This window comes from Oryzias latipes, chromosome 23, assembly GCF_002234675.1.
Source record: "Oryzias latipes chromosome 23, ASM223467v1".
In the NCBI taxonomy this organism is placed as follows: Eukaryota; Metazoa; Chordata; class Actinopteri; order Beloniformes; family Adrianichthyidae; genus Oryzias; species Oryzias latipes.
In genome coordinates, this window is record NC_019881.2 from 4,614,428 (window position 1) to 4,755,902 (window position 141,475).

General features: G+C 39.7%; 9 protein-coding genes across 22 annotated transcripts in view; 4 read left to right on the top strand and 5 right to left on the bottom strand.

Annotated features, from left to right (window-relative positions):
• The window catches only part of LOC101166021 (contactin-1), a 15,473-nt gene extending 1,315 nt beyond the window's left edge, over positions 1 to 14,158 (bottom strand). The window contains exons 1-22 of one of the 3 annotated variants that reach the window (XM_011490892.3): positions 13,958 to 14,158; positions 10,894 to 11,010; positions 10,770 to 10,805; positions 8,980 to 9,106; positions 8,724 to 8,905; positions 7,740 to 7,835; positions 7,402 to 7,614; positions 7,220 to 7,319; positions 5,660 to 5,844; positions 5,468 to 5,592; positions 5,250 to 5,367; positions 4,458 to 4,608; positions 4,238 to 4,365; positions 3,611 to 3,783; positions 3,380 to 3,503; positions 2,165 to 2,332; positions 1,883 to 2,032; positions 1,731 to 1,801; positions 1,408 to 1,660; positions 1,215 to 1,336; positions 660 to 849; positions 458 to 579 (exon numbers count right to left, since the gene is read on the bottom strand). In XM_011490892.3, the coding sequence (XP_011489194.2) occupies positions 458 to 579; positions 660 to 849; positions 1,215 to 1,336; positions 1,408 to 1,660; positions 1,731 to 1,801; positions 1,883 to 2,032; positions 2,165 to 2,332; positions 3,380 to 3,503; positions 3,611 to 3,783; positions 4,238 to 4,365; positions 4,458 to 4,608; positions 5,250 to 5,367; positions 5,468 to 5,592; positions 5,660 to 5,844; positions 7,220 to 7,319; positions 7,402 to 7,614; positions 7,740 to 7,835; positions 8,724 to 8,905; positions 8,980 to 9,106; positions 10,770 to 10,805; positions 10,894 to 10,948 (2,889 nt within the window). In that variant the 5' untranslated portion in view covers positions 10,949 to 11,010; positions 13,958 to 14,158. Of the gene's footprint in view, positions 1 to 457; positions 580 to 659; positions 850 to 1,214; positions 1,337 to 1,407; positions 1,661 to 1,730; positions 1,802 to 1,882; positions 2,033 to 2,164; positions 2,333 to 3,379; positions 3,504 to 3,610; positions 3,784 to 4,237; positions 4,366 to 4,457; positions 4,609 to 5,249; positions 5,368 to 5,467; positions 5,593 to 5,659; positions 5,845 to 7,219; positions 7,320 to 7,401; positions 7,615 to 7,739; positions 7,836 to 8,723; positions 8,906 to 8,979; positions 9,107 to 10,769; positions 10,806 to 10,893; positions 11,011 to 11,071; positions 11,246 to 13,618; positions 13,865 to 13,957 lie in introns of those variants that run through there. The other 2 variants (XM_011490893.3, XM_011490894.3) reach the window with 2 other exon arrangements.
• Positions 14,159 to 16,333: 2,175 nt separating this feature from the next.
• LOC101156543 (neuronal cell adhesion molecule) lies at positions 16,334 to 79,398 on the bottom strand. Of its 11 annotated transcripts, XM_023952194.1 has the most exons (33): positions 79,213 to 79,397; positions 57,878 to 57,919; positions 44,194 to 44,309; positions 43,300 to 43,317; positions 42,921 to 43,026; positions 42,479 to 42,672; positions 40,429 to 40,551; positions 40,185 to 40,355; positions 38,655 to 38,766; positions 38,365 to 38,549; positions 37,995 to 38,126; positions 36,122 to 36,265; positions 35,808 to 35,919; positions 35,549 to 35,715; positions 35,319 to 35,466; positions 33,943 to 34,067; positions 33,593 to 33,622; positions 32,938 to 33,039; positions 32,290 to 32,487; positions 32,125 to 32,195; positions 31,411 to 31,636; positions 31,203 to 31,318; positions 29,903 to 30,110; positions 29,150 to 29,272; positions 28,888 to 29,064; positions 28,689 to 28,721; positions 26,565 to 26,645; positions 25,786 to 25,908; positions 25,510 to 25,662; positions 24,210 to 24,341; positions 24,053 to 24,131; positions 22,566 to 22,577; positions 16,334 to 20,724 (listed from the first exon to the last, which is right to left on the bottom strand). In XM_023952194.1, exons 3-33 carry the CDS (start codon positions 44,261 to 44,263, stop codon positions 20,490 to 20,492), a joined length of 3,906 nt encoding a protein of 1,301 aa, XP_023807962.1. In that variant the 5' UTR covers positions 44,264 to 44,309; positions 57,878 to 57,919; positions 79,213 to 79,397; the 3' UTR covers positions 16,334 to 20,489. The 11 variants fall into 11 exon arrangements, with proteins under 11 accessions (XP_023807962.1, XP_023807964.1, XP_023807965.1 ...); XM_023952196.1 differs by lacking the exon at positions 43,300 to 43,317 and having other exon boundaries at positions 79,213 to 79,398; XM_023952197.1 differs by lacking the exon at positions 33,593 to 33,622.
• Positions 79,399 to 84,894: 5,496 nt separating this feature from the next.
• Positions 84,895 to 96,070, bottom strand: LOC101156785 (calcium-independent phospholipase A2-gamma). Its single transcript, XM_011490897.3, has 10 exons — positions 95,587 to 96,070; positions 92,745 to 93,777; positions 92,494 to 92,643; positions 92,270 to 92,421; positions 90,765 to 90,859; positions 90,520 to 90,691; positions 90,341 to 90,398; positions 89,963 to 90,157; positions 87,091 to 87,286; positions 84,895 to 87,021 (listed from the first exon to the last, which is right to left on the bottom strand). The coding sequence occupies exons 2-10, from the start codon at positions 93,630 to 93,632 to the stop codon at positions 86,747 to 86,749; spliced, it is 2,181 nt and encodes a 726-aa protein (XP_011489199.1). The 5' UTR covers positions 93,633 to 93,777; positions 95,587 to 96,070; the 3' UTR covers positions 84,895 to 86,746.
• On the top strand, positions 88,620 to 95,460 carry LOC110017614 (A-kinase anchor protein 14). The gene is made up of 2 exons (XM_020714107.2): positions 88,620 to 89,136; positions 94,633 to 95,460. Exon 2 carries the CDS (start codon positions 94,757 to 94,759, stop codon positions 95,267 to 95,269), a length of 513 nt encoding a protein of 170 aa, XP_020569766.1. The 5' UTR covers positions 88,620 to 89,136; positions 94,633 to 94,756; the 3' UTR covers positions 95,270 to 95,460.
• Positions 96,071 to 97,860: 1,790 nt separating the features above from the next.
• LOC101166268 (THAP domain-containing protein 5) lies at positions 97,861 to 99,446 on the bottom strand. Of its 2 annotated transcripts, none has more exons than XM_004082886.3 (3): positions 99,272 to 99,446; positions 98,733 to 98,919; positions 97,861 to 98,568 (listed from the first exon to the last, which is right to left on the bottom strand). In XM_004082886.3, exons 1-3 carry the CDS (start codon positions 99,355 to 99,357, stop codon positions 97,930 to 97,932), a joined length of 912 nt encoding a protein of 303 aa, XP_004082934.2. In that variant the 5' UTR covers positions 99,358 to 99,446; the 3' UTR covers positions 97,861 to 97,929. The 2 variants fall into 2 exon arrangements, with proteins under 2 accessions (XP_004082934.2, XP_023808212.1); XM_023952444.1 differs by lacking the exon at positions 99,272 to 99,446 and adding an exon at positions 99,006 to 99,054.
• A 1,824-nt stretch (positions 99,447 to 101,270) lies between these two features.
• Positions 101,271 to 104,798, top strand: dnajb9 (DnaJ heat shock protein family (Hsp40) member B9). Its single transcript, XM_004082887.4, has 3 exons — positions 101,271 to 101,397; positions 101,666 to 101,906; positions 103,644 to 104,798. The coding sequence occupies exons 2-3, from the start codon at positions 101,690 to 101,692 to the stop codon at positions 104,108 to 104,110; spliced, it is 684 nt and encodes a 227-aa protein (XP_004082935.1). The 5' UTR covers positions 101,271 to 101,397; positions 101,666 to 101,689; the 3' UTR covers positions 104,111 to 104,798.
• A 4,723-nt stretch (positions 104,799 to 109,521) lies between these two features.
• LOC101166763 (aldose reductase) lies at positions 109,522 to 115,031 on the bottom strand. Its single transcript, XM_004082888.4, has 10 exons — positions 114,826 to 115,031; positions 114,307 to 114,474; positions 111,957 to 112,073; positions 111,808 to 111,885; positions 111,567 to 111,689; positions 111,374 to 111,480; positions 110,510 to 110,591; positions 110,205 to 110,288; positions 109,749 to 109,831; positions 109,522 to 109,644 (listed from the first exon to the last, which is right to left on the bottom strand). Exons 1-10 carry the CDS (start codon positions 114,889 to 114,891, stop codon positions 109,602 to 109,604), a joined length of 951 nt encoding a protein of 316 aa, XP_004082936.2. The 5' UTR covers positions 114,892 to 115,031; the 3' UTR covers positions 109,522 to 109,601.
• A 4,976-nt stretch (positions 115,032 to 120,007) lies between these two features.
• Positions 120,008 to 128,025, top strand: LOC101167007 (aldose reductase). The gene is made up of 10 exons (XM_004082889.4): positions 120,008 to 120,184; positions 120,525 to 120,692; positions 123,166 to 123,282; positions 123,354 to 123,431; positions 123,550 to 123,672; positions 123,759 to 123,865; positions 125,777 to 125,858; positions 126,894 to 126,977; positions 127,658 to 127,740; positions 127,859 to 128,025. The coding sequence occupies exons 1-10, from the start codon at positions 120,119 to 120,121 to the stop codon at positions 127,899 to 127,901; spliced, it is 951 nt and encodes a 316-aa protein (XP_004082937.2). The 5' UTR covers positions 120,008 to 120,118; the 3' UTR covers positions 127,902 to 128,025.
• Positions 128,026 to 130,496: 2,471 nt separating this feature from the next.
• On the top strand, positions 130,497 to 136,190 carry LOC101157022 (aldose reductase). Its single transcript, XM_023952249.1, has 10 exons — positions 130,497 to 130,633; positions 131,516 to 131,683; positions 131,762 to 131,878; positions 132,058 to 132,135; positions 133,503 to 133,625; positions 133,699 to 133,805; positions 133,888 to 133,969; positions 135,241 to 135,324; positions 135,723 to 135,805; positions 135,885 to 136,190. Exons 1-10 carry the CDS (start codon positions 130,562 to 130,564, stop codon positions 135,925 to 135,927), a joined length of 957 nt encoding a protein of 318 aa, XP_023808017.1. The 5' UTR covers positions 130,497 to 130,561; the 3' UTR covers positions 135,928 to 136,190.
• Positions 136,191 to 141,475: the final 5,285 nt, after the last annotated feature.

Sequence of the window (141,475 nt, forward strand, 5' to 3'; positions counted from 1 at the left end):
TTAGCTGCAATTCATTAGTGATTCGCGCGTCAATTACGTAATTTTAACGTGATATGGGCACCGTATACGAGATATAAAAGTTATAGATCGTATTACATGCGTGAAAAGTTTGTTACACATACATAGAACGGTCATGGAAAATCACAAATTGGTGTATGCATCTCGCAAAAATCATGCATAATTGCATAAGATTTACGTAATGATTGCATATGAACTTCGTAAAATACGCATAAACCGCTTAGTGCTCAACTAACCTAAAATTTTGAACAGCTGAAAACCGAATTCACGCAAAGACCAGTCGGGCGTAATGGACGGACATCTGCGCACATCGACGAACGCAAGAGACACCTATGAATTACGTATATCTCGCATGTATCACGAAAGACGTGGAAAATGCACAGATTGTACGTAGTTTCTGTGTGACACAGTCTTTAGTTACAAAGGTTCCTTCACTCACTTTGTAGTACAGCGGGAAGGAAATGTTACCAAACCAGTCGTACTGGATGTGGTCCCACCACACGTACAGCCACTTTCCTGTCCAGCTGACGTAGCGCCACATCCTGGGGGGTTCTGGGGGTGCTGTAGAGGAAGTGTTCATTGAGCCCGATTGGTTTAGATTTCATAAATAACTTGATTTCCCGCTCTGGGATTCTTCTTACGTGGTCGCTTTGTGAACATTTCGCAGTGCTCTCCGGGAGGCCCCAGGCCGGCCCCGTTGAAGGCCCGGACCTCAATGAGGTAGTGGGAGTCTGGCAGCATGTTCTCCAGCCTGGTCTGGTTGACGGTTGCTGGGACGAATATGCGATTGGCTCCTGGTTCTGGGTCGTCATACTTCCTCCAGTATTTCACCTAATAGGACAGAAAGTCTGTCAGCTGACGGACGAAATATTTCATGTATATGTTTTTGTGGCGTTTTTCTGATGATGGAGGACATAAAAAAGTCAAATATAGGCTTCAAAATTGTGTTTGAGTATTTCTTTATTCAAACCGTGAATCAGGAGCAGACAGAAAAATGCAGTTTGAAAAAATGTCCTAGAAAAGTTTTCAGATTTTTAAGATTTTCCCTAAAAACGGCATGATCACAATTAAAATACCACTGGGAATGCTTTTAAGATGATCAGATTGGGTCTTTAAGAACCTCATTTTGCTTCAAAATACACATTTTTTTATCTGATATTTCTTTTCTTTTTATATTTGAACGGTCAGATCTGTACCTGGTATCCTTCGACGTACTGCTGCAGGCCTGTTCCTGTGTCCACCACCGGGAGCCACCAAACCACCGCTTCAGTGGAGGACACCGGCCGCGCATAGATGTCTGTTGGGGACTCTGTTGGCACTGAAAACGAAGGGTACAATATCAAAAAGTACAATTAAGAGCAAACTTCAGAAGAATTGTGTCGACCTCACCATCTCTTGGGTAGTAGATGACTTTGGTGAGGCTGTAGGGTCCGTCTCCTTTCACATTAAAAGACTTTATCTTCACTTGGAACTCTCGCACCTGGAAGTCCTCCTCAGTGGGAAAGAAGTAGGTGTCTTTGTGAACGTATCTCCTCGTCTCCGGATCAGAGATGGTCTCGTACCACCAGTCATAAGCGTCGTGGGGCTTGAAAGCCACGATGTAACCAAATTTTTTGCCATAGAAAAACCATGGCTGCACGGGCTAAAAGAGGAAGGAGACACTTCTAAAAGCGAATCAACATACATTGGAATTAGGATTGGGAAACACCTACAGTCCATGTGATGATGATTTCGCCGTTTCTACCTCCATATCCAGCCACATCAGTGGGAGAAACCACAGGAGCTGTTGGGGAGAATGTTTCCTTTTATTTATAAAATCTGATGAAAAGTTCAAAACTGAAATATTTAAATGGTATTTTCTTACGGGCATCCCAAGTTTTGATCTTTAGTGAGGGGATACTGGCTTCTCCGGATCCATACTCGTTGGTCGCAACTATTCTGAACTGGTATTCCAGCCAGGGGTACAGGTCTGTCACCTCAGCCCTCTCCACAGTTCCATCCAGGAAGGTTGGAGCTGCAGAGAAAACATGGCAACCCTGTTCTCATTTGACTTCAACTTAAAGCCTTTTTGGTAAGAGCATGATTACTTTCTTGGACTCTGTCTGTGGAACGAGATTTCCCCCTGTTGGCTAAAAGCAGTACTCACAGGTGCTAGCATTTTTCCAGTCGTCTTCATTCAAAGCCCAGAAGTGCCTCGTCTGAATGGTGTAGTATAGAATGGGGCTATTATGCTCTGCACCTTTGGTCCACACCAACTTCACCCACGTGTCTCCGATCTCCTCCACCCGGATAACACCAGGAGGCCCGGGGACACCTGGAGATCAGGTAATTATGTGAATCTTTTAACAGTGTGACCCACTTGTTAGCCTGCTTTACTTTTCAGTTTATTTGAAGGAAAAACAAGAATAAAACCTTTACAGTGTTTTCCGAACTGATAAGGTGCACCACACTATAAGCCACATTAAGCAAGATAAAAGAGTCAAAGATAAGTCTGTCAGACTCTATTAACTGCGTTTAAAGTAACTGTAGTCTAGAACTTGTTTGTACACATTAGCCACATTAGAAGAATTTTACCATGTTAGTGTATTACATTTGTCGTGTCAGAAGCATTAGCCACGTTAGAATAATTGCTGCATTAAAAGCGTTAAGCATGTCAGAAGCGTTATTCGTGTTGGAAGAATTAACCCCGTTAGTCCTAACCCTAATCCTTAGGTATCAATAAAGCACATAACAAAGATGAATTACTTAAATTTCTATGTAAAAAATAGACATAACTATTTTGGAAATCAACATGGTAAATGCAGATCAGTTATATAAAATGTATGCAGATTGTGTTAATTATAAAACCCATGTATATGGTTAAAAAATATTACTAGATCAGTCAAATAGACATAACACTGTTTCAAAATCTTCCTAGCATAAATTGATCAAGTATCAAAAGTTAAAAATATGTGCAAATTATGTTTCATTAGGAAAAAACATGAATCAATTTTTGGAGCAGGTGAAGTTATGTAATTAGAAATCTATCTATTTAACATCACAACATTCACAATACCTGTGACTTCTGAACTTATTAGCAACACATAAGAACAGAGTGTTGCCGCCAAATCAAACGTTACTGTTGCTATGCTAACTCCCAACCTTGTTAGTAGCACGCAAAAAAAAAACAGTCTGACATCGCCACACACTAGGCATTTTACCGTATTCACCAAAACCCGCAACCAAACATTTTGACAGAGTGCCATGTGCCTTTCAAAATGGCTTCGACATCAGTTACACAACTAGAATTCATCCATACATAAGTCGCTCCGAATTATGAGGCGCCTCATAGTGTGGAAAATACGGTATTACAAAAACTCACCCACAACTTTGAGGTCAGCATATGCCTTGTCACTGTCAACCACCGTTTGGGCTGTACACGTGTAGCGCCCTTCATGCCAAATCTGGGCATTTTTTATTCGTAGGTCACCAGTCCCGTCTTGGTTCTGACCAGGAGAAGATAAAGCAATAAAATAAAAACATGGAGGAAAAAGAGTCATACGCACTCAAAGTGTTTCCTAAAGCTTAATGTTTCCTCCAAATGTCCTCCTACCATTACTCGTTCATAATGTTGCCACTCAGAATCAAAGTCAATGACGCGGAAGTCCACCGCCCAGACGAATGTGATGTCCAGCATGGGGTCATGGGAAGCACTGCACCTGAGGATGACCTCATCTCCCACCTTCACCTCACTGTCTTCAGGTGCTACTGTGATGCTGGTGGCCTCTAAAGAGAGAATGTAGATTAAAAGAAAGAAACTAATTTCGTCCCCATCATTTAATATTAGGATTGTTCAGTTTAAGTAGTGCTTCTTTTATTCAAAAACTGTCCTGGTAGACATTTAAATGTTTTTTTCTCAAAGCTAAACACATTTTTGATGATAAATGCTTCCTCCACCTCGCTTTGTCATGGACTGGCCCTTAACCACCATCAGCGTCTATGCTCCGGAGTTTGAAGTGTACATTTATGGTATCAGACCAAACTAACCCCCAAAAATCATGGACTTATTTCATGCAAATCTTTTTGTATCGCTGATATATCTTTACTCCCATTCCTAAGATCTCAACTTAATGAAATTTAACCTATTCTAAATTAAACCAAATCCTGGCTTTCCTGATCCCCTTCTGCTTCAAAGCAGCTTAAGCGGAAGCATTTTTGGAGTGTACAGACGTACACAGACCTGTGATGGTGAGATAACCAGAGTTGTTGGCCTTCCCTCTGTCATTCTCAGCGAAGCAGGTGTACAAACCCTCGTCGTTTTTGGTGGCGTTGCGGATCTCCAAAGTGCCGTCGGTCATGACAGAAATTCTTCAGAACAAAACAAAACAAAGAAAAAAAGAACAGTATGTTTTAGACTTATTGGTGTATATCTGAAGTGTGAGAAAACCGTCCGTACTGACCTTGTACTGTTAAAGAGGAGCTCCTCCCCTTTCTTCCAGATGAAGCGGGGTCGCGGGGCCGCCCTGGGTTTGCACTCGATCAGCACTCGCCCGTCTTTAGCTCCAAGCAGCTGCTTCTTCACCGGATTGAACTCAAAAGTTGGCGCACAGGCTGATGGGAAGGGTTTACAAAGAATGGTATTAAAGCTACACTTACACCAAGCATGTGACGCGCGTTCAAGAAAGCACTAATTCGTGAATATGCTTTCAGCATGTGGTGTTTAAACTGGACAAGCTGGAGGGGACTTTTTCCTCTTTTTCTACTGTTTACTAGCGCATGTCCACCACCTACAGTTGAAGGAGGCTTGGTACAAAATGTCGAAGTGGTGCAAATCTCATTAATCTTTCTCGTGGCTTTTTCTCACAAAACTCCATTCTGATATTTGAAAGCCGTGGTGTCATATAATTCTGTCCTGGCACAAACTGCAAAGGATCGCCATGCAAACTAACTAAATCCAAATCCCTGATTGGTCAAAGTTCGACCTGGTTTAACTTTCAATGTGCGTTCAATGCCCGCGCATTTTTCACTTGAACTTGTTGAGTTTTGAACACGGAAGGTGTCTCTGTGTGTTTATATAGACTATTGATTGAAAGTGGTCGGTTGAACGCGACTTGCCGAGGGCAGTGTGACCGGTGGACCAACATCATATTGAACTCTATGGGTTAAGAATGGGATGGTACTTCAGTTCACATGTGAGGCAAGGCAGGTGAGCCAATACTTCAACCCTATGGTGTTTTTTCAGGAGAGCTCACCAATGACACGCAGTTCGGCGTTGGCGTATTTGATGCCCCAGAAGTTCTCAGCGATGCACTGGTACATGCCGGAGTCGTCAAAGGTGAGACTGGAGAACTTGAGCTCACCTTTACCATACTTAAATATACACATGGACATCATTAGAAAAAAAGGAAATTGAAATCTACCACAGCTCAGCTAATGCGTCTGTCCTTTGTTTTTTTTTTTGTTTTTTTACCATGTATCCATCTTTGTACCAGCGGATGAAAGGGAATGGTTTCCCTGATGCCACACATCGCATCGTGTGCTCCGACCCGATGTCCACCTGGGTATTGTTGATAGTCTCAGCCCACTCCGGAGCCGCTGAGAAAAACACACAAAGTGTCACGGTGCGCCTGGCTCCAGAGATTTAAAGCATCCGGACACTTACACTCCACGTAGAGCCAGGCCTTGTGCCAGTCCTTCCCTTTGGTGTTGATTGCCTCACACTCATACCCCCCTACATCTTCATACTGCACGTTGTACAGGTGAAGTACGGCTCCAGATTCACTGATTTCATGGTTTGCCGGGAGATCCGTCGAATCGACTTTCCTCCAAACGATGTGGGGGATTGGACTGAAGGGATAAATGAGAATTTAACAAAACGAACAAACTTTAGAATTTTGAAATTATACAAAAAAATTACTCGATTTCATCCAACAGTGTTTATAGCATGATTAATTGAACTAAGCGAAATAAGAAAGAGGGGACTACAGACACACTATAACTGTTGTACTGCTTCTTGGGAATGAGTCTTGAACCAATGGAAAGCCTGGTTTATGTACCTCTTAAAATGTTTCTTAAGCCCTATTCACAACCGTCCTTACAGGTGGTTACGGACTGTATGCGGGTGAAAAATGGGCAAACTTGTACACAGGCAGATCGCACAAAATATTAGGGGCCTTAGAACACTCAGTAAACCCTTAAGCAACGTTCACACTGCCCTTGTTCAAGCCACCACCTTCAATGAAAAGTCTATGTGCATGCGCTGACATGCATGTTTTGGGTTTTAAAACTCCTGCACTTGGGAACATGCATTAACGCGCCTTTATATTGACTTTTCATTGCATATGGCTGGTGACCTTGCGTTGCCAAGGGCGGTGTGTGACACAACTAACACACGTATTAGGCATGTCAAACCACCAATATGTACATTTTGTAAATATTGCACGCCTAAAAATATTGTCATACACAAATCTACGTGGAAAAAGTGAGAAAAGTTATGGTCTTCATGTGAAATTTTCACAGATGTATCATGAATGAACCACGTGAAAACCATGAACAGTGGCACATCTGTCACACCAAACTGAAACTTTAGAAAGCAAAATCAAAGATGGGAAAAAGCAAGATTTGAGACAAAGCATCTGAAAACATTCGAGTTGCAAACGTAAAAATGTGTTTTGAAGTACATTTGATATGTTTTTATTTGCAACTTTGAAAGTTTTGTTTTTTTCACTGAACATTTTGTATGCAATTAAGGAAATTTTGATCTCAAAACTGTGACTTTTGTTTGCCATGTGGTGGTACAAATATCATTTCATATTTAAAAGGCAGATAAAGGTATTTTCAAGATTTATTGGTTGGCGCCAGTGTTCGGCAGTGGAGCCAGTGGGTGAGTCGGACTGTGACTGTAAAGCACTTTGAGCCTTTAACCCTTGTGCTATCTTAGATGACCCCACCCTTACATTGACGTGTTCTCCCTACCATGACAAAGGTGGATAAAGGTGGAAAGATTTCATGTAATCAATGGACACCAGTGAAGATCACAAATCATTGAAGATAAAAGTTTCAGCGCACTGTCTAGTGGGTCTAGATGACCCAACTCCCAATGTTAAAGTGCCTACGATAGCACAAGGGTTAAGGAAGATAGAAAGCGCTATACAAGTACACACCATTTCTATGGTCAATTGATGTTAGTTTAGACATGGAGAAAAAATCCCAGAGCTCTTACTTTCCAAGAGCAAAGCACTCAAGTGTGATGTTGGAGGCCAGCATGGCGGTAGTGTCGCCAAACTTGACATTGATGTCTGCTGGGTATTTTCTCTCCTCACCTGAGGAGGTCAAAGGGAGAAGAAGCTGCTGATGGAAGACCAGAGGAAATGTGGATGATGTCATAAAAAGGCGAGGACTGACCGTCATCTGGGGGTAAGGGGATGAGAGTGGTGAACTTTGAGTACACACTCTTTCCAATGATGGGACTGGAGACGAAGCAGGAGTAATTTCCGGCATCCTGAGCTTCCACCTTGGAAATGTACAAGTTCCCCGTTTTCTGGGAGACAAAGCGGCGGCGGTCCGTATGCAGGAACACGGGGAACTCGTTGTAAATCCATCGGTAGGTCACCTCCTCTGCAATGGAGATAGACTTTTACATTTAAAAAAAATCTATCTTAAAATGCTTTCATAGCAATCAAATAAAATATCAAAAGTTTAGATATTCTTTTTAAACTGGATCTTTTTTTCTGTAAACATACCAGGCCAGGCTTTTGGGGGGACACACAGGAGGACCACCCCCTGTCCCTCCTTCACACTGACTGGCTCCCTTTCTTCATCAGGAAACTCCTCCACAACTGCACCAATCAAGAAGGAACAGTAAAAGACCAAAAGGCAGGTCTGGATTTCTGTTCACACTACATGCTAAGTTACAGTCTGAGGGTTTTGACTTTTATTAGACAGGAAATGCAAAGAAAAATGTTGCTTTCAGACAGTAGATTATCAATAAAATGTAGAGTATGTATTTCTCAGAAAAATGGTTGTGATTGCACACTGATAACAATAAAAACAATTGGTGATCTGTCACCTGATCCAGATTTTTAGAGTTTGTCTGATGTTTGTCTGTAAAACTGGTCCAGGGGTTAGAAAAGATGACTCAGATCGACTTGGGCTAATCACTGCTTACTGACATGCGTTTTGCAAAAAAAAAAAGAAAAAAAAGAATTAATTTCATTTTACAAGTGGCTGAAATGAGCTTCCTCCGTAGGGTGGCTGGGCGCTCCCTCAGAGATAGGGTGAGAAGCTCGGCCACCCACGGGGAGCTCGGAGTAGAACCGCTTCTCCTCCACATCGAAAGGAGCCAGCTGGGGTGGCTCGGGCATCTAGTCCGGATGCCCCCTGGACGCCTCCCTGGAGAGGTGTTCCGGGCATGTCCCACTGGGCGGAGGCCCCGGGGAAGGCCCAGGACACGCTGGAGAGACTACGTCTCTCGGCTGGCCTGGGAACGCCTCGGGGTCCCCCCAGAGGAGCTGGAGGAAGTGGCTGGGGTGAGGGAAGTCTGGGCATCTCTGCTCAGTCTGCTGCCTCCGCGACCCGGTCCCGGATAAGCGGAGGAAGATGGATGGATGGATGGATGGATGGATAATTTAATTTTGTTGTAATTGGAAGTGAACCATTTTCTACGGGTTATGTCACACCCACTCAGTCCAGTTCTCATATACATTTATTGTCTGTAATGGACTCACATCCAAACTTGACTCTGGCCTCTTTGCTGATGACGGTGCCGTAGATGTTCTTGGCCACGCACACGTACGTCCCGGCGTGTTTCTTCTGGATGGGGTTGGTGATAACCAGGTTCCCCCCAACCAGACTGTAATGCTCGTCTGGCTGCTCCATTAGCTTGATCTCCCAGTTATCGCGACGCCACCTTGTGTTGGAGAAATGCAAACGAGGCAGCCATGATAACAAGTCCTCCGGTGCTCAAGACTTTCTGTCGCTCACCTGTAGGAAGCCGGCGGGTTGGCACGTGCCCGGCAGTTCATGGAAATCCTCTTATCTGGTGAGTCCTCAGTGTAGACCACATCCACCGGCTCCTCTTCAAATATGGGCCCGTAGCCAGTGGCTTCCTCTGGTAAAATGATGAATGATCTAAATTTGTCTCATTTCTCAAAAAGAGGGACCACCAATCTAGTCTGTCGGTCCAGGGACACTGTCCCCAACTGACACTATGTCGGTGTGTCCCCCCCAGACAACACTACTACCTCAAGAGACGTGTAGTACTGAGGGTGGACCTCATTCCCCCCTGGGACCTTGCCACTTCCGAATGGAATTTTTTCGGGAATCCCATGGGTCACGGGATTTTTCGAGGGATAAGGGTCGTATTTTGCATTAATCACGGGATGGGACGGGACCGAGAACCAACCAATAAAATGACAATAAAAAAGTGAAAGCGTAGCTTTTTTGTCATTTTCTGATGATATGAATCAAATATAACTCAATTGGAAAAAATAACTACACTACCCAGAGTTCTTTACTCTTACTGTTATACAGTAGTGCTAACCATTGAGCTATGGTGTTAGAAAATGTAGAAACAGGGATTCCCCAGCTCCTTTGAAACAAGATGGGATCAGATAGAATTACATTTGATGTTTTACGAAATGACTAAATAAAGACAAAATTATAAGGAAGCGGGATCTTTCTGAACGAGAGTGGGACGAAACAGGAGTAAAAAAATCCACTCCGAGGAGTTTTTAGACCACCTCTGTGATTTTAGACCCACAGGAGATGTCTACATGGGATTGAAGACATCCTCAAAGTTGGATGGAATACTTCCACAACATCCTCAGTGGAGGTCAGCAGATCGCCACCTGCACTGTACTGTGTTAAGGCTAAGGCCTTGTCACACAGCCACTACGTACATTTTGCGCATATTGCAAGGATGAAAATTAGTCGTACGTGAATATGCATGGAAAAAGTAAGAAAAGTTGTGGTCTTGAATGAACCATGTTAAAACCCCAGAAGAAGTATGAATAAACTACACAAAGAACATGTAAATTAACGTATAACATGAACCGTTCGTGATTATTGCACTAATGTTATGCAATTCATTAGTGACTTGTGCATCAATTATGAAATTTTAACGTTATATGTGTGCTGCATACTTGACATAAAAGTTATACATCTGTGGTACATGCGTGAAAAGTATGTTAGACATACGTGGAACGGTCATAGGAAGCAACACATCTTTGTGTGCATCTCGCAAAAATACCGGACAATTGCTTACGATTTACATAATAGTTGTGTTTAACCCTTGTGCTATCCTAGGCACTTTAACATTGGGAGTTGGGTCATCTAAACCCACTAGACAGTGCTCTGAACCTTTTTTCTTCAATGATTTGTGATCTTCACTGGTGTCCATGGATTACATGAAATCTTTCCACCTTTATCCACCTTTGTCATGGTAGGGAGAACACGTCAATATGAGGGTGGGGTCATCTAAGATAGCACAAGGGATAAACTATGTAAAATATGCGTAAATTGCATGATTCTCAACCGACCAACAATTTCGAACAGCTGAAAAACCGAATTCACATAAAGACCCGTCCTCTTGACGGACATCTGCACACATCAACGGAAGCAAGAAACACTGAGGAATTATCATCCATGTATCACGAAAGACTAAAATGTGTTCAAAATGTACATAGTGGCTGTATGTTATGGCCTTAAGCAGAAAGCCTACCCAAACTCCTCCCAGTTTGAGTTTTTACCTCTGCATTCTTCAGACCACTCACCTCCAAAAATCCTGGGTTCATTAAACAAGACCCCCACTGAAAAGGGAAAAAAAGAAGCATCCTCATGTCACAACTGGCGGATCACAACAGCCTTTTCTGTTTAGAGACATCGGTTGGAGCTCACCTGCAGCAGGAACAGAGGAGGAGGCGAGCAGCAGCAGAAAAGCAGGGAAAGTCATGACAGCACGTTGAGTTTAGACGCAGGAATGCAGGACCAAGAGGCTGATGGAGACGGCATGAACTGGGCAGAAAAACACACCTGTTCAAATGGAACGGTCATATATGAACACACTAACGTGTACCTGAGTGCAGACGAGGGATTTAGCTGTGCGTATCAATAATTCAGGAAGAGGGTGACTCAGCAGAAAGCTGCAGGCTGAGCAGGTCTTGGCTCTGCAGCGCCGTCTCCTGCTGCGTCCTTGCACATGCTTACCCAGCACCCCTGCAGGATGACATGGCAGTGCAGCCGTGCGGAGCTGCAGCAGCCGAGTCCCAGACACAAAGGATGCGGGAAGAACAGAGCCAGAAAAGGGGGACCGAGTGAGATTTCAAAATAAAACTACAACATGACAGACGCCACAAACACAGGAAGGAATCCCTGCATTCATGGTTGACGTAACACGAGATACTAGACCATAAAATATCTCTCAGATTAGAATTTATTCTGCACAGATTTCTCAAGATTATAGATCTTGTGTCTGCAACGGTGGGTCTACAAAATTTATTTTGGGGGCAAAAGACTTTGGAAGGGGGACAAATTAGAACAGGAGGGTGGGACTCCAAATGACAAGATCAAAAAGAAATATTAATATTAAAACAACAGTTCTTTCAGCTGAGGGACTATTCAAAAATATTATGTTTAACATTAGTTTTATTATTTTTCCAATAATTAAAGAAGCTTGTATTGATCACGACTTAATCTTTATCAATAGTGACTCAAAATGGGGGGGGGGGGGGGGGGGCAAGGCTTTTTGACCTTAACAAATTTGATATTTTTCTAAATACAGCAAATAGTAATTTGCAGAAGTGAGTTATTCTCACGCTTTACTCAATCTACGTGAACAACATAGCTCGCTTTAGAGGAAACCACCTCTATGCTGATGACACAGTCTTCTGTCCCCAGACATGTGGGGGGAAAAAGTTGCAACGTAGTTTCCATGAAATACAACTCGCTCTCTCTTGACTTCATCTCAACCCAGATGTTTCCGAGAACACAATCATGTGGTTTGGCGAGAAGGGACACGTTCCTTCAAATCCTCCCAATATCTCCACTCTTGATGGGACTCCTTCAAATCAAGTCACAGAGTAAACATATCCTGGAATCTGGCTAGGCAATACTTGTTCTTTTTCAGTCTACATTCACCATTTGCAGTCAATGCTTAATTCAAAATGAAGCTTTCTCTATAGAATGTGTTCCTCTCTCACTTTCTCTGTAAAAAAAACATTGGTGCACATGACCATCCTTCCCTCGTTTGATCATTTTCAGATCAGATAATAAGCATTTGCTGAAAAACTTTGCCATTCTGCCATTCAATTTTTTAACAAATGCTCCCTTCTGTAGCCTCTACTCTTTACTAAATTGGACTTCCTTATTCACTCGACGTAATATTTCACTGGTTGCTGTTAATTTACTCTCCTTAGCCTCCTTGGGTTCTTTATCCTTTCACTCTGCAGCACAAAAAACCCTTTAATTTCAAAGAAAGGAATCAAAATGATCATTTTAAGGAAAAATGTTGCATCATTTATGATTCTTATGATTTTTTCATTATTTTAACTAACTGTATCGTTTGTGTTATTGCAGTTTTATTCCATTTTTTTTTCTTATCGCTTCTCTTTCTCAAAAGGTCTTTTGCGGGCCACTGTTGAAAATAAAATTTTTTTTCCTTAATCTGTCTCGCATGGATAAATAAATGCCCATAGATAAATGCAAATAAACAAATGAATGTAAATAAATAAATAAAACAAAGTAAAAGTTTTCAAAACGACCTAAATAAAATTCCTGCCATTTTGAAATGGGCAGGAATAGTCCTTATACTCCCCCTAGTGGAATAAAGATGAACTACAAGGCAGAAAACGTGGACCAAGTTAATTATCATGGGTTTTTAGGGAAGTTTGGATCATGCTAATGATTAAGGGGTCGAAATGTGTTTATTAAATATGATGCTAATGGTTATATGGGGTTAAGACAGAATCAGACCTAAACATGACAAAACTCAAACTCTAAAACCAAGAACTTCAACACAAGACCTTCAGAATAAAAGCCTTTGTCATCAACAGACCTGTCAGAAAAATGACTGTCATGTGACTATAGGAACAAAGAACTGATGCTTTAAAAAGCAGCCCGATTCTCCCAAACAATCAGATAACTCCATCCACCACCCTTCCTGACAAAATAAGAGCAAAATATTTCCAGCTCCATGCACACGCAGAAGCTGCAGCTGCTCCACAGCCATCCTGATGACTCAACAAAAACACCACCGCAGCATTTGCTTAACATCAGCCCGCCACAGTCCTCCATACATACAGCCTTCTTGTGGATTAAATGTGTTTTTCTTGGATTTCCACAGCAATAATCCCCCCACGGCAGATCCTCTTTGGACAGACCAGAGAAATGTAGGTCAGATTAAGCCCAGCTGTGTGTCCAGATGAACAATCCCAAACAATGATGACCCCCCCCCCCCCACACACACACACACACACACACGTTTTAACAAGATATAAAAGAATCTGAAAAGTCTGAATCAGATTTTTGACTTAATTTTCTTAGCTAAAAAAACATGCATACAAAACTAAGTTAAATGCTCTAATCATCGTGATTAGGGTGCAGAGTTGTGTCGTTACAGGCCTACCAAGGGAGGGGCCAGTAAGTGGAGCATCCGTTGCCATGGCGCCTCCAGCAGTGGACACCTTCACCTCTCTTCTCCTCTCCTCCCTGTTTGCCACTTTTTGTTGTTTGACGTCTTTCGGTGCGTCCTTGAGCCAAAGTAACGCAGGCGTTTCCGTTTGCGCACCGCCGTCTGCGCGCTCCGACTTCACTGCGCAGTCCCTGACATCACACTCCGCACCGACCGAGCGGCACCGGGGATCCCCGGTTCTGCATTGCGGTACTCCACTTCACACACACACCCGCCCCCCACCCACCCAAAAAGAAAAAAAAGAAAATCCCAACTCGCCTGAGATGCCCTTACCTTTAGGATGAGAAGTTGGTAGGAACGCCGTCATTTATGGACCGAAGCCGCATCACACCCACCCCAACACTTCCACACGCAAACAGCACAGAAGTGGACCGTCCCAACATGAACTTTATTTATTTACAAATTTTTCTAATTGGATGGAGGGCGGAGATGCGCACGACGGGGCGGCGTGCACGAGCCGGGGACTGGTGCTTGTGTGCGGGAGGGAGGGATGCAGGCATCACGCCGCTGCGCATCTCGGGAGGAGAGAGAGAGAGAGGGGGGGTTGGATTAAAAAATCCCACCATCAGAGCAGAATAATACGGGAAAAAAAAACACACAAAGCCTCATTTTTATACTGAAGAGGAGTTCCTCAGAGGTAAATTACAAATAAAGGCAAATAAAACCCAGGCAGACTGAAGGAAACCTAAAATATCTACAACCGCGTGCTCTGCATCATAAATGACCTTCACTCTCATCTATTATTTATGTTTATTTCAAAGTTAAAGCCTCATACATGTGTGCAGAATACAGCCAAAGTTTCTGTTCGAATTTAAATTCAACTTGATTGATCTGGCACTTTTCCTGCTGCAGAAAACCTCAAAGTGCTTTACAAAAATCAATAAATGAAATCATTGTTAAAATAGAAGAGTTTTTTTCTTATACCTCCACAGTGGATTTTTTTTAGGTCTATTTGTTGAAGAGATTTTTCTTTTATGTTTTGTTCAGATATAGTTGATTAACAAAAGCATTTAGAGAGGAAAAATGTTTGCCTTTGCCAGAGAAAAACCCTTTCTGTGACGTGTCTTCACTGTGAGATGTCTTCACTGTGACACATGGAACCATCCTGACGATCACTTCATCCATCACCCAACTTAAATTCTTTACTTTTATCTTCTTTAAAACTCCTTCCGTATAATGAATAGTCCTTTTTTTTTACTTTCTAGAAGCACTGCTGTGAATTTTTCAAGAGTAGTCAGTCTTTTGCTGAACTAGCGGAGTTTGAAATAATAATAGCTGTCAAATGTTTAGACACTTTACAAAAAAATATGACAGGTGTATTTTACTTACCGTGTTTTTGAGAGTAAAGTAAAGTTTTGTTGTTTTATTTTTTTTATTTATTTATTATTTTTTTTTGCAGTTTGGTCCAGGGTGCTATTTATATTTATTCGACTCATATGTGACTTTAAAAAAAAAATCATTAATTTCCCACTAACAACCACTAAAGGGCACTGTAAATGCAAGTATCAGCATTTGTTACTGATAGCAACAGAAGAAGTAGGCCGTCCAAAACAAAAATGGAGGAGAATCTGATCATTTTCCTCCTGAAATGTATGATATTTTTCCTTGTTGATTTCTTCTTTTTCTAATGAAAAAACAGGTCCGGATGACCTTGATATAAAAAAAACAAAGTTAAATGGAGCTAACCTGGATGAATGAGACATTATTCTTCTTTTGTTCCTTCTTCAGATTAATGCAGGACAGCAAGTCATCAAACAGGCTTACAAAAACGGAAGTACCGCTGAAAGCGCCATCATCAGGCACTGGCTCTTACAATCTAAGGTAAGGTTCGCCATGAAAAAGAAAAGACGGAATGATTTGGTGAACCCGAACATTGTGCTAATGAAGAGTTTTTCCAAGTAAATAAACCTGATCTCTGATCGTCATTTGTGTCTCCTGAGTATTAGAAATCAGATGTACAGTGGATGCTTCCATGTAGTGATGAGGCTAAAAACCTTTGAAAGTAGCTCCTCCTACACTCAGAGGGAACATCTAGTCTACGATCACATTTTAGGACAAGCGTCGAATTTGACGTGCATTAAAAGTAGCAGCGGACGCAAATTTGACCCATGTCAAAAAAGAAGCAACCGACAAAAACCTTTTGCACGAATCGCATTTCACATGAACGCAGGATTACGATGGACTTGGCAGAACTGTTTAGAAGCGTCACACTTTTCTCCCAAAAGTGCGACTCACTCTCCAGCGTGACTTACAAATGCTTTTTTCTACTTAATTATGCTTTTTTTTTGGCTCCTGCGATTTATACCCCAGAAAAAATATGGTATTTGTTTTTGTTTATGACAAAATTTCCTCCTTTTTTAATTTTCAAATAAACAAAATGTTTCCATTTATCTTTGTCATTTTTCTATGAATTTGGATGGAATACCTACTGCACATCACCAGAGCTCCATATAGGAACAGAAACCCATCAGCACAAAACACCAGATGTACATTAATCTCATTCAGATTATTTATTTTTGATGTTATTTTCCTCCATAGGCTTTTATTTTGAAAAAAAGGGGGGGGGGGACTATTTTCTCCAGTAGATGGAGCCAAAACACTTTTTTTGTTAGTGACTTCTCTAATTGAAAAAAAAAATAACTTGAGTGATTCCAGATCCTGAAAGCAACATTTATTGATTTTTTTTTACTTCATTAAAAAAACAAAATATTTTTGCAATAGTATATTGTATAGTAAACCATTTGGACAGTCTTTCATGCTTTTGTCATATTGGGGGGGTCATACATCCCATGGAAAGTTCACCATTTATTACATACCAATGTGTAACTATGTCTCCATGCAGGCTCCAAATTCCTTTTTCTCATTGTGTATTTTTGAGCACACAGTCCCACTAGAACATCTCTCGCCAGGGTTCTTAGTTTAGAACAGCGTGGAAACATCTCCTGCTGTTCTAAAATGAGACCTGTGGGTTTTTCCAAATGTCTCAAACTGTTTTTTCTTTTGTAAAAAATACAGAAAATGTGCATCAACGGTCAAACTCAAACAATACAGGTGTCACACGAGCTCAGTAACAAGTTAAAATAATCTCCTTCAATACCTGACAGGCTAAAACCAAAGCAAATTCAGCATACTAAATACAATCAGAAGAAACCTTCACACCAACTGAAATGTCTAAAACTATAATTAGCTTCAACCGATGCCATTTTGCCCCCCCCCCCCAGACAGCTGGACTCTAATATTTACAATAAATAAAAAAGAAAAAATATATATATATATATTTATCTACACATAGAATGCAGACACGTAGCAACCTAAAAACTTGATGCAAGTTATGATAAGACATTGAAGTATTTCCGAAAATAAAATAAAAAAATGTACATGTATGTTTAATCCCATAGAGTGGGGGAGGGGCGCTGCTTTGCAAACACACACAAACACGCGCACACAAACACATTGGAGTTCCAGGCTGTGTCCGAATTCACGACCTACTCCCAAATTAGTGAGTGTAAAGTAAAGTAGTGAGTATTTGTCCGATTTGCATTAAAATCCAGGGCAATGGACAGTCCTGCACTATATATGCTTTTGAGGGTTAGGGAGTACTGACGGTATTCGGACACAGCCATAGTGTTGGTGGAAACAGGATGCGTATACGTCACCCGCGTGAATAACCGTTAGGCATGCATGTGCTGCACACACGCGCATGCGGCCAACCATTCCAGCTTTAGCAACTCCCATTACAGCAATAGAAAAGTCAAGCGAGTGCTCCGCTCACGACTAGACGTCGCGTACTGTCGAAGGTAAAATGCACAGGCCGCGGTATTTACCGTGGCGAAACAAGCATTTCCGTTCACCTTGACAGATACACTTGTACACCCATCCTTATCTCTCAGTTCCCTTTTCCAAACGCTACGGTTTCGTGTAGCGCAACACCAGGGGCGGAGTCTGGTTCCCGGTGGCAGTTATCTGGTAAGAAGTTTGGCAGTAGTTTTCTTTCCTCCTGAAGATGAAGACGTAAGGACACCATCTATCCTTTTTTATTTAGTGGTATTATGAAAGTGGGGTAGCTGAGCGACAGGATTGTCATTGTCAAAAGCATAGCAACCTGTGGCTAAACTGGTTTCTTACTGCCCAAGAAGAGTTCCAAAGATGCTAGTCGTAATTGGGCTAAAACTAGCCATGCCTCCAATAAATGGGGAAGTTTGGTTTGAAAGAGTAGACTCCGATCCGCCCATGTTTCCTATTTCAGCTTGACTTTAGTTAGTCTCATCACGTGGTACCAGGCCACAAACAAAAAGTACATCAAAGTATTGTATTCATGTTTAACCTCCAAAGAATGTTTTGTTTTGAAAAGATTTTGCTAAACTTTAATCATTTGGATTTGTGTCAATATGCTTATCTTGTTCATGTGATACAGTACCTTCACACATCACTACACCTATAAGCTTCTTTTTTTGCATTGGTTTTCTTAAATCAAACACTCAAAACCATATGACTTTTCTTTGGATTGCTATCATACCTCTGTATGTAATAAAACGCGACTGTGTTCTGCGTTGTCACAGGTTTTTTAATAAAAAAAAAATTTCAGTGGTAGGACCAAAACAAAACTGAAAAGTAGGTTGTTCGTAAAGAACAAACTTCTGAAGTCTATTCCCCAAACTTATCCTACATGGACCGGTACATAAAAATATTGTTTCCCACAAAACTGGCCAGTGGGGGAAAAAAAGGGGTAAGTAGTTAGGTTTAATATTACTGTACCGGCTTGTACTGCAAAAAAATGCCCATAATACATCTGTTTAAAACTCATGTGTTCCACAGGAATACTCCTACCTAGTTTTCAACGTGATGCAACATGCTAAGATCAATTGGACAACTTGTCTGCGTAACCTGACAGAGGATGGTGCAATCTGGTTACTTTGGTAGGATTTGGATTATTTAAAAAGTGAAACACCAAAACTGTAAATGGTTAGTCAAACTGCACCATATAATACAAACATGGTTCCATTGGTTTTGTATGGGCCATTCCAATGGATACCAACAACTTCAGACATTTTGTTATTTTTAAGTTTTGATGTTGGTGCAGAGGAACTCTGAAACTTTCGGTTTTATTGGCTGGAATTTAGAAAATGTAAAGATCATTTAATGATAAAACCTAAGAAAAGGTTTTGTGAATCGGGTCACAATTGATTCATCAAAAGGTAAATGGGATCACTCACTTGTGTCTAAGGGTTTGCTTTAGCTTACCCGGTTTACCCTGTTTGCGACTTTTGATGGTTCTTCACAGTTCACATTCTCACTTTTTCACGTATGACCAATTTTCATCCATTCAATGTGCTCAAAATATACATATTGTGTGTGTGTGTGTGTGACACGGCCTTGAGTCTAGTTCAATGTGAGTTTTCTTCTCCAATTTCATGGTCACTATTAGGAATAACACCAATTGCAATAATCTAAACCGAATTTGATTTTAACTTTTTATGACTTGCTTTAGTGCTCCACAGCTTTTTTTGAAGTAATGAGCGCTTCGTGCCAAGACTATAACAGTATGACAGAAGTACCGATTTGGGTGTTTGGTGGGTTCTGTTGTATGAATGAATTTGCATGTTAAGTCAAGTCCGTGTCAATGGAACGGTGAAAATGTTGCTTCACAAAAGAAATCTTTAGAACAGGGTCAGACATTAGTATGTATGCAATGGAGAAAATAAACAAGCTCTGCTTTGTTTTGGGTATGAAGACAGATGCACCTGTAGATATAGGTCACTGTTCTCTGCAAAGGCACTAGAAATTGGGCTGAGAGCTTCTTTATTCTCAACAAATCCAGAAATGATAGGATTCTGAAAGTACATATGTTTGTGGAAATAGTAAAGGGGTGGGATGGTCTGAACAGGTCTGCCAAGTTGGAGTACTTGACCATTACGTTAGATTGACGATATATCCACTTTATTTTTTAGTTTGTGTGCTGTAACGACAATACGGTGCAACAAAAAAAAAGTGACAAGCAGAAGACACGCATAAGAGGCTACACGCATAAGAGGCTACAAGTTCCACCGACCGGCTGCTAAGATGATGAGCCCTGGTTCCTGTCGGCTTCCTCAACTTTACAAACAGGTCTGGAAATATAAACCTCCTTATTTGAGTATTTTCATATAATATTATATGTACAGTCTGTCTTTAAAAAAACCCCCACTAGTTTCTACTTTGAGTCACACTTGTCACAGCTGCATCCACAAAAGACACTACTGCCATTTTTATCGCTATCACTCAGCGTCTAACACTCCCTGAAGATAGGACAATAAACCGTACCTAGATCTCCTTAGGCGCACATCGGTTTTGAAGCGCAGCACATCTCTGAAACGACCAACACATGGTTGGTAAAACACTCTTTAGACTTACTCCATGCAGATGCTAATGAACGCGACTTGATGCATATTTGCCTGCCTGCGGGTCGTATACCATGCTTTCGCCAAACGTAAACCAAAGAAGATAGCACACAAACTTGAACACATCCTTCTTTTGTGGTACATTCCGTCTGCTTTTCCACTTTGCATAATATCCATCCTTTTCACACCTTCTTTGATTCGTTTGGGGGAATATGTGTTCATGGGAAAGTCACAGTGTGACTGGGGGCTGACGATGTGGAAAATGAAGTGTCAGCAGTCTCGGTGACAGGTAGCCTTGGCTGCTGGAGTGACAACCGCCGCTGGGGCAAGTGCAGAGCAACCCTTACCACAGCAACTACCACCACAAGAAGGGTTCCATTTGCCAGGGTGACCGTGGCAACTACTGCGACCAGGCGGCAGACCTTTCGTTAGACAAATGAGTTCATGGCATTGACGGGCGACGGTGCCTCCGAGCTCTCGTTGCCTTCGTGCGTGTCTTTTTCTTTCTTGCCACTGTACTGGCCTATGAAGGAGCCGTCTTCGTTGAACTGTCCGTCCCCGCCCTCCCCGTAGTCCACCAAACTGTCGTCGCTTTCATCGCGCCGCACCGTCCCATTAGACGGTGTCCGGCTGCCTTTTAAGGGCTTGTGGTCCTCCATGTCACTGTAAGGCATAGAAAATGAATGAATGCAGTACAGGACCCTTTGAGGGTTCTTGAAACTTTATACACATTGCGTACGTTGCGTTTCCACTGCACAAGTGTTGGATGAACAATATTATGTAGTCTCGAAATTTGTTTCACATTGAATTGTTGGATTAGAAGTAGAACAAATGTACAAACAGATAGACTTCAGTAAAACATTACAAACTAGCTTGTTCTGGTTACACTGGGGTTGGCTTTGCTTGTACAGTGGAGCGGCTCAGTCACAAAGGAAATGTGTTGCATTAGTGCTTTAGATGGTTCAAGCCTGGGTGCACGGCTAGAGAGGATCTAGCAAACGCGTGCTGTTCAGTCCTTTGCACCTTTGTTTCAATCAAAGTTTGGAAAAGACTTCAGTCATTTCAGTCCGTTCCATTTTTCATGCATGAATTAATGCAATGAAAAAGTCACGATCCTTCTTTGATGCGAAAACATCTGTCAGCTAAACATTTTAAGCTAATTTCTTTTTATAAAAAGCTAACTCACAAAACGCTAAAATGAAGGCATTAAGAAGCAGTAGAGTATGTGATGTGTAGGCCTTAATGTTTGTTTGCCAAGTTTATAGAGGCATAAAGTCTGTTTATGGCTGGCATTAGTGATGTAATCACAAGTAGACATCTGTCAAGTACTTTGGATGTAGTTTGAGACACATGGTTCCATGGACTGCTAGCATTAGCAAATAAACAAAAACAAAACATTTGCAACAAATATCACAGTAGCTGTGTTTGCTCTTCTAAAGGCCATGTCCCACAGCCACTACGTACATTTTGCTTGTATTGCACAGATGAAAATCGGTCATACGTGAATACATGTAAGAAAAACTGAGAAAATGTGTGGTCTTTATGTTAAATCTTCACAGATGTATCACAAATGAACCACGTTGAAAACCATGGCAGAAATATGAATAAACCACGCAAAGAACACGTAAATCAATGTAAAGCATATGTCGTTTGTGATTATTGCACTGTTTATCTGTAATTCATTAGTAATCTGTGCATTAATTACGTCATTTTAACTTGATATATGCGGAATATAGGCGAAATAAAAGTTTACATCGGTTGTACATGCGTGAAAGGTCTGTTAGACCAGCGTGGAACAGTCGTGGAAAGCCACAAATTTGTGTATGCATCTTGCGAAAATCGTGCACAATCGAGTAAGATTTACGTAAAGATTGCATATAAAATATGTATAATATGTGCAAACTGCATTCTTAATTGCAATTGCAATTCTTAATTAAACATTCTTAATTAACCAAATCGGCTCAAAACCGAATTTACGTAAAGACCTGTCGGCCGAAACATTCGACGGACATCTGCGCACATTGACGAGCGCAAGAACCAATTATGAATGACGTATATCACCCATGAATCACGAAAGACCGAAATTGAAAATGCGCAGAATGGATGTAGTGGCTTTGTGACTTAGTGGCTTAAAATATCTTTCTTTCTTGAAAGAAAGAATGCATCAATCACTCAAAACTACTTTTTATATCTCACCTTCAAATACACTTCCTTCTTAAGCTAACTGCTAAGCTAGGCTAGTGAAGCTAATTATTTGGCATTGATTTATGCATTCTGAACATCAAAAAATCCTTCATAACAGTAGCTGCCATATTATTTGGGTATTATGCACAGTCCACTTGTGATTTACTTTATTAATATAGATGCGCCTTAATGCCAGTAGTAAACAGTTTATAAGTACAAATGATGTATTTTGTTGCTAATTTTAGCTAAAGTTAGAACATTCTCTGGACATTCTACGAGCTGCATGAACTGCATGCCAATTTTAGCACATCTTGTCTTACCTCTCTATTGACCTGAACCCCAAGAACAGAAAGATAAAAATGCAAATACACATGAAAATTGTTCATGTCAATTAAAAACCCTTTTTTAATGTGCAAAAGAATCACCACGGCTTTTCTAAATGAAGAATGGACATGGGATTGTTAAAGCAAGAACAGTGCTATTAAAAGATGAAATACAAAAAAAAAGACTACTGGATTTTCCGTACAATAGGGCACACTGGTTTATAAGGCACATAGTCAATGAATAGTTTCCTTTTGAAATTGTCGAATAAAGTGCATTTTTTGCGAGCCACATGAGTCAGAGATAAGTCCATCATTCAGTCAGAAATAATTAACTGTGTTTACAGGAATTCTAGAACTTGCTTGTAACATGCTACATGCTAGCCACGTTAGAAGCGTAAGCCACATTAGAGAATTTACAATACTTGTAACTCCCAACCTTGTTTGCAATATGTAAAAAACAGACTAACACAGACAAAACTATTATAAGACTAAGCTAACTCCCAACCTTGTTAGTAACACTTAAAAAACAAACGTCTGACACAGCTACATGGTAACCACGTTAACGTATTTACAATACCTGTAACTCCCAACCTTGTTTGCAATACATAAAAAACAGGCTGACATAGCTAAAACAAGTGTTACTGTGACAAAGCTAACTCTCAACTTTATAAGTTACACGTAGACCTTAGTCACGTTAGAAGCGTTAGCCATGTTAACATATTTAAAATACCTGTAACTCTCAACCTTGTTTGGAACACGGAAAAAAACAGACTGACATAGCTAAAACAAGTGTTACTGTGACAACGCTTACTCCCTATCTTGTTAGTAACACGTGAAAAAAATAGACTCTCTGACACAGTTACACGTTAGAAGCGTTAGCGTGTATATACCGAGCAACATAGCTAGAGTTAGTCACGTTAGCATATTCACAATAACAACCAAAAGAAGCATTTTGACAGAACACACCTCTCAAATTGCTTCAACATCAGTAAGCACAACCAGATTATACTGTAATGTTTCAAATCAGCCACACTGTCATTTAAAAAAGAAAATCCAGTTTTTTAAGTGTGCCTTATCGTGCGGAAACCATAGTAACTGATAGAAAAAAAAAACAAAGTTTCCATATAAATTTCAGTTATTTTGTTAATATTTATCAAGGTGGTAAAATTGTGTTTTTTATTAGTTTTGGAACTTGATGCTAAATGCTTTACTAAGAAGGTGATATAAGAGTTATTAGGACTTCTAGTTTTGCATGAAAAAAAAGCTTTACATGATACAGGATGTGGGTTAAACATAAGATAGTTTAGACTGTGCCTTGCCTCCATTGAGTGTTTCGAAATGGAGTCTATAGGGAAGAGTGTCTCAGCAGCCTGGTAGTACGTTCTACATACAAATGACCAAGTGACACAAGTGTAAATCTCTAATTGCGTTCACGTCTGACCTAACTATTGGTACAAAATACATTATTATAAGTTGCTTCACACCTGTACTCTCCAAAAGTCCCATCATCCTCCTTCATAGGCTGGATCTCTGGGTCTTGGTGAGCATCTTCTTTCTCTTTTACTGTGAATTACATTAAAGACACTTTAAATCTTTAACAATCCATGTTGGTAAGTTGGAAACATTAATCTAAAGAGTTACCTGGGTATTTTCCACCTTTGTTCCTCTTGATGAAGCACACTATGAGAAGCACCAGAATGAGGAGAGCGATGGCACACATCAGTCCTATAAACCAGCCCTGGGTGGCGATGTCCACCTGGCGGTTTGGCACAGCTGGATACAGAAACAGGAAACCGGAGGGAAACATATGACAGAGTAAGCCAGCATATTGTCCAAACATAAAAATGAGCAGATAAAATGGGGGGAGGCTGCTCTCTTCAAGCTGAGCTGCAAACAAAAGATGGGATTCTAAAATGAGTTGATATGAAAACAAATCGTGAGACAAAAAATACAAGATGAAAGAAATGAACACAATGGACCTTAAGGATGATGAATTAAAATGGCATGCTTGAAACTACAGAAGCTACTTTCGGTCACAATTTATGTTGATTAACAATCGATGGTTGTGTCTGAATTTCTTCACTACTCACTGCTGAGCACATTTGCCATTTTGTAGAGCTACCCGGATCTACATTTACAAAATTCCCAAGATATTTAGAAGAAATCTATGCGAAAAAACCAGCGTGATTTGATGTTTACTAGATCGGCGAATGTAGACCACAATGCAATGTTTTAACTATTTTTTATGTGAAAAACATGTCTTCACTTATTTTTTATTAGCCTTCCAAGTTTTCATAATAAGAACACAACAATAGTCTTACTGAAATTAGGTTTTTACAACGGGAAATCTGTGATGTCACATTTTCCGTTCATTAATAAAATAGATAGTGAACATGGTTTCCGAATTTCTTTTTACGGAAGTTGAAAACGGCCTACCGTACTTTTTTTAACAGTTTCTGTCTCGTTATATCGTCATGCGATAGATCGCGTAAAATTTTTTCTCTACAGGTAAATTGGCAGCACGATAATGTGTCAAAATGAGCTACAATGCATCCAGTTAGCATTCAATGCTATTCCAACATTGAATCAAGATTATATTCTGTGTATTTCAAAAACAAAGCAATTAGATTTTCGTTTTGCCTTGATAGTTTTTTCGCAAAAAAAAAAGAGAAAAACTTCAATTAGCATTTTTTTTAATGAAGCTGGGTTCCTAGGTTATATTTTCATGAACACAAATGAAGCTTCTATTATTTAATTGCCTAAATGTGTAGTGTTAGCAAAAACAAAAAGACCTGAGGACTCTGGATGACACTGGACATGCACAGAAGTACACAACTGCACAGTTATGGTTGAATGAGATACTAGATATCAGATGATGGAAACAAAACTGAAAAATAACAAAAAGGGAAAAAACCATCCACTGTGAGGCATGCCGCCTCACCTGGCACTGTAACCGGCACTTCCTTTGAGCTGTGCATCCGTTCAGCCTCATCTGTAGCTACCACACGCACTTTATAGGACATCCCCGGCTTTAAACCCTTAATCATATGTGAGTGCGTACCATTAACCCACTCCTTTGTCCAGTCCTCTTTACCTATAGTGTTTGCAATGGATGGAAAGGAATTAGCCTTCAAAAAGACGTAGTAGTAAGAGCACTTTTAAAGGTAATTTAGCGAAAGCATGCATGTTGAAACGCAAATACAAAGAGAAGCCTTACTGTTCTCTAACGTGTACTGCACAGCTACATTCTTATGGTGTCCAAAGTATTCCCAACTGATCATTACACCCTCCTCTGCTAGAGATGCATTAACTGCGCCAAACGCAGGGCCAACGGTAGGCGCTGCGCACACAAGAGATACAACAAAACAATTCTTTTTTTTTAAATAAAAAGGCAGCAACATTTGGAATAATTGTTCAAAACTTACAAATCAGTGTCTAATTCGGTAAATGGATTTGGTTGGTGATGTGTGTTTTCATGCATCAAAATGACTACCGTATCTTGTGCTGCAAGAGCAAGACCAGAATACTGTGCTCACTTCACGTTTTTTTTTTCTGTCCTACCAACAGAACTATTTTTGAAGACAAATTGTTGCATATCATCCATTCTGTCTGGAGGAAAGTAACAAGAAAAAAAACTGAGGGCAATTAACTTATTCAGAAATAACTCCTACAAAAATACCTTAATTCAACTTTGAAACACGGTGGTGGTGGTGGTATCATGATATGGGGCTTTTCCATTAAATCCCAGATTAAATTAAAGAAAGAAAAGAAAAGAAAAGCCTACTGGTTTTATGATTTGTAGGTACAACTAAAACTGAAATTTAAAAAAGTACCTACATTGTTATTGTTTGCTATAGGTTGGTGTTTGTGTGACAGTTTTAAAAAGTCATGCTAGTGCAGAAATTGAGAAAATGCGAGGAGTGTTGCAACTTGCAACAATGCATTTTGGTTGGCGATTTTTTACAGTTTGGGCAGAAAGAGTGATAGGGGACATACGGGGAGCGCCAGTGCCCTTGTGAATTGGGGGTTGCAGAGACTGAGTGATGGGGAGGGTTGGGTGAGGGGACTCTGTGGGGCCTGAAAGAACATGGAAAAGAGTGAAACAAAGTGCAAACTGTGCATAACATTTAAGCAGCAACTAACATTCCTGCATGCATTTTTTTTAATGCATCTGATTACAATACAAATTTGTTGGTACCCCTAGGTTAATGAAAGAAATACAATGGTCAGTTCTTGGTAAGCTTAATTTTCGCATCCTTAAACATGGAGATAATGTGTCCAGCCAAAATTCTTAACATTCTCTATAAAGCTCCGTGGTTTGTTGGTATGGAATGTAATAACTTTTGGTCTCACCTAAACATCTCCTTGGTCGTCTTTCTGGATCCCATTAGCTCAACAATTGGTTAACCTTTAGGGTTCACCTTTAATGTTATGTGGGGTTCTGGGCTCTTTTGCCTTAAGCTTTCCTTTCTGAATATCTCTTGTAGTCACAGGAACGTTTCGTCTGTTGTTTTCCCTCTTACCTAAACTCTGCGTGGTATTCACTATAGCCTTGGTCACATATACCTGTACAGGTATTGCAGGCTTCCAGTTGTTTAGTCCGGTAGAGGATCGTAGAGAGAAGCAGCTGCGTCTTAAGGGGAGGACAAGTATGTCTAGCAGTTAAACTCAAGGGACTTCATGACAAATGAAACGTGCAATTGTCATGAGTTTGTTAAATGTATCGTCAAGTATATTCTTTGGGCCTTCAAGGTAGGTAGAAAAGTGCCAAATAAGTATACGCCATTTACCATTTTGCACATAAGTCTGTTTAACAACAATTCAAAAGCAATGTCAAATTTGTATGATTTAATTTTCAGATTCTTAGAAAAAAATATAATTACTTTTTTTTTTTTAAGGTTTCAGTTATTTCAGTGACCATGCTTTTCTTGAAATTAACAGAGGGGTACGAAACTACTGTATGTCTATGTCTATGAATTAAAGTAGTTAGACAGCTAAAAAATACAAAGGAGCCGCATGTAGAAGTGCATTCAAATTGAAGCAAATGAATTTGAGGAGGACAAAAACAGAAAAGGAACAGATCACAAGCACGACTAATCTAACATCTAAAGATTGTAGATTTGACATCGGGACAAAGTCAGATTAGGTCATGCATTGTTGTTTGTACCATATTTAGTAAAACATGTAGTTTGCTATCATTTTTACATGCATAAAAATTAAATATTAGAACTACTGTATTTTTCGCACTATAAAGCACAATTTTGTTTTTTCAAACCGTAACAAAGTTGGGTATTGTTGTAAATATGCTAACGTGGCTAACGTGTAGCAATGTCGGACAGATTTTTTTTTTTGTGTTGCTCACGAGGCTGGGAATTAGTGCTGTCAGCGGTTTTTGTCTATTTTACGTTGCATACAAGGTTGGGTGTTCAAGTAAATATACTAACGTGGCTAACATGCTAACATGTTGCCCTGTGTTTTTTCTTTACATGTTACTAACGAGGTTGTGAGTTAGCGTTAACTGTGTCAGTCTGTTTTTTTTTTACGTGTTGGATACAAGGTTGGGTGTTCTTGTAATTATGCTAATGAAGCTAACGTAGCATGTCAGTTTTTTATTTTTTATTTTTGCTTACAAGGTAGGGAGTTAGCATTGTTGTTTTTGTGTTGCATACAGGTTGGGAGCTAAAGGTATTGTAAATATGCTAACGCGGCTATCATGTGAGACTGTTTTTGTCGTTTTACCTTGTAACTTACAAGGTTGGGTAGGTAGCATTGCGACAATGACATTTGTTAAAGCGGTTTCAGTCTGTTTTTTACATGTTAAAAATAAGGTTGGCAGTTACAGATATTGTCAATACGCTTACCTGGCTAACGTTTTTAACGTGGCTAGCACTGTAGCATATTAAACCAATTTCTAGAATTACAGTGAACACAGTTAATGAAGTCTGACTTTAGGAACTTATTTCTGACTCTTTCTTAATACGTCTTATAGTTTGGTGTGGCCAATATATATGACAGGTTGGAAAATAGACCATTCATTGAGGGTGTGCCCTATAGTGCGGAAAATACGGCCTAGTTTGCATTGTTTACAGAGTGTTAATAAAGTTAACATGCATGGGTTACCTTTGCCCGTCTCTATATTGGGCTGAATACGAGCTTCAGAAAGAAGAGAGAGACAGAAATTAAGGAGGTATAAGACGAGTCATGATCATAAATCTGGAGAGAAAACCTAATATGTGGAACAAAAATGGGATTTTCAGGTATCTGACCTCTTTTGGTTCACATGTGGCTAGATGCTAACAGTTAATACACATAGTCTCACCTGTATCCATGGCTGTGAATGCCTCTTCTGTGATGGTGGGACCAGAACCTTTAATCGTCCTCGCGCTTAAGTAAAACTTGTAGAGCATACTGGTGTTCAGGTGGTCCAGGGTGGTGGCCGTTTCGTTGGCAAAGAAATTTAATTCGTGGACGAATCCTTGCTCAGCTGACTGGTTGACTGTAGTTAAAAAAAGATGTGGATGAGGAAAAAACAAGAAATAAACGTAGGACTTTAGTAGCCTGTCAGCCTTTTTTTTAATCACCTGGCTGGTATCTGAGTGTATATCCCGTGAGGCGGCCATTGTTGTTGACTGGAGGGCCCCATTCAAGTGAGAGGGAGTCCAATCCAGGACTGATCACATTCAGGAAGGAAGGAGGTCCTGGAACTAAAAAATGAAAAAGGAATGATGGGAAATTTATGAACAAACGACATTGGTAAAGTGGCAGAAAAAGTTTAAAAAACATAATTGGACTCATTTTTTTTAATTGAGGATGTCACAGTCAATCCAGTTCTGTTTGTGATTTGCTAAATTTGGGTTTTACGTTCTAGATCCTTGACCACTTGGGACAGGCACACCAAGGCACTGGATTGTGCCCCCTTGTGGTTGCATTCAGCTACAATGAATCAATGTTGAAATCTTTTTGATATATTTTGATTTTTTTTAAATATTTCTATATTTTTTTCAGACTCCCTTCCAAAACCACTTTTTTTTGATAAAAACAATATTTTCACATAAGTATTTTTATTTTTAACTGAACAGAAATAAAATGTTCACTACAATAAATAGAAAATGTCACATTTTAAACCAACACAAAGCTGCTTTTTACCACAAAGAAAAAAGAAACCATATGAAGGAAACCTGATTATTCAGTTTGATTAATCAATATTGCAAGACTCTTAACATTTATGATATTACAATAAACAAAAAAATTCACATTTACATTCATTTCTAAATTGTTTTTCTAATGACGATAATCCAAGATGATTTTTAATCTGGATTAAGCCTCAGACTCACCTCCCTCAGGGGTCTCAAAGGTCTGGTTGGAGCTGGAAGGTCCTTCTCCTTTGTTGTTTAGAACCTTGATGGAGAGCCTGTAGATACTGAAAGGTTGAAGGTCGGGTATCTGTCCATGACTTTGGTCTCCGCTGAAAACAATAACTTTCTCCCGCTGCTGTCCTTCTTCCTCTCCCCCAAGCAAACCGCGTAGTTTTTGGTAGGTCACCTTGAAGAATGAATTTGATACAACTGAGACAGGTAATGGGCAACTGTTATGGACTCTGACCCTTTAAAATGATGGAATAAGAAACCAAAATTTTTAATTTGTTCAGCCAACATCTATGGATCTAACAGTAAAGCTGTGTGCACATCAGGCATGTGTGACGTGTTCAAGAACATGCTGAACGTGTTTTTTTTAGCATACCGTGTTAACATTAGACTGTCGCTAACCGATACCAGCGCTTATGCATCAGTTGGAAGAGGCTTGGTGTAAGATGTTGAAGCGGTGCAAATCGGGTGAATCTTGCTCCAGGCTTTTTCTTTCACACCTCAGTTCCGATATATGAAAGATTTGGTGTCATAGAATTCTGGCTGGACACAAACCGCCATTTTTATTACGTTTGGAACTTCCGTGTTTTGAAAAGGAAGTCATCTATATGTCACTACCAAATCCATACCCCTTATTAGTCAAAGTTCAACCGGTTTAACTCTTGGCGAGCGCTCAATCATATGTAGCACCCGAAAACTGACTTGAAAACTTCCCTAGGGATGCATAACCGTGCAAATTTCTATCATGGAAGCCTGAAATGCGCATATATATGTGTTTACATAGACTTTCTACTGGAAGTGCTTGTTTGAACACGCGTTCCCGAGCCTGGTTTGCAGGTAGCTTTAAGGCTATGAATTCTCAGGAGTCTGGCGATACGATACGTATCACGATACACATGACACAATACGATGTATACCCCAATATATCCTAAGACTATATCAGACTTTATCTCAATAAAGTTGTTATGTATGGGACAGTACTGGTACTGACTTGGAACAGAGTTTTGGTACCCATCCCTGGTTGGGTGAGTTGTGTATGTCTCATTGAGCTACTCAAAGAGGCTCTGTAAAATACACTAAACAACATGTTTGCTAATGAATAATTAATTAAATATCGTTTTGGAAGCATTTCAAATTGATACAAGTATTGCTAAATGAAATATCGCAATATTTCACTGAATCGATTCTTTTCCGACACCCTAATGAACCATTTTTTAGCCATGCCAAACCTAAAGATAGTGATTCTGCAGGAATCTCTTAAAACCCACACCTTGTATCCTTGAAGTTGCCCTCTAACCGAGGAGGCGTTCACAGGCTTCCAGTGAACCTCTGCCAAGGTGCCATCCTGAACCCTGACCTGAACTTTTTCAGGAGCGGACAGAGGAACTACACACCAGAAGAACCAGGATGTTAGGGGGGGGGGCTTTCAATTCTGCAACAATCAGAAGGAGAATAAAGTTGTTCCGAAATTCACTTACCATCTTCCCCAGAGTATCCAATTGCAATTTCCGGATCGGGGCCGTTGCCGTAATCGTTAAGAGCCTGAACTTTGATTTCATAAGGAACGTAGGTTGGAGTTCCATCAACAACCAGTTGAGACTTATCAACCACGTTCTGAGAAGACCAGCTCTCGTCCATATCCCTCCGTTTCCAGTGGACTTTGTACTTCAGACCTGGTCCGTTGGCCTGGTAACCTGTCAGTGGCTGCACAGTCATTTCAGAGAGATTAGTGCCTAAAAACATCAAAACCCCTTATTTCCATTGAGTGGTACAGTCCAGTCTAGAATGGTCCAGGTAATTCAGGAGAGCTTTTCCACACAAAGTTGGACCATTCAGGGTGAAGCTAACAACAATGAAGGTCATCCAGCAGATAATTTTTTTTTTCTGCTTGGCTTTTGGCACTTTGAATAAACGAAGAATTAAATTTTGTTTGAGAGAAGATTGCGGGCGGCGAAAAGGAATACAGCCACTTTCTTGGAGCTTTCTTTTGGTGCAACGACCTTCAGCCAATCCACCGGGGGCCCAAAAAAGGTATGTTGCTGTCCGACGTCATGGGTCCATTTTATGATGGACCTGGCCATACCGCTCAGGCCTTTAAGAATAACCTCCTTATGTGATTTAGCTCCACGCCAGACTACATCCCTTAAAGCTGAGTTTTTAGGCGCCGATTCAAACAGCTCAAGCCATCTTACCATCCAGGAAATAACCATGTTGTCAGGCTTTGTTCCAACTCCTTGAACATTTGATGGATTTTCATCAGGAGCTGAACAAAAAAAAGAAGTTATTGCTCGGCATGGTTGTACATTTTACCATATCAGCATTATATTTATTTAACATTTTGAGTTCATGTCTATTACCAGCAGGGTTGGTTCTGTATTGGCTTGATGGGTTACTGGGCTCGCTGTAGCCGACGTTGTTCCGAGCCAACACCCTGAAGGAGTAGTAAACGTATGGAGACAGCTCCAGCTGGGTTGTGGTTTTGGAACCATCGACTTCTGTTAAGTTTACCCACAGTCCTTTATGGTGCAGCGAATCTTCATACTGAACCAGAAAGCCTGGGTAAGACACAAACGAAATAAACATTGATGTTTTGAAAGTAGACAAAATGCAGACAAACTCCTAAAAAAAGATTATCGATTCCGTTTTTTTTTAAACTTTAGAAACAATTTTTTAAATTTTTTGTTCTTTTCTTGATCAAAATCTTGAACTCTGAACAAACTCCACTGTTTTTCTAACCACTCTGTTTGATTAGTTTTTATGATGTTGTTACTCCATTCAATATTTTTTACTCAAGAAAAGCTTTAAGCCCTTTAACCCGGAGTAGGTGAAGGTTCTCAGTCATTCCGGGGGCGTTGTCCTGAAGTTGAGTCGTAGCAACTGGCCGTAAAATCTACTTCCTTGAAATGTTTTCCTGCTCATCCAAGAGGCTTCATCAGTCTGAGTGGTGCAAGGAAATGCGGCAGAAATGTAGGATTTTTACAAATCACAGAAGCAATGTCTCATACTCAGTATGGGGCTGTTGTTCTCATCTCCAGGGGTCCAGGTGAGCTGAACGCTTCTTTCCGCCTGGTCAGTCAGTTCTAGGTCAGTGGGCGGGTCTGGTTTTCCTGCAAAAATGAAAGAAAACGTTTTGCTATTGTGTTTAAAGAAAAATATTTTTTATCGTTATTTTAAAGCCCCACTCAAATGAAAATGGTGTTTTTAACATGTTCTTGCCGCAATTTTCTGATGATGGATGAGAAAATTAAGCTTAAAATTGCATTTCTGAGGTTTTTTTCTCTCCAAATTGTTGTGAATCAGGAGAAGATGAAAAAATGCTGTTTGAAAAATAATAAAAAATAATAAAAGGAAATATGCTGAGCAACGGGGAGGGGAATTTTGTGAATTTTGAATTAACTACTGCCACTATACATAAACTATGTCCTACAGGATGGCAGATTTTTGTAATTTTAGCAAAAAATAGCAAAATCATGATGAAGCGGCCCACAGGAATGCCTTGAAAATAGTTCCAGTGATGATGGGAGTGGGTCTTCAAACATAATCAATGAAGTTCCTTATGCACGCATTTAAAGACATTGTAAGCTGCAAATGCTTCTGGTCAGAGGATCAATCCAAAGATGGAGTGATAGAAAAATGAAAGCTGCACTGTGGTTGGTTTACCGTAGAAAATTCCAGGTGTCGGAGTGGACTCTGACAGCGAAAAAGAAAAGGAAAGTTCCAGACAAGGATAAAGTGTTAGTGGCTGATTGAGAACAGCAGAGAAAGCAGGTAAATACTGAAGACAAGAGGTTCTAGGAGGACAGCTAGGATGTGGTCAAATAGAAACCAAAGCCTAACAGCGGAGACCAAAACAGGAAAGGTGTTTGAGACAGAGGAAGAGGGAAAGCCTGAAGGTGATTGATTCGTATTAAATGAGGTCAATACATAATAGAAATATTGATTAAAGAAAACAGAAGTGAGTAGATCCGCATGGATTTACGACCAATTTTTATGGTCCAGTGTGAACACACCGACGACAGTGAGCACGGCGCTGGCTGAGTCCTGATCCAGGCTCGTCTTCATCATGCACGTGTAAGTGCCTTCATCTCCCTCAACCACGTTTTTGATGGTAAGACTATCGGAGTCCACCTCAAACCTGAAATGAAAATTAAATATATATAAATATATATATATATTTTTTTCAATCAAAAACACTCACCGGCCAGTTCATTAGGTACACAGTGCTAGCACCGGGTTGGACCACCGTCATCCTTGGTGGAATAGATTCATAAATGGTACTGGAAACATTCCTCAGAGATTGTGGTCCATATTGACATGATAGCCCCATGTCAGTTGCTGCAGATTTTTGTAGGCTACACATCCATGATGCCAAACCACATCCCAAAGGTGATCTATTGGGTTAAAATCTGGTGACTGTAGATGCCATTTGAATCCAGTGAACTCATTGTCATGTTCAAGAAACCAGTCTGAGATGATTCCAGCTTTATGACCCGGCACCTTCCAGTCATTAGAAGATGGTACACTGTGGTCCTAAAAGGATGGACGTGGTCAGCAACAATACTCAGGTAGACTGTAGCGCTGGAACCATGTTGAATTGGTACTAAGGGGCCCAACGTGTGCCAAGAAAATATCCCCCAGACCATTACACCACCACCAGCCTGAACCGTTGATACAAGGCAGGACAGACCCTTGCTTTCATGTTGTTGACGGCCAATTCTGACCCCACCATCTGAATGTCGCAGCAGAAATGGACACTCATGGACACTCATGGACACTCAACAGGGAACGGTTTTCCAATCTTCTATTGTCCAATGTTGGTGAGCCTGTGTGAATTGGAGCCTCAATTTCCTGTTCTTAGCTGACAGGAGTGGCGTTCCATGTGGTCTCCTGCTGCTGTGGCGCATCTGCCAAAAGGTTGGACATGTTGTACGTTCAGTGATGCTCTTCTGCAGACCTCGGTTGTAACCAGTGCTTATTTGAGTTCCTGTTGCCTTTCTATCAGCTGGAACCAGTCTGGTTTGCTCACTGGATTTTCTTCTCCTTTTTTGGACAATTCTCTGTAAAGCATAGAGTTGGTTGTGGGTGAAAATCCCAGTAGATCAGCGGTTTCTGAAATCCTCAGACCAGCCTGTCTTGCACCAACAACCAAGTCACTTCAATCACCTTTCTGCCACATTCTGATGCTCAGTCTGAACTGCAGCAGATCGTCTCGACCATCTCTATAGTACATGTCTGAAGGCGTCGAGTTGCTGCCACGTGATTGGCTGATTAGGAATTTGCATTAACGAGCAGTTGGACAGGTGTGCTTAATAAAGTGGCCGTTGAGTGTGAGTGTAGAAATAAACATGTCATTGTCTGTGAGACGCCTTGTGACGGTCTTTTGTACCTCTCATCGTCCGGCAGCTCTCCTCTGTCCTTCAGCCACGTCATTATGGGAATGAGGGATTTGTCATGTTTGACTTTACAATCAAATCTAGCACTCATTCCTCTCTGCACCACCTTGTACTTCGGTTGCTCCAGGATGCGCGTGGGTTCTGGACAACAAAAAGGGTTATAAAGCTGATGCTGTTAGTTTTGCCGCTAATGTCTACCCGAATGGGTTTGCCGTTTCTTTACCTTTAACTTCCAAGTTGACCGAGTTCTCTCTCATCCCCAGGTTGTTCGTGGCAACGCAGGTGTACTTCCCAGTATTTAGGACCTGCGCCACCATGATTTCCAGAGTACCATTCTCATGGATCACATACTGATCACCATTCTCAATGCTGATCCGGCCATCCTTGAACCTGGACACAAATTAAAAATTAAAAAAGTTTCTTATTCATTGAACTAACGGAAAATTAAACTTTTATTTTGGAAACCCCTTTGTGCTTCCTACCACGAAATAGTTGGTATTGGTGACCCGAAGGAAGAGCAGTCGAGAAAAGCTGGTCTGTTAGTGATAACTTGGTACACTTGGTTGGGTGGAGTGAGCATCTTTGGTGGCTCAGCTGTCAAGAATTAAAAAAAAAAAATTAAATCCTTAAATCAGTTTTTGTCAAATAAATCCTAAACTGAGAAATGTAAACTCAATGTTGAACAAACGGAAATATGCAAAGCCTCAAACGAATGTTAACTGGAAAATCAACTGGAAATCTTTGTATTGCATTTAAATACCTACAGTACATGTAAAAGAAAAAAACTGCAACTAACCAAGAACGCTGACGAAAGCGTTAGCCATGACATAGCCAAACTCGTTCGAAGCGTTGCATTGGTAGACGGCGCTGGACCCGATCTGTACGTTGCTGATGATCACAGTGTCCTCGTCGACTTTGCGACTTCTGTCCGCAGCGGCATCTGCCACTCACAAGCAGAACAGAAAAACATCAGGACTTCCTGTTTGAAGCTACTTTAAAAACCAAATCATTGGAGGCATGCCATTTCAACAAGTCACCACTAGATGGCTCGTTGTGAAATAAAGTCAGTTCTCATTTGGTTTAAGGTGATGTGGCCAAAATTATAACACAATCAAACAAATTTACACTTTAGATTGAAAAACGTACATTTAATCTATTAAATTGCATTCATACAGCGGTCCTTACGTCATAAAAATAAGCCACAAAAAATTTCCATAATAGAAAGCATTTTTTCTTTTACAATAGTTATAGATGTTTTAACCCTTTACCACCAGAGATGTCACCAGTTGCGAAAAAACATACGCTCTTTCAGAAACCAAGACTTTTTGACCGTTAACGCGATGAACGTGTTGATCTGATTCTGACACGGACAAAAGCGGCTTTTCGTATTGGCTAACACGTTTTCTAACATAAAGTGTTGCATATCAGCGCAAAGCCGCTTTTCTTCGCTTCAGGATGTGCTGGAATTACCTACATAGCCTAAACGGTTGATAAGTTACGGTAGATGAAGATTGTCAACGCTGGAGCTAAAGCTCTGGTGTTAAAGGGGTGAAGGTCGTGTCACACAGCCACTACGTACATTTTGCAGACGTTCCACGTACAACATTTCTGCACTTCCAGGATACACGCGTGATGTGCATAATTCAGTGTTTCTTGAGTTTGTCATTCGTCGATGTGCGCAGATGTCTGTCTGGGGTTTCGGCCGACGGGTCTTTATGTGAATTTAGTTTTGAGATGTTCAAAATTTTTGGTCGGTTGAGAATTACGCAGTTTATGCGTACCGGTAGTCTACAAAGTTTGTACCCATTTATGAAGTAAGTCTTACACAATTGTGCATGATTTTTGCAAGATGCATAAGCAAATTTGTGGCTTTCCACGATCATTCCACGAATGTCTAACTGACTTTTCACGCTTGTGCCACCGATGTATAACTTCTACATCGTGTAAACGGCGCACATATCATGGTAAAATTATGTAATTGACGCACAATTCATGTTTTACGTAGATTTCCGTGTTTTTTGCATGTTTTTTTCCGTACTTCTTCCGTTCTTTTAACATGGTTAATAAGTGATACATTTGTAAAGATTTCATGTAAGGACCACAACTTTTCTCACATTTTTCACATTTATTCACGTAGGACCAATTTTCATTCATGCAATATGAGCAAAATGTACAAAGTGGCTGTGTGACACGGCCTTCAGGGTGTATAGCTCCTCACTATGCACTTTTCTCTCTTTGTTTAAACGTTTTCAAAGTTCAAAACGTCATAGAAAAATACGTCTATATATAGAATAAGGATAGCGACTTGATACTCTTTAAAGCCTCACGTAAACTGAATGCATTCTGTACAGAAGGCACGGCATGCAGGAGATTGATTGACAGGGGTCAACAGCCAATCAGTATGCAGAACAAAGTGCGCTGTTTAAAAAGAAAAAGAAAAAACGTCGAAACTGGGAGGCTACAAAATGTGAACCCCGATATCGCGAGGAACCACTGTGTTTCAAGTTTAAGGTTTCCTTTTCATTGACGTTGAGGTAGAGTGGTTTTATGACATTTTACAGATTCTTTGTTATTAATCCTGCTGGTCATTAACTGTACTGCGGCGTATTTGTGCCGTATCAGAGGAAAGCATCATATTCTCGTTAACCTCAATGTCTGCAAACACTCACTTTCTATGGGAACCCCATTGACAAACCAGCTGATTTTTGGTTTTGGGCTGCCGTTAACACGACACGTTAGAATCCCGGTCTCGTTGGGAGCAAGGATCAGGTTCTTGGGGGCACTGATCCAGAATGGAGCAGCTGGGAAAACAAAGAAGAGAATATTAGATGTGTTTTTGGAGAAAACTTGACTGAAAAAAGTTTTGCCTCACAGATAAACCAAGCTGATTTGGCTTTTTTTCCCCAAATGTGAGATCATAAGACGACAAATTGAGCTATGAATTTTGAATATATCTCCTATTACCTCTTTTTAGCTCTTTCAGGACTTTTCTAGGGTTCACTGATAGACAAGGTTGTAATGAAGCTAACCGGAACGTACCTTTGACAGCGACTTTGATGACGTGGTGAACTAAGCCCAGCTTGTTCTTAGCTGTGCAGCGGTAATCCCCTGCATCCGACTCACTCACATCCGAAATTTGCAGAATTTTACCAAAATTGTGGAGCGCCATTCTGTTATTCGGAAGCTCTCCTCCCACCTTCTGCCAGGAGACATCGGGTGTCGGCCTATCGCAGAAGACATCACATTTAGCCCTTATTCTTCTTTAGTAATTGGGTTAATCTTTTAGGTAACAGGGAGTAGGCAGCTGTTGGAGGCAAAATTCCACTTACAACCCCTCAGCGATGCACTCCAATTGAAGAAGTACCCCCTTTAGAACCATCTTGGTGCTGGTGGGCTCTGAAGGTAAAAGGATACGAGGCCGCCGTTCTCCTTGAGGATTGTCTGAACACAACAGAGGAAAAAATATCAAAGACGACTTTTGGTTAAAGAGGGTTAAAGTTTTTTCTTTTTTTTAGGTTTGGTTTTATTCTAAACTAAAAAAAAAATTGTAAAGAAAACAAAAAAATGTTGTAGCACCTTAGAGAAAAAGCCTTCCCCCGTTGCCATGGAAACCTTGGAGTTTCTTACTCATCATTCTTTATGCGATGATCATAAAATAAAGACTTTGATTTAAATGAGTTAAATTATTTTTTTTTTAATTGGAGCCAGGTCAGTTCAGCAGATAACCACTAGGTGGCTTGTTGCACAGGATCCCCCACACCCCATTCATTTCAATGTAATTCACAAAATAACAGGTGACCCTTAACTCTACAGCCTTATGGGAACTGTGAGGCTACTGGTTTAACCATCGTCACACGTGGAAACCTGACATGTGCATAATCGTGCGTCTACATTAACGTTTGAACGCAAGTGGGCCCTCAAACATGCGTTTCCGAGCCCGGTGTGAGCGCAGAATTTGTCAAAGGCACCTGTACAGGCGATGTGGGTTTTTTAAGTCTTCCGAGCCAGAAGAGGGTCGTGGAAGGTGCAGCCGCACCCTAAAAAGAGCACATGTGTGTCTTGTAGTTCCCGTGTGGTGGAAACGACCACCTCAAGGGACGTCATGAAAACATACCATTATCGAGTGTGTGGTAAATATACCCTGAAGTCTTTTTTTTTCTGGGGGCAGTTGAAAAACTGGAAAAACTGTACGACGCACCTGCGTCTCCATTACCTCACCCTAATTTATGGGTGTTTTAAGTGTTCACACCTTCGCCCACAACAGGCCTGTAGAAAAAATGTGTGTGAGCATTTTCGCTCTAAGATCTTAAGGTGCATGCCCGTACATATTTATCCATTTTTCAGACAATCCGTATCCACCTACAGTATAGGGGCGGTTAGAACAACAGGCTTTAGTTTCCCAATTATTTTCCTTTGAAAGTCATTCTTGACTATATTTTATAGCTTCATAGTTTGGGATCCACTACTGGACTTTAAATGACAAAAGTGTTGAAGTGGGGAAAAGCACTGGTGGAGCGAATGTTGGCTAAATCACGGGATCAGGGATTAGGATTAAGATGATGGGTTTTATGCCAGGGAGGTAAAAATTGGGGCAAAGGTCATGTCAACTGGGCTTATGGAGGTAAATATGGACACTCACCACCAGAGAAATCAGTGAGATTGTACAAAGCAGCCAGAGTCTCATTTAGAGTGTCCACTAGAACATAACAGAAGAAAGTAAGCATGCAAAAACTAGGAAACATGCAGGGAATTTGATGTTAATCCTTTTTTTAATTGTAAACGCAAAACTAAACAGGTGCGTAAAGATTTGGGATGGAAAAAGTCGTATATTTGAGCTTTTTTTCCAGTCATCTACTTACTGTCTAGTACTACTACTGAAATAGGCTGTTTCTGCTGGATGGTCTGTGTGTGGGGGAAACGAGCGTAGCAAATGTAATCATCCCGAGCATCTTCTGGGAGAACGTTGGAAAAGTACAAGTCTCCGTTCAAAGCCTGGGACACTCGTTCATCCAGCTGCAGCCTCTGAAAGTCTGCAAGAAAAATGCCAAATATTTCACTTTTAAAACCAAAAAAAGAATCCAACATTTGTATTTTTGGACTCACTGTTATCCATCCAGAAGATGACAGGAGGCGGAAGCCCCGCAGGAGGCTGGCACCTCAGTACCAGGGGGGCCCCCTTCTGCCTGACCATGGCTTCATTTCTCTCCTTTGGCCATAAGGGGGACCCTACGAGTCAGGAAACGGGCAACTCAGAGCTTTGCAAAAGACTTCACACTTCTTTTAGTTTTTGTTGACACAAAATGTTGTTATAGACCCACATATATTCACTGTCTTTAACATGTTCTTGTGGCATTTATTTTCTGATCTTGGAGGACATATTTCAAGAAAATTAAGCTTAAAATTGCATTTCTGAAGTGCTGTATCTTACACACTGCGGGGTCCACCGTCAATACTTCATCTATTTTCGCAATTATGTTATTTATAAGGCACCTTAAGCGAAAATCAGAGACAAGTCCACCAGTTAGTCAGACTTTATAAACCTCCACAATAACTCTGGAACTTGAATGGAACATGCTACATGTTAGCTAGATTACCATATTCATAAAACCTGTAACTTCCAACCTTGTTAGTAACACATAAAAAAAGCAATCTGACACTGCTACACGTTAATTACGTTAGTGCATTTAGAATACCTTCAACTCCCAACCTTGTTAGTAACACATAAAAAAAAAACACTACCTGATGCTGAATAAAAAAACAAACATTGCTGTGACTATGCTAACTCCAGACATAAAAAAACACAATCCGACAATACTACGCATTAGCTACATTAGGATATTTACAATACCTTTAATTTTCAACCTTGACAGTAACACGTAAGAAAAAACGATTAATAAAGCAAAAACAAACGTAACTGTGACTATGCTAACTCACAACCTTGTTAGTAACGCAGAAAAAAAACAGTCTGGCACTGATACACATATTCACAATAAATTTAACTTAGTAACACGTTGAAAAAAAGACTGATGTTGCTAAAAAAAACGTTACTGTGACTATGCTGAGAACCTTGTTAGTAAAGACTAAAAATACACAATCCGGCATTGCTACGCATTAGCTAGGTTAGGATATTTACAATACCTTTAATTTCCAACCTTGACAGTAACACGTAAGAAAAAAAACGGTTAATAAAGCAAAAACAAACGTAACTGTGACTATGCTAACTCACAACCTTGTTAGTAAATCTAAAAATACACAATCCGAAATTGCTACACATTAGCCACGTTAGCATATTTACAATACCTTTTAACTTCTAACCTTTTCAGTAACACGTTAAAAAAAAACCCACAGTCTGACACCACTTCACGCCATGTTAGTGTATTTACAATAACACCCAACCAAACATTTGTGCCTCTCAAAATCGCTTCGACATCATTTAACACGACAAGATTTAATCCATATTTAGAGCACTCAGGATTATAGCGGCACTGTTGTTTTGTGTGACAAAAAAAAAGGCACTACAAGTCTGGCTTATAGTGCGCTAAATATGGTAATTATTTCTTCAAATAAAACAGGAGTAGACAAAAAATAACATTTGAAATATTTTTTATGTAGAAAATACAATGGGCGGGGCCACAAGCTCTCTGCCCCACTCTATTCAAAAAATTGCAGACGACTAAATCCATGTAGAAGTTGTTTTCCTCATCTAGCTTAAAACTTTCCAATTTCGCTCGCCATTTTTGGTCCACTAGCAACGTTAGGTTGGGGATGTGAGAGGCTGTAAGCTAGCAGTAACGTTTGTCAACAGAGAGCTTTCAGTAACGAGGAGGGGAGGGAGGGGAGGGTTGCTCTATGCCAACAGTCCCACCCACAACTCAGAGGATAGTTTTTAATGAAATACTGTGGCTCTACAAGTTATTTATTTTGGCTAAAAACCACATTATCATAATTAAAAGACCCTAGGAACACTTTGAAAATAGATCAAAAGATGATTGGAGGGAGACTTTAAAGACCTTTTTAGAAAGTTTTTAGGGTTTGTTTTAACTGGACAGTTTAAAGAATTAAAAAAAAATAAAAATAAAAAACCTTGCAACACAATAGAAATAACCCTCCATGTTTTGCTAAGGAAACCCCAGGGGATATTAGAGTGTCTCACTTGACTGCCTGATGACGATCTTGTTGGTCAACGCTTTGCCGTGCTCGTTCTCAGCCGTGCACTGGTAGGTCCCCTCGTAGGCCTCGGCCTTCCCGCCAATGATGTCGATGTCCAGCGTTCCAGAACCGGGATTCATCACGATTTTGGAGTCACTCTTCACATCGAAGTCGGTTCCGTTTCTGGCCCACCTAAAGCTACAATCCATAAGAGCAAAGATTCATGCTTAAGGCAGGAGGTGAAAGGAAAACAAGTGAAATTCAACAATCTTAGGTTTTATGTAACCCCACTGATTTAGATGGATGAGACCAGATTACAGTTGCTATGGTGATTTAAAGCTCCTCTCTGTTCCAGGTTAAGATACCCTTGAGTTTAGTGATTTGGCGGAAAGAATCCATAACACTAGGCTTTCGATCACTCCCTAAGTGTTGAATGTTGGCCTCACCTGGGCTGAGGGTTCCCTTTGGCTTCGCAGTGGATGATGATGTGTTCTCGCGGGTCAAAGATGTAATCCTTGGGGGATTGCAGTGTTATGGTCGGAGGTTGAGGCACTAGAGGGACACAAGCGGATTGGTGACTGACTGGATCTCTGGAGGCCAGCTGTGCAGGCGACATGCAACAAAGCATCTGGGCAAAAAGCAGTCATATTTTTGGAGATGGAAAGCACTGCAAAGACACGACAACCCTCACACTGCCAAAAAACAACAGGAAGTAACAATTAAAGCGCAAGCTGGGCACGGTGTTATGGCCACTGCATGCACAGCACTCCTTCAACCAGACAGACGTTTTCAAAACTGCACAAGACCCATCAGTGTTCAACTTACATCCTTCCAGCACTTTAGCTTTTTGTCCACCATGACGGAAAAAACCCCAAAAAAACAGCAGGATTTGAGAAAAAAAGAGTTAGCTTTTCACATCATAGAAACAACCAGTTTAATTGGAAAAGGATACAAGCTGCTAACTTGTGATTCTAAACTATGATTTTTTAACAGATTTCAGATAAAAACTAATAAAAAAGAAAATTAAAAAAAGCAAAGATGAGACAGAAACCTCTCTAAACTCTGTTCTGTGCTTTGACTGTACATGAGAACTGGAATAAGTGACCCCTCCCCCCTCATGTTCAACACAGGAAGTACTTGCTGGTCCCAAAATGCCAAAATCTCATAGACTTCCCAGTCATTATATACATCAAAATAACTATTCTTGCTTTTATTTTTTAACATGTTCTTGCCAACTCTAATTTATTTTGTGTTTTTGTTACTCAAGTTATAAACTGACCAATCAGATGGCTTGGTATAAGTGTGTGGTGAACATTCGAACATTTGACAGATTTCGTGTCGTCCCTTTTCTAGTGGTAGGGGTGTGGGCTTCTAATAAGATCAGTATTGACTGGCCCGAGTGGTTGCCATAGAAACAATGACTTAGACCGACTCGGATCAATCAATGCTTAAAGACGTCGTCTGGCTCCAACATGGCGGCATTTGTATCGTGAAAAAATGGCAACTGAATTGACTTCATTTCGTTGGATCTGGAAGTAAGCCATTTTTTACGTATGACATCACATTCCCTTGGTCCAGTTCTCATGCTTCCATAAATTCAAAAATGTTTATTTTATCACAAAAATCAAAGCCATTAACAAAACATTGATCTTTTTTTTTTTATTTATAGAAAAAAAACATCCTGTTGCCTGTTAATGTAAATATGGGGGTGATACTCACGATCAAGAGGCACTTCAAACGCTGACGTTACATGACTCAGCAGAATCAGCAGCACCACTCTGTAGTCCATTTTCAGTTGGTGATAAATATCCGTCCTTCAGGTCAAAGTTTACAGCCTATAATAAAAAGTGAAAAACACAATAAAAACATACATTTTTCATTCATTTAAAACCTGTGTGATGTGATTAGCAGATGTTAAGGATAAGATCCTTCAATCAGGAATGTTGTTTTAGAATATGAGAGCACACTTGAACAATGTAATTTTTAGAAACATTCAAAATTTTTTGATCTTTCTAGTCATGCTAGGTTTCCAATACAACTCTGACAACCAACCAATAGGATCCCAGACCACGCTGACCAATTTTTTTGTTTGGATATGTAGATCCAGACAGCACTACAAAATGACGCACAGATTATGTAGTGAGTAGGGAAGGAATTCGGACACAGGTCAGAATTCCAAAACTGAATGCCCACGAAATTTCCCAGATGTCTCTGCGCAAACCCAGTGTGCATCGATGCTAATTAGATTGAAAAAAACATAGACGTCAATGCATGGCGTTTGAACATTTTTTGCAAAAATTAAATGTATTTTAATGTTTGTTTGTTTTTCAAATAAACCATCAACATTTTCATCACCAGAACACAGTGGATTCATAAATATTTGTTGTAAAAATGTTCTAATTTGTTAGGTTTTTACTTTGTGGAATCATAATCACATTTTAAAACGGAAAAAAACAACAACAAAAAGTTAGCATGCTGTCCGAATTGCTTTTAAAATCCAGGCCACTAGATACCATTTATTTAAATATACACATTGTGTGTCAGAAGATCCAGAAACCCATGTTGTAACAGTAAAATGTGTCCAACACAAAAGGTCTTCACCTCTCATCTGTTTGCTCAGTTGCTGGACAGACAAGTAAAAAAAAAGTATGAACTGCAGAAAAAAACACACAAAGCCTGGAAATAAAAATAAAATTAGAGCTGTTCAGCAAAAACAAATCAAATCCGTGTTTTTTTTTGTTTTTGCTCTTGTGTCGTTATATCAGAGCTGGCATCATATTTTAGCATCAAGTTCATTTCTGTGTTGTGTGTGAGGTCCTGTGTCTTTGTGAAATGTATCGGAGGGATTCGATTTTTTGAAAACCTGTTATTGTGATTTTTATGTTTTTTATGTTAGTAAACAATTAAAAACTGAACCAAATTATTTAAACACTTGAGATTATTTTAAAAACATTTGGTGTTTTCCTAATTTTGTTCAACACCAGCTGTAAAAATCCTCCCAAAAACGTCTATACATTCATAAACTAATGATTATTGTTTAGTTATGAATGAAAAAGTGCAGCTCCTTTGCTGCCTGCATGCAGCTTAATGTCTTATACAAACCACAAACAAACCACAAATGTAAAATAGATTCATAACGACGTGTTATGAATGTCTACAATGCATAAATAGTTAATAAAGAATGATATTATTAGCATACGCTGAGTAAACTACAGACACGCTATGACCCATTTTATTAGGGGTTGCGCAATCAAGGCTGCCCTCCGTGCGTTCTTTCACCTTGCAGTCTGGGCCATAATTGTAAAGGAAACATGAAAAACTCAACAGTTTTGAGTCTAAAAATTATTCAAAGTCTTTCATGTTAATTATATTTAGAGAACAGATTATAATTAGTTCCTCACGATGGAGAGGATAGTTTACAGGTGAGGCACTGGCCGAATGCAGAACTTTTTACACGTGATTTATCGGAATAGAGCTGTGAAGGCAAAAGCCTGGAGCCAGAGTGGGGGAATTGCACCACTTCAACACTTGACATCAAGCTTCTTCCAATTGTAGGGGGCGGACATGCGCTAGTAAGCAGTAAAAACAAAAAAGAAGAAGAAGCCCCTCCCTGCCGCTACCTGCATGTGCGCTGCGTGATCATCACCGGATGGATCCTTGTTCATGTGTGTAGGTACTTTAAGGTGGAAAAACTCCTCACTTGTTCTCAGCAGATGTGCAGTGACAGACCTGACGATGAAGAAGAGCCTCAATGCAAAAAGGAGCTTCCTCTGCAAGGTTGATAGTCCTGCAGAAGCCTGAAGTAAAGCAGTTCTTTTGTTCTTTATTTATAGACACACATGTGCACCGCTAAGGAGCCTCGTCTGGCACGTTGTTGCCTGTAAACATTTAGCATGTGAGTGCGTCCAGCTGGAAAACAAGACAAGCGCGATACATGCGTGCCGTGTGGATCGAGTTACTCCCGAACGCAGCGGATCATCAAGCGATGGGTCACTAATGCGCATGAGGAAGTTCACATGAATGACCCGCGGACATCTGGAATTATGAGTGCTTGGTTGTTCCTCTAATCTGCTGTAAACTGGCGCGTGTTCATCAGACAGCTTTGATTATGACACTGCAATGAATGCAAATAGTGAAATGGCCTGCAGGGTCACATGGTTGCTGGAGCCTATCCCACCTATTGTTGGGTGAAGGCTAGTTGCAGGCTTGTTGTTAGAATTGTTTTAAGTCTCTCATACTTCTACCAATACCTGCTTAGAAAGCTGATTTCATGCAGATGACATCTACACATAAAATCATTCAGTTTGTGTCAAAAAAAGGACTGAATGCTGCTTTTTTGAGAGTTGGTCAGTTTGTGTTCTTTGTCTTAGTGTCAACCTACTCCAAAGTTTCGCTTTAATCGTATATGTTTATATTAAATGTGTTCTAAAAGGTCAAATGTGACTTTATCCGGTGTCTCTGAATGAATACAACAGTTTTCCTTTGAAATGTCTTTGATTTGATTTACCTTGTTAAACCTTAAAATGTGAGAACCCAAACTTACCATAGTGGTACAGTGCAGGCAGCAGCAGGGTTGGTTCCCTCAAACTACAGTTCAAGAATGGAAATAGCATATCGGGTGTGTCCAAATTCAAGGGCTGCGTTCTTCCTGGGCTGCATTTGTAGGCTGCTTACATCACACAGACGCGACGAGACCGTCCAAATTTAACGATTCCTTAAAATGCAGCCAACAAATGCGGCTTTCTTTTTCCCGATTTCAAGGATTGGTCTGGTGTGTCCTTCTATGCTCTACACATCCCAAGATGCATTGCCGCCTGAACCAGGATGTTTTTTTTGTCATCAATGGCGGACTGTGAAGCGGGACCCGGAGTTGGAGATAATTACACCTTTACAGTTGGTACTTCCATGTATTAAAAGGGATGCCATCCATACGTCACAACCAAATCCAAGTCCCTAATTGGGCAAAGTTTGGCCTGGTTTAACTTGCAGCGCTCATTCAATAGCTGCGTGTTTTGTACATAGAGCCCGAAAGCTGTTGTAGAAGCTTGTGTAGCTACGCGCGAACAGAAGACTTTTAACCCTAGAGCACTATCGCCGTGTGATTTTTACCCAAGCAAAACTATTTATGGGAATTTCAATGTGTGGCGTGTCAAAGAGTCTGTGCCTTCACCTGGGAAGTCTCACATGTCCCAGGAATGGATGGTGTATCTTTTTATAGCGAAAGTGTTCTAGGGTTAAACATGGAAGCCCGAAATACACGTATACGTAGACTTTTCATTGGAAGTGGCCACTTCAGCGAGCTTTACTGAGGGCAGTGTGAACGTAGTTTAAGAATTCCATCTAGGCCTGCACAATATACCGCAAATTTATCGTTATCGCAATATCCAGCTCTGCAATATGCATACCGCAAAAGACTGCGAATATCGCAATAAATCGTAAACCTTAAATGTGTTAATACAACCTTAAGGCAGCTTGAAGCATTTAACGAATCAAATAAATCCCTTTATGCATTTGACCAATCGGATGGAGGCCTAATATGTTAGATGTTTGTCTCCTATGTCAACGAGGGTCATTTGGAGTATAATTTTTAAACTGTTGCAATGAAATGGGAATGATGTTTTGTTTATTTTGTTATATGTTTGTATACCGCAAATTATACCATTATCGCAATATCAATCTTAAATATCGCATATCGCGAGTTTTCCTCATATCGTGCAGCCCTAATTCCATCTATTGTCTAAACCCGGTTATTTCCTTTTGGGGTCAGGGTGTTGCTGGAGCCTATCCCATTCAATGTTGGGATTGGTGGGGCACACCCTGGAACGTTAACCAGTCCATCAAAGGGCCAAATAACCACAGACAGGAATTCAAACATGAAGCATATTCTTGGAGTACAAACACGTGTATGGAGAAAGTGTCCAAACTCCACACTAAAAGATTCTACCTGGTATTTGAACCAGAGCCTTCTCAGTATGAGGTGACCGTGCCAACCACTACACCACTGTCTTGGAAATTTACTTTGTGAAATTTGAATTGCGTAGAAAGAGTGACTCCAAAACTTCTTGGATGTATATAGCAGCTGTACCCAGGGGACATTCGTTCCCTGGCAGCAGTGGATACAGTTTATTTTTTGCTAAGAGAAACAAAGCTGTAAAGTATTGGGTTTTTTTCTGCCATTTTAAAGAATGATTAAAAGCTGGATTTGCCACAAAAACAATAAAAAAAAGCATTATTTAGACAGAGACATTTCTATTGTTAAGAAAACCGACTTCATCTACACTCGTAGCTGTCAGACATCACCCAAAATAGATTATTTTCCCCAGACTGTGGGCTGGTTGAATTCATGTGCCAGTACCTCCTGTCAGCAGCCTCAGACAGCCCTTATATAATCTGCTCAGCAGTGTTTTGCTGTCAGTTATGTCTCAGCACATTGACATTACAATGTTTAGCTAGCACACAATCTGCACACAGGCTGTGGACACAATATTCTAAGACGGCATGCGGGAGGTGTTTGTATACAGAGACCCAAGACCTTCAAGGTTCCTGAAGGTGAAGCTACCGGTTGCATCGCCTATCTGCAGCGAGTCAGAGGCAGAGGAATGAAACCTCATCTAGAATCTCATCCACCTGTGCTAGACAGTGAGACCGAGCTGATCCCACCTCGAGACACAGCTAATTGGGACAATGCCACGTTGGATGGGATACACTGCAGAATGCATTAGATCGCTGAATGCAGTAGATGCAGTTCATGCACACTAAATCTTTTAATCTTATTGTAAAAAAAAAAAAAATCTGGTAACACGATCAAATGAAATCTTCTAATTTAATTACAATAATGTGCCATAAAGCTGCAGTAGACATAGAAACACCCCTCCCATGGTGACATTGGTAGTGATAAGCTGTGTTGGGTTTTGTAGTGATCTAATGCACAAGAACATAGTGCCGCTAGCTTTAGTTTGTTTCTCCACCTTGTATTTTTGATCGCCCTTTTTAAATATATAATTTATAAAAATAACCCGGTTGGGAAAAATCGATCGGCTCAACTGTCCTCATTACGTTCTTCTATTTTTACGTTTGAAGTGGGTGACATCTCCAGAGATGACACTGAGCAGAACATCTCTAATGAATTGTAACTGACTGAATTTAATACTACATGAGCAGAATATGTCAACGCAAAGGGGGCATCTGTTTGGAGTCACAACAGGCAAAACTATACCAAACATAATCTAACAAGAAAATGTCAGCATTTCCATATGTCAACGATTTTGGCGTAATCTTCACTTTTGATCTAAAAACCTAACTTTTAATCAATGTAGGTTAAAAAAGGCACTCTTTCAAGCTTGTTTGTTTTAGACTCAATTGTACTAATGGGTTTCTGAAAGTGTTTTTTGAATATTTTATAGTTAAAGATGATACCATAGGGCAGTACTGTGCATTCAAGTGGAAGACATTACTGTGGCACCACTGTTCTCCAGAGAAAAAGGGACGATGTGTTGCATATCGGTTCAAAGCTGCTTTTTTTTCTGCGTCAGAATCAGCTGATCTACGACGATCGCATAAACGATCCAAGACTTTCAGTACGTCAAAGAGCGTGTGTTCTTTAGGTGTCGCCGGTGACGTCTCCAATGTTAAAGGGTTAAAGTCATTAGGACGTGCAATCATTACTTTTTTTCCCCCTCTTCAGCTGCCAGCATTTTCCTACAGCAAAGGTTGATGTGCAACATGCTGACATGAACCCAGAAGGCCCTCTGACCCTCACTCCACAAAACCTTGAAGCGGCCCGCTTGGTCACTGCACAGCCTTCAGTCACACCAACCAGAGACGACTGAGAGATGACAGGCTGATAAGAAAGATAGGCGAGGGCAAAAGGGGAAGCGAAGGGAGGTTTAGAAGTACGGATGGGAAATACTCTGCAGTCACACCCGATCATGGCAACAGAGATATTAATGAGACGTCGGCGGGGTATGTTTTTATTCCATCTGAGGCTGAGGATAAGAAAAGCTACCTCCTTCTACTCGTCTGATGAAATCAAGGGTTTTCTTGGTATGTCCCATTTGCAAGAACGGGTTCTCCAGATATATTGGAAGGTGCAACAGCCTGAGTGCATGACTGCTGACATCTGAGAAAGCCGACGCAGCATTTTTGTCATTGTTCCATTTCGGTTTCCCTTGGGGGGTTGGGGAGACGTGCATCTGAAGGTTTCCAGCTTCACCCGTGAACAAAGGGAAGTAAAAACGTAAACTAAAATGCAACACGTTGCTACAAATGAAACTCTAAACTCAAGTTACCGCGTGGAAACTAGAAGGTGCGTTCTGTAAGTAAATACACAACCCGTCTGCGGAGATTGTAACCTTTGTAAGGCCATGGCTCCAGGCAAGACCTTTACCTCTTTTCTCACAATGCTGATCTTTCTTTCAGTGAAGCAGACACAATTGCTTGTCTATTTGGACCTTCTCTTTATTTAGACAGTAATTTAACCTCGTAATATTACCAGGTTTTAGGTGAAAACACCAACTTTGACTTTTTCCTCAACCAATACATATGTTAATCTTCATTCTAGCGCTATCCTACAGTGGCCCTGAAGCGCCAAACACACCAACAAATCTTTTATTGCAAAAATATTTTAAAGATCACAACGACAAAAAAAAAAAAAAAAGAAAAACAAATGATAAAAAACTTGACATTTTAGAAAGCAAAAGAAAATTTCACACAAAAAAAAGTAAATTCCAAAATAACTTAACGGAAAAAAAATGAACCGTTTCGGTAAACACAAGTAATTTTCGAAGTAAAATGGTCAAAACAAAACACGATAAGAAACCTGAAAAAGGTAGGTTCTATGGGATATGGGATTGGATGATGATGTTTGATTTTTAACGTTTGATTTTTTTCAAATGCATCTTCTACATCTGCATAGTACTGATAAAAGTTATTATTGGTATGGAGTATATCCAGTGTTGCTTCATTTGAAATAACCTTTTGTTAAAATGATGGACAAACGTTATTAGTCAATAAGCCATGTCCCATAGTTCCTGCCTTCTCCGGTTTCTTTAAAAAATGAAAAAACATTTCGTAAAACGAGTAATTTCTAAAAATCAAAACGAAATGTTAAAAATCAGAAAAGGCAGGTACTATGGGACATGGCAAATTGGACGAAGACGTTTGTCTATCAAATCAACCGAAGGTTATTTGGGATGAAGCGATGCTAGATATCATCTTCCAATCAGCCAAGCCCTTAGTACCTACTTTTTTCTGTTTCCTTATTTGTTATTGTTAAATATTTGCATTGAGTGATTTGTTGATGTGATTTGCACTTCAGGGCCACCGGACTATTTTCTACAAATATAAACTATCGCAAGGTGAAGAAAAAAATCTTTGACTGTACTCACTGTACTTCTTGAACAGTAGGGATGCGAAAATTGACCTTCGTCACAATTCAGTTCAAAACTTAATGTTTGGGGTTTGTTTCGGTTCAATATATGATTTGTGTCTTACAAAACAATAAAAACCTAAAGATTCTGAAAAATATATTTGTTAAATTTGTTGATAAGCAAGTAACAATGAAGAAAAACCTTTCAGTTGGCTTTTATCAAGCAAAAGTAAATCCTTCGTACACACGTGTTTAACACTTTCAAGGTAAAAGTGTCAGTTTGCCGAAGGGATGCAGTGATGTACTTTTGGTTCATACTGTGGTTCATACTATGGTAACATACTGTTCGGTTTTAAACCACTGAACACACTCTATTGGTTCAACTTCTCCTGACACGTGGACTACCTGTTCGACAGCCTTCATATCTTTTTACACACCTGAGAATTATTTACCTTTGTACAAAACAACTTCACACAATAGGTGGATAACGTTGCAGCTTCCTAAAATTGAAAGTTAAGAGAACTGTAAACTCTCAGGTGAGGTGGTGTTTATAGTTAAAGGACAACAGTCTGAACGGCCCAATAGTACCATGTTTAATAATAACACGTGTCATAAAAGATGTTTTAAACTTAATATCAATGATAAATATAGTTTTACTGGACCACAATGGATGGACTGTAAAAGTCGGATGCTCAAAGGCCCTCTGGCAGTTGCAAACTGCTGACTACATCAGGCGCCACCTGCGACGCGGGAAGCTAGTGTGAAAAGGAGCTTTCACTACACTAACACAGCAATCAAAGGACGGAACTGACATACCCTTTGTGTCCAAAACCCCCTAAACCGGATCCCACTGGGCCGTTTAATCCAAACAGGCGTCTCCGCCTGCTTTAAACGCACGCACCCAGCAACATCCAAAGAGCCGTCCCACCCATCCAGCGCTTGCTTTGCTCTGAGGCTTTACGAAGTGCTGATGGTCAGCACGCGCCCGCCTCTTTCCGCTACTCTAACACTGGCCCGTGGGGACTATTGTCCTTCCAAACTGTTTACCACTGGGAGAATGCTGAGGTGGCAAGGCTGTAGGTTATCCCTCTGAGTCCCGGCGCCACCGCGCACATGAAATCACCAAAACGGATACAAGCAACCAACAATAGGAACATTTTAGGATCATTTGCTATTAACATTTTTCTGTTGATTTCACTTCAGAAAATGTGGACACCTTGTTTAAATTTGAGGCACTCAAACATCCTGAGGAATGTTGACTCTAACAGCAGTGCGACATGAATCAGCAAAATGTCAAAATGCTTCGACAAAGACAGTCCAGACAATAACAATGTATTTAGTATAGCTTGACTTTGTTTTGATGTTTTACAGGCAGGGGTCAGTTTCTGTAAAGTGAATTCCTGCACTTGCATGGCCTGGTTTTCTGAGTAAACACAGGCTACACATCAGTAGTGCTGTATTAAGATTTGTGATCTTGTTATGTGCAGTGGATTAGTGTTACTACTTAAACTCTTTCATCATATTCTAGTACCATTTTCTTCAGACTATAGGGTGCACTGGGTTATAGGATACATTGAGTGAATGTGGTTTGACTTAACTACCCAGAATGCCTAAAGGGGCCAAGAGGCAGGCCATTGGTCAAAGGGATGGATGGGAGGTTTTACTAGTAAACCATTTTACCAAAATTGTTGATCTATTCTATGTTCCCTGAAAAAAACGTTTGTGTGATTTTAAATGTATACAGTTTGAGACCATTTTAACTTTTTTCTTGACTGGAAGACCACAACTTGCTGTAAAAGCATTTCAAGCTATTTATTGGACATTTGGAAAAAAAAGGTGAAAACTCGAACGTTTTAAAACTTTTGGCAGCTGAATGTAATGTTTTCTGCACCCTTTTTTTTAAACCTCTGACATAAGAAAACATACCATGAATCATTGCTTCCCACTGGTGAACTGCATGTGCACCCACTCATGAGCAACATTTATGCTGGCAGAAGCCAATGCGATTCAGGTTTTACATATCAGGGACTGGGAATTGAAATGGTGACGCTCTGATGAGGATACCTGCCCCAAACAGAAGCATAAAAGTGAAGTCATAGTCAGAACTTTTCAGTAAAGTTGCTTCTCATCTGAATACTAAAGAAAAATCTGTGAAAGTTGCTAAAAATGAGTTTGTCAGTCTTTTTTTTTTTTGGAAATGTCAGTTTAATGGCTTAAACTGAGTACACACTGGGAATTGGATGCACTTTGAAGAATGCGCTAAGCACACTTTCAGCCTGAGGTGTTCAGACTGGACAAGAAAGAAAGGGCGTTATCTTCTTCTTCTACTATTTACTAGCCCATGTCTGCCCCCTTTAGCTTGAAGAGGCTTTGTGCGAAATGTCGAAGAGGTGCAAATCTCGCAGCACAAATGAAACAGAAACAGAAATGGTTCAGTTAATTGCTAGCATCTATGCCAGGGCTCCAGACTAACTTTTTTCACTAGGAGCACAGTGGCCCCTAACTGAAAATTTTAGGGGCGCAACCAGAAAATTTAGGGGCGCATACCGTAAATCAACATTCTAACCAAATCTACTAATTTCCACTGTATTACTAATAAATACTTTAATAATAGATGCAGAAATTACAATGTGCTGTTTCAAATTCAGTGTCACATTTTATTCTGCACTTTTGAAGATGCAACAAAACAAAAGCATCACTGTCATGACAGTACAAATTTATCTTTGTGACACCAAATAGGTGCAGCCAAGATGCACAATAAGCGTGTTTGAGATCACCCAGGTGAACTCAACGCTGCACAGATCACCTGGTGTGTGACATATATTTTTGTTTTTGCTCCAACATCAACTGTCAATCGAGAAAGGGGTGGGAGCAAGGGGCAAACCTACCCGGACACAGCTGGAAACTGAACTGACTGAAAGCTGCCCTACAGACTACAAAACAATGCATTATGGGACATGTGTCCTGATGGTTTTTGTAGTGGAGTGATTAATTAAAATAATTTAAAATACCAATTCATTAAAAAAAGGCTACATACATCACAAAACATTAAAATAATCATAAAATATATAATAACACAGATCATACTAAGGGGGAGAAGAATATTAAAACTAAATTGAATGTTAAGGACAATTCCAATTTCCTGTTCTCCTTCAGTCTTGCTGTAGACTCGCTTTCATCTCACAGCCCCCCCCCCCCCACCCCCCCCGGTCTCCCCAACGATCTAGGCGAGCCGCTGGTTCATCTCAAACACGTCTATCGTTGCATTTTCCCCACGTATTTTCAGTGTGTCTAAAACTAATGTTGTTTTTGCTCGCACGTGTTTAAAGTTCAAGCCCCGTTAGCTGTCACGCATGTAGGTGTGGGACATTTATTCTCCTCAGTTGACCCGACTCCCGCGGGAGCGGTGTGCTGCCGTAACAACCGCGCAGGACCGTTTTATGCGCCGCCGTAACCGTAACCAAAACCTAAACCTTCCTCCGGTTCTGTGCGGCCCAGAGAAAAGTTCAGCACGGACTGCATGTATTTAGAAAATTACGAGCGAATAGATACGTTCTAAAGGAAAGTAAGGAACTCCTTAATGTGGTCCGGGGAGGGAGCTGTCAGGTGTCCTGCTTTCAAGCCCTGTCATTGTCCCGCCCCCAAGAGTCATATACCCCACTGTGATTGGTTGGTCAGCTTCGCGCACGACAATGAAAAAGTGTCATTCATACAAACTGGCGGGCTGCAGTAACATTAAACCTTCATATTAAGGCGGGGACCGCCAAATATCATCTTGGGGGCCGCGAGTTTGAGACCCCTGCTGTACACTCTGGCACTGGTACACTAGCCGCAGGTGGGAAGAACGAATCAATAGTTCGCTTGCTCATAGCTCAGACGCACATATCAGGTTTTGATATTTGTCTCTCCGTTTCCTTCCCACAGATGTTTACGCGCAATCGATTATCTCTAGGCCCCTCCCCCTACATGCATTTTAGCCACTTACAGTGGCTTTCCCTATTCTTCTCACACGCAGTGGCCGCCTCGCAGACAGGCATCACGCGAGAGTGTACGTGCTCGCGTTTCATGAGTATGTGCGCGAGTGTGTGTCTGCCTGCGTCCGTGTGCGCTTGCGTCTCATTAATTATTTCATTGATCATTGACGTGCCCCTTCCACGTTTAATGTATAAAAAATACGAAGGGTGGGGGAAGCAAATTTACTGGTCGCGCATGTGCGACTGGATGTAAAATTCAGTCGCACACTCTCAAATTTTGGTCGCAAAATGCGACCAATTGCTCGCAGTCTGGAGCCCTGTATGCAATGGCGAATATGGATTTCGTCATGTAAGGAGAGTAGCCTTGGTTTATCTTCATTTGAAGAACCAACATAAATGTCACCAGGCTTGTCCCCGTGTCTGAGTTCACCAGATAAACCACCTAGCCTCTGAGTTAGGTGAGTTTACCTGCATCACTACCAAATCCAAGTGCCTCATTGGTTTTGAGACAGTTTGACCTAGTTTAGCTGGCAACACGCGTTCCATGGCCACTCGCTTTGTACTTAAAGCCCGAAAAATAGCGGTATAAACTTGAGTATCTATGTGTGAATGCAAGATTTTGGAAAACAGAAGCCTAAAACGAGTGTTTATAAAGACTTTTCATTTTACTTTGACCGCTTGAACGCGTGTTCAGTGACCGGTCTTTTTGTATGTGTAAGTGTTTACAAAGACTTTTGATACAAATTGGCTGCTTGAAGGTGTGTTTTTGGCCACTTGTTTTGTACGCAGAGGCCGAAAACGATCTTAAAAACCTGCATAGCTATGAGTGAATGCTAGATTTTGAAAAGCAGAAGCCTGAAACAAGTGTTTACATAGACTTTTTATTGAAATTGGCTGCCTGAAGGTGCGGTCAATGGCCACTCTTTTTGTACTTAGAGCCTGGAAACGGTTGTACTTAGCTTTGGTTGGGAATTTATTTCATCAAACATCTCTCACTACAAAGGATCATCCAAAACAATATCTCAAGATTAAGTCAACTTAAAAACAGCCTTTATCTTCAGTTTCAAAGCTACACTGAAACATTTTGAGAAACCAGATGACGCTAAACGGAGATTCCAGATGTTTCATGTCAGCTGATGTGCTGACATGAAACAGACAAAGGCCATGTATGCAGGTTTAAAGGGACTAAAATTGGCGTCGGTTTTATCCTCGTGCTGCATGTCGCTGGACCCATGCTGTAAATTCATCTGTGGCTGTAAGCGAGCCAAGACTCCCTGGTGCTTCTGCAAAGAGGATAGTATTGACGAGCTGAGAACTGTACAAGGCTTTGGTGGGCTTTCCCACAACAGTAGCTGTGCGGTTCATTTGATCTATATGTCTTTGTCCTAAAGGTCAAATCTCTTCTGTCTTTATGGCTCAGTTTAAAGTAATGGATAGTCAGTCTCTTCGTGATAACACCACTGCAGAATACATCTGAGAGGAACGATAGTGATGGTCTGGACTTCAATAACACTCTTCTATCTATTAGTACTAAAAGCCTTTTTAATTTAGTTCACGTCTAGAGTTGCTGTTGGAACAAGTGTTGTTGGAGATTGGAGGTAGAGAAATATCTCATATCACATACATCTGTATTACCTTCAGGTTTAAAATCACTAAAAGCTCTCGTCAGGGCTCTTAAGAGATTTGTGGCTCATTCACGGGCCGGACTTACCATTGGGGAAAGGTAGGCAATTACCTGGGGCCCCCGACTTTATAGGAGCCCCGAGCTGAACACTTCATAAAATTGTCTACGCCCATCATTATTTAACCCTTTTATAAAAATATAAAATTAAAAAAAATTACTGAACATGGCATAAGACTGATTATGTAAAGGTTTTTCTTCCTCCCCAATCTTTCTGCAGCACTGGTTCATTCCAGTTAAAAGGCAAGTCCAGAGACTTGCAAGTTAGCAAGCAGAGGCAGCATTGTCAGAGTGGGCGGTTTCCCGCTCCTTTTATTCTGAAAAACAGACAGACGATGTGGCCACTACTTTTCAAATTTTATAAAAGCGTTTTTGATTTACCTGTAAAGGCTATAGATGTCCGCCTCCAGAGGGTTGGGCAACCTGCAAAAAAAATGCAAAAAGATAGTGAGATGTGTATAATTTTATTTTTAGCCAAGAACACGTCTTTCCTGTTAGTTTGTTACGTATGTTTACAGATACATCACTCATTTTTTACTTTTCCCAAATACTAAAGCATCACAACATGTTTGTGAAAGAAAAGCAGAATAATGGCTTATAACACACGCATGAAAGGGGACGATCAATTTTATAGTTGAAAAAGATCTATTTGGCAAACATTTAGTGGGGAGAGGAAAGTGTTCATGAATGACAAGGGCTGCTTTTCTTCTTTATGTTCTTATTCTTTCTAAACAAATTTAATTTTAGGGAATACCCTTCAAAAATAGGATTTGCTAACTGGGTGACTTATTTTGTTAAAAATAAATATAGAAAAGAAATTAAAATGATCTTTGTGAGATAACAAAAGAAATACCAACAGATGCTGTAAGTTCCAGAAAATATATGAACATACTTTTTTTAAGTATGTTAAAACTGTATAAACTCAACCGATACTCTTGAGCCCTTGAACCCAATACTCAGGTGTATATGATTTCTTTTTCTTTTATAAATCACATACAAGTCGCCAAACTGTGCAAAGAAAACGCGCCTGCTGTGACTTATATGTGATTTGATTTTAAAGAAGGAAAGAAACAGCCACTGATGCACTGCAGATGTGTGCATCAGCATTTGCTACTGACACCAATGCAGAAGAAGATGCCCCGCCCTTCTCTCCCTCCCGCCGAGTTTGGCGGTGTTGTACCAAAGCAACACAGAGGATGAAGAATTCAGCGGATTTATTGATTTGAAGTGATAAAGAGTTCAGTTGACATGTTAGCATGTTCTTCATGCTATGGTTGTCTTAATAGTCGTTCATATTTTGCGCCAACACACTAGATTCCTCCTATATTTCCTAAAAGCTACATAAGCATCAATGTGTTCCGGTAGCGAAAGGTGCGTTTATTCAGTCTATTATTGTTAACTATTCCATTATTATGATTTGGCTTTCAAGATGAAATGTTTATTCTTGTTCCCGCTTTCTCTTACATAAATTTCTCCCAAAAGTGCGACTTCTACTCCAGAGCGACTTCTAGTGCGGTAAATACGGTAATCGAATCTAGAACTTGTTTAATAATCTGTTAAGTTCACAAAAAGCAGCTCTTGTGATTCAAGAAGTTGAGTGCTGCTTGAAAGCAATCAAATGAATTTGGTCCTTCAAGCAAACAGACTTCAATTTATTAATCATATAAGGGCCATTGTCGCCTACGAGCACTTTATGAATACATGGAAAAATTGCCCCGGCTCTCTCGGGAGTTGCCAGCAAATGTCTTTCATGCAGGCACGAGACACTAAATCAACCCAAATGCCCCCCTGTCACTTTTATTACTTTACCTCCAGCGGGGTGCACGCCCAAATGAAAGGCTGCTTCTCGAACACATGCTTGGTGCCCCCCACCACCTCCAGCAAACAGATCTCTTTTCGTGACCACGAATGCATTATCCAAATCTCTTGAGAGAGACCCTCCATTCATCTCACATTAGCAAAACAAATTCGACAGACAAAGAGCGTGGGCTTATTGAAACGCGAGCAATCAAAGCTGTAGGTAGATCAGAGAAATGGTGAGTTGGATGAATGGCGATAATAAACTGAGGTTAAGCTGTTTAAACATATGAACTGTGACATAAACTTAACACTTAAACCAAAAGCTATAACTGTGTAAACAGAATACCAACCAAAACATTTTTATTAGCATGTATTTTAGTTTAAACTCTCACCAAAAAAGGTGCAAGTGAAATAAAGAATAACAGATTGGGTTGTACGAAAACCATCTATGCTCTAGATTCAAGCACTTTGAACTGAACTAAAGTGATTTTTATAGGAGCTGAACCTGAACATCCTAAGCAGAGACAACACAGATGAGGCAAAAGAAGGGGAAAAAACAAGGACCACAATATCCTAATGAATGTAGACAGGAGTGCACAGAGACTTCAGAGGACCGTGGCTGAGGAGGAAGATTGAAGATGATGGGAGGAAGAGTGTCTGGGTGAAACAAGAAAACATAAGGGGGGGGGGGGTTAAGTAAGTTGGAATCAAAAGCATGAATTATTTAAGTAAATCTAAAAGTGCTTCATCAGGAGGGGGCAAGAGGGGAAAGCAAAGACGATAAGACATGAAGGGAAGAGGGATGGAGGAGCTGACGTTCTGGGCTCAAAAATGTTTTGATAGAGATTAAAAGGCCACATAGGAAATGAAACAAAAACAATTCTCATAAATAATACTGCATCCTTTCCTTAGAAATACTAATGCTTTTCAGGCTAAATGTGCAACAATAGCAAGGGTACCTTTATGGAGCTAGTGTAAATAGTGCATGCACAGTGTTGCTACGTTTATAAAAAAAGAGTTGAATGCGATTAAAAATTACTTCAAAAAATTTGAATTGAAATTTAACTTTTTTTCTGAGACAGAGGTATTGGTCAGCTTAAGTTTGTGTTTAGTATGAGTACTTTTATGGAACTAGCTTAAATGGTACACTGCGCAGTGGGATACTGCTGCATTTACTGTAAAATGAAACATACAATAGCAAAGAATCCAGAATGGTTTCTGATCATTTCTCATTTAAATATAATGTAATTTAAAATAAAGACACAATTCTGCCTCATAGTGTTTTATTTAGAAAAGTACTTTTCTGAAGCTAACTTAAACTGCATAGCTACGTTTCGCGTAAAACGGAAACACAAAGTAGAAAAGAATGCAAAATAATTTTTAGGAATTTAGGCTTAAATGCAATTTTTTTCTTTGAGACAGACATTGTTCATCTTAAACAGACTTTATTATTTAGCAAGAGTTCTTTTGTGTGACTAGCTAAAGTGGTACCCTCCACAGTAGGCTACTATTAGGTTTAGTGTAAAAAGAAACATACAACAGCAAAGATTACATAATGGTTTTAAAAAAAATCATTTTTTGTTCTGCTTAAATGTTTTTTTTTGCAAGAATATTTTTTATTGAGCTAGCTTAAATTGCGCAGTACCGCTACGCTTTGTGTAGAAAGAAACACAATAGAAAAACATACGAAATAACATTAAAAGTTGAAATGTAACTTTCTTTGAGACAAAGACATTGTTTGGCCTTGAACGTGTTTATTATTCAGCATGAACTCTTTTTATGGAACTAGCTTAAACTGTGCAGTACTGCTAGTGTAAAAAGGATCATAGAAAAGAAGACATAATAATTTGTAAACATTTAATTTGAAATGTAATTTTCTTTAAGATAGAGACATTGTTCTGCCTAAACATTATTAAGCAAGAGTACTTTTTTGGAGCTAGCTTAAATGACACATTCACCCCTATGTTTAGCGGCAAAAGGCACGTTGAATAAAAGGCTAAAATATATCAATTCTGATAGTTTACAATAAAATCAAAGAATCTTACCAGATGGGATAAAGACTTTGCTTTTTCAAATGCATTTTACTTCTTAGGAATAGAATAATTTAGAACAAAGTTTTGAGAAATGTTTCCCTTAACTAGCTTTAGCGTAATTTTTTTCAAAGAATCCATAGAACAAATATTGTAACATTTATATATTCCGCTTACTTTTATGCTAATATTAACACCTGTTTTCTGATATTTCCTTTTGGGTATGACATGATACCCTAAACTGTTGAATTTAGTGTATTTGGAGAGCTTGTGTAACTCTACTGAATATTTATTCTTTTCACAAGAAAAAAATCTCTAGACTAGCACAAAATTAAGATAGAACTGAGGCCTTTTGTTTCTGTCCGTGTCCTTGAACCAATACATCTTCATAACGTCTCGAACACCAAGCACAAGATCCCAGTGATTTATTAGCTCCCTTCTGTTTCAATTAGCCTGCTGGGTTTATGGATCCACTGGGAGACGAAGCGCTGAATGGGTCTGGTTTTTTTTACTGTGAGAGAATAACTGACTGCAGGCATGAATAGAAATGTGTGTGTGCACCTTAATCCCTAAGGCTAACAGGCCAGAGTAGCAGCTGGCATTCAACCATTAGTCTATCGTGACTGTTCCATTGACGATCTAGATAGACTTGATCGTCCCATTGACGATCAAGTCTATCGTGATCGTGCCATTGTAGTCATTGACGATCAAGATAGACTTGATCGTCAATGACTACATAACATGGAGTTCAGATTAAATCTAATTTGAAGTTTGTTATTAGCAACAGGAATTTAAAATGTTTTTACTACTAAAGGAAACTGAGTAGCCAAAAGGCTGTTTTAAAATATCATTACTAATATAAATCCAGATCTATTGGAGTCAGAAACCAAAATAAAAAATATTTAAATTTATTTTCTTTTCAAATCATAAAATCAAAAGTTGAAAGTTCAAGAATGCAGAAGTGGACATGGTTGCAGACAGCAATATGGCTCTCTAACATCATTAGCAGGCACCAGAAGTCCGAAACCGGAAGTTCACGTATTACCTACCCCCTATTTTGGTTGGCAAATACTCGAAACACTAGTTCAACTGCCGACCCTAACAGTTTTTTTCCCCCAGCTTTAAACGTTAAAACTGTAACACTGGAGATGTCTCTTTTAGAGCCTGATTTAATTTGCCCGCCTTAAGCGATCACCGATCAGCGGATAGGCGGACAATAGCAAGTAATGTGTTACACGCCGGCTCAAAGCCACTTTTATCCGTGACAGAATACGCCAATTCACGTTGATCACGTTAGGGGTTAACAAGTTTTGGTTGTTGACGGAATGTAATTAGTTTTACAAATCTGTACAGGTTTGTTTAGGTCCTTTTTGAAATGAATCAAACGATTACTTTTTTGCCCCGTCTTAAGCTCATGTTGCAGACTGAACCTTCTAGTCACATTACAAGGGTTTCATAAAAGGTGCTACAATTCTGAAATTTTGTAGAATTTTCATTGCCGGCTAATGTCTTGCCTGCAACCATAAATTCTTCTTTTTTTTTGGTTGAGTTAGGACTCACAGCAGCAGAGCTGAAAGAGGTTGTGTTTGCTTCCAGCGAGATTCCAGTTAATGAATCCTGATACTGAATCTCAGCGGCCGTCCACGCACCAGCATGACCCCAGGCCGTGCAAACAGCCAAAAACACAGATGCTGCTGGCGTGTGAAACTCACATCAACAGAGAGGAAGAAAAAAAAGAAAGACAAAAGCCCCAAAAGCATTTCTAACCGCTTCTCTGCTTCAAGGTAAAGTACGAAAATGAGCGAACACACAGCGATCCAGGAAGGCAGACAGTAACACCTGAGTAACAAGATCTAGGGTCTGTCTGGAGGAGCCCTGAAGGCTGCTCCATTCAAACATAGCGTCTGGATGTGAAAAGCTCTGGTGTAGTGCTAGGTTATGTATTGGTGGGTGTGGTTTTGCAGGTGTGTGAGCCTATAGTATAAAATAAAAAGATGCAGGACGATGTACTCTGGATTTACAAGCCAAGCAAGAATTAATAATTGCAGCACTTTTGTGATGTTTTTTTTTGTTAGTTCTGTTCACACACTCAAAGGTCTGTCTTCGTGTGTGTTTAAATGAGTGAAAGATCAACATTAGAAAGTGCTTTTTGAAAACCCAAAGCTTGGCTTAAGAGCACTTTAAAAGAGCAGACTGTTTACAAGCCACTTTTACATAGTAGGAAAGAAAAAAAATCCACCTTAAATGTCTGTTTGACTTATTTTGAGCCCAAAACATCAGTATTGCAGCTTTAAGGTGGAAAATCTCTACTGAAAAGCTTGTGTGTTAAAATCAAAGTAACAGTTATGAATAATTATCTAGATAATTATTCCAGATTAGGAAGAGGATGGAGTTTGGTATTTATTTGAAAATTCTTCATCCAAAAACAAAACAAACAAAACATTTTATTTTGTTATTTATGTAAAATGAATATAAAAAAACTCTACACTTTCCCAGCCTCTATGACACAAAAAAACTCAAATATAAACATCTTTCTTAAAGTTTCAGAAGCCAAAACATTATAAAACTGACAAATACAGAGATGTTCTTGTAATGTGGTAGTTTCCCTATGAATTATTAGCCTTTTTAACACCGTAACTTATGTTTACAGCACAAAAATGACAGTGTAATTCTTGCTACCTATTTATGAATTACATTTTCCAAAGATTTTCATAAACTTTGATCAGGTTTCTGAGGTTATTAATTCCAGATGTACGTTGTAGGATGGGGGCGGGGTTTGGCTGCCATGATTATTCCAGAGATTTTTCATGTTAACAGTCTTGGGGCATCTCTCGAACAATGGCCAACAAACACACTCCAGAGCCAGACTAAAAGAGGAGCCAAGAAGCGCTGGATTTCATCACAAAGTTTTACTGTTTCCTCTAACTTTCCCTTTTTTTTTCTTTTCTGTCAGGTCAGAGGTTAAACGGACAGTTTTTACGCCCCTGTCTTCATAAAAAAGCCACAAAAAATGCAGATCAAGAGAAAACACAAGATTTTTTTATTTTTTTAAATATAAAAAATTTCCTATTCAGCTAAAAAAGACAAGAATTGGCTTTGTTTTTTTAATAAACAGCAGAAAGCACACGAAATGAGAGAAGTGGCAGAAAAAGAAGCGACAGCATTTGCAAGATAATTTGAAAAGATGGTCTTTTTGAGCCACAGCCAATGCAAACGAAGTATCTCGCCAAATGAAATTTGACTGCACGATATATGAGCCACAGTGAACCAGAGGACGGGCGGCAGTTATGATTTCTATGCTAATATTTGAATTTCTGCAGGCTTTCCCATCGACCCCCTCAAAACAGCTTTGAAATGTTAGTTCAAAGAAATATGGGAAACAACAAAGGACATTTCCAGTTTGCTTTTCAAAACAGAAAACTAAGACTTCCTTTAGTGTTTTTTCTTATTTTAAAAACTTTAAAAACATTTTTATAAATAAATCTTTATTATATTGACTATTTATCATTGGTAGTCCGTCTTTTTTTATGTGGAGTAGCATGTCTTTAAATTTGCATTTTTTTTTTTGTTTTGTTTTTGTCTGCAGCGAATTTTTTTCAGCAAGCATTAATACAACTGTACAATATTTACATGTATTCAAATATCACCTAGCATAAATAACCCAAAATATTTTTATGACCACTTTTTAAACTTTAGTTAACGTTCAACAGATTTTTACTAGCTATATTTGACCACCAGATGTCCCCGTTTCCTATCGTTTTTGTGAAGCTGGATTCACACTGGCTGTGTCGACTCGAACCGAAGCGAATGAAAAGTCTATGCAAATGCACGCAGGCCGGAATTTCCGGCTTTCGCGTCTGAAACGCTTGTGATCACACGCAGCTACGCAGGGTTTTAAGTACGGTCGCAGGCTCTACGTACAAATCCGGGGTTTATTGATCCCGCGCTGAAAGTTCAACCGGTTGAACTTTCATAAGCTGGTTCTTCCAGTCAACACACTTAACCGCGGCAATGTGACCAATTGGGGACTCAGATCTGATAGTAAAGGTGTGTGTAGTGTCCTTTTCAAAACACGGAGGCACCAACGTTGAAAACATGATCACAAAGCAGATATTAATAATTGCGTTTTGTGCATGGCTGGATTAATATGACAGCTAGATACATTTAAAAAAACAGGCCTGTGAGAACAAAAGGTCTGAGCAACATTTGCACCGCTTTGACTTATCACATCAAGTTTCCTCCTACTTTAGGTAGTGGACAAGCGCTAGTAAACAGTAAGAAAAAAACAAAAAAAACACGTGTCTGGTGTGAACATCGTCGGTTGAATGCGTGTTCATGATGGCGCGAATAGAACGTTCTTGAATGCACTACGCAGAAGACCAGTGTGATTGCAGCTTCAGATTAAAGCCTCAAAGCTTTGAGGCTTCACTAGTGCACTAGTGCAAGGCTTCACTAGTGCAATTAAATAGTTGCTCTTGAGTTTTATTTTTTTAATGTGCTATCAGCTATTTTGTTTCTTCTTCAACAATGTCATCTGTATTTGTCTTACATGCTGCTGCGCACGGCTAGCAATAGCGCTAGCAGGGTTTACTTTAATAAAATCTTAAAAAACAGTTGATTAACGTAAGTCCTCTTCATACCGTCAGGTTTTTGAATAATAACAACAGTTTGTCAACCCTAAAGATGATGGATGGCTAGCTTAATGTTAGCATAAACCGTCATATACATATCACCTAAAAAGAAAAAAAAACAGAAACAAAAAACCTACAATAATTGGGGGAAATTGTTTTAATGAAAACAGATAAACCCTTACGTCACAAGTCTAAACTATCCATGTTTAATTTGATGCTTTCAAGGATCATAACACACAAAAAGTGTTTGCTAAAAAGCCTTTTGTCAAATAAAAATATTTTATACATTTTATCCAGAAAGTATTTATCACTTTTGAAGAGCACTGACACAAAAACCTTAAATCTACTTTATTTTTTGGACTGATGTTCTGATAACTTCCCTCATGATGAAAGTCCAGAAGAACTGCTAAGAGTTATGCCCTTAGTGACACGACACGTCAGAAACACGCTAAAAAATGACCACCGAGCCGTAACCCTGGAGACCGTCTTATTACAAAGAAGACATGCGGGCGGGAAAGTAAAGATGGGCACAGATGCTGAAACAAGAGCAGGTCAACGAGAAACCGAATTGTGGAAATCGCTGTAAAGAGGATGAGGATGTGCAAACAGGGAAGAGTATATATATAGGATGCCTAGGAGACAGCTAATATTGACAGCATATCTTCCACCACAGGAAGACAAAAGTAGGAGAGCAAAAAACGACGGAAAGCTGACACTATAGATCACTGGAGAAGAGATTTCTATGTGATTGATTTCATTTATAACGACAGGATAGTTGTAATAAAGTAAAATGCATTAAAAATGTTTTTCTTTTGTCGAACTTCTGAAACAAACTGATTGTATTTTACCTAAATAATGTGAAGGAAACTTATAAGTATTTTTACAATTGAGGATATTTGGATAAACAATACTTATTTTACATTCAACCTCATTCTTTTGCCCTAAATTTTCTGCTTCAAAACAGAAATTTAACAGCTAAACTTGCTCATTTAATCCACCAGCACAATAAACCTATTTATTCAGATCAAATATCCAAGGGCTCAGTTGATAAAATCGACGACTGTATCTGAATCGATCCAAGCTTGATAGATCAATTGGTGGTTTTTGATAAAAGTGAGGGGTTAAAAAACATTTCAGAGTTTTGCAAAAGATCAAGAATTTTTCAGTGTTGTGATTTTACCAATTCGTATAAATTCATCCAAATCCTGCAACATTTTCTTGACATAGCAGCTTTGTCCAATCAATGCAACTTTGGTGAGTCACTATTATTTTGAAAAAGTTCAACCTGTCAAACTGTCTTCACCAATCAAGTTAAGAGGTTAAAACGTTTACATAATCAATTTAACCAGTAAACGTATTTAACGTTCCAGCTTTCTCGTGCTGACATGGCTGATTAAAATATCTGTTTTATATGAAGTGCGACAAAAGTCACAGCTAAAGGTGGAGTTTAGCCAACTTCCTGTAGGTTCAGGTGGAACAAGGTGCATAACATACTCATTTTAGGGACTTTCTCGCATTTGTTCGGCATCAGCGCCACCGTTTCATCATAATTGGTAACATTTTCCAGGGATTTATTGGTCTAACGCAAATATAACTCTTACTGCTCTACTGTGACTATAAAGGCCCGTACACACCGGGACGAATATTCGCCAGCGTTTTTCGCCACGTTTTTTGTGTTCACACCCAGGCAATTTTCGCTGACGATGAGCCGAGCGAACATGCAATTTCATTCCCTGACATTAGATGGTGCTTAATGTAAACAGAAATACTCCTGTACACAAGGTGGCGCTGCGCAACTTTACGCTTCTTAAAGTCGCTTTTCACTCAGAAGAATAGAGCAAGTATTTACACGCTTGTCAGAATCATACAAAGAAAACATGAATATTTCAAGCACCATGTAGCTCCAACTGGTGCTTGGTTCGGGGATATTTTAGAATGTCCGTCATTATTTCTTCGCGGCAGTGCAGACGCTACTTGGCGTCTATCTTCTTCGCTGGTATGTGTGCTCAGAAAGGCAGTTTTCTGTTTGAGCGCCCCCAAGTAGTGTTTTACTGTAACTTCAGAAGCTCCAGACACGTGTGCAAAAGCGCCATTCTCACTGGTTGAATAGATTTCGACGCGGTCCGTCAAACCAAAAAAACGAACCCGAGGCGTTTTTTAAAAAGTGACACTTTGACGCGTGGCGTTTTTTCGCGTCGGTGTGCACACTCACAGTGGTGCCCTTTGTTTAGTCACAAGCCGTTAAACGTCGCCGAAAATCGCCGGCGAAATTCGTTCCGGTGTGAATAGGCCTTAATACCCAACAAAAACAGTTTGCAAATATTTTTTAATGAAACTGGAGGTTACATTTGTGTTGGAGCACAAGCAAAGGTCTGACAGGAACTTTTCAACAATGAAACGTGAAAAATCACAACTCATGTGTAAAGAATGTGAGGGGTTATATAAAAATGCACTTTAATAAACTGGCAGAAAAAAGCCAACTGCTTTAAAATTTCTATGTCCTTCAACTAAAAATTATTACTGACAAATATTGCAACTTTTAAGAAAGGTTGCCGCAACTTCTAGCTTTGTTGTACCACAAAAACCGTCTACAAGATCCTGAAGGGACGGTTTATGTACTAAAGTTGGTGGCTGGGTAGCTTGGTTGGTAAGGTGAAAGACTACCACGCAGGAAACCAGGAAACCAATGGTAATGGGGCAATTACCATATCAATGGCGAGCAATTAACATCACCCAGTGAGGGCCCTTGGGCAAGGCCCTTAAAGCTACGGCCTCCCAACCACGGATCGCCTGCAGCTCACCACTCCCCCAGGGGATGGGTCAAAGGCGGAGAACAATTTCCCATTGTGGGATAAATAAAGTAAACTTTCTTCTTCTTCTTCTAAAATTCACACTTATGTGTGAATAATAAAAGTGTCCAAAAATAGAGATTGTGAAGAGTAAAATGATGCTCTATCAAGGCTTTTGTGTAGACGGATTCATTCATTTGTGTGCTTTGTTTCTCTATTTATAATTGCTGTAATTGCTCTTGGGCCCTGAGGTCAAACACATCCCAGCTGCTATGTCTCTGTGGCCCTCGGCTTGTTGATGACAATGTGTTGTTCTTTTGTGGCACGAGGAAACAAAAGCGGTATCAATCAAAGCCACACACGGTCAATGGGACCTCCCCGACAGCCGGGAGACACACCTGAGCAGCCAATAGGAGGAGGCTGCTTTTGGTGTGGCGGTCTGTGCATCAACTGTGGCCCGGACTCACCCGTCGTCCACTCATGAAAATCAGCGCAGAGCCACTGATTTGCTTTCAACCTTTGGCTTCAGTTTGTTTAAACAAATGTAGTTAGCCTTATATTCAAATCCAGGATGAAACACAAAGCAGGAATAAACGCACCTGAAAGTCAGAGAGTCACATAAAGCAATTCCAATGTCCTTTCAAAGCCTTACATGGGAAATCTTTCAATCTTTTAAAAAAAAAACAAGTATGAATTTATCAAAGCAAAGAATGTAATAGGGAATAAAACTTCAAAGTAATAGACATAGTCCTTTGACTTTTTTTTAAAGGACGTTAAAAGCTTTTGGCAGTATTTGTTGGAACTTCATAGGTTTACATAACCAACATGCCTTAAGATGCTAAATTTTCAGTAGCTTCTAAAAAGGTTACGTAACACAAAATTTAGGAATTTTTATCATTTACGCAAAACCAGGACTCTAATGTTACCTATTTTTGAGATGTCTGTGCACTCATCCTACATAGTATTAGTGTTTAGTCAAAAGTAGTAGTCAAACTAATAGTATCCTGCTGTGGCGGAATACTCCCTCTATCAGGAGATATCTTGTTTTACCTGGTTGTCAGTCTGTTCAAAAAGAAAAGCCATTGATACCCATTATAGACAAACAGGTTTTTTCCAGAGCAAATATATCTGCCATGCAGCACATATCAAATATCAGTTAATGGCAACAACAAAAAAAGCAACAACGTTAATTATCCTACAATTTATTTTTTAAAAATGTAAACAAGTCATTTAGAGATAAGCTTAGACAAATCATGAGTATGGTTGTTTTTTAAATACCTCTGAAAAGTAACAAAAGACACTTGCTGTTTGCAGCCAGTGGGCAGAAAGCGAGCGCTGGCTCGCATGGAGCTGGCTAAAGGTTAAATGGGCTTTGTGAGCCATGTTTCGGAGAAGAGATTGAGTGGGGATGGTGGGGGGGCAAACACCAGCAGTGTGCATGGCGATGTAAAAATACAGGCAGAAAGAGGTTGTGCATTTGAGCTGAGTCATGTGTACCCCTCCCTCCCCCAAGGAAACCAGTATTTTAAAGAAATGTGCGCATTTAGAGGATAGGTTTAATAATGGGACGATGAAGCTGAAACATGAAGACGTTTGTACGCTTTCATGCAACATGCTCATCAAATGGCCAAAGCATTGGGAAATATCACCAAAGTTAAGTCAAACTTTACCAATCTTTTTATTAACCCTTGAACATAAGCAACATCGCCAGCAGCACCTAAATATCAAACACTCTTTGACCTACCGCAACTCTGAACGTTTACACGATTAGCATAGTTTCAACATTCTTTGTCAACATTCTTTTCTCTGTGACAACATCCGCAGTGCTTACGCTAGTTGCGCAAACTGTTGAAGAGTTACAGAAGTCAAAGAAATGTCAACTCTGGAGCTTAAGCTCCGATATTTTAAGGTTAAAGTCACCAGTATTGTCATTGGTTTGCTGGTGCAACACCATCAACCAAAAACCAAAGGACAACGTTGACTAAATGTAAGGAAGGTACTTGTAGGTTTATTCCTTTCTTACCTTTTAAAGATGAGTTTTTAGAAGAGTCCTTAAAAAAACGAAATACCTTTTTTTAAGAAATGTTTCCCACAAACATCCACCTTTGATTTTTACATATCAAGAAATTCTGGGTAAAACCTCTAAAAAGCCATAATTCTTTAACAAGCACCATGACACAGGCTTTTCTTACAAATGAAACATGTAATCCGGTATGGTTTCAGCTATAACCAATAGGGTCCTTATAATTAAACAGAATTTTGGAACTTCTTGATATGGAATAATATTAAATAAAGATGACCAAAATGGAAAAGACAAATGAAGGGTGAGAAGAGCATAGAGGTCAGAGGAAGGATGGATAAATGGTGGAAATAGGAATTTTGGTAAGAATATCAATTTATCATTTGCATAGCACTGTTAAAAGCAGGAGAAACCAAAGTGCATATGAATACAGAAAACTAAATTGAAGAACAGAATGAATGAGGGAGAGATGAATTTATGATAATAGCAACTGGGACGAGCCAAGAAGGAATGTATCAGAAGATTGCTTGGAAGGCCCAGTTTCGAATCCTGGCTGGGACCTTTCTGTGTGGAGTTTGCGTGTTCTTGTCCATCATGCGTAGGCAACCCTAACCTGTTTCCTCCCACAGTCCAAGAACATGCTTCATAGGTTAATTTGGTGATTCTAAATTGAATGTGACGGTGTGTGGTAGAAAGACTGTGGACTACCTTTGGAAGTCCTACCTTTGCCCAACAGTAACCAGGACAGGCTTCGGTAGCCCCGTGACCCCAGACGGCATTCAGCAGTAACAGAATATGAATGGATGGATTGACAAGTTTGATCAATAAATGGATGAAAATTAATAAAATAAAGGAGAGCATAACCCAATCTCAACCTGGTTGTTTAATGGATCAGCCCAGGAAAATGTGAAATTCGATTTGGTGGACATACATACAAAATGCTGCTGAAACCATTTTTTCCAATCTGTTCCAAACCTTCCATAAGTACAATTTGTGTTTTTTTTAATACTAGAATATTTTGAATTCAACCCAGAATCTGATCTTGAAGGGAAGACCAAAGTTCCCCTCAGGCATCTGAAGCAGCCTGTAAAGGCGGGGTCGACTCACATCCCAAAGGGTAATATATTAAAGTGCTATGACAGAAAGTGGGTATGGATTGTATCCTGGTGCCAAAAGACAAGGTGAGGGACGCAGCCTGGCTCCGCAACAAACAACGGAGTACGTTGCACCAGAAAAGAAGCTGGGGCTCAGCAGTTTCCAGGGTCAAAGAAAGAGAAGATGCAGAGCGGGACATCACTGATGGGAAGTGGTGTTGACATAGAGATGCGTCATCATAACATGTTAAGTCATTTACATCAGCTGGTTCTTCCAGCCATTCTGGGTAAAAGTCATTTATATCTTTTATCGTTTCCTGGAACAATACACTAATATACTTGCCCCAACAATCCTCGCTCTTTTGGTTCGACTTAAGCTAAAAGCTGGGTGAACAACCAGACAGATGCTTATCCTCCTGCCCCCCTACCGTCCCACATCCGCGATGGCGTGTCTGTCTTTAATTAGTTTATCAGATCACGAACTCGGCTCTGGCTGATGGATGGCTTCCCTGCTCTGAGAGCCGCTTCTGTTCCTCGTCCTCCTCATGGTCCGGCTGCCCCGTCTATCTTCTTCTACAAAGACATTCTTTCGGTTCTAGCAGAGGACTCCCATTGAAGCCTTTTTCCTCCAGCGGAGGGGGGGGGCATCAGACGAGTGGGAATGAGGACATAAGCGAGATCTGTTGAATAGAAACAGCTTTCCTGACCCCACGACTAACAGATCCTCGACATCAAGTGTGCTTCCAAAACGTGGGGGCTGGAATGGTGATCCTTAGCGGAAGGAAGTGATTAAGACCTTTGGACTTTAGAAGTCTAACGCTTGCAATATTACTTATATATGTACTTATACTATAACACTTTAAACATCTTTGAAATTCACAGTTGTGGTTATCTCGCTATAAACTCAGTCTTTTTGTTGTTGTTGGTTTGTTGGCTCCCAAAGGCCTCTGTTGACATAAATCCTCACTAATCATTTTAAGACCGTGGCAAAGATTCTGCTGGATGAGACTGATAGTGTATTTTTAAAACCTACTTCAAAATAAAAGACGATCCCACCATTGGGATTGGAACATTCCTCCTTTTTGTTTTAGGATTTAAAATGGTTAAAGATTAGGAGGCTGTACAGTGCACGCACCATGGAGACTGAAGACAATCGTCTCCCATGGTTACAAGCATGATCCAAAAAGAAAGTCAAATATGGTTTTTGATTTTCTAAGAGTGCTTCTAAATCGAATTTTGTGTTTCATTTTTCTCATTTAGTGTCTTCTTTTGTTTGTTTTCCATTTACTTTGTTACAAGTAAATCAATGTTTCCTTCTTTGTTTGTGACTACCCTTCGTATTTGTCTTTTCTTTTTTAATGTATCTACCCTGTAAACAGTATTTAGTCAGCTACCAATTGTGCAAGTTCTTCCACTTAAAAAGATAAAGGAGGCCTGTCATTTTTATCATAGGTAAACCTCAACTATGAGAGACATAATGAGAAAAAAAAATTACATTGTCTGATTTTCAAAGAATTTATTAGCAAATTATGGTGGAAAATAAGTATTTGGTCAAAAACAAAAGTTCTTCTCAAAACTTTGTTATATACGCTTTGTTGACAATGACAGCAGTCAAACGTTTTCTGTATGTCTTTACAAGGTTTTCACAAACTGTTGCTGGTATTTTGGCCCATTCCTCCATGCAAATCTCCTCTAGAGCAGTGATGTTTTGAGGCTGTCGCTAGGCAGCACAGACTTTCAACTCACTCCAAAGACTTTTTATGGGATTGACATCTGGAGACTGACTAGGCCACTCCAGGACCTTGTCCCTTTGCTGAAAAACAGAAACAGCCCAAAGCTTGATGTTCTTTGGATACAACTCAGCCTTCTTTTTTCTCCAAACACAAGTAGAATTCTTACCATAAAGTTCTATTTTGGTTTCATCTGACTATAGGACATTCTCCCAATCCCCGGAGAGTGGTTCCTGGTCCTGGACCAGAGTCCACTTGGATTTATTCAGACTGAAAGTTTGTTCCGGATTATTGTAGAAGGAAAACTCTTGTTCATTTTAAACGAACCAAATGTGTCCAGTCTGAACACACCCTTAATTGACATTTTATCTTGATCTTTATTTTTAGTTTGTTGCATCTTAGTTGATGCTCTCTTTTACTTTTTAAGAAGTTTGTTCATTTTTTTGGAACTTTTTTTTATAGTATGTCTCTAATGTATTTAAACAGCTGCATATTTCTTGAATGAATTCGTTTTTTTTAAGCAAACAAAAACATTAATGATAATCAGACCTGTTTTGGTTGGTATTCAAGTCTATTTTATTTTTTAACTATATTATGGTGCTTAGCAACGATCACACCTGTTTTGAGTTTGAATTCCCCACAACTGTATCCGCCTTTTGGCTGATTAGTCGGTGCATGAAAGGTCTACAGTCATTTCATCTAGAATTGTAGTTCTATCATGTTTGGTTTTTAAGTGCCTTGCCTTCTGTCCACAAGAAGGCAAGGACACTGGTACACTTTTATTTACAAGGCCATGCTTGGACTGCTTCCCTCCTACATTGGAGATTTACTAACGAGGAGAAATGTTGATTCATATTCAGTGCGTTCAAATGATCAACTGTTGCTCAGTGTTCCATTTGTCCGCACAGAACTGGGAAAAAGAGCTTTTTCTCACGCTGCTCCCACTTCATGGAACACACTGCAGAAAACCTGGAAGCTCCCTGAACTTATCTCTGTAAATGATTTTAAAGCCAGACTGAGAGCACTTGAGGTCAGCTCCTTTAAATGTAACTGTTTTTATAATTGAAATTGTAATTTTATTTGTTGTCTGTTTTTGTAACTCTTTGCTGCCTCTTGGCCAGGACTCCCTTGTAAAAGAGGTTTTTAATCTCAATGGGACTTTCCTGGTTAAATAAAGGTTAAATAAAAAAAAAATAAAAAAAAGTAGTGGTTTATCTTATAAGATTGTTTCCTTTTGTTTTTTTCCCTTCATCCTGCTTCTGGTTTTCAGCATTTAGGTCTTCCACAACCTCCTCCCTCTGTGAGTTGGATCAAATCCAGCGGTAGTCATTGGCCGTGTTGGAATAATCACCTCAAACTACAACAGAACAGCTCAGACACAGATCGTGCTCACCCGTCCATGAACCAGAGCATAGAAATGAAACCAACCATTCGGACCGGATCGGTAGATATGTCATTTTACTCACCCAGCTTGTACCAGTCTGGCAACTCCCCTCCCCCCAAAACACACACCACTACCACCTTCCCATCTGTTACCCACCTGATCCACACAAACGACTCAACTCCAACTGGCTGCTGGCATCTAGTCTATGACAAAAGACATGTCATCGTTGACATTTCGGGGATATTTGGGGGGGTAGGACCCATGTGTACATCTGAATATCGCAACGTCCTAAAGAGAGACACTAAGTCCACTTCATATGAGTCTTTTGTTGAATGAAAATCCAATAAGAAGAGTCAAGAGTTACTCCTTATAGACCTAAAACTGGATTCGACCAAACTACGGCCAAAATGTCCCTTCCAAACAATTAAAAAATCCAACCGAACACCATCTGTGTTCCATAGTCTGCTATCTTGAAAGCTCCCTGACTGTTCCTCCATACCATTTTTCAATTCATCAATCTACAGTTAATTGAATGGGTCCTGATGCGGTAATGAAAAAGCCCTCCAAACACGCTCAGAAGTGAGTCAAGAGTGTTTAAGCTTCTCCCAACCCCAGGCCCACCATCATCCCTGCAGGGTGCTATTTACCCCAAAGTCTACCCAAGGATCTATGATGCTAATTGTTCTCATTTTGGCTGCAACGTTCACATGAGTAGAGACTTCGGAGACGGTCTGAGCTGTTTATGAGTTCATTAAAAAATAACTTGCGAGGCAGATGAGCTTCACCTCCAGGGATGAATTCATGGTCATGAAGGTATTAGTGCTTTAAAAGGCAAATGGTCTGTAAAAACAAATCAAATGGCTTCCCAAAACATCTTAAGGGGCCACGGCTGACAGCCAGGACGTCAGTCCTTCTTTATGCACTGACAGGGACGCTGATATACTGCATTCCTGATTATCTTTCTTATCACTGAAGGGAACCTCCTCTGTTAGACGCATTATAAAGATTTAAAGATTAAGTCCCTAAAGTCTGAAGGCAGCATCCAGTTTTCCCTTGTTTCAAGATCACACCACCGCTTATAAAAATAGGAGATGGAGTAAACTGGGGTGAGCGGTCAGCTCATCATGAGATGTATGCTGATGATTAAATAAATATTTGTCCTGCTACTAATTTGTCGAGGTATAGCATATTAGATCTATGTAATGACATGGCTGAGCGAAATAGGCGTACAATCGTGAAACAACCCTCGCACATAATTACATACGCAAATGTCCTTCGGCGAAACAGCTTATTTCACATGCCTAAACTGAACGTCTATCCACTAAACATGACGACACAAACTCACCACACAATTTTTTGTCAAGCGCCTTAACTTGAAAATGACATTTGACAATTGGGGGGGGGGGGGGGGGGCAAGAGTTACATTAGCCAGTTCTTCTTCTTTTTGGCATATCTCTTAGGGGTTGCCATATCGAATCAGCTTTCACTGATTCACACAAGTGGTCTCTTAGAGATTTTTATGCCAGATGCCCTTCCTGACACAACCCTGCACGATATGAGGAAAACTTGCGATATGCGATATTAATGATCAGCATTGCAATAACGATAAAACTTGCGGTATGCGAACAAATAGCAAAACAACTAAAAACCTCATTCCCCTTTCATTGCAACAGTTTAAAAAAATTGTACTCTAAATGACGCTCGTCGACATAGGAGACAAACATCTATGATAAAAGGGCTCCATCTGATTGGTCAACAATGGGAAGGCGTCCATCTGATTGGTCAACAACTTGAAGGGCTCCATCCGATTGGTGAAATGCATAAATGGATTTATTTGATTCGTTAAATACTTCAAGCTGCCATAAGATTATTTTAGCGCATTTAAGGTAACCATTTATTGCAATTTTCACCGTCTATTGCAATATGCATAATGATAAATTTGCAATATATTGTGCAGGCCTAACCCTGTATTTTATCCGGGCTGGGGACCGGCATGGGGAGACCCAGACTTTGGCCACCGTGGGTCTATATAATTAAGGAGTAGCATGAAGGGTCTTGCCCAAAGACCCATACTGGCTGAGGCTCACTGCGACCCCTGGAAATCGAACCATGATTTCCAACATAGCCATCCAGCCACTAGTTGTGTTGGCCTTCTTCTGATCAGTCATAGAAGCTTGATTCTACGTCTGGTTCTTTATTATTTTAAAGGACAATTCTTTTTTCTTTTTTTTTGACTTATTGCCAAGAATTTCCGAGTATTTGTGCAAAATTATAATATTAAAGAGGATTTTTGACTAAATGCTACCATGTGATGAGCCTTGAAAGAAAGTGGGACGAAAGCGTGGATGACTCGTGCTTTTATATAATTGCGAAAAAGTGCAAACTGAATCTTTTTTTACATGAGAAGAGCTTCATGAAATCTTTGAGTCCTGAGTTCATTTATCTGGAGGTTGCATCCTAATTCTCAACATGCAGAACGCTTATGATGCAAAACTTCACACTTTGGGGGACTTTTTCTTCGTAGTATTTCATTCCTACAGAGCAATAATGTCACAGCATGTTTTAATATTTAATATCCAGTTACTTGTCTGTATTTGTTTTGATCATTAGTAGTCAGTTTCATTGGATTTTTTTTTCGTTTTTCACCATCTCAGAAGAGTCAGAGTGAAGCTGCTTCAGAATGAGCATACTGCCATGCCACACCGACATAAATAAATGAGATGCTAACCGTAAATATTAATACTATGGGAAATGTTTCAGCCTTCTATATATAGAGCTACAAAGCAAGTTATTTTTAATCCCACAAATGCATCTTCCAGCTCTAGAAGTCAGTGTTGTGATTATGAAAAAAAAAAAATTTCTTTTAGATAATTTTCTAGAGACTTGGGTCTTGAGGGTAGAGTAAAACGATATGAGGAACACTTTAGCTGATCAATATTGTGTTGACGAAAAGTTTTTAAGACCGTTTTTGTGCTCTACTGTACGAAAACGCGCGTTGAAAGTCGAACCAGTTAAACTTTGACCAATCAGGGACTCAGATTTGATAGTGAGGTAAGGATGGTGTCCTTTTGAATTCATTCCAACTGTTTGAAAATTGATCATGGAGGAGAAATTAATATCCAGAAAGGTATTACACAACACCAAGTCTTTCATATATCAGAATAGAGCCATGAAAAAAAAGGTCTGGAACGAGATTTGCACTACTTTGACATTTCGCACCAAGGGTCTTTCGACTGTCGGTGGCGGACAGGGGCTAGCATCGGGTAGCAACGGTCCAGTGAGAACGGCGTGTGCTACAAGCGGGTTTTGAACACGTGACACAAGTCGGGTGTGAACGTAGCATCAACGGCTCTATTTGATTACTATAAGCTGCCATGAGATTGTTTTACCACGAGTGTAAACATGTATGGCAGTTCACGCTGTCTTTTGCGATATGTGTATCGCGATAACGATACATTTGCAATTTATTGGAAATGTTAAAGCTGTTTATAACGACACTTTTAAGAACTAATATCACCTGCTGGGTTTGCAAACTTTTCAAGATGGAAACCTCTGTCAAGATGCTTAAAGTTTGCATCAAACTTATGTCATTTTTTTCTTTTTGAAGTCAGCTTCATCACGGTAAAAATCTCAAAGGACTTCCATCCTTAGTTCTCATGTCGTTCTTCCGCCGCTCGTGCTGCTACCGAGTTCTACGAGCCCAAATGTGGCCCGTGAAGGCGGCAGCGGCGGCAGCAGCACCGCGCCGGCTTTCACTCCACTTGAAGTCGCAGCTCTTGAAGGGACTCCCAGAGGAGCAGAGCGACAGCTGGCGGCATCGCCGAATGAGCACCTCGGCTTTGCGGGGCCTGCCAGCCCGCCGCTCAGCCTGTATGTCTGTCTGCACCTGCTCGGACCTGACTGCATCACCCAAAGAAATTAAAAAAGAAAAAAAACGGAGAAAGGCGCTCAGTCCGACAGCCCGTAAACGTCTCCCTCCGGCTTCTTTGATGTCAGGAATAGACTGCAGTTTTACCGCCTTTGATGTTCAGCAAAAATCACAAGCGCCTCCATATTGTCTTCATTCAAACCCATCCAAGCTATCACATCGCGGCACTATTATTCCTTTGACACCCGCGACAATGGGGAAACACAAAAATTATCTTAAAATGAATAAATAAATAAAAAGAATACAAATCGTGGGGGTGAAATGACGAGGATGAAAATGAAACGAAGCCGGTTGTTTTTTTTTTTTTTACCTTATCCCCCCCCCGCAAAAAAGCGTCGGTTTCCTCCAAGACGCTGCTGGAGGTGATGGGGTGTGAGAGCTGGAAGGACCGTGCCCGGCTGCTGCGTCCGTCCCCCTCAGCCGCTGCAACAGTAAGCTGTGGTCCTCCTCCGATCCATCCGCTCTCCTCATCCGCACCCCCTCAGCTGCCAGGAGCAGCAGCGCGGCGAAGATCGTCTATGCAATTAGACCACATACCCAGTCGAAATATTTCCTCCTTTCACAAAAAAGAAGAAAAAAAAATTGTAGTCTCTATTAAAGAGTTTGTCGATATAACGTCTTTTTGTTTTTTTTCTGTGCTATATAATTCAATGTATGTGTTCTACGGTGAATGCTTTCCTTTAGTTTTCCACTGCCTAAATTGCTACAGTTTATATACACAATAAATAAATACTGAATAAATGTAAACATGTTAACATTTCTTAGTTTTGAAGTATCTTAACAGTTTTGGAGTCGAATAGGTGTCTAAAGCACGTTCTGGTAAAACGTGCATATCCCAAAACGTGGACGGCTACAAGCGCTGTAGATTCAGCAAGTGTAAAAAATTTGTATCAGCGTGGGATGTCTTTCTGCGCAGTTGATCTTTGAGTTTATTCCAATGGTTCCAATCTGGCGCAGAAAAAAGAAAAAAGTAGCGATTGCAGCGCCCCCTTTCAAGAAATGGCAGTATACGGAACTGCAGATGGAGAAGCGTGAAATAACTTGGAAGTACATGATGCCTTTTTTCCCCATTCCTTTTGCTTATTTCTGCAGATTTTTTTGCTCAGCTTTAGTTTTATTTACGATTTTTTAAAATATATTTTTAAAAATTATATTACTTATTCAAAATTATAATTTCATGTTTACTTATTGCTTGATTAGCTAAAATGAATTTTATATTTGATTCTTTACAAAAATGTGTCATCAAATCCTTTTTTGTGAGAAAGCTACAGGTGCTCTGGTCGTTCAAAACACACAGATTAGAGACTCTTGACCGATTTGGATAGCCTCCCTGCTGTACTAATGAGTGGGTATAATTCAATATTATGAAAACTGCCTTTATAAAAGTACAGGAAGAAAAGGGTTAACTCTTTGGTAAATATTGGATTTTTCTGCCACTTCAGGATCTCCAACAGAAGAAAATGTAATAATACGTTTATAAATTTAAAATTGTAGCATTGCAAATGTTTCTATTTGTTGGAAAAATAAACTCCAAAATGAAATAAATCTGAAAAATCTGATTTGAAACACTTTGCCATCCCAGTCTGATTTGAAACTACAGATGATTTTACATTAAAAGCACTTTTAAATGGAGACGCTGTGACAGAATCTGTTGGGTTTTGCATGTATGTGCATAAAAACAAACACAAAGAAGTCAGTTAGACTGTCATTTAGTTTTGTCTGCTTTCACACTGCACTTTTGAGAGTGGACCAAACCATTTCACGTTTTGGCAGTTACTTGTTTGGAGAACTTAATCCGTGTCAAACACTCACCAGAAATTGAAAAGAAAAGAAAATGAAAGCTGGCGCTCATCTATCCTATCTGACGATGCCTGTGTCTTCACCTCCTCACTGCATCTCTACTGCCGAGATATTCTTAAACTTTTTTGTGTTTTTGCGCTTCTTTGGATTTTCTTGGTGGGATGAATAACCCTTTAAATACTGGGGATGTCGCCGGTGACCCAAAAAAACAAACTCTTCAAGTATTGCATTTCCAATCTCTCAATGAAGTGTTGCACGCCGGCGTGAATTAGCCTTTCTCCAATTCAGAGTTAGTTGGAATTGCTTAACAGCTGAAGAGTTTAGCTAGCCCAAAGAACCTTTTCAAGATTCAAGATTATATTATTTGTCATTGTCATTAAAACAACGAAATTGCATTTGGAGCCTTGACAATCCCCCTAATTATTTCAAAGCTGTAAACAAAAAAACTCAAATTAAAACTCAAACCTTAACAGTGGAGCTAAAGCTCAGATGTTAAAAAGTTAAAAATATTTTATACTCTCATTTGTTTACTTCGGTTCTTAGGCGTAATAGAAAGTTTGTGTAGCATTCTGTCCATTTGGATCCCACTACAGTTTACACTCACCAAGAGAAGCGAATTGACTAAATAAACAAAGTCGGTTGTGGACCAAATCCCAGGTCTTTAAATTATAAATTTTTAATAGTCTAGTTGGGGCAGCAATGGTGCAGAGGTAGAGTGGTCAACCCCTGATCCGAAGACTTTGTTTTCCGCCCATGTGTCCAAGTGTCCTTGGGCATAACTCTGAGCCCCACATCGCTCCTAGTTGTCACCAGTGGATCCGCCATCAGAGTGTATTCGTTACCATTCTATTATTACTTTCTATTAGAGTTTTACTTGTATGTAGCTGTTTTTGCAGCGTGCCCCATAAATCAGAAATATAAAGTAAAAAATGTCTTGCATTTAGTGTAGTACTTATCTTATCTGAGAGGGGGGGGTATGATGGGGGTTCTGGCAGGTGGTTGGAAAAAACACAACAGAGATTAAGCTGATTAAACCCATGTTTTTTTTTTTTTTAAATGCCAATATAAGTGTTTGCAGATGCTGACAAAGATGGACACCAAATTTCATGTTTAAATGTGAGTTCTGAGCTTTACAAAAGACATTTTTTTCAACGTCTTCCTGTTAAGTGCATGCCTTTACATTGCCCTGATGTTGAAACAGTCTGCATTTGTGTGCATGTTCAGGTGTGTCCACACACAGGCACACATGGCAGAGGTCTGTGGGGAGCCACACCACCGTGCAAACTGCCTTTGGATTCCTGCTGGCGGCTTTTTTTCTTAGCAGCTCTATTTTCATGAGTAATCCGACTAAAACACACATTTTTGATCATTGCCACGTTCTTCTTCGCAAACTCCTCTTAGGGATTTTGATCTGTTGCCTCCAAATTTCTTGAGCATCATTGGGAAGCTACTCAGAGGAAAAAAATTAGAATTAGGAGTTGTAGATTTTTTACTGCGTTGGCATGGTGAGCTAGCATAGAGTGGCGTTCCCTCGGTATTTGCACATTTTTAACCAGAATGTTGTGTAAATGTAATACAGGAGTTGTCGGCTCAAGCTGACTGAAGCAATGTCACATAGGACATGAGTGTATTAGGAATGTGAATAACAAAAAAAAACCTCCGTTGCCAAGTAATTCCAAAAGTTTACTTCTGCAGATTCTTCTAAAAATTAGATTAACCTGTTCGTCGCCCGCACGCAACACAAAAATAAAATGGTTGCTATGGAGATCAACCAACAGAAAAGCCGCTATTTTTGATTAAAAAATTGTTTTTTCATAAGTTTGTCACATGCAGTTCTGACCATGGGTAGCAGTGGAAGAAGAGGGTAAGCCTAAAGCCACTCAGCCGGTGAGAGGGGGTAAAAAGGGTGTGACCATGGGTGGGTGGGGGTCGTGAGGGCAATGCGACACCCACCCACGGCCTTAGATTTAGTTTCTGAGCTTCTTGGTGGAGTTGTACACCCTTACTATCAGTAAAACAAGCAGAATAGGAAGACAATGCCGCTTTGACGCACAGCAGGCATGTCTTCCCCGCTGATGTTTACTCAACAGTCCCTTGTAAATCCTCTGATGTTAACCAGCGTTCAGGTGGACATGAGCTTTCCTCTGTTGTGACAGGTAGAAGGATCCAGTCCAATGTGCCTCATGTACACAATGACTAAAACTATTATAAAATGATGTCGTAGAAGTGTTTATCCACTTGGGGCAAAGTTGGCTACAGTTCAAAGTTGGCTTTTACTTTTGTGTCCTCTGGCATTGTTGTTTCTGCCAGCAGGAAGAACAAAGAACATCATTGGATATTTGGAAATGGAATTAAACTATTTTTGGACAATTTTTCATCCCCAAAAAATAGATCTATGCGTCCGTACAAGTGGAGCAGAATGGAGCGGAGGGGGGAGCTTGTGGCTCCGCCCAGCATGTTTTCTACATCACAAATACAATCTTTTTCAACTGAAAAATCTTCAGAAATTCAATTTTAAGCTTAATTTTCTTCATACTTGCCTCCATCATCAGAATAATGACACAAAATAATGTTAAAAAGACCAAAAACCCAGTTTTCATTGGAGTGGGTTTTCAAGAAGTCAGCTTTTGTTGTTGCTAGGGAACACCTTAAGATAATGATGCTGCTTGGAAAGCCAGAGGAGAGACAACCAGTTCCTGCCACAAGCAGAGACTAATAGTGTGGTGGTATGAGCCACATATATCTTTCTCCTTTGTGTAAACACCGTTTGTGAGACTTTACCTTACACTTTGACCTCACCGGGTTGGAAAATGCAAACAAGATAAATGCCATTTCCAAGTGTTAATGACATATTTATGTGGATTCTGCACTCATCCTTGCGAGAGACCAAGGATTATTTACATTTGACGAGATAAAATCAAATCTAAAACTTAAATCTGGCCATTTTGAAACGTGTAAAAACAGGAACCTATGAAAGCTTGAACAGTTTAGCTTTAGTGAGTTTAGCTAGATTGAGAAGTGTCACTTTACATTAAAAAACTACCGTACTAAAGCAAAAATTAAAAATACCAAAGCAATTCCATCTAGTTTCATGATTACTAAACTTAGCTTAAGTAGCTGTAGCCATTAGCTAGCTAGCAGTATTAGTGGTTGTGAGAACAGAAGATTTAATTTTTTTTAAGACTATTTGCACGTGATTTCTAAAATATACACGGCCTGTGCTGGACTTAATTCTTGGCTGCGCTCATTTTGAATACTGAAAAATATGTGGCTTATTAGCCGCTTTTAAAATATTTGCTGTGTCACCAGGGTAGCATTCTTGTTTTTATAATTATTGCCCCTCAAAATACGTGCGACCAACAACTAAATTTAGATGCACTTAGAATACATGCGGGCAATGCAGCAATGTGCAACATGAATTTACATCAGTTTTTGTGCTTGGTCACACTTACAATATGTTACGACAACATCAGCCATTTTTTAATTGAGAAAATATTCAAACCAGGTCCTTAAAAAATGTAAACAAAAACAGAATCAACACAGGCAATAAAAAAAATGTAAACAACAGAACATACAACATAATAAGAGAGAGGTAGATCAGCCCACTTTACAAATCAAAAACCACATTTATCAAAAAGACAACATAAGACTTATTTTTTTGGTGGAAAAAGGAAAAAACTAGTCAAATATAATTAACATTAATGATTGACGACCAAACAGAACCAAATTAAATATATTTAATTGAAATAGGCCTATCTTTCTATCCCCCCCGCAAAAGTAGGATTAATGGTTTTTGCCAAATTGCCTAGCCAGTGAATATAAAGACAGCACTTCCTGGAATAGACCATGCGGCTCCTTTGAAAACAAAAGGTGTGGTCTTTTCAGAGATGGTTAAAATGTTCAATACTCAAACAAAACAAACATAGATGTTATTTGTGAAATGCAACAAAAGTCTAAAACTGAACTTAATTTGTCATTTTAACAGAAAACGATGTGAAGGAAAGATTAGCTCTACTTAAAAATGATTCAGGAAGTGTATGTCACCATGACAACAGCACAAATTACAGCAGTTACCTACAGAAATACTTGTATTTAAAAATAGGGTAAATGAAGATTACACAACTGTTATGAGTTAAAGTTTGAAGGAAACCAAAATGTTTTCAAATAAAAAAAAAGAGAGAGAACAAACAGAGAAATTAAATCCAGTTTTATTTAATGACATTTGGGGTCATTTGAAGTTCTTCTGAACAATAGGAAAGAGAACAATCACAGCATCTGAGATTATTAGGATACAAAGTAAGGGTCATGGAAAAATGATTAAATCTAATCTTTGTGACAGTTTTTTTGCCTTTGTTTTTAAATATTATTTACATTTTTCACCCATTACAGGTTAATTCAATACAGAGTGCAAAGTTTTAGTTTTGTTGTGTAAAATTTGACAAGTAGGCAGTAAAATCTGCTGTGCAGTTACACTTTTGTTTGAGTAACATCTTAATCTCTGAACACCAATTCACATCAGGCTTTTTTGGAAAGATTTTGGAAAGATTCCCTCAATGGTTGTTTGTACAAATGTGTCAGTTTAGGTTTTTATGTTCATAGTAGTCATTAAAAAAAAAAAAAAAAACTAAAATTATAAGAATTTTCATGCAGCTTTGATCTTGAATTGTTAGCTTAGGTGTTGATTTGTTCTAAATTTGAATAAATCCCGTTTGATTTCTAAGACCATCGTAAACACATGCTGTTCCACAAAGAACACATTTCATAACACTGTATGATCATCGAAAATTATAAATATATTAAAAGACCCCCCCCCCCCCCCCAAAAAAAAAAAAAAAAAAAGCTGGCACTAATTCCTGAGGTCCGGTTGAAATGTCCGTCACACACTGGCGTCCAGACCCGGAACCTCCTTTAGTGTCATAAATCAACGTTTCTGTACATAGCAGCTGGTCCTACTCACTCCCAATTTACAGCCTGTTTCTTTAAATTCTCAATCAGCTTAATCTAGATCTTAAATAATGCTTCATGACATCCTGCTCAAACGACCCAAAAAACACTTCAGTGGCATTTTTATACACTTACTAAGCCCCGCCCTTCTGCGGTTGGCACAGATTTTTCAGGCACCATCTTTTTCCAGATAAATTTCAGCTTTCATTTTTTTTTTTTTTTAATTTTTGACAAATTTTCTGATTTAAACATTTTAACGTCTGAAGCCGTACCACATATTTTCTAAAAGTGGAACGACCCAACACAACGTTCTTCAGGGGATGTACACGCAGAGAAAAGTATGGCTAGATCCCGGGTAGTACCGCTTTTCCCCTTAATTTAAAATAAAGCTGTTTGTGTTCGATGAAAGATGGTTCAACCCCGGAGACATTCGGCTTTGAACTCAAGCAGGGGACTGCAACCCTTGTGGCTCTCTGGTTAAAGAGGAAGAAAAAGTTTTCAATTTTAATAAGTACTTATATAGTAAAAAGTAATGGATCACAGGTCCAACATTGTGTCAGATATTGTGCAGCATGTTTCAGCTGAAGGTCAGTAATCTGCAAGGCTAAAACCACAGATTTTCTATTTCTGAACTAATTCAAAGAGCGACTTATGGTCCAAAAAATAGGGTAAGGTTTACTTCATTAGTACTACTTTAATTTGAGTTAGTTAGATTTAGAAATGTCTGGCTGAGATGCACCACAAACGGTAAAATAAACTGTTTTTTGTTTTTTACTACATTTGCTGCACTGAGATGATTGTATGTGACGCAGGGTGTCTTTTATTTTGAAAGGTTATAAACAACTTCATGTTTTGAGCTATTTTCTCTTTAAGTTTATATTTTTTATTTTATTTCTAATTAAAAAAAAAGGAAAATAAATAAATATTGTTTTATTTTTGGCCAAAAAGCACATTTATGTTCTACAAATTAGTAACAATAACAGAAATATTGTCTTATTTTTCAAAAAAGGTGAAATCAGACTTAGTTGCTACTGAATTCACTGGAAGGTGTTGCAGACCCCTGGACTGAACTTCAGAATTTCAATTTTCCGGGTTTCTAGCTACAGTTTGGACCTGAAGGGAACGCCCTCGTACATGTCGGATTTGAGTTTGGCCCACTCGGCCAGTCTCTGGACGGTGCCCTTCTCCTGGCCCAGCACGCTGGCCGTCCTCTTCAGCTTGGCCACGTTGCACTCCAGGTAGCGTTCTCCTTCGCTCTTCAGGAAGTTGAGCTTCTCCTCCCGGCTCTCGTTCAGCGGGATGTCCTCTCTCATGTAGGGGTTGAAGCGGAAGTAGGTGTCAGGGGGCAGCAGGGCGTCCAGCATGGTGTGCACCTCTGAAACACAGCCATTTAGCCGCATTTAGGAGTCAGGGGGGGAGGGGCTGACATTTGCGGGGGTCTTACCCTCGGTGTCCGTGGCGCTGCTGATGACGTGCGTCAGCTTGGTCTTCAGGCTGGTGTAGGCGGTGCTGTTCTTGCCCAGCGTCTCGTATCGCCCGGTGCCCAGCGACACCACGCACTGCAGAGGCGTGTTCGGCCACAGACACTTGCACTCGTGAATCGCCAGAGCCGTGGGGTTGTTGATGAGAAGCCCCCCATCCTAAAAGATAATGAAGAAAACCCGCCTTTAGTTTCAGGAATCAGACTCAAGAGAGTAAAGAGAGTGGACGGGCTTTCTCAACTTTGTGTTAAAAATGTGCTTAAAAAAAATTATAAACCAGAAAGGACTAAGATACTTTCAGCTTCATGAACCCTTTCAAAGAATTGGCAAAAATTTCATTTAAATCCACAAAAATAAATCGCAATAAAATTTCCGTATTTTCTTAACTTCAAAGCGCACCTAAAAGTCGTGAAAAAAAATTCCAAAACAACAGAGCGCCTTAAGTGTAGATTCATTTTGGTTGTGTTCACTGATGACGTAGCTATTTTGAGAGGAACATGGGGCTTTTTTTTTACAACTTTCTGACAAGGTTAGGCATTATTGTTAAAATGCTAACGTTGCTAGCATGGACTGTGTTTTTTAAGGTCTTACTAATATGGTTGGGAGTTAGCGTAGTCACAATATTGTTTGCTTCAGGAGTATTACTTGGGTTGGGGGTTTTTGAAAAAACGCTAAAGTGGCTAACGTGTGGCGATGTCGGACTGTGTTTTTTGCGTATTGCAATTAAGGTCGGGAGTTGCAGACATCGGAAAAACGCTAATATGGATAACGGTTATAACATGGCTAGCATGTAGCGTGTCGGACTGTGTTTTTTTAACGTGTTACTATCATGGTTGGCAGTTAGCGTAGTCACAACCTCGTTTGTTTCAGCTGTATTATTTAGGTTGGGGATTATAAAAATGCTAATGTGGTTGTGAGTTACAGGTATCGTAAAAACGCTAACATGGACAACGGTTATAACGTGGCTAGCGTGTAGCGTGTCAGACTGGTTTTTTTAAGTGTTTCTAAAAAGGTTGGAGGTTAGCGTGGTCACGGTTTTAGCTGTATCAGTTTGTTTTTTCTGTGTGTTACAAACAAGGTTAGGAGTTACAGGAATTGTGAACATGCTAACGTGGCTAATGTGTAGCGTGCTACAGACAAGTTCTAGAGTTGATGTGTTTATCTCTGACTCTTTTGTCTCGATTAATGCGCCTTAAAGTGCAGAAAGTACTGTAATTATGCAAAATTAGTTGATTATGTTCGTTTTTGCAAACAACAATTGTAGTTTTATGTGCAAAAATATTGACATGAGTGATCAGGGGGAAAAAAGCACAATATCTACCCACTGTCTCAAATTAGATCCACACATTTTTAACGTGGTGTAAATGTAATGTAAAGAATTATTTATCAAGAATTTTTTGCATTTTTTCAAATACAGAAAATATTTAAAATATGAATAACAATAGAGGATTTATTCTCACCATAAAGTTTTGAAAATTAGCTAAACTTTTCCCACAAAAAGTGAGATTTCATGAAGGCGGCCATTTGGAAATGAACAGGAATAGCCCTTCTATTGCCCCTAGTGGAACGATGATAAACTACAGGGCAGAAAACAAATTATATTTAATGGGTTTTAAGGTTCTGATAAGATAGGGATCTCAGAAAAAACATTTTCTATGGGTGATGTCAGTCTCACTGGGTCCAATTCTCATATGCAGTCAATGGATGGAACCAAAACCTCCAAAAATAACATACGTGAAGCTGATGTAGATTTGGGTGACTCATAGGTCTGTGCACCCCTGCAGTGTTTGTGTGTTTATTCTGGTTTTGTTATCTTTAGGAATGTCGGCGCTCTCCTGACAAATGCCTCTGCGGGAGCTGAAAACTGGAGTAGGAGTGAGAGCGGTGGGCGGCGGCTGCTGAGGAAACGGTGCAGCACCAGGAGGAGGAACACGTGGACAACAACGCCATCAACACTCATCTGCGGCTGCCGCCAGGCGCCACGGTCAGCAAGGAGCGGAGGCAGAAAGGTACAAACAGAAATTGCAGCACGGCTCAAACGGAGACTCATTTGGCACATTTTAGGAGTTTTTACTCTGACTTTTTGGAGAAGCTGCGGCTCAATAACTCATCCGTCGCAGAAAGACAGCTCACAGTAGCAAAGCTCATCTAGCAGAAGTAGGGTGACGAAAAGAATTGAAGCCTTAAGCCTGATTATTTCCCACCAGGAACATCTAAAGATATCTGCCCTACTAACCGAACTTCATTACAAAAACGGACAATTTTTTTCCAAAGTGAAGAAGACGAGTGGCTTCTAAAGAGAAAAACTCAAATCTAAAACTTTGGTTCCGTCTTCCATCTCAAAGCTGATCAGCCATATCTGCACCTGTGACCTCCAAAGCCATTCATTCATCAGCAGCGAAGCTCACAGAGTAGTTCATTATTATAAATTCTCCTCTAAGTTGCAACCCCGCCCCCCTTCCCCTCTGCGTTGCTCAGAGTTCTCTCCTGCTAGCTTACAGCCCCTCACGCCCCTAACATTAGCAGTGCAGCAAAATTAGAGCTGTCCAGCCGTACGTCATTGCTACAACTATTTAAATAAAGAAATACTCAGAATTCCACATTTTAGTCTTTAATTTTCCTTATATATCATTAGAAAATCGCCAGCAGAACTTGTTAAAAACACCAAAAATGTTACTTGGATTGGATCTTTAAAGCAACTTCAACAAAACTCCACTGACAAATCAACTTCTTTGGGATTTTAGTAACATTTATTCAACGAGGAGGACTGGGAAAAAACAAAAAAACACACATGCATTGTGATGCAGAAGCAGTGCTTTCAGCTCTGGGTTTTACCTGATGAAGGTCTTTTCCGAGGACAAATTCCTGAAAGTATCCGGGGGCGGCGGATGAGGCGCGGATGGCCTGCCACAGCTTGTGTTTGCAGTCTCCAAGGTAGTGGGACTGGACCCCAGGCATGAGCCTGTAGTTCCTGAACACGTAGGCCTTCAGGGGCAAACCTCTGTTGACAATAGTGCTCACTGCTGCCACCTTGTGGGCAAAACGCACACATACAGCTATTTAAGTCATGGGAGATGCAGAAAAAAGACAAATTAAAGACCGGTTCTGATCAAAATGGTGTTTTTAGAGGACATGAGGTCTGGAGGACATATAATAAGAAAATTAAACTTCAAATTCTTTATTTGTATGTCTCCAAAATATGACGTGACTCACTTTAGGACTGTGGGGGTCCCTCGCGCTCTCAATCATGCGCACTTCACCGAGCCGCTCCCTAAAAAACAAACAAAAAAAACAAAATGTTTTGACTTCAGTTGAAGCCTCCCATCCGCTCTTCAGAGAAATTCAGGTGAATGTTCTAAGTGAAAAGTCTCAAACAAATGCGACGGACTCACTTGAGGATACTTTCCCACATTTCGCTGTCGTAGAAGGCGTGGCTCCAGCCCATCTTCACCGTTCCCACGATGACGTTCTGCTTGAAAATGTCCGAGCCCAGCTTCCGGTACAGGTCCTCGCACTGGTCCAGCGGGATCTGGAAAATGCCCAGCATGAACGCCAGGATGGCGCCTGGATCGGAGCAAAACCAGACTTGAGGAAAAGCCAAACTGTGAGAAGAACTTTCTGGTGACCAAAGTCCTGCCTGTGCTGACGCCACAGATGTAGTCGAAGAGCTGATGGATGCGTTTTCCGGTGAGATGTTCCAACTTCTGGAGCGTCAGTAGGGCCAACAGTCCTCTGGAATGAAGCCGCACATCCTAGATGTTAGATTTCACAGCATAGCTCCATCAAAAACATCTTATTATAAGTTATTTCATCATTTTTACATTGAAACTGATTTTTTATTAAATCTATATTTATATTTTTACAACTTAGTTTCAGGGCCAGTTTGTAAACACATTTTTTTTTTCAACTTTAAAGTAGTATATTTACGAGAAAAAAGTCATACCTCGTATATTATAAGAATAAAAATGTAAATTTACAAGAAAAAAAGCCAATAAATTTATGAGTTTATAACACGCAAAATTGCGAGATTTAAGGTTGTAAATTAACTTTTTAATTTTTTTGGTCCCTAAAACTCTGTCGTACATTTTACATTACAAAGCTTCACCAGCAGTTCTGCTGACGCTCCGCCCACATGAATGCCTTTGATTGGCTAAGACAGAACCCATTCATTTCTTAACACCGATTGACCTTTCATTGGGTCAAAGTTGAGAAGTGAGACTCAGCCTCCCTGCTCCCTAACCCCCATAAAGCCCGGAAATACCCAGTGCTCTGGATTTAAATGACGTCATATTCCTAAACGCCAAATATGAATCCACAGTGTTCTGAAGATGAGAAAAAAAAGAATTTACACAAATTTTTTAAATTGACAAATCATTCAAAGCGCAATGCATTGTGGTCTATATTCGCCAACCTAGTGAGCATTGATGCACACTGGTTTTTCGCTGAGGCTTCTGGGAAATTTCTAGGGCACTGGATTTTTGAATTGTAGATTCGAACGAAATTTTCCCAGAAGTCTCTGCGAAAAACCAGTGTGCATCAATGCTCACTAGGTTGGCGAATATAGACCACAATGCATTGCGCTTTGTATTATATTTGCAAAGGAAATGTATTTAAATCTTTTTCTTTTTAAATATCAACGTATATAATATGATCATCATATCAATTAAGCTTTAACAACAGGACATGGATGACGTCATATTTGCTGTTAAAAAAAAAAGAAGTGAGCATGGTGCCGAATTGCTTTGAAAATCCTATATAGTTTTTAGTAGTTAGGGGTTATGGGGGAGGAATTGGGACACCGATGATATATTTCTTAGCTTAGCTACACTGCTTATTGGTGACTGGCGCATCACTGCCCCCAAGTGGTGGGACGCTGTCTCTGGACCCGCGGCCCACAGATTCAGAATTTTTTCAGAATCCAGATTTTTTTCTGTGGCCCACTAGTTGGGGCTCACCGACCAAAATTGAGCCCCATGGTTAGAAAGGAATGACCACAAAAACATTAATAAAGATCTTTGATTGTGGCTCTTGCTGGGTTCGGTTCAGTTAGGTCCAAATGGGTTTTTTTAGTGTGAAAGGTTACTCAAAGTGGTTGTCAGTTCACTTTAAGGTGTTTTTGAAAGAGGTTTTTAGGCGCTTCACCTCGTTCCTCCACCGTCGATGGACAGCACTCGTATTCCTCGGCCTTTGACCGGATCGGTGTAGCCGAGGACGGCCAGCGCTTCCCTCACAGCCGCCTTCAGAGGAAGGTCGCTGGCCTGGCGCAGACGCAGCAGACTAGGGAGCAAGCTCTCCTACAAAAAAAAACAAAAACAAGGTTCCACAAGATGTAAAAGGGAAAAGGTCTAATCAACCCGGATGCTGACCTTGATGGCCACGGCTCGGGTCTCCGGGAACTCCAGCAGATGGAGGCTGAGCTCCTCCACCCGGGTGGTGAGGAGCTTCACGTCGCTGACCCTCTGCAGGCCTTTCACCAGAGCTCTGGTCCGGTTGTCTAAACTCACTCTGGCGATGATCTAATAAGAAATCACAATTAGGAAGCAAAGATTCTCAGAGTGAGTCATAGATGGGATCAAAGATGGTGACGTTTGTCGTTTGTTCTCAGACTCAGCCTCACCTTCTCCCGCTGACTCAGCAGCAGCTGCTTGGCTCTCTCTGCCTTTTCCTGTTCGCTCTCGGTCGTCTCCGCCGCCTTATCCACGGCGGGCTCTTCCACCTCCGTCGCCGGCGGCGCGTCCTTCTCAGCCGCCGCCTTTTTGGGGTCGCCGCGAAATTTGGGGACCAGAGGTGCGATGTAGCTGCCCACGAAGGCCTGGACGCTGGGGCGTGGGTAGGACAAATACTGGGTGAAGCCCTTTTTGGCAGGCGCCGTGACATCGGGGACGGACTTTTCAGCAGCCTCCGCGCCGGGGCTCAGCTTTTGCGGTGGCGAGCCTGGAGAGGCAGGAGGCGGAGCTTGCCCCTTTGCTTCTGACACTGGAGACAAAACCGGAATGGGATCCTGGGTCATCTGAGGAGCGGCGTGAGGAACGGCACCAGAAACGTGCCGCTGCCTGTTCTCTCCGTCCTCTCCTTGGGCGCTGGAGCCAAAATAGTTGTTGATGTGGTGGGACAGCGACTTGTACGTTTCATCCATGTTGGCGGTCAAAGTGGCGGGGTGAAAAAGCTGCTTAGCAACCGCAGACGAAGTATTCGGAGTGGATGGATTCGCCTCCTGAGCGCCGAGTGGCGTTGGCTTCTTGACGGCGACAAAAGGTGTTTCCGGAGCTCGCTGCTTATCTGGCGTGTCCCCCGCCGCCTTCTTCGCGCCTTTCTCCTCCTTCCCTGCGTCTTGAGATGGCGAGGCGGCCGGGTTGTCTACCTGCCCCGCGCTGGCCGGACGCTTCTCCGCCCGGGCGCCGTCTGAGACATGACTGCTAGGTTTGAATCTGGAGAACTTGGAGACGAGGTCCGTGCTGCCGACTGCCTTGGTCACGCTGTCGATGGTGAGCCGGAGCCGCGACATGCGTCCGCTGATTCAGCAGCAGCACCAGGGGGGAGAAACAGCTGGAGCCTTAATGTTTGTGCAAAGGAACAGCCATTTTGGCAGAAATGTTGGCCGTTAGCTACAGCTTTAGCCTCATTTTAAAGAAAGCTTTCAGTTCAGCTTCCTAAAAAAAAAAAAGAAAGACAAAAAACACAAAATTAAATGATTTTGACAGAAGAATTTGAAGTCAGAATAAATTATTTAAATGAGTGCTTTTCATATTTAGTCAGAATTTAAATGAAATACTTAAACGTTTTGATGTTACTAATAACAAATGGAAAAAAAAACGGCGTTTCTTTCGTTTCTATTTTACCCTAAAACTTAAGACAACATTAAAGCTACGATCCCAGAGATTTGCACCGCTTTAACATTTCACACAAGGCCTCTTCCATCTGTAGATGGTGGGAATAGGCTACTAAAACATAGAAAAAGAAGAAGCCTCTCCCTGCTTGTCCAGTGTGAACACCATGGGCTAAACGCATTCAAGGCTGCATGCCAAATCTGTATGTTTGCTCGAGGCAAAGCATTCAACTCATATTTGTCACAGGCCCTGGACATTAATTATTGCTATTAATTTAAATTAAAAAGTCAGCAGGCAGTAGGATTATATAAATACGCTTCTTTTCACTCTTTTTCAAGCAATAAATCAAACTCCGCCCGACTTTAGTTCATACCTAATTATATTTAATGAATCCAATGTGACCTAAGTGTGTTTTGCATCCATCGTTGAAAAAAAAATCCTCTAGTGATAATTATACACGTTAATTTTCTTCTTAATTTTTTTTAATCAATGCATTTCATTATTTCTGTAATGAGTTTGATATATATGTGAATTTTTGTTATATTGTCTACAGTATATTATGAAATATATATTTTTTGGGGTGTTATTTATTACTTTCCAATAGAGCTATGGTGAAAATGTCCCCTTTGTGGGATCAATAAAGTTTTATTATTGTCCATTTTGAAACACGTGTTGCAGGATCCCGCCAGCAGAGGGCGTAAGAGACCGCCTCTTCGTCTCAAGTTGGTAACCATGGAAACGGCTGTGTCTGGGCCTTCGCAGAAACGTTCACGCGTCGTTCGTTGACCAAACAAAAGCAACAATGGATGGAGTTTCTCCACATCACACATATCACGTGGAGTCGTCCGCGCTCGTGAACGCGTCGCTGGAGAGACACCGGAAGAAGAAGAAGGAGGACGAAAACGACCCCAAACACGCCGAGGTGGACTCTCCTCCCCGGCTTTCCTGCGAGGACTTCACGGTGGAGTTCGGAAAAGAGCAGATCGAAACTCTTATTGAAACGTGGGGGGTCCGGTCCTGCTGGCGTCACAGTCTGGACTTTCTTTACGTCACCGAGCTGGAGCACTGCGGCGTGTTCCACTACCGGGCTCGCTTCAGCGCCCCCACGGCTCGACAGCCCATTAGCCAGACGGCTAGCGTCTTCTTTGGGGTGGAAGTGTCAAAGTTCGCACCCCGGGCGACCCCGCTGGAGGTCCACTTCGTGGTGGAGTCGAACAGGCTTGTGAACACCTCAGGGAAGCACCGGTTCCGAGAAACCTGGCTGACTGACGTCATCGACAGTAAAAAGCGGCTCGGAGCAGAGGCGGACCTTTGAACTAGCTAGTTTAGCTAACATGTTGTAAACAAACGCGTTTAAAATAAATTTGTTATGTAACCTCGACGTGTACGCGAATTTTGGAATAGTTTGTTTAACGCCAGCTACAAATCCTTACTCGAAATCTGAAAACATTAATGTTTTGAACCTAATCTGATTAAGAAAAAAATAAATCATTGATATGTAATGTACGCCGCGAATCACAGACGTGTTGTTGTGTTTACATCACATTTACTAAAATGGCTCTTTTGCTTAACAAACAAATAAGTAAAATTAGTTTAAGTTTGTATTGATAAATGAATGACTTCTTTACTTACATAACTGTTGAAATATTCCATTCAATGCAGACCTGTAGGGAGAGGCTGATAGAGAAGATGAACAGGAAGATTAGAGGAAGTGACGTACAATTCCAACCACACCGCTAGGTGTCGCCAAAAACCTCTTTCACTAAACAACCCATCAGATTGCGGTTTAAAATAAATCAAAACGAGTTATTTGTTACTCCTAATTTTTTAATTCATTGCAGCTTTATTTGTAAAGCCCTTTAAAAACTGCCACAGCGGATTGAAGTACTAAAAAAAAAGACAGGATGAGGTAGAAAAAAGTAACAAAAGGTCACTTTAGTGTCTATGGTAAATAAAAATGCTGAAGCTCAGAAAGATGCCATTCAAACAATAGAAAAAACAAATAAAAGAAAATAGAAGTAGGAAATTTCCTTCTGCTTGGGATAACAATAAGAAATTTTCCTTCAAATACACTAATACAAAAACAAATCAAATCAAAGAGCATCTTTTGGAATGTAAATAAATTGGGTTTTAAGTTCTGTGTTGCAGAACTTTTCCACATTATTTTGTTTATTTAATCTGTTTGTTGGTTAATGGGTTTCTCTTTTTATTTTCCCTATTATGTCACTTGAAACTTATATTTGGAATGTCTTTATTCTGTGTTGTCTCTTTCTAATGAAGAGGTTTTAGTTATAATTTGTTTGAGGCCTATTCCAAATAAAAATTCATAATAACAAAAAACTTGCCAAAGATTTTAAATTGATGACTTACTGAGCGGTTTCTATCGTTAAGTTTTTACAGATATTTTGAATATTTGATTTTGCTGAATATAGACAAATGTCTGATGCAACACGGAACTAACAATGGGGCAAAGTACTGGGCAAATTTTCTGAAGAAGATCAGTAATATTCATAATTGTTTTTCAAAAGTTTGTAACAAAACCGTACTTTGATTTAAACGTTTTTAAACAAAAAGTGGAAGTTTTTATTCCCCCCCCCCAAAAAAAAATCTTTACATTAGGGACCGTTGCATTACTGTTGCTGCAGTCAATATGTAATTTTAAGACTTGTTTATTAACATATTTAACACATGACTAAATGTGTTTTGAGACAGTTTCAGTTTCCTTTTTTAATCTTTTTATATTCCTAGTTCTGCTTGTAGCGTAAATGTTCATAGAATACAATTTAAAGTAGACCATAGCAACCAAATGTTTAGTAAGCCGTAATGAAATCCACATGTCTATTATCTACAATTATTCACACAAAATTACTCTTTTATTACATTTTTTTATTCAAAGTTTTTTGAATATTTTTTTTTGTTTTTGCATTTTTTATGGGTTCTAGGTAATATTTTTTTGCTAAATATGCGCATTGGGAGTTGGGTCATCTAGACCCACTAGACAGAGCTCTGAACCTTTTTTCTTCAATGATTTGTGATCTTCACTGGTGTCCATGGATTACATGAAATCTTTCCACCTTTATCCACCTTTGTCATGGTAGGGAGAACACGTCAATGTAAGGGGGGGGTCATAGGATAGCACAAGGGTTAACCGATAATTACTTTGAAAGCACATTAAAATCCACGGTTTCAGTTGGGTGGAGATCCACTCTCTCCTTGGTCCTTCTTAGTCTTATTGATTAAACACTGCACACCGTCTTTTATCCGTCTCTTTTCTCCCTTTGTCACTTTTTTTTCCTAAGGCAACTAAGAAAAACGTTTACGTTTCTTTAAAAACATTTCAACATATTCACAAAAAAATAAATATTAAATAAATGCATGAATACAAACAGAACTCCTAAATTTAGGGAAAAATGTAATATAAATGATTTTGATAAGAAAATTTACTGTGAAAGTGCGATTTTTAAATTATTCCTTAATAATAACTCATTAAATTGATTTGATGCAAATAAAATAAAATAAAAAAAACAAACGTTTAAATACTTCGATTTGACTTAGTTTACTTTTTTGTTACATAAACAAATATTGAAATGTAAACAGGAGCGGATTTCAAAACTGCCTTTTAAATAATGAAGAAAAAAAGGAACCATCAATCAGGTTTAGAAAAGCACAGGAAATAGTATTTTGTTTCTTTTCAATCTTGTATTTGAGTCACTCTTCTGAGGAATATTCATATTCTCTTTCAGATATGACTTCTTCAGTGTTTTTTTTTTTTTAAATCAGAGTTTTTCAGCTGAAAACCAAAAATATTTCAATTTGATAAGATTTCTTTATCAATTAAAGCCACCTCAAACTCATCAAACTCTTTGCATCATTAGATGCGAGGTTACAGTAAGTTACACACTTATAGTCTTTTCCACAGTTGTTTTTTATTTTACATAACAGGAAATTCTGAGCGAACGTTTGTGTGAACATCTTCTAAAGCCGTCTGTCGGCGTCCCTCTGCAGCAGAGCGATCTCCGTCTCCAGCGCCTGGATTTTTGCCACCGTGTTCTGCTCCCTGCGGTCCAGCTCCATGATTTTGGCGTTCAGACACAAGACTTTGCACCACAGCTGATCTCTATTCGTGTCCTCCGCTCTGCAGTAGGAGTGCTCATCCGCCGAAGCGCGGCCTCCGCCTGAGGACTCCCTCGCCGTTGAATTTTCCTCTAAAAATGTTTGACCCGGCGCCGTTTGGGGGTCAGCCGTGTCTGTTAGTGCGGAGGCGTCGCAACAAAGCTCGGCTACGGCAGAGTCCAGCTGCGCTTTGGTATGAAGTCTGTCAAGAGGATGCTGTTTAAGATCGGATCCTGCAACCATCCCATCATCACAGACTCCAGGCTCTGGAATCTCTGTTAGAAAAACAATACCGGTGCCGACCACAAGAGGGAGCCCTCCTGTCTTTGAAGCTTCTGCAGCATCCTGTCTTGCATTTCTTTGAGCTGCTCTCCATGAATTCCTCAAAATCAGAGGTTTGCTGCTGTAATAAGAAGCTTCTTTAGGCTCAACTCCAACCTCTGAGGCGCTGGATGTGATCATGGGGCTTTGCTTGCTTAAACAGAAGTCTTTCTCACCGTCCTACAGGACAAAAACATAAAAAATGACCATTAAAAAACGGAAAATTACAAGTAATAAAACATAAAAAACTCAGAAAATAGATGTGTCAAGACAAATACAAGCAAAAAAAAAGCGTGTTATTTGGATTTTAGTTACATAAACATAAAAAAAAGACAAATGCATACATTATTGTCAGCAGGAAAAATGGTGGGGACGGCTGTTTGCTTCAGATAACGGATTCCCCATCGGATGTCAAAGCAGCTCTGTGTGAAATGTTCACTGCACAGATACTGATGTCGACTTGGCGTCCAGCCTCTCCGGTTCATGTTTGCCACCCATTTGTGGAGCCGCGGTTTGTCTTGTAAGGGAAACCTTCAGTGAGGACGACAGTAAAAAGCCTCATTAGCATCTTAGACTGAGCCATAGTAAATTCACCAAAATAAAAGCTTTATTCTTACAGTCTTTTTCATATTTTGAGAGTTCTCAGTGGTCTTTTAGCAATGAGCGCTTTTAAGCTTAATTTTTCTTTATATTTGTCCTCCATCATCAAAAAAATGCCAATATAATATGTAAAAAACAGCAAAAACACAATTTTCATCTTGGTGGGTCTTTAAACTGCATAATTAGCTCATAAAAACTTAGCGTCTAGGGGAGTGGCACCATAGAACCAATGAACATGATGTCTACCGACTAAGTAAAGGTTTGAGAGCGTCAGAAAACATACGGGTAAAAGCTAATTCTCTTGTGTTCTTGTCTGGACGAAGTTCCTCCTCGGTTTCTGCAACCTTTGACGGCGCAGTAGCGAGGCATGTCTGAGCGGAAGCGACATGAAAACACCTCCAACGGACTGCCACAGTTCTGAGAACGCAGAACAGCGTGAAAATGAGCACTTCCGGTCTGTAAAAAAATACAAAAAACTTTATTGTACATGGCAGAAACATTACAAAAATATTAATAAGCCGTTTACCTCAATACAAAGATGTAAAATAAAATAAAAACACTTTCGAACTGTAAAAAAACAAAAAAAAACGTAATTGAACATGGCAGATACAGTACAAAAATACCAATAGACTGTTTACTTTAATTCAAAGATGTAAAATAAAATAAAATTAAACAAATAAAAACACTTCCGGACTGTAAAAAAGAAAGAAAGGAATAAACTTTATTGTACATGCTGACATGTAAAAAAAATATCAATCGACAGTTTACTTTAATACAAAGATGTAAAATCAAATCAAATAAGAACAACACTTCCGTACTATAAAAAGAAGAAAAAATGTTTATCGTAAATGTCAGATACAGCACAAACATATCAATTTACTGTATACATTCATGCAAACAAATAATATAAATAACATTTCTGTACTGTAAAATAACAAAAGGTATTGTACATGGCAGATAAAGTACGAACATATCAATACTTCAATACTGTACTTTAATACAAACATGTAAAATAAAATAAAATAAAATAAAGAACAACTCTTCTGGATTGTCACCAAAAAAGTAATCAGTGGCAAGATTAACTTTTATACCACTAAATTAGTTAATTAATTAATCAAACCTTAAATGTAATATATCTACATATACATATATATCTTTAAATATAAAAGTTTGAACAGTAAAACTTATTATTTTATATTTCTATGTATTCTACATAGGCCAAATATAATTTTAAATCTGTTTCTTACTTTTATTTTCATTGGAAGACTTGACCTAACCATTTTCCATTGTGGTATCATCTGCAAATTTTAGGTTTTTTATCGCTTACCTCAATTACTTCAAGTGTTGCCGACTGAAATCGTTTTGGCCTACAAGTTAAAATAATGTATGTCAATTGTCGCACTCCTTTGATATTGTTAAATCTACAAGAAGTGCCCTATAAAGTTTTGAAAGCAGTGTTTTTTATTATCCGCGTAGAGATTTTAAATGAAAAATGTTTTTTTTTTTCCTGAAAATCTAAAAAGAAGATCACTGGGGATGATTTCTTTATAATCCAGTGTTGTCAGAAATATACCTACCAAGCATAAAACGGCTTTGGGACTTATGGACAATAGCATGAACACCATTTTTAAGTTTGATTTTTAAAAAATAACGTTTAGTAATCTTCTAATATGTCCTATACGTTTGTGTTCAAACTGGAACTGCAGCATTATTTAAACTTAATTTCTGCTTCAAAAAATACAAAAGCTCAAAAAACAATTAGCATCTGTAAATCTTTTGGACTGCTGACATAGATTTACTCTCGCATTTTCTCTTTTCTCTTTATTTTTTTGTTTCTTTTTATTTCTTATTCCCTTTTGTGTTTATTATTAATAATTAGTATTTTTTAAAGAATGCAACATGTTTGTTCTGTATTCAGAATTCTATTGTACATTATATGTGCATAATTGTTGTATTTTCTTGTTTTGTAAGTTGCAATTGTTCAATAAAAAAAAAAAAAAAAAAAAAAAAAAAATATGTCCTATACGACCGTTATACAAACCCGGAAGTTTGCGTAAGTCTCTCTTGTTTCATGGGTAATTTTTTTTGTTTAAATTTAATTAGTATATATAATATTTATCACTACTGACAAATATAAACATAGAAAAAGGTATCCACATAATAAAAAAAAATATCATTTTCTTTTTCCTCTGTAACTACCGTGATCTCCATTGCATTCGTCCACGTGCATACAGTTTTAACCAATCAGAGCTCACCTTGTGACCAGCTCTGACCAATCGCGTTGAGAGTCGTGGTGTTACGGCTCTGGAATGCATTTCGTCAGTCCCCGCTAGCTTTCGTTTCGCATCAGCTGGAGCTTTTGGCGGCTGACAGAGCTATCATTCGGTCTGTTTGTCATCTCTTTTACAGGTAAACCTTTTTTTAACCGTACAAACCTAATTGGTTTTTAATTTGTAAATAAATAGCCAGTAAAGACGCGTTTCTGTTTGAAGCTGTAGCTTTCCATCAAAATATTACCGGTTTTTGCCGCTAACAGGTAAAATTAGCTAGCTAGCTAGATTAAGTAACTTTTATTCTTTCCTTTTTTATCGGTTGGTAAGTTTTGGTTTTAAACGTGTGTCTAAATAGTCTTTTTGTGCCGCTAATATATCTCCTTCCTCCCCACATCCACTAACAGGAAAAGAGGGTCAAAAGCACCGATATGGCTCCAGCTCAGTCGGTGTTTCTGTTAGCCGTACATGTCCTGCTCATATCCGAGTTCATCCTGGCAAAGAGGGACTACTATGATATTCTGGGGGTCCCCAAAGATGCCACGGAGCGCCATATCAAAAAGGCTTTCCACAAACTGGCTCTGAAGTACCACCCCGACCGGAACAAGGGCCCAGACGCGGAGGCAAAGTTCAGAGAAATAGCAGAGGGTAAGTGGGGTAACTTATTGTGTCAATCAATGTTGTGTCCGAACCCCCTCACTAACACCTAAAAGACTATATAGTCCGACTAATAAGAAGAAGAATATGCTTTGCATTTGTTTCTTTTTATTTATTTATTATTGCTATCCAGCTTCTGCCGCTTTGTTCATTTTTTTCTGTTTTGCATCTATTGATTTTCAACTTTGTTAATAAAGTTTTTTTGAAGAATGAAAATAACGTTAAACACCGTGCCCTGGAATTTAACGCAACTCCGACGGATGCTGACTATTTTCTTTTAAACGACAAATATGACGTCACTACGAGAATTAGGGCCACCGTGAAAAAAACAACAACTTATATTTGGTTTTGCTTTATTAACAGTTTGTTTAAAATATACATATTGTATTTTTGTTCTCAATAGTTAAGAATTTCAAAAGTTTAACACAAGTGTGACATATATTTAGAACTGTTATATTATGCATGTTATATTTCTGAAATGTATTCTGCAAATGTTCAAAAAAATGTCACCAAATTCAAACTATAAAATAATAAAAAACAAGAAAAATTTGAGGCAAAAATTCTTAAAATAATGAAGGGAAAAAGTTGCATTTTAAAAGAATAAAGTAGTACAATGATGGAAAAAAGTCAAATAAAGTCCTAAAATTATGGGAAAGTTTGAGAACAAGCTCATAAAATTATGAAGTGTCACGATTTTACAGGAATTCAGTCGGAAAAAAAGGTTAAAACATTAATGAGATTAAAGCTGTAAACTTATTAACGGAAATCAAGATTTTACTGAAATGTAATTGTACTATTTTAAGAAAAGTTAAGTTTTACAACAACAAAGTTGTAAATTTGTGCTTCAAAAAATAATTTAACAAAAGGAAAATCAAGTTTTAAAATTTTTTTCACATTTAGCTTTAAAAAAGGTTTCCACCTCTCTAAGAATCTGCTTTTCTTTTTATTGTACAATTTTTAATTTGAAGGACTTCCAAATGTATTTTTAAAAAAGCTTTGCAAACATAAAAATCTGCCAAAAATTCTTACATTTTTTATAATTGTTATGCACTAAATTTACAAGTTTTTTACTAATTTACATTTTATTGCAATAAAATGTTTTTATTGTCATTTCTTTAATATATAATTGTACAACCGACTTTTTTTTCCCCCCTCATAATTTAATAACTTAACTGAATACTAAATTATCACCTGTGGTATTTTACAATCCAAATGAAGCGAGTTCAAAAAATAGATGTTTTGGAAATCATTTAGCCTTTTTTTTAATATTTCTATGGAGCAAAAACTCAGTGATGTCCTGATCAAATGAGTGCTATGATCATTTATTTAGATTTTCTTTTTTAGTGTCCCTAAAACTTCATACGTCACCAGTCTTCCAATGTAAAAACATAATAAAAAGGAACATTTTTTTTCAAAGATTATTTATGTATCCATTGTGCTCTGATGAAATCCAGGATGATTAATAAAAAAATGAATTGGGATACTTTTCCCCCCCAAATGATTAAAAGTTCAAACACAATTTGCCAAACTAGTAAGGATTGATGCACGCAGAGAGTTATGGGAAATTTCCAGGGCAATGGATTTTAGAATGGTAGATTCATACTCTCAGATAAATGGCAAATGCACACTTTTATTGTATTTTAATTGGACAAATGGTGGGGTATATTAGTGGGGTATATTTTAGGAAAAAAAATCCAGTCTATTCTAAGTATATTCTCCTTGTTTTAGCATATGAAACGCTTTCGGATGACAAGAGAAGAAGAGAGTACGATCAGTTCGGCCACAGCGCGTCCTCGACAGACGGCCCCGGAGGAGAAGGAAGCGGCCACTATAACTTCAAACAGCACTACCAATCCTTCAACTTCGACGACATTTTCAAAGACTTTGACGCCTTCGGCCAGCAGCGACACCAACACCACTTCCACTCCCACAACCAGGCGCACCAGAAAAGACAGTTCGACGGCCACTTCCAGGCCCACCGAGAGGCCATGAACAAGCAGCGGCGGGTGTTTCAGCACTCCAGCTTCGGGGGCGGGGTCTTCGACGACATGTTCGAGGACTTGGAGAAGATGTTCTCCTTCAACGGGCACGCCTCCAGGACTGACGGCAGGTTTCAGGGCTCGGCGAAGCAGCACTGCAGGACGGTGACTCAGCGCAGGGGGAACATGGTGACCACGTTCACCGACTGCTCCTGAGGGGACGGCTGAATGCTAATTTATCACTTTGTGGACAATACCGGGGTAGGACCCACCCACTCTGCAAACCAGCGGAAGCAAGTTTTACAAATAGATGTTTTGGAAATGATTTCTTTTTTTTTTGTTCTATCCACGCTGGCCTGAAAAATGACAACTTGAAAGCAATATTGTTGCTCCTAGCATAAAAAAAGAGTGCCAGGATCATTGAGGTCATTGATAAACTTTGATTCATCTTTATTTTTGTGATGGTACGATCCAAAAGACTTGGCTCATTTTCTCTTTTGAGGATAGTGAAGCCATGAGTCTTCATTATGTAACCTTTAGTTCTGCTATTATCACCTGCAAACCCCCCCCTCCCTTTTTTTTGCCAATTTGAAGGAGCAGCCGTGACAGTTTTTTAGTTTGAAAAAAGATCTGATGTGAAAGAGGCACAAGTCGTCACTGTTTCCTCCATTTGAATTCTCCAGAGGAAGTTTATCGGTTCATGCTAAGCTGTTCTTTGTCCGACAATAAGAAAATATGCTTGCCAGTGAAGCTAAATGGTCTGAAAAGTTTCCAAACGGATCAAAATGTGCAATATGTTGCCTATCATTCAAGACAATGCTGTCATTGTCTTACGTCTGCACTTTACGTACGTGTGTGTGTGTGCTGTTAATAAACTGCATCCTTTTTGAGTGATATAAAAAAAGCAGCAGTCCTTTATTTATTCAGATGTAACCCTTGTGCTATGTTAGATGACCCCACCCTTACTTTGACGTGTTCTCCCTACCATGACAAAGGTGGATAAAGGTGGAAAGATTTCATGTAATCCTTGGACACCAGTGAAGATCACAAATCACTGAAGAGAAAAAGTTCAGCGCACTGTCTAGTGGGTCTAGATGACCCAACTCCTAATGGTAAAGTGCTTAGGATAGCACAAGGGTTAATCATATGATTAATTTTGCTAATCTTTTAGTCTTGGAACTAAAGATACATTTTAATAGGAAAGACAAACAAGATTAAAACAGGCTTTTATTTTGAAAAAACAGCAACGGGAAAAACATCCACAGATGCGAACCTAGTTGAGAAATGGTCAAATATAAAAAAAATGTAGATTATAATTAATCCTTGTGCTATCCTAGGTACTTTAACATTGGGAGTTGGGTCATCTAGACCCACTAGACAGTGCTCTGAACCTTTTTTCTTCAATGATTTGTGATCTTCACTGGTGTCCATGGTTTACATGAAATCTTTCCACCTTTATCCACCTTTGTCATGGTAGGGAGAACACGTCAAAGTAAGGGTGGGGTCGTAGGATAGCACAAGGGATAATGAAGTTTGCAGACGACACTACTGTGGTGGGGCTGATCTCTGGGGGTGATGAGACGGCCTACAGAGATGAAGCCCTGAAACTGTCCAGGTTGTGTCAGGCTGATAACCTCATCCGCATCCCGTCCTACTGCATCACAGTGTGGTTCTCCCACTGCACTGAAGCAGAATGGCAGAACTCCAGAGAGTGTTTAAAAACGGCGCAGAGGATCATCGGCCCCCCTGTCCCCTCACTGAAGGACATCTACCACACACGCTGCCTCAGCAGGGTGACATCAACACCGACTCCACCCATCCTGCTTTGTTTGTTCTGCTGCCCTCTGGCAGGAGGTACAGGTCCATCAGAACCAGGACAAATGGACTAAGGAACAGCTTTTTTCCACAGGCAACACCATACGGAATACACACACTTCCACCAACTACACCCAACTCTGACTTCTACAAGTGCTAAATTACAACTACGCAATAACTGTCTTCTGTGCAATAACCGGGTCTGTGTGCAATACCACACAATATCTACTATGCTGCGCTCATGGCAACTCATCTCATTGCACTGCACAACAACCCACAGCACCAACCACCGTGTGAAATTTGCAGACGACACAACTCTGGTGGGTCTGATCACCAAGGGCGATGAGGCCACATACAGGGAAGAGGTAGATCTGCTGACAAAATGGTGTGGAGATAATAACCTCCTGATAAATGTCAGTAAGACAAAGGAGATTGTTGTCAACTTCCAGAGGGGCCACTGATCGTCGATGGTACTGCTGTGGAGAGAGTGAGCAGCACAAAATTCCTGGGGGTACACATAAACGAGGACTTCTCCTGGACCGCCAACACCACAACATTGGCAAGTGAAAATTACAGTTGCATAGAAAACATATGTTTGCTTGTGTAACCCTTGTGCTATCCTAGGCAATTTAACATTGGGAGTTGGGTCATCTAGACCCACTAGACAGTGCTCTGAACCTTTTTTCTTCAATGATTTGTGATCTTCACTGGTGTCCATGGATTACATGAAATCTTTCCACCTTTATCCACCTTTGTCATGGTAGGGAGAACACGTCAATGGAAGGGTGGGTCATCTAAGATAGTACAAGGGTTAATGCTGCAGAGGCATCATTACTAGTACACATGTTGACACGTGTAGTACTAGTACACATGCATGATGCTGCACTGCTATATTATCAACATGCTGCATGATGTACATATAATTTTCTGTCGACATAAATGTAAACTTTATTGTGGTATATATAGTATACTAGGACCAGGCTATTATAGTAATATAGATTTATACGTTTCTGACACAGTGACTGAACTTTTCTTGCAGGTTTCCAATGGATTCAGACTTAAGGAAAAAGTGGGACTTGGCAAAAAGAAGAGCTAACCCAGATGGATCACTGTGGTTACCAACTAGCAATGCAGTCAGGCTATGTTCAAAATATTTTGTGGAACCAGATTTTGATAAGACTGGCCAGACTTTGCTTGAAACCTGGCACCATACCATCTGTGTTACACAAATAGATCACTCGCATGAATCAGTGGGGTAAATCTATTGTTTTTCTTTTTTCTTTTTAGGGAGATGCACAGAGCCTGTGGCAGGGACCCCAGGCCATCAGAGACTACAAGCCTGCACCACAGAGCTGTGAGAACAACACCCCCCTTCCCAACAACCGGAACAGCTTCTTTTCACCCACGGAAAGCTGCGGGTCCAGACAATATGCGCAGAGGAGCTAAAGGATGTCTTCACAGACATCTTTAACATCTCCTTGGAGCAAGCCATCGTCCCATCATGCTTCAAGGCTACCACCATCATGCCTGTGCCAAAGAAACCATCACCATCCTGCTTCAACGACTACCGCCCCATAGCACTAACGCCCATCATCATGAAGTGCTTTGAACGGCTAGTCATGTTACACATAAAATCCACCCTTCCCCCCACCCTGGACCCTTTTCAGTTTGCATACCGACCCAAACGATCGACAGAGGACGCCATCTGTTCTGCTCTCCACCCAGCTCTCACCCACTTAGACAAAAAGGACGCATATGTGAGAATGTTGTTCATAGACTTCAGCTCTGCATTTAACACAATAATACCACAGCAACTCATTTGCAAACTGGAGAAGCTGGGTGTTAACACCCCCATCTGCAACTGGCTGCTGGACTTCCTCAGCTGAAGACCACAAACAGTACGTGCCGGCAACAACACCTCAAATACAAGCATTCTCAATACCGGGGCACCCCAAGGCTGTGTGCTTAGTTCGCTGCTCTTCACCCAGCTTTTTTCCACAGGCAATCACTATACGGAATACACACACTTCCACCAACTACACCCAACTCTGACTTCTACAAGTGCTAAATTACAACTACGCAATAACTGTCTTCTGTGCAATAGCCGGGTCTCTGTGCAATACCAAACAATATCTACTATGCTGCGCTCATGGCAACTCATCTCATTGCACTGCAACACAAACCCACAGCACCAACCACCGTGTGAAATTTGCAGACAACACAACTCTGGTGGGTCTGATCACCAAGGGCGATGAGGCCACATACAGGGAAGAGGTAGATCTGCTGACAAAATGGTGTGGAGATAATAACCTCCTGATAAATGTCAGTAAGACATTGGAGATTGTTGTCAACTTCCAGAGGGGCCACTGATCGTCGATGGTACTGCTGTGGAGAGAGTGAGCAGCACAAAATTCCTGGGGGTACACATCAATGAGGACCTCTCCTGGACCGCCAACTCCACATCATTGGCAAAGAAAGGTCAGCAACGTCTCTACTTCCTGCGGAAACTAAAAAGATCAAGTGCTTCACAAGCCATCATGACCACATTCTACAGAGGAACCATTGAGAGCATCCTCTCCAGCTGCATCACTGTGTGGGGTGGCAGCTGCACACACAACAACAGGAGAGCCTTGCAGCGCATAGTCAACACAGCCAGGAGAATCACTGGAGCACAAACTCCTCTCCCTGCAGGACTTATACATCACCTGCAAAGCACTAACAATGGTCAAGGATGCACATCACCCTGACAGCACACAACCTGTTCCGCCTTCTGCCCTCGGGGAAGAGGTATAGGAGCCTCCGCTCCCGCACCACCAGGCTCAGAAACAGCTTCACACACCAGGCCATCAGGATGCTAAACACCCTCTCCAGCTACCCACCCACCCATCGCCCCCCGTGAACAGTGCTCAAACGAATCCCCCCCCCCCCCCCCCCCACACACACACTGCCTTGAGACACTGCGGTGAGTGCAGTCGCACTTTTTCTTATGTATGATTTATTAATAAATTTTTCAAAATAATAAGAAAAAAAACAATTCAAAAATACAATTACAAAGAAAGAAAACATGTACACAAATGAATGAATAAAATCTTACTAACAATATACTGTGCTAGGGTTAATCAAAGTGGGTCTTTAAGTTTACGCCACCAAACCTGGTTTCCTGGGTTTGGGGTCGTGCACCACCACTTCCAGACACATTTTACATACATTTTAGGATTTTAGTAATACGTTATGACTCTATGAAATATTATTTGACAGCTATTTCAACATATTTTTTATCCCTTGTGCTATCTTAGATGACCCCACCCTTACATTGACGTGTTCTCCCTACCATGATAAAGGTGGATAAAGGTAGAAAGATTTCATGTAATCCATGGACACCAGTGAAGATCACAAATCATTGAAAAAAAAAGGTTCAGCGCACTGTCTTGTGGGTCTAGATGACCCAACTCCCAATGTTAAAGTGACTAGGATAGCACAAGGGTTACACCACGTCAGTAATGTATAATAGACTGTATTTTAAGTTTTAAATTCCAGTCTTTCATCAATAGTCAGTGACTTATGGTGTACCACCTGCTCTGTGCTTGGTCCTCTACTTTTCTTTTATTTTTTATTGTTGTTTTCAACAAAATAAATTTTGGAATTCAAAGCTATCATATTTATACCCTAGCACAATTTGCAAGAACCTTTTTTTTAACCAACACTACTAAAAATCTAAAACCTCCACTAGACTTCTGCTTAGGTTGTCTTTGTTTTCATCCCACATTTATGCAACACAGTCACTGTTTCAAAACAAAATACAAACAAAAGAATTTTTTTTGCGTTTATTTTATTAAATTCTTACATATGCTTAAAAAAGCATGTAAATCATTACAATCATTACATTACATAGTTAGTATTCTGTATGGTAGGGATAGTCTTTATGCTTTGTGGCCCTGTAGAGGACAAAGAAACATTTTTAAATCACCTTCTAGAGTTTTCAATAAAAGCACACGTTTTAATTGTATGTCTTTCATTGAATGCAGGCATCTGTACTTACCACTCTGCAGGGAATCCTCTCCAGTTTTTGTTCAAACTCAGGATTTTCTTCATGTCCTCCTCACTTAACTCAAAGTCAAACAACTGAAAGAGATAAGAGAGAATATGACTTCAATACTTCAATTTTGTTTTTGACAAAACACACGATTCCACAAAGAAATAAGATCAACCGCCATCTGACATTAAAATTCTTCTTACAAAACATATCTTACACATTTTTAATAGAGTTTAATAACATTTTATTATATAAATCTATAACGTAAATGTAAAAAAAGAGATATTGGAGATAGCGGGTGGGGCTACTGAAGTTGGCATGACTTCTTCTTTATAAATCCAATGAGAAAAGGGGGAGGAGTTTAAATTAAATGATAACCATGGATAAACAACACAGCCAGGAGGTAAAGTAAATTAGGTAAATTAATACATCTTAATCTCACAATAATAATTCAAACAATACCTGGATATTTTCCTTGATTCGACTGGGTGTTACGGACTTGGCGATGACCGCCACGTTTCTCTGGATGTGGAACCTCATGAGAACCTGCAAGAACAACAAATAAATAAAAGCTTCACGCTTAAATTTAAGGAAAACTGTTGAGTCTTTGAGTTTCTGGATCGTCACATCTAAGCATCTAAGCTGAAGCTTTGAAAATCTTCATGACACCGTCTGTTAGGTTGCCTGTTCACCAAAGTTCAATAAAACCGTTGCTCCTAAACGGTATATATAATAGCAAAAACAATCAGCAGGTTGACTCTTCTCACATGTGCTGCGGTCTTCTTGTACTTCTCAGCTATGGCCTTGATGGTAGGTTCCTCCATCAGGGTGGGGTCATCAGGGGAAGCCCTTCAATTAGAACACATGATGAAAAGTGCAACCGGTGTATAATGCTATGTTCATGGAGGGGCTCCTTTTTCTTCTTTTACTTTTGCTACTGTTGCTACTGTAGGTGCACGTCCACCACCTACAGTTGGAAGAGGCTTGGTGATCTTGTGATTTAGGCTGTTCCTGATATATGAAAGACTTGGGCCGGCTCCTCCTGATTGCCGTAGCGGTGTCCAAAAGTGTTTTTTTTGAGGAGCCCCAGCGCTATCCCTCTGCCGCGCTTGTGTACATGACCGGGGACTATTGATGACGTTGTTAATTAGTAGTAACATCCTAATTTGAAGACACTATTTTTTCCACATCTCTCCGCTTGGACTAATAAAAGTAGGGATACAAAGATGTACGGGTAGGGAAGAAATTCAGATTCAGCCTTAATGTCATACAAGTCCACTCTCGCACAAACCGCATTTTTTATTGATCCTCCATGATCAATCTTGAGAAGGTTGGTACTTTAGAGAATTAAAAAGAACGCCATCCATACCACTATCAAATCCAAGTCCCTGATTAGTCAAAGTTCAAGCTGGTTTGACTTTCAATGCTCATTTTGCACATAGAGTCTGAAAACGATTATAGGAACATATGTAGAGGCATACAAGTGCCTCTACAAACAGAGTTTTGAATGTGCAAGCCCGAAACGCGCACACATACGCATTTATATAGACTGCTCATTGAAAGTGGTCGCCTGACCACGCATTTCCAACGAGGGTGTGAACAAAGCTTTAGAACAAAGTACATCTTCCTACCAGGGTCTTTCAGGGGAGCCCAGAGGAGCATAGGCGGTCACGAAGATGCCCTTTGACCTGCAGTAGTCGATCATCTTCTCTTGGTTCAGATATGGATGGCATTCAATCTGAGAATAGACAAAACGGCGTTGGTTTCTTGTTTACCGAACACCGTTCATTGGTAAAACACGAGTCACGATGAGATGTTCTTCACCTGGTTGGTTACTGGTTTGTGCTTGAGGCCGGGTTTATTGAGGATGGCTTCAATCTGATCTTTGTTGAAGTTTGATACACCGATGGCTTTCACCAGCCCGTCATCCACCAGCTTCTCCATGGCCTGTAGAGAACGTTTCCACTGATGTTAGTAGGCGTTCAATAGATTTTCACTCTCCCTTCATTCATGCATGCACACTAATCTGCTTGCATCATTCCACCAACTCAGCATCTTCCATTACCTCCCAAGTGTCCACGAAATTGGAATCATCAGGGATTATTTGCTTCTCATCATCCATAGGCAAAAGCTTGTCCCCAGGCTGTAACAGTGAAACAGTGACTGAGCTTGATTCGACAAATTGGTCAAATATTGAGGTATGTAGGAACAAACCTTCATGCCAACTGGGAAATGCATGAGGTACAGGTCCAGGTAGTCAAGTTTCAGGTCACTGAGAGTCTTTTCACATGCTCCTCTCACCAGAGATGGAACATGGAAGGTACACCACAGCTAGAAAACACCAAGATCCCTTTATATAGACAAACTCTGTAAGACTGATATAACATAATCAACTTGTGTTTTGGATGAGGCTCTGTATTTCGGGATGGGGGGGGTTGAACTATCAAATGGTTCTCGTGCGCGGCAGTTTTTGCAGCTCACCGCTCCCCTGACTGTGGAGAACAGCTCGGTTACGGGACATTAACTTTAACAAATACAATCTTTACAAACTCATATGCTGTATGTTTTCATTTGTCTTATTAAAAATAAAGAGTTTGATTTATTTACCGTATTTTCCGAACTATAAGTCGCCCTTTTTTTCATAGTTTGGCAAGGGGTGCGACTTATATTTGAAATAAATTACATTGTTAAAAAATTTCACGTTCGTTATTTTCACACTGACAACCGCAAGAGGGCGCTCCAGGCTCGGAGCGGTACTTAGTGGTACTTTCATACCACTAAAAACAACTGAGGAGGGCTGAAAAATTCCACCTAAAAGAAAATCATATTCTGCAGATTACAAGCTGCAAGTAGTGAAATATGCAGCCGAAAATGGTAATCGAGCAGCAGAAAGAAAGTTTGGAGTGTCAAAGCGTCACTTTTTAAAAAACGCCTCGGGTTCGTTTTTTTGGTTTGACGCCCCGCGTCGAAAACTATACGACCAGTGAGAATGGCGCTTTTGCACACGTGTGTGGAGCTTATTGAAGTTACAGTAAAACACAGCTTGGGGGCGCTCAAACACAAAACTGCCTTTCTGAGCACATATACCAGCGAAGAAGATAGACGCCAAGTAGCGTCTACACTGCCACGAAGAAATAATGACGGACATTCTAAAATATCCCCGAACCAAGCACCAGTTGGAGCTACTGATGCTTGAAATATTCGTGTTTTCTTTGTATGATTCTGACAAGCGCGTAAATACTTGCTCTATTCTTCTGAGTGAAAAGCGACTTTAAGAAGCGTAAAGTTGCGCAGTGTCACCTTGTGTACAGGAGTATTTCTGTTTTACATTAAGCACCATCTAATGTCAGGGAATGAAATTGCATGTTCGCTCGGCTCATCGTCAGCGAAAATCGCCTGGGTGTGAACACAAAAAACGTGTTGAAAAACGCCTGGTGAATATTCGTCCCGGTGTGTACGGGCCTTTATAGTCCGGAAAATACGGTACAGTAAACACTTGTTTTTCCCGGGGGTTACGTTCCATAAAGAACCCGTGATAGGCAAAATCCGTTAAGTAGAAACCTTTTTTTTTACAATTATTATACAATTAAATACTCTATTATACATTGGAAAAGGTAGAACAAACAGGCTCAAGCATTTGTTTAACAAATAAAAGTACTTTAGAAACCTTTTTTTCAACAAATAACTTCTGTGCTGTACTGTCAAATAATTTGAATCCTCGATGTGAACAGAAGGCTTCAAATCGCGGAGATTAGCCCCGCCCGAGTAATTGGATTAAAGGGGAGAAATTTTAAAATGATTATGGAAAAAATACAAAGTACAGTGGGACAAATAGTGACTCAGGTGTATTTCACTGCTCTTCAGACTGAGCCGCTGCATCTTGACTCCGCTCTGCAGTGTTTTCTTCTTTTGAAGCCCGCGGTGCAGGTGTGTTTGTTCGGGAGAAGAACATAGAGATAGGCAGTTGTTTTCGCTCTTTTTTCTATGGGTTTTGGAGAAACTCGAAATAGCAAGATGATTTGCACGTACGTGTTGTAAATTTGGCAAGCTGTTTTACGTACGTGTACATATTAAACTGCAACATTATTGACGCACAGGTAGAGAAGAAGCGGAGTGACTTTTTAGCCAATCAGAATGCAGAACACAATGCACGACGCAAATCCGTGAAGTAGCGAAACGGTGAAAAGTAAACCGCGTTATAGCGAGGATCACTGTATATCCTTTCCTTAGTTTATTTAACCGAAAGACTGTTTTTGAGAAATTGTGTTTTTTTGGAATCACATACTTTATTAAATACTAATTATTAAACTATTAACTACTATTTCATAGTTGTAAAGACCTGTCACCACTTTTGTTCAACACTAGCTAGGATAGGCTCCAGCAACCCTGTGACCTCCGAAAGGGATTTAGCGGGTTAAGAAAACAGATGGATAAATCATTATAAAATAACAAATAATGAATATATATTAATAAAATAAATTCCTATCAATAAAATACAAACACCAGTGAAACTATTTTGTTTTTCAATCTTAATCGACATGATTAGCTTTTTTTTCGAGCTCACCTTGCTGACGATGAACAGATCTTCCCTCTTCACCACTCCTTGGTCGATCATTGCATGAATTCCTGCCCCGACCTCTTCTTCATTCTCGTAAAGGTAGGCACCGTCTATGTGTCTGTAGCCGTTACTTATAGCTACTTTCACAGACTCGCAGACTTTTCCCGGTTCTGCCTGTGGAGACGGAGAAAGCAAACCTCAGCAAAATCGAACTAAAGTAAGAAAAAAATCCTCAAATTTTACTTTTAATATCAGAAAATTGCATTAGGAAGTGTGGCAAAACATTTTCATTCATTTCAACAAAAGGCCTTAATTCACTCTTGCCAAATTATATGGTGACATAGCATGACTCAGCAAAAATTGTTGCCTGCCACCAACCCCCTCAGTCAATCTGAATGCAGGCAGACAAAACAAAACTTTTACTAAAAAAGAAGGAAAATAATCAAAATTAAAATATAATATGAATAAAAATGGGACAAAGATAAAGCCAGGAAGACCTAACGGACTCTCCATATCCAAACTTACCCTCCAGGTTCCCAGACCCACAATGGGAATCTTAGCTCCGGTGCTGAGAGTAACTGCTGGGATCATCTTGGAAGCCGTTCACATGTAAAGTTAACAAGCAACTGTTTTCACTGAGCAGATTTGTTTGGAACCAAAGTGACCGACGCCTTTTTATTTCACCATGTGGGAGGGTTCAGAGACGTCTGTTACTTCCATCTTCTTTAGAAAAACAGAGGCACTTTCAGCCCAAGCTGGTGTGACACAATAATTATGTAATAAGGCGGGACATTGTTGAAAAAAGGAAATGATTGTTTTCATGGATGGTGACCAAAGCTCTGAAAGCTGCCGTTTGGCAGCACTCATTACTCACCTTTATGAAAAGGAAGGGTTAGGGGTGATTAAAAAAAATTGTGGCAAAGTGAAAGGTGTGTAGAGGACAGTCTATTACACAACACTTGACATTTCACCAAACTGCAGTTTTAGACGCAGAGCATAGCCTGAATTTAAAAATACAATTTTATTTTTGCATTTAGAAAAAAACCACCAGCTTCAAACAAAGCCTGTGTGACTGAATAATCCTGTGATAATCTGATTAAAGTGGAAAATAATTTCATTTTTTCCACTGTTATGTTGTGCAAACATGTCACACACTCATAATCCAACAAATTTACTGGTTTTAATTGTTGAACCAACAAATGAACTCAGATTGTTTTCCCCTTAATGTGCACAAAACTCTGATGATTAGTGAGTAATTTACAAACAAAACAGTTATAAGGGTAGTAATAAAAAAAGAATCATTTCAGCATTTTCTGGAACAAACAGAGGAACTGAAGGTTGTATAGAGCAACTAAATGAATCAAAGAAATACTCAGAAATTCAATTTTAAGCTTTATTTTCTTGATATATGTCCTCCATCATCAGAAAAAATCCACAAGAATATGTTCAACATTAAAATCCCCATTTACATCTTTTTTAAGTAAACTTTTAATTAATTGTAACTTTACACAAATAGTATGAGTCATTTGTTTTCATGTTTAATATACATTTTTTTGTTGTTTATTGATCTTTGAGGACCATTTTTGCATTTTCCGAGCTTCCTCCTCAGTTTAATCCTCTCCCTCTGAGTCAGCTGCTGATCCAGTAGCTCCAGCTACAGACCTGCATCCCCTCATGGTCGCCACCATTGACTGTAAATGAGAACTGGACTTAGTGACCCTCTCTCCCTCCCTCCTTAGAATCTAAACAGGAATCAGACTTCTATAAAGAAATAAACAGCTATTATTCCGTTTTTTAGATTTGTCAGTATAAGCATTTTTGCTCTGCTTTTATCATCATATTTCTTCTGATGTGCAAGTTATTCAACTTATAAGCTGACCAATAAGATACCTCAATTGAAGTTTGTGGTCTCACGTCAAATGTTTGATTGACAGATTCTACCGAGCGGCAGGGGTCCCCCTATGGAAATAATTCAGTCTCAATAATCAAAAAATGCACACAATCTGTTTCACAATCAGAGCGTGTGTATTTGTTATGTGTGCATTTCTGATTATTGAGACCGAATTACATATATATGTATTTTGCCTAACCCTCTCTCTCTCTCTCTCTCTCTATATATATATATAAAACATATATATAAAATAGGTTTATAGGAACACAGTGATTTTTTTGCCCAGTCACTGTGAGTATGAGGTTTGAGTTAATGGAGTAATGTCCACTCCTCGTGGCGTGTAGCTTTGATACTATATCAGGACATCGTTCCTTCTTCATCCATCTAGTAAGGTTCATCACAGACCAAACCTTAAGGCCGGGATAGGCTCGGGCAGCCCCGTGACCCCGAAAGGGAAGAAAACGGTTTAGAAGATGAATGAATGAAAAGTGGGAAAAGGCTGACAAAAATCCCTTTTTAGTCCTTGAAGACAACATGCCAGGTTGCAAGGTAAACATTGCAAGTTGGAGCAAGTCTTCTGATCTTTGGAGTTCATGTCAAAGAGCCACATGACATCAGAGTGAACAAACCAGTTAGGATGAGAATTCAGGGGGACTTTTGTCTGATATTGAGTTGATCTGATTTAAGTTGATCCAACTTAATTGAATCACTTCAATTGGTAACACGTAATTGAATTAAGTTTATTTATTTATATAAAGTTTATTTAATTTTTTTATGTCTATCCAATTCAATTTTAATATGTGATCTAACTTAAATTTTTTGTCATTTTTTTTTTTTAATTTTGTTTATACGACTTAAATGGACACATTTTTGTAAAGTTTCAACCAATGGGACTTGTGATTTCCATTTCAAAGACATGAGTGACCTAACGATATCTCGCATTACAAGGCAGGAACTCACTTGACGTGAACTCTATCTTTAATATCGGAACATACGGTGTCTTTCCACTCAAGGGGGTTGGCCATCGTCCTCTCCCAAACTCTAACTCCTGGTGCAGAAAGAAATAAACATAACAGTTAAAACCCTTGTGCTATCTTAGATGACCCCACCCTTACATTGACATGTTCTCCCTACCATGACAAAGGTGGATAAAGGTGGAAAGATTTCATGTAATCCATGGACACCAGTGAAGATCACAAATCATTGAAGAAAAAAGGTTCAGAGCACTGTCTAATGGGTCTAGATGACCCCACTCCCAATGTTAAAGTGCCTAGGATAGCACAAGGGTTACATTACTAAACAGGTCAACAAAACACAAGGACAAAAACTCACACTTAAATCCCAATCTGCTCAGATAGACAAAGAAAATGGTCTCCCACAATTCATTGCGCTGCCTTACGTTATGACGCATTGACGATTCACACCAAAGTTACACCAACTTAATTGAATTAAGTTGATTGAAAGTAAAAATAACTCTGTCAGACAATTACATGTTATTTTTAAGTTGAATGAACTCAAAAAAACGATTTATCTTCGCCAAACTAAATAATTAAGTTAGATCAATGTGAAAAAGTTCATCTTTCCAACTGCAGCCCAAATACTCTTTTTATAGTGATAACAGCATATTTGAAGTCTCACTCCAACCATCTTTAGATCTATTTTCAAAGCATTACCGTTGGTTTTTGTCATGGTAATTATGCCAATAACTCAAAGATGGATCATCTTAGGTGACCTTTGACCATTTTTTATTCTTAAAGACCCACTCCAATGAAAATTCTCTTTTTAACATGTTCTTGTAGCATTTTTCTGATGGTGGAGGAGATATTTAAATTAAAGTTAGGCTCAACGTTGTATCTCTGAGTATTTCTTTGTTCAAATCATTGTGAATTAGACACAGCTGTATGAAATATATCGTATTTGTGATGTAGAAAATGTGCTGTAAGCTCCTTACTCCAAGCTCTCAGCAATGGGGAGGGGAAGTGGGGGCGGGGTTGCTCAGTGCCAACAGTCCCGTCCACTTGTTTCTAATGAACTACTGCCGCTCTGCAGAAACTAAGTCTTAGAAATTAACACAGGTTTTTTAATTTTGGCTAAAAACTAGATAATCTTCATGACAAAAACCAATGGGAACACTTTGAAAATAGATCAAAAGATGGTTGGAGCGCGACTTTAAATATATTGTTAGTTATTCTACACAAACGAATACACATTTCCTGGATGATCAGGAGCTTATTTCAGGCAAAAAGGTAAAAATGTTTTTTAAATATTTGAGGTTACATGTATTTGAAAGATGTGGCTCCTTCTTCGTCACAAAGCTGCTGTTCAGGCTGAAGAGCTCCTCTCACTCCCAACAACCAGAGATAACAGGGTTTTTAGAAGGAACTGCACATGATCCAAGAACGTCTTCTTAACCCTGAGGGACAAAGAGGTTCTTTTCTTAGACAGATTTCAAAAACCTCCTCTGACGTCATCCCTGTTTCTGGTTTGTGTCACATTTTGTTTTGCCTTTTTCAGCAAAATTTCTACAAAAGTCACAAACCCCCCCCGACAATTAGTCAATTGTACTAACACTTTCAGACACTGGTAGTACTTTACAGTATGGCAGTGGTCATTGTTTTGTTATAGTAAAGTTATAATTACTGTAATTACTAAAGTAATTCAATGTTATAACCTGGTAATTACAGCGACTATTATGTGTTTATACCAATATTTCAGTTGAAAAAACAGAAACGTTCAACTTCAACATTCAAATTAGTCAGGTCAATAAATACATAAATACTAGGCAATAATAACATTACGTTATTTTGGTAATGACCAAGGTATCACATCAATCTTCATTTATATAAAACTTTTTACACACAGTAACATCATAGATACTAAAAAATGAATACATTGATTTTAAAAATAGCTGGAACTACTGGACCAGCAGCTGACTCAGAGGGAGAGGATTAAACTGAGGAGGAAGCTCGGAAAATGCAAAAATGATCCTCAAAGATCAATAAACAACAAAAAAAGGTATATTAATCATGAAAACAAATGACTCATACTATTTGTGTAAAGTTACAATTAATTAAAAGTTTACTTAAAGAAGATGTAAATGGGGATTTTAATGTTCAACATGTTCTTGTGGGTTTTTTCTGATGATGGAGGACATATATCAAGAAAATAAAGCTCAAAATTGAATTTCTGAGTATTTCTTTGATTCAATTAGTTGCTCTATACAACCTTCAGTTCCTCTGTTTGTTCCAGAAAATGCTGAAATGATTCTTTTTTTATTACTACCCTTATAACTGTTTTTTTTGTAAATTACTCACTAATCATCAGAGTTTTGTGCACATTGAGGGGAAAACAATCTGAGTTCATTTGTTGGTTCAACAATTAAACCAGTAAATTTGTTGGATTATGAGTGTGTGACATGTTTGCACAACATAACAGTGGAAAAAATGAAATTATTTTCCACTTTAATCAGATTATCACAGGATTATTCAGTCACACAGGCTTTGTTTGAAGCTGGTGGTTTTTTTCTAAATGCAAAAATAAAATTGTATTTTTAAATTCAGGCTATGCTCTGCGTCTAAAACTGCAGTTTGGTGAAATGTCAAGTGTTGTGTTATAGACTGTCCTCTACACACCTTTCACTTTGCCACAATTTTTTAATTTAATTTTCCTTTAATCAAGGTGAGTACTGAGTGCGGCAGCTTTCAGAGCTTTGGTCATGAAAACAATCATTTCCTTTTTACAACAATGTCCCGCCTTATTATAAAATTATCGCGCTTGGCCTGAAGAAGCTCCTCCCTCTGTTTCTAAGGCAGATGGAAGTAAAAGACCACTTTGAACCCTCCCACATGTTGAAATGAAGAAACGTTCGTCTCAAATCTGCTCAGTGAAACAGTTGCTTGTTAACTTTACATGTGAACGGCTTCCAAGATGATCCCAGCAGTTACTCTCAGCACCGGAGCTAAGATTCCCATTGTGGGTCTGGGAACCTGGAGGGTAAGTTTGGATATGGAGAGTCCATGAAAGGTCTTCCTATCTTTATCTTTGTCCCATTTTTATTCATATTATATTTTAGTACTTATTTATTATTATTTAGTCAAAGTTTTTGTTTTGCCTGCATTCAGATTGACTAAGGGAGGGGGTGGCAAGCCATGTTTTTTGCTGAGTCATGCTATGTCAGCATATTATTTGGCTAAAGCAAAAGGGTGAATTAAAGCCTTTTGCCAAACTTTTTAACTCCTAATTCAATTTTCTGACATCAAAAGTAAAATTTGGGGATTTAAAAAAAAAAAAGTTTTGTTCGTTTTTGCTGAAGTTTCATTCTCCGTCTCCACAGGCAGAACCGGGAAAAGTCTGCGAGTCTGTGAAAGTAGCTATAAGTAACGGCTACAGACACATAGACGGCGCCTTCATTTACGAGAATGAAGAAGAGGTCGGGGCAGGAATTCATGCAATGATCGACCAAGGAGTGGTGAAGAGGGAAGATCTGTTCATCGTCAGCAAGGTGAGCTCGAAAAAAAAGCTAATCATGTCGATTAGGGTTGAAAGACAAAATAGTTTCACTGGTGTTTGTATTTTATTGATAGGAATTTATTTTATCATTATTTGTTATTTCAAAATGATTTATCCATCTATTTTCTTAACCTGCTATATCCTTTTCGGGGGTCACAGGGTTGCTGGAGCCTATCCAAGCTAGTGTGTGACGAAAGCGGGGACAGGTCTTTACAATTATGACATTATCGTCAAGTCTTTTTGTCTCCTCCAGCTCGTTTCCAACTCGATAGACCTTGTTATCCAAAGGAAATGGAATCAATTCAATCACTCATCTAATTTACTTTGCTTTTCTGTTTATTTTGGCAGGTAGTTCGTAATTTAAAGACAGAAATCAGTATTTCAATTCAACATTTCAATAAACCTAACATGTCAAACATGTCAAAATGCATTTAAATTTAACTTGCAACCAATAACCAGCAATAAATATGAAAGACATTCTCAATTCATTATTAGTCAATACTGGTTGTGACTTTGGTTTGGTTTCTGGAGCTGGAGGGGAATCAGAGCAAACAAAGATGCAAGTGTGAGCTTTTCCAGTGATGAATGAGATGAGTTAGGTGTTTGTTTGTTGTTGACATGGGCATATCTTGCCCGGGTGGAGACTTTAGGTTTGGCCCGGGTGGATACATTCCCAATTGCTGAAATGTTGAACATGACAGTAATAGTTAATAATATATAGTTACAAGTTGAGGAAAGGATATAAATGAAAAAACAACTTTTCTTTAATAAGACAAAAGAAAACATTTTTCATACAACATAGGGGTTTGTAAAGATTGTATTTGTTAAAGTCCCGTAAGCTAGCTCTCTAAAATCCTTCAACAAATACAATGAATGAAGCAGATATTTTCAGACTAGACCTTCATCCAACTAGATAAAACATGCACAGACTACAAATATGCAGAGAGTCTCTTGTGTTTACAGGCTGTCATAAACCTGTTTACTTACCGTAGCAGGTCTTTGCTGTACTAGAAGACCAAGTGCAGCATGGATTTATTATGAACAGTTTATTGCACACAGCATTGGCTGTATATGAGAACTGACTGAGGGACATCACCCATAGAAAACAGCTCATTTCCAGCTCCAATGAAATTAAGTCAATTCAGTCGCCATGTTGGTGCCAGACTTTGTCGGTTGGAGTCATCGTTTCTATGGCAACCGCTCTTACCAATCAGGAGTGAGCTTGTTGGTAAACCACACCCCTACCACATCAATGACATGTTTGACACGAGACCGCCTACTTTTACTGAGCCATCTGATTGTTTCATTTATAACTTGAATAACTTGCAATAAAAAAACATTTTAAAAAGAAGATTTGCAGGAATGTTAAAAAAGGTAGCAGAGCAAGATTGGTTACTGTGAATAAAGGCCCGTTCACACCGGGACGAAGTTTAACGCCTCGTGACTAAACAAAGGGCACCAATGAGAGCGTGCACACCGACGCGAAAAAACGCCACGCGTCAAAGCGTCAAAAAAAAACCCCGCCTCGGTTCGTTTTTTTTTTTTTTGACGCCTCGCGTCGAAATCTATTCGACCAATGAGAATGGCGCTTTTGCACACGTGTCTGGAGCTTCTGAAGTTACAGTAAAACACAGCTTGGGGGCGCTCAAACACAAAACTGCCTTGCTGAGCACACATACCAGCGAAGAAGATAGACGCCGAGTTGCATCTACACTGCCGCGAAGAAATAATGACGGACATTCTAAAATATCCCCGAACCAAGCACCAGTTGGAGCTACTGGTGCTTGAAATATTCATGTTTTCTTTGTTTGATTCTGACAAGCGCGTAAATACTTGCTCTCTTCTTCTGAGTGAAAAGCGACTTTAAGAAGCGTAAAGTTGCGCAGCGCCACCTTGTGTACAGGAGTATTTCTGTTTACATTAAGCGCCATATAATGTCAGGGAATGAAATTGCATGTTCGCTCGGCTCATCGTCAGCGAAAATTGCCTAGGTGTGAACACAAAAAACGTGGCGAAAAACGCTGGCGAATAACGCCTGGTGAATATTCGTCCCGGTGTGTACGGGCCTTAATAGCTGTTTATTTCCTCTATGGGATTTTTGGCTTCTTGGAGCCAGCGGGTACTTCCTGTCTGGAACTTGGGGGGAGGAGTCTTCATTATCTTTAAGTTGTGGCTTTATTCTTCGTTTGACTTGATAGCAATGCAGCAATTATCTTGACTGATATTGTGAACTTTTACCAGGTTGTGCTGATGTTTGACCCGATTTTTATTGGCTTTCTTAGCTGGCGGAAGGCTCCTTATAAGTATCAGACAGAGGGGGTTAAATCGTCTAACAAAACCAGTGCTTTGCTTATAGAAACTTCAAATCCATCCCAAAATACAGAGCCTCATCCAAAACACAAGTTGATTATGTTATATCAGTCTTACAGAGTTTGTCTATATAAAGGGATCTTGGTGTTTTCTAGCTGTGGTGTACCTTCCATGTTCCATCTCTGGTGAGAGGAGCATGTGAAAAGACTCTCAGCGACCTGAAACTTGACTACCTGGACCTGTACCTCATTCATTTCCCAGCAGGCATGAAGGTTTGTTCCTACATACCTCAATATTTGATCAATTTGTCGAATCAAGCTCAGTCACCGTTTCACTGTTACAGCCTGGGGACAAGCTTTTCCCATTGGATGATGAGAAGCAAATAATCCCTGATGATTCCAATTTCGTGGACACTTGGGAGGTAATGGAAGATGCTGAGTTGGTGGAATGATGCAAGCAGATTAGTGTGCATGCATGAATGAAGGGACAGTGAAAATCTATTGAACGCCTACTAACATCAGTGGAAACGTTCTCTACAGGCCATGGAGAAGCTGGTGGATGACGGGCTGGTGAAAGCCATCGGTGTATCAAACTTCAACAAAGACCAGATTGAAGCCATCCTCAATAAACCCGGCCTCAAGCACAAACCAGTAACCAACCAGGTGAAGAACATCTCATCGTGACTCGTGTTTTACCAATGAACGGTGTTCGGTAAACATGAAACCAACGCAGTTTTGTCTTTTCTCAGATTGAATGCCATCCATTTCTGAACCAAGAGAAGATGATCGACTACTGCAGGTCAAAGGGCATCTTCGTGACCGCCTATGCTCCTCTGGGCTCCCCTGAAAGACCCTGGTAGGAAGATTTACAGAAGCAAAATGAACAGACTCAAAAACAGCTTCTTTCCCAAGGCTATAACCATCCTCAATTCCAGAATGCACAGATGAAATATGTCATATGTACATGCTTATATACATGTGTATATGTATATATGCTTATCCATATTTCTGTCCACTTAAACCTTGTGCTATCTTACATTGACGTGTTCTCCCTACCATGACAAAGGTGGATAAAGGTGGAAAGATTTCATGTAATCCATGGACACCAGTGAAGATCACAAATCATTGAAGAAAAAAGGTTCAGTGCACTGTCTAGTGGGTCAAGATGACCCAACTCCAAATGGTGAAGTGCCTAGGATAGCACAAGGGTTACGTGTCTACCCAACGTCAACACTCTACCTCATTAATACTTCTTGCACATCTGACATGTTTACACACAATTTTGTACACAATTTTGCACACAAATTTTGGACATTCTATATTACAGTTTATATTTGCACACTTGTTGTACATACATACTGATTTATTTAATATTATCTTTCGTCTTTTGTTATTCTTGCACTGAAATGGTGATGCTTCAATTTAATAGTACAATGGGCAATGACAATAAAAGCAAATCTAATCTAATCTAATCATATAATCTAATCTTTATTCTTAAGCTTTGTTCACAATGTCGTTGGAAACGCGCGGTCAGGCGACCACTTTCAATGAGTAGTCTATATAAATGCGTATGTGTGCGCGTTTCTGGCTTGCACATTCAAAACTCGGTATGTAGAGGCACTTGCATGCCTCTACATAAGTTCCGATGAGCCTTTGCAGACACTATGTGGAAAGTGCGCATTGAAAGTCAAACCAGGTTTAATTTTGACCAATCAGGGACTTGGATTTGATAGTGACGTATGGATGGCGTTCCTTTTCATTCTTGGCAGTATCAACCTTTTGAAAATTGAGGAGCATTAAAAAATGTGGTTTGTGCGAGAGTGGATCAAGGCTGAATTGCTTACAGATGTACAGCTTCTGCGTATCCCTACTTTTATCCCTCCAAGTGGAGAGAAAAGTAGGTGGAAAAAATAGTGTCTTCAAATTCAGACAATATTACCACTTGATGTCATCAATGGTCAATAGTTGCTGTCATCTACGTTAGCGCGGTTTTATAACTTTAAAAAGTCATGCTAAAACAGAAAAGTGAATACTTACATTTAACTGTGCTTCTACCCGTTCAATGTGAAGAAAAGCCTTTCTCCTTCACACAACAAGCGGATCATACTACTGGCAGAGGGATAGCCAGCCCTCAGTAACTGCGGCTCCTCAAAAAAACACTTTTGCACGCCAAGCAATCAGGAGGAGCCGGCCCAAGTATTTCATATATTGAAATAGTCTGAATCACAAGATTTAAATGGTCAATGGTAAATGGTAAATGGCGTATACTTATATAGCGCTTTCTACCTTCTTTCAAAGGCCCAAGGCACTTTACAGTCACAGTCCCATTCACCCATGCACACACACATTCACACACATTCACACACATTCACACACTGGCGGCGGCTCCGCTGCCAAACACCGGCGCCAACCTCCCACCAGAGGCAAGGTGGGGTTCAGTGTCTTGCCCAAGGACACTTCGACACATCGGCGTGCAAGGCGGGAATCGAATCTGCAATTTTACGATCATGGGTTGACCGCCCTACCGCTGCACCACGGATTTACACTCCTTTGGAGTAGGATGGCATCAAGCCTCTTCCAACTGTAGGTGGTGGACATGTACTAGTCCACCAGCAAAAGTTATAAAAGAAAAAGGAGCCCCTCCCTGTTTGTCCGGTGTGAACACTGCATCGTAACGTGCATTCAAGCACACGCTAAAAGTAACATGGCCGGTGTGAACATAGCATTATACTCTGGTTGCACTATTCATCATGTGTTTTACTTGAAGGGCTTCCTCTGTTGACCCCACCCTGATGGAGGAACCTACCATCAAGGCCATAGCTGAGAAGTACAAGAAGACCGCAGCACAAGTGAGAAGAGTCAACCTGCTGATGGATTTTGCTGTTACATAGACCGTTTTGGAGCAACGGCTTTATTGAACTTTGGTGAACAGGCAACCTAACAGATGATGTCATGAAGATTTTCAAAGCTTCAGCTTAGATGCTTAGATGTGACGATCCAGAAACAAGTTTTCCTTAAATTAAAGGGGTTGTATTTGGACAAAAGCGTTACATTCTAATGTCAGGTTCCTTCTCCTCTACCAATAGTTCAACTCAGTACTCTCACCTTCACTTTATGTTCTGCTGCTCCAATGCCGAAATCTATCAGCAAATTTATGGATATTTCTGCCCTCCGCCTTGAGCAACTCTCATTCTATGGTCTTTGGACTCTGTTTTCAGTGGTGCCAATTTTCAAAAATTGCCAATTTTCAAAAATTGGCACCACAACACCACAAGTTTTGAAGATTGAAATACGACATCTTGAAAGGTATTCTTCCAATCGCACACAAACCTGATCCAGTCAACCAACTGAAAAAAAAAAACAACGGCGAAAACTTACAGGGCATGTCACATTCAATAACCAGTAGGAAATGTTACCTTCGAACCTTTGACATTTGAGGCGGCTCATTCAATCGTTACTTGTTAAGGATGAATATGAGTCTATTGTGGCCACTTGAATCACAGGAAGTGTTAAAGTGTTTGAATTTTCTGGTAGTTTTCACTGTAAGTGAACGCACCCATCCTCATCATTATGATTGGTCCTTCATCTAAGCCCCGCCCCCACATGCCAAGAAGGGGCCAAAATGTGAAGATTTCTGATAATTAAACATGAAAAAAAAGGAACATTTTCAAAATGTATTTTTTAAAATACGTAAATTTAATCAATTAAATGTCTTTCCTCGTTGCTTTGTAATAAGTGTATTTAATTTGTACGTGTTTTTAAAACTTAGTTATGCAGCATATTCCATATGATGGATTCCTGTTGTGGGAAATTCAATAATGAGATTGAAAAAATAGAATCCCGTCATTGAAGATTCTATTTTTATTTATTTTTTGTTCTTGCAGGTTCTCATGAGGTTCCACATCCAGAGAAACGTGGTGGTCATCGCCAAGTCCGTAACACCTAGTAGAATCAAGGAAAATATCCAGGTATGAGATGTAATAGATGTGCAAATATCAAATTCCAATACAAATTTATTCATAAAGCATCATTTCTATTGGGAAAATGTTTTTTAAGTGTAAGTGTTTTTAGACAGTAAACTGTCTCTTTATTGCAGCTATTATTGATATTCATCTCAACATTAATATACTTTTTTAATGAACTAAATGCAGTTAAATAAAACATTCATTACTACATTCCATGAGTTTACTTCAGATATTCAGATGTTTGAATCTAGCTTAAGTTATACTTTATCTTTTTAATATTTTTAAAATTATTAGTGTGGAAAAAATCTATGTTATTTCAGCTACAAATTATCCTGATTACATATACTTAATTTAAACTCCTCCCCCTTTTCCTAATTGGATATATAAGGACAGAAGTCACGTCAATGACAGTGGCCCCTCCCCCATCTCCAATATCCCTTTTTTTACATTTTACGTTACAGTTTTTACACATACATTTGACCTTTTTATTGCATTGATTGATTTTTATATTAAAATGTTATTAAAATTCTATTAAAATGTGTAAGATATGTTTTGTAAGAAGAATTTCAATGTCAGATGGCGGTTGATCTTATTTCTTTGTGGAATGTGTGTTTTGTCAAAAACAAAATTGAAGTATTGAAGTCATATTCTCTCTTATTAGAAGCTACTTTTATCTCTTCCAGTTGTTTGACTTTGAGTTAAGTGAGGAGGACATGAAGAAAATCCTGAGTTTGAACAAAAACTGGAGAGGATTCCCTGCAGAGTGGTAAGTACAGATGCCTGCATTCAATGAAAGACATACAATTAAAACGTGTGCTTTTATTGAAAACTTTAGAAGGTGATTAAGTCACTTTATTTAAAAAATGTTTCTTTGTCCTCTACAGGGCCACAAAGCATAAAGACTATCCCTACCATACAGAATACTAACTAATCATAATCCACATTTGGATGTTTTTTGAGCAGCAGACAATAATCACGATTGTCTTGTAATGATGTATTTGCTGTTTTTAAGCAAAATGTAAAAATTTAATAAATTAAATGCAAAGAAAAAGTCTTTTGTTTGTATTTTGTTTTGAAACAGTGACTGTGTTGCATAATTGTGGGATAAAAACAAAGACAACCTAAGCAGAAGTCTAGTGGAGGTTTTAGATTTTTAGTAGAGTTGGTAAAAAAAAAAAGGTTCTTGCAAATTGTGCTAGGGTATAAATATGATAGCTTTGAATTCCAAAATTTATTTTGTTGAAAACAACAACAATAAAAAATAAAAGAAAAGTAGAGGACCAAGCACAGAGCAGGTGGTACACCATAAGTCACTGACTATTGATCAAAGACTGGAATTTAAAACTTAAAATACATTCTATTGCTGACGTGGTTTAAAAAATATGTTGAAATAGCTGTCAAACAATATTACAGTCATAACTTATGACAAAAATCTTAAAATATACTTAAAAAATGTGTCTGGAAGTGGTGGTGCATGACCCAAAATCCAGGAAACCAGGTTTGGTGGTGGAAACTTAGAGACCCACTTTGATTAAAATGGTGTTTTTAACATGTTCTTGTGGCATTGGTGTGTCCAGCACTCTTTGTGTATGCTTAATACCTGTCTGTGAGTTTGGATGGCTGGGGTAAATGGCGTATACTTAAAAAGCGCTTTTCTACCTTCTTCGAAGGCCCAAAGCGCTTTACAGTCACAGTCCCATTCACCCATGCACACACACATTCACACACTGATGGGGGCTCGGTGAACACTGGGTGAATGAATCTAGCCCTTGTGCTATCCTAGGCACTTTAACATTGGGAGTTGGGTCATCTAGACCCACTGAAACTTTTTTCATCAATGATTTGTGATCTTCACTGGATTACATGAAATCTTCTTCACCTTTATCCACCTTTGTCATGGTAGGGAGAACACGTCAATGATAGCGTTTAGCACAAGGGTTAAGAGTGAGTGTGAGCCTTCTGAGGGAAGACCCGCCCTCCTACTTCGTGCTGTGGACCAATGACTGAGGATCCACTCCTGTTTCCTTGCAGAGTTGGCAGCTTTTGTTTGTGGTGGCCGGCTTGTGAAGTTTGATTGTTGGTTGACGTGAACAACTAGTTTAACTTTAAATTTCTGACATCTCTTCATTTGTTTGTTTGTTCAGCTAATTAAAAGCTGCACTTTAGCACAGCACTGCAGTCTGGGACTTTTATTTTATGTTAAAAATTATTTTCCCTTCCATTGGGTTGTGATTGTAACAGACATTTTTCTGATGATGGACATAAATTAAGAAGTATTTCTTTAACCCTTGTGCTATCCTATGACCCCTCCCTTACATTGACGTGTTCTCCCTACCATGACAAAGGTGGATAAAGGTGGAAAGATTTCATGTAATCCATGGATACAAGTGAAGATCACAAATCATTGAAGAAAAAAGGTTCAGCGTACTGTCTAGTGGGTCAAGATGACCCAACTCCTAATGTTAAAGTGCCTAGGATAGCACAAGGGTTAGTAAATTGGGAGCAGAGGGGGAAAATAAAAGCTTTTTAGAAATTATTTTATTTGTTGAAAATTCGCTGGGCGGTTCAACAGGGAAAGGGGGGCGGGGTTGCTCTGTACCCAGTAATCCCACACACAATGTTCAAGAAACTTGGGAGGACTTAAACACAGATGAACTGAAATGAAGACTGCTTTGGATAATCATCAACCTGAAGCTGCTGTGACTGACAATTCAAGACACGACATGATCAAAACCAAGAAATATAACTAACAAAACCGAACCCAAAAGACAGAATTCTCACAAAAAGATCTCTTTTCAGCCTAGCTTCATGCTTTGCATACTTTGGATTCACCCATCTGTCTGTATCCAGAGGTTAAACAGTGGCTTTGTACTTGAACCGCCTCTTTTATTAGCTTGTGTTGCTATGATAACATAATTTGTCCATTTTTGCTGAGTCATCTTTCTCCTGCAAAAAGCCAGCTATCTTCGTCTTATCTGTAATATTTTCTGATAGGTTGCATGTAGAAGTCTAAACTACAGCTTCTCTAGCTTGTTTATTAACTATTTTAGAGCTTTATTGATAATATTTTCTAGGAATTGATATAAAAAAAAAGGAAAAATGTAAAGTTGTGCAATAGAAGCACCTTGTACATACAGAGAAATCAATAATTTCATCAGTTAGTGACAAATTAATAGAGCTTGATATGTATTTGCTATTAATTTTACAAATGTAAAAGTTTTGTACTATGAGGTTTGAAGCAGTTGTGGCTTAATTAAATTTTTTTAACTTCCTGTGTTTCAAAGTTGATTAAAACAAGTAAAAATGTTTTATTTTGCAGACTGTTAATGCATAATTTCAGTGTAAAGCTGAACATGACTAAAAATGTTCTTTTCTGATAAGTCCTGATCTCACCGAACGAGGTCAAGGTTTAAAGCATTTAGCCCGAGACGCTTTCCCCTCTTTTAATAAATAACCAGGGATGCAAACTCCAACAGTTGCAGAACCGTTTGACCCCTCCCTCTCTGAGATATAAAAGTGGGCGCCACGCTCCTCGCCCTCCTTCTTGATGAGCTGCTTGTTGAGCTGTGGTGCAGAAGATCCTCAAGATGATTCCATCCGTTACTCTCAGCACTGGAGCAAAGATGCCAATTGTGGGCATTGGAACGTGGGTGCAGAAGGTAAGACTTCCATTTGATCCAGACTGATTTTGAAAATCAGAAGCAAAAATCCCTCAAATCCTTAGAACATCTGCTGTGTCTTTGGAATGCATGTTTGCACCATAAAAGGTCATGAATGTTCATAAAGTGTGTTTACTGGAAATGTAAACAGTTGGAGGGTTATGTAACATTCTTACACAAGTTAGTTTCAGTCTAAATGCCCTCACTGTGCCCTAACCCCTAAAGGAACATCTAGTGCTCTGGATTTTGACGCAATGCTGATGAATCATCACTACTTTTGTTTTATTTTTTAACTGCAAATATGTCACCCATTTGCCGAAGTGAAAACCTAATATATATGAACGTTTCATGAAGACTTTAGCAATCCACTTTGTTTTGATTATGAAAAGGTGGATAATTTCTCTTGAAAAAAAAAATGTAAAACACGTTTTTCACATGAAAAATCAGTCAAACGCAATGCATTCTGTTCTGTATATGCCAATCTTGTAAGCATTGATGCACTTTAGTTACTTTCAGAGACTTCTGGGAAATTTCCAGGGCCCACCTCATACAGTAGTGAATACTGACGGAATTCTTACAAAATTCCAGTTTGGAAGCAGCAAAAAGATCAACTAGAATACATGAGTTCTACAAGAAAATTTCCTCAGCACCCATTTCTCATTGCATGACATCATTTCTTATCATTCTGAGGCAAAATTTTGCGTCTATTTTATTTTGTAATTTGTGAACAAAACTACACCAAGAGGGTTAAAGATTCATACACAAGTACCTGATTCGTATAAACATGTTGCAGGTCTTTTAAAGTATGTTTGCAACTGAAAAATGATCTCAGCTGTTGAAAATTATATGTATTTTTGGTACTTTTTGCTTGTTTCCCTGCAGGCGGAACCAGGGCAGGTCTGTGAGGCAGTGAAGGTTGCTATAGGCAACGGCTACAGGCACATAGACGGCGCGTACGCTTACGAGAATGAACAAGAAGTGGGGAAGGGAATCCACGCCATGATTGATCAAGGAGTAGTGAAGAGAGAGGATCTGTTTATTGTTAGTAAGGTGAGCCAAGTGAGGACGTAAATTAAGGCATGGAGTAGTTGGCCATGAAAATAAATCTGTTGGTTTTTGGGTGTCTAGCTGTGGTGCACCTGCCATATTCCATCCATGGTGAGGGCAGCATGTGAGAAGACTCTCAGTGACCTGAAGCTGAAATACCTGGACCTCTACCTCATGCATTTTCCAACAGGGATGAAGGTTTGTTGGTACAAAGCCAGCTGGTCTTTTTCGCAGAACTTCTAGTTGCGTAATTTGGATCATCCATCTTGTTTACGTAACACATGCTTAGAGTCTGGAAGCAGCTCTTTTCCTGTTTATCTTCTCGACTCCATATTTCAGTTTCGCAATCTTAACATATCTGTGTTTTCTCCTGACAGCCTGGGAAGGAGATTTTTCCTTTAGACGAGGATAAGCAAGTCATTCCCTCTGGCTCAAATTTCTTGGACACTTGGGAGGTAAAACGGTTTTGTTGTATTGATGGAACTTTGCCACCCTTTTTTTTTTACTAAAGATCGTCTTTCGATCTATTTTTTAAAGCATTCCCAGTGATATTATAATTATAAATTATGCTGTTTTTACCCAGAATCAAAAAGCCTGTGTGGCTTTTTTAGGACATATTTTCTGCAGAGTGACTGCACTACAAAAAATGAATCTTAACAAATAAAAAATGTCTTATTTTCTATCTTGGAAGAAAAATAATCTAATCAAAGTTTTTCAAAAGCAAATCAATCTTAGTTTTCAAAAGACCTGCATTAGTGACTAGAATGTTTTTCCTAAAATAAGAATTATTGGTTAAATCATTAGCAGAGTTTTAAGAGAAAATCTTCCAATGAGGTTAGAATATTTGACTTGTTTCCAAGGGGGCCCTTTTTGCAATGAGTGGTTCATTAGATATTCACCTCTGAATTGTGGGTGGGACCGTTGACGCTGAGCAACTCCACCCCCACTTCCCCTTCCCCTTGCTGAGAGCTCTCTGTTTACATGCTTAGATGAGGAAAACAAAGACGTACATGGATCTAATCGCCTTCAAGTGGATCCATCAGAATGGAGAGGAGCAGGGAGAGCTTGTGTCCTGCCCAGCACCTTTTTCTACATCACAAATGTCATCTTTTTTTTTAACTGCATTTTTTCATAAAGAAATACTCAAACACAATTTTTAAGCTCAATTCTCTGTATGAATGAGAGAAATGCCACAAGAATATTTATTATGTGCCCATTATGTGTTGTTTAGATTTGTTTTCCTTCTTCAAACAGACATTTTGGCAAAATCTGAATTCATTCCATACCTGTTTGGCTTCTCCCTATCCCCATATTTATCCCTCCAAGCAGAGAGATGTGGACAAAAAGTGTCTTCAAATCCGGACGTTACTACCACTTAATGTAGCCCTCAATAGTCACGGGTCATGTATGTTAGCTCGTAGCTGCCAGCGTTTGAAACATACATGACAACATCCCTTTCATAACTTTAAAAAGTCATGCTAAAACAAAAAAGTCAACATTTACATTTAAGTAAAAAGTTCTGGGATTCAGAGCACACCTACGTGGAGGAATCTGTTTTTCCACCGCGTCACGCTTGTGGCGAACCATCATTTGTGGCGGAGGGTTACCCAGCTCTAAGTTGTGATGGCTCCCCATTAAAAAAGCAAGTTCGGATTCTGTCATGTTTTGTCTTTACTTCCCCTTTTCGGTTGGCTGGGCAACCCGAGACACCAGAGTTTGGATGAGTTTTCCCATTAAACAGCCTCTGAGTAAATGTGCCCACTGCTAAAGTCCCTCTCAGACCTTTTAACAGTTTTTAACTTTATGTGTAATCCGTCTGAAGGAAATGGAGAAGCTGGTGGACGCTGGGTTGGTCAAAGCCATCGGCATCTCCAACTTCAACAAGGATCAGATTGAAGCTTTGCTAAACAAACCCGGCCTCAAGCACAAGCCAGTAACCAATCAGGTAAAAGGAGACAACATTGGCAACACGTGTTGCACAAAAATCCTTAAAGTAAACAAATTGTGTGAATCCTCAGATTGAGTGCCATCCGTACTTGACCCAGGACAAGATGATCAACTACTGCCACTCCAAGGGCATCTCAGTGACAGCTTATGCCCCTCTGGGCTCCCCTGAGAGACCCTGGTGAGAAGATGAACAACTATTACCTCACAAGTGCTGAGGAAAGTGGTTGCGTCCCAAGTTTGTAATTCAGTTTTCTGTGAAGGGCCACCCGCGATGATCCCTCGCTGCTGGAGAACTCCACCATTAAAGCCATTGCTGCAAAGTACAAGAAAACAGCAGCACAGGTGAGAGGTCAACGTCTTGATTCCACTTTTTTTTCATTTCATATTTTCATAATTGATTTTGTTAATTTATCAATGAGCAAACTGCACACCAAATATACAAACCAAATACATTTACTAGTGCATGTTTGCCACCTACAGTTGGAAGAGGGTTGGTGGGAAATGTCGCAGTGGTGCAAATTGGGCACAAAATTGTTCAGTTCATTGCTAGTGTCCTTGCAATGGTGGTGGATGTGGATTACTACTGTGTCGGGAGAGTAGCCTTGATTTATCTTTATTTGAAAAACCAACGCAGACGTCGTCGGGGTCGTTGCCGTGTCTGGGTTCACCACTTAGACCAGCTACGCTCTGAGTTTGCTGAGTTTCATTGCACCACTACCAAATCCAAGTCCCTGATTTGTCAAAGTTTGACCTGGTTTAATTGGCAATGCATGATCATTGACTGCGTAATTTGCATAAAAAGCCATCGTGCATCGCTACGCACCATGCACGAACATGAGAGTTTTGAACGCAGTAGCCCAAAACACTCATGTTTATGTACGTTTACATAGACATGACGATGTGTACAAACCTTAAGAGAAAGAAAGTGACTATTCGCACCTAATTTTCTAAATAGGCCTCACGGACCCGGAGGAAGGTTTGGGTTAGAGTTAGGGTTAGGTTAATACGTGCAACCAACAACGCCTTGGATGCACTTAAAATACCTGTGGGCAATGCATCTATGTGCATCTTATGTGCGGCCAACATTCCATTAGTTTTTGAGTCTGGTCGCATGTATTGTATGTGCGAATAACATCAACCTGTGCAGGAAAAATGTGCATGAAATAACTTTATCATCTTTGGCGGTTAGGCTTTAGGCCGATATTGTGCATTTGGAATGAACTTTACCATAGATGAACACTTTAAACCTGAGAGCCTAGACTCTGATGGTGGTTAGAGACCAGACCATTCGGAAGCAGGTGGAGAACGGGGTAGAGGAGTTACGGTGAATCATATAGAATGCAAAGAGACACCACCTTTCATGAATTTAAAGACAAAAATAGGATTGTGATTGACTGAGAAGTAGGTGGATCAAAGTGACGCCCTGATTGACAGTAGTGTGTAGAGTGACGTAACAACCCAACGTACCAGAAAATAAGGTAGATCTTAAAATTGTGCCATAGCTTCACCAGGCTCACTCAAAAGTTAATGTTCTGAGAAGAAAAGCAACACCACAGAAGAAGCATCACATGGTATATCACGCCTATTGAATCTTTTTTGTTGTTCTTTGGAAGGTTCTCATGAGGTTCCACACTCAGAGGAATGTGATTGTCCTTGCCAAATCCATTACGCCCAGCCGCATCATTGAAAACATCCAGGTATAAAGACCGTCCTTGACCTTTTTTTAAATATATAATTCATTATTTATCAATAAACATCCAGATGTAGTTGTGCTTGTATGGGGTTTTGAATTAGACGAAGCTGTAAAATCCCTGATTATAAAAATCCCCAATGTTCTGCAGCATGTTTCTATAATGTTCGTCGTTAGCAAACAAACATACATATTTTTACTCCTAGAAAAGTTCAAAGATAAAACCTTTTTTTCTTTTGCAATGTTTGATTTTACTCCTTTCTCTCTTTGAAGATTATTCAGTATTTAAAATCATTTGTGAAATGATACACTAGAGACGTTAAACTCCATTTCATCAGGAAAATCAATGGAGCTTCAGCAGTTTCCTTCAAAATATTCAACCAAAGTGTTTTTTTTTTGTTTTAGTTGTTTGACTTTGAGTTAAGTGAAGAGGACATGAAGAAGATCCTCAGCTTGAACAAAAACTGGCGGGGATTTCCAGCGGAATGGTGAGTGGTAGTAGAATGTAAGCAAGTGTTTGAAAAAAAGGCTTTCCATTCTGAACTGTATCCTGACTTCTCTCCACAGGGCTACAAAACACAAAGATTACCCCTTTGGTACTGAATTCTAGGTCTACTTCTACTCACAAGCTTTCCTGTGGACTTTTTTTACTTATCAAAGTCTACATGGCCTGCAGTCAATAGAGTGGCACGCTTTTGTAAACAGGATTCCGGTGACTCTTGCACTTATTCACTAATATTTTTATATTTTCTGCAGTATTTAACCATTTAATAAACAAATTAGCATTTTTTTTTTTTGGGAGGCAGTTGATGTTAAATGGATGTTACTTTGATGCAAAGTCAATAAAAATGATGTGGCTGCTTAAGAAAAAAATGTGTTGATCAGAAGCTTTTTTTCAATATAAGAAAGAAAATTATCACTAATAAAAAAAATGTATTATTTTTCCATGATATTGAAAATTGATATTGTATATTTTTAATGTATTGTTTGGTGATTTGTGGTTACTGTGTGCACTCATAGCCGTTTTTTCATAATTTTTTTCTCCTTTTAATGTTTCTAAATTGTACATCTTATCAAATTAAAACAGATACTTTTACTTCCACTTTCGGCTTCTCCCATCAGGGGTCGCCACAGCGAACAAGTCGCATGGTAAATTTGGCAATGTTTTACGCCGGATGCCCTTCCTGACGCAACCTTCTCAAACCGGGCTTGGAACCGGCAGAGGTAGAGAGGGGAACAGGGAGCAGCCCGGAGTCGAACCCGGGTTTCACGGACGGAAGGCGCCGCAAACCAGCACGAGCTAAACTGGCTCCCCTCTATCAAATCAAAACAGATGATCAACAGAAATTAGTCTAGTTTCAGGTCAGTATGTTATAGTTAATCTTCAGGTCCAGTTTGTACGGAGCCCGGGACCTGACATGGGTAAAACAATAAATGTTTCGAAACTCGAAACACACAAAACTGGGGAACAATACAATATGGACCAGCACAGGAGGAAGGGAAAGACAGGACTTAAATACATACAAGGCAACAAGACACAGGTGGAAACACTCAGGACTGATGGGGCAAGGTAAAACTCGAAATAACAACAAAACAGGAAATACTACAAAATAAAACAGGAAATCCAGGAACAAAACACAAAGGAACTGAAACCGTTACACTTAGATGACCCCACCCTTACATTGACGTGTTCTCCCCACCAAGACAAAGGTGGATAAAGGTGGAAAGATTTCATGTAATCTGTGGACACCAATGAAGATCACAAATCAATGTAGAAAAAAGGTTCAGAGCACTGTCTAGTGGGTCTAGATGACCCAACTCCCAATGTTAAAGTGCCAAGGATAGCACAAGGGTTAAAAACTGATATATACAAAAACGCACAACACAATACACTGTACAAGAAAAATCTAGCAAAACAAACAAAATAGCGCTAATTAGGAGTTTTATTGGGATTTAGATGCTTGAATAAAGAACCGTTCACACTGTTTCCTCCTATAATCACGATGGAAATGATCATGTAGTCCAGCAAACAGAACAAACTAAAGGGTATTAACAAAATTCATCAAGATGGAATCGTATTCCCATTCTTTAACAATAAAAGCTTCTGCGATTTGGCCAGTGTGGGGAACCCTGAAGTTTACAGGAGCTTAACACTACAAAAAGGCTTGTCTCTACAGAAAATGAAAGCTTAAATTATAGATTATCACAAAAATAAAGCTTTTTTTTCCATAAAACACTAACCAATACAATGGTTTCCTTTTTGTCAAATGGTATCACACTTGTAAAGCAACATAGATCTGTTGGATGGGGTTGCTTCCCCTTCAAAAAATGTGCTTCTCAGTCTAACTTCTCAAGGCCCTGATTGGCTTTAGAACAGGAGTCATCATGCAACATTTGGACACATTAATCAAGGTGGTGTTTCTCAGAACTATGTTGAGTCACTGAGGACCCAGATGCACGTATTTTGTTAAGTCAGAGACAGACCGGGACGTCCCGAGATTACAGATTCCTGTCAGCACTTAGTTTGGAATAGGCTCCATGCTCAGAGCAGAACAACTGGACCAAAACAGCCTCTGTAGCCGGGCATTATGGGAAGTAGAGTAGGAATGTAGGGACCATGACGATGACACACAGCAACTCTTTGAAATGTGGTTAGATAAATGCAGGCTCATTAAAACAACTTTAACATAATCCACATCACTTCTCACACTGTTTCCCAACAATCTATATAGTCTATTAGCAATCTATAGACATATCAGCGTAACTCCCAATGTTAAAGTGCCAAGGATAGCACAAGGGTTAAAAACTGATATATACAAAAACGCACAACACAATACACTGTACAAGAAAACTCTAGCAAAACAAACAAAATAGCGCTAATTAGGAGTTTTATTGGGATTAAGATGCTTGAATAAAGAACCGTTCACACTGTTTCCTCCTATAATCACGATGGAAATGATCATGTAGTCCAGCAAACAGAACAAACTAAAGGGTATTAACAAAATTTGGCCAGTGTGGGGAACCCTGAAGTTTACAGGAGCTTAACACTACAAAAAGGCTTGTCTCTACAGAAAATGAAAGCTTAAATTATAGGTTATCACAAAAATAAAGCTTTTTTTTCCATAAAACACTAACCAATACAATGGTTTCCTTTTTGTCAAATGGTATCACACTTGTAAAGCAACATAGATCTGTTGGATGGGGTTGCTTCCCCTTCAAAAAATGTGCTTCTCAGTCTAACTTCTCAAGGCCCTGATTGGCTTTAGAACAGGAGTCATCATGCAACATTTGGACACATTAATCAAGGTGGTGTTTCTCAGAACTATGTTGAGTCACTGAGGACCCAGATGCACGTATTTTGTTAAGTCAGAGACAGACCGGGACGTCCAGAGATTACAGATTCCTGTCAGCACTTAGTTTGGAATAGGCTCCATGCTCAGAGCAGAACAACTGGACCAAAACAGCCTCTGTAGCCGGGCATTATGGGAAGTAGAGTAGGAATGTAGGGACCATGACGATGACACACAGCAACTCTTTGAAATGTGGTTAGATAAATGCAGGCTCATTAAAACAACTTTAACATAATCCACATCACTTCTCACACTGTTTCCCAACAATCTATATAGTCTATTAGCAATCTATAGACATATCAGCGTAACTTAATTGTCGCGTCTCTTCAGTAACCACCTTGCAGCGTGCCTCCGCTGTACCAAAGCAGCAAGTAAAACGTATTCTACCTGACTTTGATACAGATGTTGAAAATTGGTAAGCGAAATATAACGTCAGAATAAGTGAACTATCCCGACAAGGAGTGCAAAGTGCAGGATTTCCATTATTCTTTCTCTCGTTGCTTTGCCCCGCCTTTGTGATTTCTGGTCACATGGTTCCGTTTACAAGTTTTGGTTCAGATCTGAATAGTCTAGTAGACAGCAGTCTGAATACAGACCAAACGCAAAGTTCAGGGGCCTCATTTATAAACGTTGCGTAAGCACAAAAGAAGGCGTACGCCACTCTCTACGCAATAGTTGAGATTTATAAAAAGCAAACTTGACGGGAAAATGTGCGGTCCTTCACGCAAGCTCTGACCCAGGCGTACGCACAAAAACGGGTGAAATGAGAAACGGCGACGCCGTCGGCAGATGGAAGAAACACGTGAAAGTGAAAATGACAATACTGCCTCTCATAAATAACATGAAGACTTCACAAAGCAAGTCCTACAATTAACAGCTACACCAACACCCGTTTGATCGATCAGCAGTGAAACAAACAAAAAAATCAAACGAAAATCACAACAGAAATTCACATGAACACATATTTGCAAAAAGAAAAGTGAAATATGTTCTGCAATATTGGCATGTTGTGCAATTCATCCTCATAAATAATATAGTTAACAGAACGAAATAATGTACAAAACTGATATTCTCGTTAATGTGTCCGTCTGGCGGAGCCGATATAGGTGCGGGCGTGCGGACGGACGGACAGACGTACTAATTGTCCACTAGGGAAAGTTGTTTTCATATTAAAACATTTCTTCATAAGCTATGGAATTATGGTATTCATGCATATGCCTTTAGTTTGTTTTATTTTTGATAAAGCAGTGTATGGCGTATGTCTCAACCATTCAGAAAGCAACAAGAAATTACATTTGCGCTGATCAATTTCCCATTTCCACGTCGATTATTACCGACATCTGTAGCTTGTCAGATGTAATTAAATGGATAGAAATAAAATGCCCCATCACAATGCGTAATGACGCACAATGGCTGATCTTGCACTCTTAGAAGATGTGGCAAATGGAAGAATTCGGAGGGAACGCATCTTTAGACAGCAAGAAGACGTGCTGGCAAACGAGGACGAGTGGCTTATGAGCCGGTTCCTACTTCCTCTGCGGGCTTTTGGGGGTGTGTCACCCGGTGCATCTGGCGCGTTGGCGTCCCCCTGCGCCTCAGTCACCACTAAGGGATTCCCCAATTCTTGCCGCTTGTCTCTCATCAAACCCCCCCCCCCCCCGTGGCAGACACACTCTGGCGATGCAGCGCCAGACGTTTTTTTGCCTCGACTTTGATGTCCGACCATTTCTTTTTTATTTAACCAGGGTCCGAGGTCGTCAGGCTACAGCATTAACGGCGTCTGCCACTCACGTGGCTTTTTGGCATTAGTAATGCCCACACTGCGCCCTCCAAACAACACTTTTCTCCTCTTTTCCATCTCGCCAACGATAAATTCTACTTCACATTGAGTGAAGTTACGTTTTTTTCATTTCCTCTCGGTGTGTGCCATGGTTTCGCAATCAATGAATATTCATTCGTTGGCGTTTCACGGACTATTTATGGGCAACTATGGGCGTGTCATGAGGCCGCAAAAGCTGCGCAGCATTTAGAATTGGTTGTGATTTATTAAGGGAAAGATGCGTAAGATGTGCGTGCGCACGGTTTTATAAATCCGAATATTTCTGTGCGTACGCACGTCCTAGTTTTCATCCGTACGCCACTTCTGACGCAAATCCTACGAAAAGTTTTATAAATGAGGCCCCAGGACTCGATCTGGTCCAAATCAAGGGGACTTGGTCCAGACTAACAGTCTTTTCCAGTGTGAATACACCTCAAAACTGTACATTTGCCTGTTTGAAGTGCTGCTGTTTAGCACAACTTTGAAAATACCCCCCAAAAATACTCTTGTATTTAGAAGAAATGGTCTAGTATTATGGATTAATGAGATTAAGACTGTAATGTTTGCATTTATGAGCCGATATGACTAATCTGTCAAGCCTGCCTTTCGCTCAATGATCATTTTACTCCTATACAAACAGAAAACTCATTAACTTTTGCTTTGTCTTCACGTATGGCTTCAGAAGATTTCCTAATCAGAACAACCCGAGCAACGAGTTCTGGTTGTTCTTTACCACCAAATGTAAAGATTAATTTCGGTTCAGTTAAGGGGAATAAAATGATTTAACATACCGGTAGGTTATTTTTGTAACAAAGCAACTAATTTCAAAGGCACTTGAGCGGATCCTCACCTCACAGAAGGTCGAGCTAGTTTATGGTCTCCTTGATTTGCTGACGGTGCTTCAATTCTGTAATCCTGACACTTTGCTTAGTCATGCTCACTCACATTTCTGCCATTCAGTAACAGTTTAATCAGCAACTTCTGCTCTC

Coding starts and splice junctions, on each gene's coding strand:
- LOC101166763 (XM_004082888.4), bottom strand. CDS start 114,891: ATGATCCCAGCAGTTACTCTCAGCACCGGAGCTAAGATTCCCATTGTG. Junction 111,690..111,807: donor ATTTCGTGGACACTTGGGAG/GTAATGGAAGAT, acceptor CGTTCTCTACAG/GCCATGGAGAAGCTGGTGGA. Junction 109,645..109,748: donor AGAGGATTCCCTGCAGAGTG/GTAAGTACAGAT, acceptor TGTCCTCTACAG/GGCCACAAAGCATAAAGACT.
- LOC101167007 (XM_004082889.4), top strand. CDS start 120,119: ATGATCCCAGCAGTTACTCTCAGCACCGGAGCTAAGATTCCCATTGTG. Junction 123,432..123,549: donor ATTTCGTGGACACTTGGGAG/GTAATGGAAGAT, acceptor CGTTCTCTACAG/GCCATGGAGAAGCTGGTGGA. Junction 125,859..126,893: donor ACAAGAAGACCGCAGCACAA/GTGAGAAGAGTC, acceptor TTGTTCTTGCAG/GTTCTCATGAGGTTCCACAT.
- LOC101166268 (XM_004082886.3), bottom strand. CDS start 99,357: ATGCCTCGCTACTGCGCCGTCAAAGGTTGCAGAAACCGAGGAGGAACT. Junction 98,920..99,271: donor AAGAGAATTAGCTTTTACCC/GTATGTTTTCTG, acceptor TCCTCACTGAAG/GTTTCCCTTACAAGACAAAC. Junction 98,569..98,732: donor TTTTTCCTGCTGACAATAAT/GTATGCATTTGT, acceptor TTTGTCCTGTAG/GACGGTGAGAAAGACTTCTG.
- LOC101157022 (XM_023952249.1), top strand. CDS start 130,562: ATGATTCCATCCGTTACTCTCAGCACTGGAGCAAAGATGCCAATTGTG. Junction 130,634..131,515: donor TTGGAACGTGGGTGCAGAAG/GTAAGACTTCCA, acceptor GTTTCCCTGCAG/GCGGAACCAGGGCAGGTCTG. Junction 131,879..132,057: donor ATTTTCCAACAGGGATGAAG/GTTTGTTGGTAC, acceptor TTCTCCTGACAG/CCTGGGAAGGAGATTTTTCC.
- LOC110017614 (XM_020714107.2), top strand. CDS start 94,757: ATGGATGGAGTTTCTCCACATCACACATATCACGTGGAGTCGTCCGCG.
- LOC101156543 (XM_023952194.1), bottom strand. CDS start 44,263: ATGGACTACAGAGTGGTGCTGCTGATTCTGCTGAGTCATGTAACGTCA. Junction 35,920..36,121: donor CGCTTTCGTCAGCGTTCTTG/GTTAGTTGCAGT, acceptor AATTCTTGACAG/CTGAGCCACCAAAGATGCTC. Junction 30,111..31,202: donor GGCAACTTCAAGGATACAAG/GTGTGGGTTTTA, acceptor TCATTCTTCAAG/GTGACCTACCAAAAACTACG.
- LOC101156785 (XM_011490897.3), bottom strand. CDS start 93,632: ATGTCGCGGCTCCGGCTCACCATCGACAGCGTGACCAAGGCAGTCGGC. Junction 92,422..92,493: donor CCCGAGCCGTGGCCATCAAG/GTCAGCATCCGG, acceptor TTTTTTTTGTAG/GAGAGCTTGCTCCCTAGTCT. Junction 90,158..90,340: donor GGGACCCCCACAGTCCTAAA/GTGAGTCACGTC, acceptor TTTGCCCACAAG/GTGGCAGCAGTGAGCACTAT.
- dnajb9 (XM_004082887.4), top strand. CDS start 101,690: ATGGCTCCAGCTCAGTCGGTGTTTCTGTTAGCCGTACATGTCCTGCTC. Junction 101,907..103,643: donor GTTCAGAGAAATAGCAGAGG/GTAAGTGGGGTA, acceptor TCCTTGTTTTAG/CATATGAAACGCTTTCGGAT.